Source organism: Schistocerca cancellata, chromosome 5, assembly GCF_023864275.1.
Source record: "Schistocerca cancellata isolate TAMUIC-IGC-003103 chromosome 5, iqSchCanc2.1, whole genome shotgun sequence".
Classification (NCBI taxonomy): domain Eukaryota; kingdom Metazoa; phylum Arthropoda; class Insecta; order Orthoptera; family Acrididae; genus Schistocerca; species Schistocerca cancellata.
Genome location: NC_064630.1, coordinates 361,449,101 through 361,570,996, shown reverse-complemented (window position 1 = coordinate 361,570,996; position 121,896 = coordinate 361,449,101). Strand labels below are relative to the sequence as shown.

At 38.8% G+C, this 121,896-nt stretch overlaps 1 protein-coding gene across 1 annotated transcript; it reads right to left on the bottom strand.

Annotated features, from left to right (window-relative positions):
• Window positions 1-5,033: 5,033 nt before the first annotated feature.
• On the bottom strand, window positions 5,034-96,381 carry LOC126188259 (replication factor C subunit 3). Its single transcript, XM_049929824.1, has 7 exons — window positions 96,148-96,381; window positions 87,064-87,201; window positions 69,060-69,225; window positions 64,495-64,694; window positions 52,640-52,761; window positions 26,471-26,639; window positions 5,034-5,245 (listed from the first exon to the last, which is right to left on the bottom strand). The coding sequence occupies exons 1-7, from the start codon at window positions 96,241-96,243 to the stop codon at window positions 5,057-5,059; spliced, it is 1,080 nt and encodes a 359-aa protein (XP_049785781.1). The 5' UTR covers window positions 96,244-96,381; the 3' UTR covers window positions 5,034-5,056.
• Window positions 96,382-121,896: the final 25,515 nt, after the last annotated feature.

Genomic DNA, 121,896 nt, shown 5'->3' with positions numbered 1-121,896 from the left:
TGATGTCATAATTGATTGCCAGTTTGTAGTCGTGACAGTGCCGATGCCTTCACACGAGTCATATCCCAATATGATACATGTTGCAACTGGAGTACGCAGGGCGCAACGCCAGTGAGATGATCATTTGACAACATTGCTAATCTGTGGCAAGCTTGAGGATCCCCTGGACAATACTGAGTCAATCACAGAGGAGAAAAAATGTATGCCACACTGGATCCACACCCCAAGAGACAAGCTCTGGCCAACCCATATGGACTGCTGAAACGATTTTCCAGGAAAATGGGCCAGCAGCCATGGTGGTCGCACACTCTCACACTTTCAATGGAAAATCCAATAGGGTTTCCTGCAAGGCATCATCCAATGTGAACACGAGTGCCTCCTGCCACTGGCAGCCGCAATAGTGCAACAGCATTGGCTTGCTGGATGGTGGAGTGGTAACGAATGTTGTATCAACATTTACTGAGAAAGATGGCCCACCTCCGCAGTCAGTGGACAGCCCTATCAGGCAGCTTAGAATGAGGGCCAAATAAGGAATCGTGGGCCTGCAAAGGAATGCAGTGTTTACAGTTGCTACCTGATGGAGCAGCCGTTGCAACTCTAGGCACTTCAAGAGGCTGTTTGTATCTAAATTAATGAGGCTGGCTAACACTCCAATGTCAACTAGAAATACAACTAGTTACCCACCTACTACCAACATCAGCAAAATACGCTCGGGCAATAAGTGCAGGGCATCAGACAGATCCAGCGCCTAGTGAAACCATACGGGTCTCCGACTGATTGGCAGCTTGCCGACTGTCACGAACATTTGCCATATGCCCTACCATACATGGTTTCCCCATGCAGCAATCACAGTGAACACGCAACAAATTACAATTGGGACAGGACTACTGGCTGGTCCAATGAGCAGAACTCCAATTATCCAAAACGCACCATGAACGGGAATTAAGATGCTGCGACTGACATGAACCCGCTGAGCTTGGCACGTGCAAAGACAAGCAGTGCCACGACACCCTCGCACCGGAATAGTCAATGGTGTCAACACACAGCAGGAGGTGGGGCCACCTGTGTTACCTCGTGGGCCACCAGGGGCTGTTTACCATGCACAACCAATTGAGCCATGTCCCTTGCTGCTGAAGTCAGCTCACGTGAGTCCTCAATCTGGGTAACAATGGCTAAAGAAGGTTGGACAAGATCAATTTCCTAGTTTGAATTTAGAGATCAGGCACTAACTGGATAATCATGCCCCAAATTAGCGAGTCTGCATAAAAGGTAGCACATTTGTGACACTCAAAACAACACTTGCACGAGACCCCTGCAAATCGGTGATCCTGACACCATACAACTGACCAGGGCACTTGTGATGCTGGTTTAACTTCAACTGTGCCGCCACCACACAGATTTGAGGTTTCAAATACTGTTCCAGTAACCAACAGAGCTCATCAAAAGTGTGTTTCTTGGGCTCACTGAAAAGCTTCAAATTTTGGACAACTCCATACAAACCCGCGTTGCTGGAAAACACAGTGGCAAGTCAGCTGGCTTAACAATTTACCTTACTTGGCACTGCAGTAAGAACCAGCTCAGGTGATTCTCCCACCTGTCCATGGACTCTTTGAAACCAGTAAATAGTGTAATGATGGAGAAGTAAACTGCACTACATAACCTCGGTCTGCTGCCAGTTGGACGAGGGAGCAAAGCAATACTGCATTCTGATCATCATGATCATCTGTGTCTGCATCTGCTCCTGCTGCTGTTCCTTTTATAGGTGCAACTGTTCCTGCCGGCACTGTAGAAATGTCAGGTCAATGGTGGCCAAAATAAACACTAGGAAAAGGGAAGCAAAAGTAGGTGTCTCATATGTGTAAGAATGTCCTTCATCCCCACTTTATTATCTGCACAGGTGAGTCAATGCCTCTACACCACACTGTCGGTGCAGTATTTAGTGGGCCACCGGTGACTCGATGATAACTGGGGAACAGAATCCCAGGAGAGGAAAATGAGAACTTGCTATGCAAGTCAATTTACAGGAAGCAGAATGTCTGAAACCTCATAGACACATCCACGAAGATAAACTCAGCATGTGGCTGGCATGGACAGCTGTCAACTGTGGACTCAGCACAATGCGCTTGGCATGGTCCATGGTAGCCGAACTCAGAGTATGCACTGGACTGCCCGGCCAGCAGACTGCAGCCAGCAGATAACACCTCCATCAGTGGGTCTGCCCACATTAAGTGTCCCGTGCATCCACCATGACAGTTTTCCACACTATTCTGCTGCAATCCCGAGCCAGCTAATTTGTCTGCATCATGATATCCACTGGTTGGGATATTAAAAAATCAAAACAGGTAGCTACGGTAACTCTTTATAATACACCGACAGAAAAAAACTGCAACACCAAGAAGTTGTGTTATATAAATGAAACTTGTTAGGCATGTTTCTACATTTGAAAGATGTCTGTTCAAATTTTGCTCCAGTCGCTTAAGAGTGGTACTAGTAGTGTCACTCTGAGGATGCAAATCAGGTTTGCTTTAATTACACACTGTAACAGTTGTAAGTTAGTTACCTTTGCGACTGGATGTAGTGAGTTGATGGAAGTCAAGAACGCTTTCAATACAACAAAGACACCATTATGAACACTTCACTGAATTTGATTGAGGTCACATAATAGGGCTACAAGTAGCTGAACACTCTTCTGCAATACTGGAGAGAGTTGGCAGGAATGTAGCCACTGTACATGTATGCTGGCAGCAGTGGGCATGAGAATGTATACTCACAAGAAGATGGTGCTCCAGACGGCCATGTGGTACTATCAAGAGGGAAGACGGTCATGTTCAGTGTTCTCTGGCATCTTATGGCAACTGCAGCAACAATTGGCACCATAGTGACACAATGAACTGTTCCAAATCAGTTACTTCATGGACAGCTCTGAGCCAGACATCCTGTGGCATGCATTCCACTGACCTCAAACCACCATCATTTTCGAATTCAGTGGTGTCAGGCAAGACGCAATTAGAGAGCAGGGTGGAGGTTTGTTGCGTTTTCTGGTGAAAGGCGGTCCTGCCTCAGTGCCTGTGATGGCTGTGTGTTGGTTAGTGGGAGGCCAGTTGAGGGCTTGCAACAACCTGTCTGTATGCTAGACACACTGGACCTATACCTGGAGTTATGGCCTGGGGGTGCAATTTCGTATGACAGCAGGAGCACTCCCATGGTTATCCCACTCACACTGACCACAAATATGTACATCAATCTGGTGGTTTGACCTATTGTGCTGCCACTCATGAACAGCATTAGTCAGTGCTTTGCAACAGGATAATGCTCGCCACTGTTGTAACCTAACATGCTCGACAGAGTGTCAACATGTTGCCTTGACCAGGTCAATCACCAGATCTGTCTCCAAATGAGCACAACTGGGACATCATCGGACGACAACTCCAACATAATCCATAAACAGCATTAACTGTTCCTGTATTGGCTAACCATGTGCCACAGGCATGGAACTCCATCCCAAAAACTGACATCCAGCACCTGTACAACACAATGCATGCACATTTGCATGCTTGCATTCAACATTCTGTCGATTACACTGGTTATTAATGTAACAGCATTTGACATTTGTAATGGCTAATCTCACGTTTGCACTAACCTGTGATCTTGCAACGCTAATCACTTAAATGTGTTACCTAGACAAGTGTATTCCCAAAATTTCATTACTCTACATTAATTATTTTTACTTTTTTTCTGTCAGTGTATTTTATTACAAAAAAACCCAGACATTAAGGATGAGAGACTTATCAACTTTTCACCCATTGTAAGTAAACAGTTGTCACACATGCTACCCATGTTAAAAAGGTGAGAAGTGTTCAATACAATATTGTGTACCTCCAAATTGACCCACTAAAAAAATTTCATTCATTTGTATTGATATTTTGGTATTTAAAACTACTTTTCAGAGGTTTAATTAGCTCTCCCATAAAACAAATTTCAAGCAGTGATGTAGCAACTTTTGATTCTGAATGCTTCAAATGCTTGAATTATTGGTCTTTGAACAACCTTCTCTGTAAGCACAATGTGCAATATACATATATGGCTGTTGTAATCTAGTATTAAGCATTTAACAAGATTTTACAACAGTGCTTAATACAAATCAGCTTATCATTGTTGTTGTCTTCAACAATATTAGAAAAGTGTAATTCATAATTCTTCACAAAGGGGTATTCTGAAAACTCTCATTTGCCTGAATCTCGAGTGCTGTTAATCAGTCAGGGTCCTTAGTCAGATATGGTAAAGAACTCAAGGAGGACCTACCTTTTTCTTTGCAGATTCATTTGCTAACATATGGACATAATGGATGGGTAAGACCAACTCCAGTGACAGATGTTGGAGAAAAGGCCATCACATCCAGTAAGTCTCTCCCAACTCAGGGTTCTGGGTGACTTTTCCAAATCCTACCTCTTTTCCTAAACTTCTCCAGTCCTTTTCATTCACTCCTCTTCCTTCCCCTTCTGGCAGAAAAAGGCTCTATAAGTTTGCAAACGCAAAACTTTACATATATCTCTGTTCTCCTGCTGCTGCTTGATGAATAGATTTTTTATTTACATAACAAATGATATTGGATGGATTGCTACTCACCAAACCCAGCAGACAGGCACAATGTAAGCACATATGCCTGTCTGCTGCTCTCAGTGCCTCCTCTGTGTGGTGAGTAGCAGCCTATCTTATTTCAATTGTTGTACTCCACAAATAATATCCAAATCAAAGGTACAGCACTAAGAAATAATAAAATGCAAAGCTGTTTTTAGAGTACTGATTTATTATTTACATGTGCAGAATTAAACAAGCATATTCCAGTGGAAAAGACAAGTCCAAAGAAAACTTTAAATAAGATTTCTAAAAATAAGTTATTCTTTTCCATCAATGAATACCTTCACTTCTCTCTCTCTCTCTCTCTCTCTCTCTCTCTCTCTCTCTCTCACACACACACACACACACACACACACACACACACACACACAAGAGAAACAGTGAGAAAAGATGGGGGAGAGAGGTGGTTTATTGTTTCTCAAAACATATCATGCATCATATCCTCCATGAACTTTTTGTAGATACTCATAAACTTTGCAACAAATGCTTCTAAATGCATAATAGCTTTATTGCCGTGGTGTAAACGGTGTTCATATAAAGCTGCTGCAGCAACCACTTGTGTCTTCAGTTGCATGTCGCACTTCTCCACCACTTCATCAACGAGGTGCTGTAGGGAATAAAAAATATTATAAAGCAAAATAACTGGAAAGAGGCAGCACATAAAATACTTCTTCACACAGATGTTAACTACCAAGACCATTACCTATAATTTCATACAGTTTGTGACATCTCCATTATAACGTCTTGTCTTTACTTTGATTACATTCAGTATATATAACCAGAAATGAAGAGGAGATATCTTAAGTGCAGTAGACATATTATTCAAGAACATGATTAGAATAGTTTGTTAAAAACTTTGTTTATCCACAACGAGAAAGATTTACATAGATGTGTTTAGTGACAAATTGTGTAAGTGACAAAATGCTAAGGCTTATTAATATAAACAAAAGCAAACAACTATTAATGTATCACTAGTAATGAAAATGACTGATGGTAGGAAACAATCATCTCTGAATGTAATGAAGACATAGGACCTGTTATTCTAAATCGAAGTACTTAAAACAATTAAGGTAAGTGAACAGTAATTATTCAGACAAAATTTTGACGGCCCATTTGTGCCAGTTCTAGCTTCGTAAGGTTTGCTTTATTCAATGCAAATCTAATGCTAAGTATTTGAATAAGTAACAAATTTCCTATCAGTGTCGGATCTCAATGTACTTTTAATGAACTATTATTTGCAGATTTGTGTGCTGTAGGCAGAATGCTATAGTCCATGAGACTATACATTGTGGTGAATACACTAATAGTTGTTATTGTTGTACCAGGTTTTAAGTATGAGGAAAGTTGCAAATCAAGTCAATTCACCAAAATGTATGTTCAAGGGCCATTCAGTTCATAACACAATGAAGAAAGAACTGTAATAAGGAAAGGAGTGCTACTTCAAGACTTGTAAGATACTGAAGTAAACCATTTGGAACAAAACATAGTATTTTTAAGTACCTTTGGAAAGAAAAATAAGCAGCCTTGCCCGGTTACAGATCTAGAGTCATTCCAAACTGATGCAGTTTTTCAGCACATTTATGGATTTTATAGTAGGAAAGAATACCCCACAATAGCAAAGTTCCTGATTTCTTTAAAAGACTTTGTACTTTCTTCAGTAGGGAAAACAGCACTTTAAATTATATTAAAAAGAATATGGTCTTATGCTCTAAAAAGCTAATGCAGTTATGGCTCCTAGTATCTTCTTACATAAAATTATAAGAAAGGATAGCCATTCAATTATATGGTTAAATGAAACCTGGGTAAATGTTGAAGAAGCAGTTGATAAATGCTGAACAGATAATACTCTGAATAGGAGCAGTCATCAATCATCGGAAAGAGGAGCCAGATTCATTATAGACCACACAGGTTCTTCAAACTGTTTTGTGCATGAAGAACTTTTAGTTTTTCAATCAAGAAAAACCTGTGACTACCGTAAGGATCTGGACCATCCACAATTTCTGCAGTGGTTCAAATATTTGGTGCTCCAGTTTAGAGTTCCGACAGTGTTTGTAATGGATAATGCACCTTATCATTCAGTGATATTAGACAAAAGTCCAACACCTACTGACTCCGAAGAAACTATTGTGCAGTGGTTGTGGTGAGAGACATTGCTGTGGACATGAGTCTAACAAAACTGCTGCTACATGAACTTGTGAAACAAAGTAAGCACGTGTGTCTATAGATAAAGTTGCTAGAGAACAGTGTCATATGGTAATTAGACTACCACTTTATCACTGCCATTTCAACAAGTGTCAGAGTGACATTGAGACTTGCATTCAAGATAATAAATCTTTTACTATAACAGAAATGGAAAGGCATTGCATGAAGATCATGCTAGTGTAGACGTTGGCTCATGGAGAAGAAAGTAGACAACGTTGGTAAGCTTATTAGAGAAGCACAGACTATAGATAGAATTATAAATGAGGATGTCTGTTGATGAAAATGATGGTTTTGGCACCAATTTTAATGATAGTGATTAGGAGAACTTGATGGAATTGGACCACTGACACTGTAAGTTGGTGCATGTCAATGTATAAAGAATTAACACTTTCATTCTGTATCATAGTATGCACTCATTTCTTTATTTCATTCTATGAATGTTGATAGTGTGTTTTTGTTTACATTATTATATGAAGTTTTTATACATGGCTATTGTGGTAACAAGTCAGAACAATTTCTCTTAGACACTGTCATTAGTTTTGGTTGTTATTTATTAATGTCACAGTTTCATATATCACCATACACTTTTTCTCTGTAGTTGTTTTCTCGATTGCCAGAAAAATGTTCTTTGTTATACTTAAGCATACATTATTATGCAACTGCTTATATACATGGCAACTGTAACCTACATTTGCAGAACATCCTGCGGTGCCAACTATAGCGACTCGCAATTGCAGTAAAGCCAACTACACATGAGCTTCAAGTTAGTGACATGTTTCATCGGACTGGCAGTAGTGTGTAAACTACTTTGCCACCTTATTCATTAAAACTGTGTGTGTGTGTGTGTGTGTGTGTGTGTGTGTGTGTGTGTGAGTGTGTGTGTGTGAGAGAGAGAGAGAGAGAGAGAGAGAGAGAGAAAGGGGGGGGGGGGGGGGGTTTGCAGGAAGGTCAGGTACAGCAGAGCAGCATTATATGAATGTTGGTCAATCAAATGAATGTTGGTCAATCAAATGAATGTTGGTCAATCAAATGAATGCTTAACTGATCTATCCGCTAGCATCCCCCCCCCCTCCCCGCCACACACACACACACACACACACACACCAATGCCACATTGCCAACAATAGCAATCATTTTTTGCTCTGTTACAAATCACTTGTTTCAACTTGTGACACAAAATTCCTAACTGTAAACATGAGATAGATAAATACAACAAAATAAAAGGTTAGAGGAAGGTGAATCTGCCTCCAAGTAATCTAATGAATATAAGATTATTAACATAAAAATTACAGATATAAAAAGCAAAAGAGGAGCATCACAAATTTGGATTGACAAGTCGTAAAACTATGAAGCGCATCATGAACATGGACCTAGATGATGCTGTTTATAAGTGGTTTACACAAAAAAGTACACAAAGAGAATATATCTTTGTTACCAACTTAAAAAAAAAATTAAATGGCTATTCAGTCTAACAAAACTCTGGGAAGACTATCAAATTTTAAAGCAAGCACAGGCTGATTAAAACCCTTTAGATCAAGACACGTCATCTGTAAACTCCAAATACAGGGAGAAAAAGTGCCTGTTGATTCTACAGCACCCGATTCTTTAAAAATCAAACTAAGGAACATACTGAGGGAAGATTATGCACTCGAAAATGTTTACAATGCTGATGAAACTGCCCTCAATTACAAAGGTTTGCCAAGAGAAACTCTTGCTTCATGCTGTGAATTGGCAGCACTTGTCCTAAAATAAGCAAGGATCATACTTGTAGTACTGCTTTACATTGTGCTATTGCTACTGGTAGCCACCAACTGCCTATACTCATCAGTGATTAAAGTAAGAAACCACGTTGTTTCAAACAAGTTAATATGTCTGCAATGCCTATAGTGGGGGAATGACAGAATGGGTTGTGGATTGTTCTCAGCAGCCCATTCAGTCATTATTTCTTCAAACCTGGCTGTAGCCACAGTGATAGCCATTCATGATGGTGGTCAACTAGATGTAGTCGTAGGATATTGTTATTATTATTATTATTTCTTTACTTTCTCAGACGTTAAGTCTGGTTAAAAATGGAAAGTGACGCGGACCTTGATCAAGCATCACTTCCTTTTAACTGTACGGTATATGTTATATTGCATTTAGGAACTTTCGGGTAATTGAACATGTATCAATAATTACGGATTTCTGTAATTGTATATATAAGTTTGGATGTAGCTGTATTGCATTGATGTACTGGTGGATATTGTGTGGTATGACTCCTGTAGTTGATAGTGTAATTGGTATAATGTCAACTTTATCCTGATGCCACATGTCCTTGACTTCCTCAGCCAGTTGGATGTATTTTTCAATTTTTTCTCCTGTTTTCTTTTGTATATTTGTTGTATTGGGTATGGATATTTCGATTAGTTGTGTTACTTTCTTCTTTTTGTTGGTGAGTATGATGTCAGGTTTGTTATGTGGTGTTGTTTTATCTGTTATAATGGTTCTGTTCCAGTATAATTTGTATTCATCATTCTCCAGTACATTTTGTGGTGCATACTTGTATGTGGGAACGTGTTGTTTTATAAGTTTATGTTGTAAGGCAAGCTGTTGATGTATTATTTTTACTACATTGTCATGTCTTCTGGGGTATTCTGTATTTGCTAGTATTGTACATCCATTTGTGATGTGATCTACTGTTTCTATTTGTTGTTTGCAAAGTCTGCATTTATCTGTTGTGGTGTTGGGATCTTTAATAATATGCTTGCTGTAATATCTGGTGTTTATTGTTTGATCCTGTATTGCAATCATGAATCCTTCCGTCTCACTGTATATATTGCCTTTTCTTAGTCATGTGTTGGATGTGTCTTGATCGATGTGTGGCTGTGTTAGATGATACGGGTGCTTGCCATGTAGTGTTTTCTTTTTCCAATTTACTTTCTTCGTATCTGTTGATGTTATGTGATCTAAAGGGTTGTAGAAGTGGTTATGAAATTGCAGTGGTGTAGCCGATGTATTTATATGAGTGATTGCTTTGTGTATTTTGCTAGTTTCTGCTCGTTCTAGGAAGAATTTTCTTAAATTGTCTACCTGTCCATAATGTAGGTTTTTTATGTCGATGAATCCCCTTCCTCCTTCCTTTCTGCTTAATGTGAATCTTTCTGTTGCTGAATGTATGTGATGTATTCTATATTTGTGGCATTGTGAACGTGTAAGTGTATTGAGTGCTTCTAGGTCTGTGTTACTCCATTTCACTACTCCAAATGAGTAGGTCAATATTGGTATAGCATAAGTATTTATAGCTTTTGTCTTCTTTCATGCTGTCAATTCTGTTTTCAGTATTTTTGTTAGTCTTTGTCTATATTTTTCTTTTAGTTCTTCTTAAATATTTGTATTATCTATTCCTATTTTTTGTCTGTATCCTAGATATTTATAGGCATCTGTTTTTTCCATCGCTTCTATGCAGTCGCTGTGGTTATCCAATATGTAATCTTCTTGTTTAGTGCGTTTTCCCTTGACTATGCTATTTTTCTTACATTTGTCTGTTCCAAAAGCCATATTTATATCATTGCTGAATACTTCTGTTATCTTTAGTAATTGGTTGAGTTGTTGATTGGTTGCTGCCAGTAGTTTTAGATCATCCATGTATAGCAAATGTGTGATTTTGTGTGGGTATGTTCCAGTAATATTATATCCGTAATTTGTATTATTTAGCATGTTGGATAGTGGGTTCAGAGCAAGACAGAACCAGGAAGGACTTAATGAGTCTCCTTGGTATATTCCACGCTTAATCTGTATTGGTTGTGATGTGATATTATTAGAGTTTGTTTGGATATTAAGTGTGGTTTTCGAGTTTTTCATAACTATGTTTAGGAACTGTATCAATTTAGGATCTACTTTGTATATTTCCAATATCTGTAGTAACCATGAGTGGGGTACACTATCAAAAGCTTTTTGGTAATCAATGTATGCGTAGTGTAGTGACCTTTGTTTAGTTTTAGCTTGATATGTCACCTCTGTATCTATTATCAGTTGCTCTTTACATCCTCGTGCTCCTTTGCAGCAGCCTTTTTGTTCTTCATTTATAATTTTGTTCTGTGTTGTATGTGTCATTAATTTCTGTGTAATGACTGAAGTTAATATTTTGTAGATTGTTGGTAGGCATGTTATGGGGCGATATTTAGCTGGGTTTGCTGTGTCTGCTTGATCCTTAGGTTTCAGATAGGTTATTCCATGTGTAAGTGTATCAGGGAATGTGTATGGGTCTGCAATGTAACTGTTAAATAATTTAGTTACATGTGAATGTGTTGAGGTGAACTTCTTTAGCCAGAAATTTGCTATTTTATCATTTCCAGGGGCTTTCCAATTGTGCGTAGGATTAATTGCTCGGGTGACTTCATGTTGCAAAATTATCACTTCAGGCATTTGTGGTATCATCTTGTATGAATCTGTTTCTGCTTGTATCCACAGTGCATGCCTGTTATGTTGTACCGGGTTTGACCATATGTTGCTCCAGTAGTGTTCCATGTCTGTTATGTTTGGTGGATTGTCTATTTTAATGTGTGTGTTATCTATTGTTTGGTAAAATCTCTTTTGGTTTGTGTTGAATGTTTGGTTTTGTTTCCTTCTATTTTCACTTTTTTTGTATCTTCTAAGTCGTTTGGCCAATGCTTGTAATTTCTGCTTCTTTTCATCTAATTGCTCTATTGCTTCTTGCTGTGAGATTTTACCTAACCTTTTTCGTTTTTTGTCTGATATTTTATTTCTTATAAATTGTGTTAGCTGTCCGACGTCTTTTCTCAGTTTTTCTATTCTGATCTGTAGCCTGTGTTGCCATGCTGGTTTTGTGGGTTTCTTCTGTGTGTTGGTTGGTTCTGATCTCTGCCTAGTGCGTATATTTAGTGTAGTGAGTGCTCCTACATAAACCAGTAGTTGTAACTCTTCCATAGTTGTGTTTTCATTTATTTTGTTGTGTATGATTGTGTTGATAGTTGTCACTGTTGTTTCGACTTGTGGGTTATTTGGTGGTCTATGCAAGAATGGTCTAATGTCTGTATTTGTGTCTTTGTATTCTATATATGTCAGCTGAAATTTTTCTTCTATATCTAACATGTGTGTCACTTCGTGTTCTATCTGTGCTTGTTCTGGTGGCTGTCTTAAGATGTTGTTTTCCTCTGATTGTTTAATTGACGCGTTTTGTTCTTTGTTTGTTTTCTCTGGGATGATTGAGTCCGTTACTGTATTTTCTTCTTCTTCTGATTGCACATTATTTTGTTCTAGTATTTGTTGTACTTGTTGTTTGATGTTTTCTAATTCTGACTGGGGTATCCTGTTATTTTTGATTATTACACGGATCTGATCAGCTAGTCGTTGTTCTGTTAAACATTTTAATTCCGGGTATCTGGTAATAAATGTTGTGTATACTTGTGATCTGTATCCAGTTGTATTGGTTCCTAGGTTTGTTGCTTGGTAGTAACAGAACATGAGGTGTCGATTAACTTCATCTGACCATCTCATCCTCTGTCTTTGTTTTCCTTCTAGGGTGGTTGCAGGGAGCATATCCTGCAAAACACCTCTATTTGGATTTAAATCATTTTCCAGTTGGCTAACAGTGTCGTTACCATTGTGGGCGGGCATAGGGTTCAAGCGTCGTCCCTGACCATGACGGCGCTTGTCCGAGGCTTCTTTAGTTCTGTCCTGAACCAAGTAATCACACTAAAAGGGGGGTTAGCCCTATTAGTGGTTTGTTCTTTTCGTCGCCTTTTACAACTGGCAGAACATACCGGAGGCCTATTCTTTTCCCGGGCCTCCACGGGAATTATTTATTATTATTATTATTTTTATTTTTATTATTATTATTATTATTATTATTATTATTTTGTGAAGTGCAAAATTTTACATTTCCGGACATTTAGAGCAAGTTTCCAATCTCTGCACCACATTGAAATCCAATCAAGGACTAACTGAATATTTATGCAGCTTCTCTCAGATAGAACTTCATTATAGGTAACTGCATCATCTGCAAAAAGTCTGCTATTACTATTAACATCGTCTGCAAAGACATTAATACACAACATGAACAGCAAGAGTCCCAACACACTTCCCTGCAGCACATCCAAAGTTCTTTCTACATCTGATGATGACTCTCTGTCCAACATAACATACTGTGTCCTACCTACCAAAAAATCCTCAATCCAGTCATAACTCTCACTTGATATTCCATACGATCATACTTTTGACAATAAGCGTAGGTGCGATACTAAGTCAAATGCTTTCTGGGAATCATGAAACACTGCATCTACCTGGTTGCCTTGATCCAAAGCTTTCAGTATGTCATGTGAGAAAAGTGTGAGTTGGGTTTCACATGATTGATGTTTTCGAAATCTGTGCTGGTTGTCGATCGAGGGGGTCATTGTGTTCAAGATATCTCATTATGTATGAGCTAAGAATATGTTCCAAGATTCTATAAGAAATTGATGTCAAGGATATTTGGATGGTGGTTTTATGGTTCACTTCTACTACCCTTTTTGTAGATGGGTGTGAAATGTGCCTTTTTCCAAGAACTGGGCACAGGTTTTTGTTTGGGGGATATACGATAGATAACAGATAGAAGAGGGGCTAACTCAGCCGCAAATTCATCATAGAATCTAACAGGGACTCCATCAGGTCCTGGAGCTTCGTTAAATTTTATTGATTTCACCTGTTTCACACCACCACTGACACTAATATTTATTTTATTCATCTTTTCAATAGTACAGGGATTAAACTGTGGCAATTATCCTTGGTTTTCTTCTGTAAAGGAACATTTGAAAACAGAGTTAAGCATGCTTTTGCTTTGCTACCCTCAATTTCAGTCCCTGTCCCATGCACTAGGGACTGGACACTAAATTTGGTGTCATTTACATATGGCCACCATTCCACGTGCTCAATCAGAGTTATTGAAATGTTGAATGACCTGTATTGTCCAGTATGCCAGTGACAAGATACAGAATGAACTATGCAAAAAGCAATCATGCCTATGGAAAGGAAATTTCACACCTGAATAGGCTCAATGTTTCCTAGAATAATACCACACTGGAACACACAGACAAACCAACTTTATCTGGGTGTGACGTTGGATATATCTTACGTACAGACACCATCAGTGTGTAAAAACGGTGGCCTCCAGAAATAGTGTTTAGTAGAAACTTATAAACAGTCAAATGTGGAGCAAACCCTACTATCCTGAGAACCATCGTACAAGCACTATGCTTCTTTGTAGCTGAATACGCCTGCCCAACATGGACCAGATCAACACATACTAAGAAAGTCAACATAAGCCTCAACAGGACATGTTAAGCAGCAACACGGTGTATGAAACCTAAATCCCTACCACAGCTTTACAGAGCTGTTGGTCTTGCAAGTCTTAACTCCCGAAATTCAGAGTGAGACTCAAACAAACCATCTGATGATCAACATCCTCACTTTGGCACTGAGTGAGAGCCTTGACGACTGACATCCCATAAAAAGTTCTTAAACATGGCCACTGAAGAACCACCACCTGACTAGACAACAGAATATGTAGTTCCCATTGGCTTCACAACAAACGAAAAACATGGAGGATGCTGAACCGCATAAGAACAGAAGTGGCCACATTGAAAACAAACATGGTCAGGTGGGGTCATGGTAATGTGGATGATGACAAGTGCAACTGCAGTGCTGTGCAAGGCATAGAACACCTCCTGCCCAGTCCAAACTGCCCCTACAGATGCAACCTTGATTCTTTCTTGTGACTGAATAAGAAAGAATCCCCAAACATGGTCCAACAGTGTGCTGAAAGACTGTGATTGGTTTCCGGACACTAAAAAATAAAGTAAGTGTCATATGGCTACCCATCCAACAAATAGTTTGTGAATTATTACTATTTAAAGTTCACTAATTACACAATTTATTGAAAATTAACTCATCACAGCATTAAACAAAGTACTGATGAATTACACTCCTTAAGCGCCATTGCTTGACATACATAACCCAACAGTATGCTTTTATTGATTATCCATCAGGTAATCTTTTATGAACCATGGACCTTGCTGTTGGTGCGGAGGCTAGCATGCCTCAATGATACAGATAGCCGTACCATAGGTGCAACCACAATGGAGGGGTATCTGTTGAGAGGCCAGACAAACGTGTGGTTCCTGAACAGGGGCAGCAGCCTTTTCAGTAGTTGCAGGCACAACAGTCTGGATGATTGACTGATCTAGCCTTGTAACACTAACCAAAATGGCCTTGCAGTCCTGGTACTGCGAACAGCTGAAAGCAAGGGGAATCTACAGCCGTAATTTTTCCCGAGGCCATGCAGCTTTACTGTATTATTAAATGATGATGGCGTCCTCTTGGGTAAAATATTCTGGAGGTAAAATAGTCCCCCATTCGGATCTCTGGGCGGGGACTACTCTAAAGGACGTTGTTATCAGGAGAAAGAAAACTTGCGTTCTACGGATCGGAGGGTGGAATGTCAGATCCCTTAATTGGGCAGGTAGGTTAGAAAATTTAAAAATGGAAATGGATAGGTTAAAGTTAGATATAGTGGGAATTAGTGAAGTTCGGTGGCAGGAGGAACAAGACTTTTGGTCAGATGAATACAGGGTTATAAATACAAAATCAAATAGGGGTAATGCAGGAGTAGGTTTAATAATGAATAAAACATAGGAGTATGGGTAAGCTATTACAAACAGAATAGTGAACTTATTATTGTGGCCAAGATGGACACGAAGCCCACGCCTACTACAGTAGTACAAGTTTATATGCCAACTAGCTCTGCAGATGATGAAGAAATTGATGAAATGTATAATGAGATAAAAGAAATTATTCAGGTAGTGAAGGGAGACGAAAATTTAGTAGTCATGGGTGACTGAAATTCGAGAGTAGGAAAAGGGAGAGAAGGAAACATAGTAGCTCAATATGGATTGGGGCTCAGAAATGAAAGAGGAAGCCGCCTGGTAGAATTTTGCACAGAGCATAACTTAATCATAGCAAACACTTGGTTCAAGAATCATGAAAGAAGGTTGTATACGTGGAAGAAGCCTGGAGATACTAGAAGGTATCAGATAGATTATATAATGGTAAGACAGAGATTTATGAGCCAGGTTTTAAATTGTATGACATCTCCAGGGGCAGATGTGGACTCTGACCACAATCTACTGGTTATGAAGAAACTGCAAAAAGGTGGGAATTTAAGGAGATGGGACCTGGTTAAACTGAAAGAACCAGAGGTTGTACAGAGTTTCAGGGAGAGCATAAGGGAACAATTGACAGGAATGGGGAAAGAAATACAGTAGAAGAAGAATGGAAAGCTTTGAGGGATGAAATAGTGAAGGCAGCAAAGTAGGTAAATAAATGAGGACTAGTAGAAATCCTTGGTTAACAGAACAAATATTGAATTTAATTTATGAAAGGAGAAAATACAAAAATGCAGTAAATGAAGCAGGCAAAAAGGAATACAAACGTCTCAAAAATGAGATCGACAGGAAGTGCAAAATGGCTAAGTAGGGATGGCTAGAGGACAAATGTAAGGATGTAGAGACTTATCTCACTAGGGGTAAGATAGATACTGCCTACAGGAAAATTAGAGAGACCTTTGGAGAAAAGAGAAACACTTGTATGAACATCAAGAGCTCACATGGAAACCCAGTTCTAAGCAAAGAAGGGAAAGCAGGAAGGTGGAAGGAGTATATAGAGGGTCTATACAAGGGCGATGTACTTGAGGACAATATTATGGAAATGGAAGAGGATGTAGATGAAGATGAAATGGGAGATATGATACTGCGTGAAGAGTTTGACAGAGCACTGAAACACCTGAGTCAAAATAAGGCCCCGGGAGTAGACAACATTCCATTACAACTACTGACACCCTTGGGAGAGCCAGTCCTGACAAAACTCTACCATCTGGTGAGCAAGATGTATGAGACAGGTGAAAGACCCTCAGACTCCAGGAAGAATATAATAATTCCAATCCCAAAGAAAGCAGGTGTTGACAGATGTGAAAATTATCGAACTATCAGTTTAATAAGTCACAGCTGCAAAATACTAACACGAATTCTTTACAGACGAATGGAAAAACTGGCAGAAGGCAACGTCGGGGAAGATCAGTTTGGATCCGTAGAAATATTTGAACACGTGAGGCAATACTAACCCTACGACTTATCTTAGAAGAAAGATTAAGGAAAGGCAAATCTACGTTTCTAGCATTTGTAGACTTAGAGAAAGCCTTTGACAATGTTGACTGGAATACTCTATTTCAAATTCTGAAGGTGGCAGGGGTAAAATACAGGGAGCGAAACGCTATTTACAACATGTACAGAAAACAGATAGCAGTTATAATAGTCAAAGGGGCATGAAAGGGAAGCAGTGGTTGGGAAGGGAGTAAGACAGGGCTGTAGCCAATCCCCGATGTTATTCAATCTGTATATTGAGCAAGCAATAAAGGAAACAAAAGAAAAGTTTGGAGTACGTATTAAAATCCATGGAGAAGAAATAAAAGCTTTGAGGTTTGCCGATGATATTGTAATTCTGTCAGAGACAGCAAACGACTTGGAAGAGCAGTTGAATGGAATGGACAGTGTCTTGAAAGGAGGGTATAAGATGTACATCAACAAAAGTAAAACGAGGATAATGGAACGTAGTCAGGTGATGCTGAGGGAATTAGATTAGGAAATGAGACACTTAGAGTAGTAAAGGAGTTTTGCTATTTGGGGAGCAAAATAACTGATGATGGTCGAAGTAGAGAGGATATAAAATGTAGACTGGCAATGGCAAGGAAAGCGTTTCTGAAGAAGAGAAATTTGTTAACATCGAGTATAGATTTAAAGGTCAGCAAGTCGTTTCTGAAAGTATTTGTATGGAGTGTAGCCATGTATGGAAGTGAAACGTGGACGATAAATAGTTTAGACAAGAAGAGAATAGAAGCTTTCGAAATGTGGTTCTACAGAAGAATGCTGAAGATTAGATGGGTAGATCACGTAACAAATGAGGAGGTATTGAATGGAATTGGGGAGAAGAGGAGCTTGTGGCACAACTTGACTAGAAGAAGGGATCGGTTGGTAGGACATGTTCTGAGACATCGAGGGATCAGCAATTTAGTATTGGAGGGCAGCGTGGAGGGTAAAAATCGTAGAGGGAGACCAAGAGATGAATATACTAAGCAGATTCAGAAGGATGTAGGTTGTAGTAGGTACTGGGAGATGAAGAAGCTTTCACAGGATAGAGTAGCATGGAGAGCAGTCTCAGGACTGAAGACCACAACAGTAACAATATACATATATGACATACATAAAAAGCCATCAGCATGTCACAGCTTTAGTGTTTATCTGTAATATGATAACAACAAATTTTTAAAACATACAGGCTTTTATAATAATGACACTATAAGTTTTATAGCATTAATTAGTACAATTACAGTCAAATTATGAAAATAGCACGATTCAGAGTGCACCTAATGAAAGAGAAGGGAAAAATGTATTATGGCATATTGGGAAAAGGAGATTGACTGCCAATCACCACATAGAGGAGGAAATGAGTCACAGGACAGGTACAATGAAAAAATTGCTAAACATTTAAGCTTTGGGACAACAAATTCCTTCTCCAGAAATAGAAAGAATGTAAATGTTAATACACACACACACACACACACACACACACACACACACACACACACACACACACAGCAACTGATTTTATAACCAGTGCAATCTATGCAAATTTTAATAATCAATTCCACTGTGACCAAATGTGATAGTTATATTTTATATTGCTGGAGTCAGCATTTCATTAGAAATATGTTGACAGTTTTATCTTCCGTCTAAGAAGTAACCTGCAAATTTAGAAAATTTTTCAGTCAAATAGTCTTGTGGACACAATTAAATTTTTTTTAGATGTACTGAGACTTTTTCTGGGTGTGTGGCATTTGAAGACAATCATTTTTCAATGCAGTCATATGGGTAGTTGCCTTGACAAAGAATAGGGGAGAAAACAGAAAGTAGATTGGGGGAGTACGAGTTTGGTTTTAAGAGAGGCAGGGGCCCTCCAAAAGCAACTTTAACACTGCTGTTAACAATAGAGACAGATCTAAGAAAATGAGGAAACACATATCATATTAATAAATTTGGAGGATTTTGATGTGTGGCATGGAATAAAATGTTTTCAGTTCTCAGGGAGTGAAGTATCAACTACAGAGCAAGAACGGCAATCAACATTCTTTATGTGAAACAGAAGAGTAATCTACATTGACAAAATGATAAAGGCAGCATTTATTTCTGCATCGCCTATTTTGATGTGGGAGTTGTTTATTACAGATAGGAAATTGGAATGCTATGTCTTGTATCCTACAGTGATTCAGATCAATGCCTTCTGGATACATAGTGGCCATATTGGTATATTTTATGCAGTACACACCTGCAGCTGTTCTTTAAAGCATGGCATACAAGTGCTATGTTCCCTATTGCCATGAAAATTTTAAGTCCCAAGAAGAAATGAAACTGCTCATAGTCTGATTTTCCAAATGTGAGACGCTGGAAATCACTGGCTCGCTGCAGTACCCAGGAAGTATTTTGCGCCTACACATCATGCAAGGAATTAATGGTAAATTTGTAACTTGTTATTTGTTTCCATGGAACTACATTTGTCAGTTGTTTTCAAAAGCAGTTCTGTATAAAGTGCCAAGGTAACTTGTTTCTCAATTCACCACCATAGCTGAAAAGATTAGTACGAAGCTGGCTGTAGAATATTTGTCATTAACACATTAGTTCAGGAAAGATTGTAATACTGAGTGTTGCTGTGCTGTTACAGATTTGCCACAAACATTTCCAACTGGAAAGTATCGTCTGGACAGCAAGCTACTGTTACAAGAAAATAGGACGCATTTCAACTGCCAATATTAAACAACTGAGAACAAAAAAAGGGTGAGTTCCATCAGTATTTCCTGGTTGTACGTCCATCATCGCAATTGTCTTCCTGGGAATTGCCCAACATAAAGCAAATGTGTCCGGAAGAGCAATATGAAAGTGAAAATAAAATTTCAAGTATATCTCAGACAGAAAGTGTAATTTTTGTTAACATAGACAAACCTGATCTGTACCTCAGTTGTGTTATTCTGTAGTTATTACAGAAAAGTTGGAAGTTTCAGTTTTTTACAAGGGAACTTTAGTAAATAACTTGTCGAATGAACATAAATTTTCTATGAAAGTAAATTATTTTCATGACACTGAAAGCATGGTGAAGTCTGTTGTAAACCGTGCATCTCCAGATTTTGAAGATAAACAGCACTTACTAGAGAAAATGCAAGGTATTTTTAGATATGCTTATTGAAGAGTCTGATGATAAATTCCTTTTTCAGTTTGTGAGCAGCAGGCATGGACTAAGATACAAACCAGAGGACTTGTTTTTCTCTCTTGTGAAAATTACTTCTCCAACTGCCTGCAGATTCATGGCAGAATCTGCAAACCTGTTAATATCCCAGCCAAGCACAATTCTTTTCCACCTGCACTTCCAGTAATGCTGCTACAGAGCTCACTGCTTTGTATGGTTTGTGAGCTGCTTCAAGGAAGCTATTATTGCCTTTCTTTTTTGCTTCTTCTACATCCATTCTAAAAATTCTTTTTCTCTGTAAATATTTACGGTAAAACATTTCCTTTGAGCTGGGACCTGTTGTGCTTTGCAATGACCATGTAACTGCCATATAATGCATTTTAATTTTTTCAGTTCATTAGTATACCAAATTTTTTTCTTTCACTAGTTTTATCTGTGTTATGACATGCTTGAAGGAAATTTTTTGGTCTTCTACGGATAGATATAGTCAAATTTGGTTTTAATGATCTGGAAGAACCTTTGAAATTCATCAGCTGCTGCCATTTTCTGTAATCCAGGCTGTCATTCTACTGCAGATGGTGCTGTTTGAAAAGCACTTAATGTTTCCTTATTTACAATCCTTTTTGGGAATACATACTTAGAATGCCAGGGAACAGCTGGTTGATTATTAACTCTTTTTGTACAAAGTTCCATAAGTAGTCAGAGTTCAGTGGGTCAACTGCAGCTACTACAAGCTTTGCTGTGATGAGAACAGATTGGGGAAGAAATGGTTGGATTTCCTGATTTGTTTTCTTGTATTGCTCTCTTTTATGTAAATTTTTATGTGGTTTTTGTTATTGTCTTTATTCACTCATTGCTACATCTTGTTCCATAAATCTCAGCCTGCTGAACAAGTCAACATCTATATTAACAGCTGTAAGGAGGCACTATTCACGTAAAGGATACAAATAATAAATCATGGAAGGAGAAAAATAATTGGTTTGGGGAAAAAAAGACACGCATTCCTTCTGGAACATCCAGCTGCTGTTTTTCTCTACAACTCCATGCTAAGCACTGGTGTAACCTTACTAATTTTAGACATCAATCATCATCTTCCTACACTCTGGAATTTAAAAAAAACTGGTTAATATGAGCGAGGTTGTGAACTAGAAGTTACATACCTGAGTCAAAAGATTCTGAGGGAATATGGGAGTGGCTAGTAAGATACTGCTTTACATTCTTTTGAATATCTTGGAATTTCTGATGTCTTCCAGCAGCATGTTAGATATTTTAGTGAAAGTACGCTAGTAATTTTTTCTGTTTTTGCTTCAATTATCTCTGGAATGTTCTAAAGTAAAAGTGGATTCCAAGCACTGTAAGATTTTTTTTGGAGAGACCTTTTTATTCTCATTTCCTGTGTGTCCTTAGAAAACTTCCTCCCATTGTTCATGTGGTAAATTCTCTATGAATGGTGAAGCTGCATCAGCATTTATGATTGTACTTTCTAATCTTCTTTTAACTAAACATGACGGATGAAGATGGTTTATTACTGCCTTATGACCATCATAGTCAGATAAACTATTAACTATGGAATTCACATCTGTTTCATGAAAGGCAGCTGGGATTGGAGCAACAGTGATTGATAATTTATTCTGAATTCTTTTTTAGTTGGGAATATTCATATTGTGAAGAAATCAAATTAATATTGAAATAGGCACATACAATGACTTCCTAGTTATTTCTACCAAGTATTATTGGCACCATAATTACCTGGCAGAGTTTAAAAAAATATCTGTTGTGGGCCTTCAGATTATCAGAACAAAATAACTCAACTGGAATACTCACTCACGACTATGGCCTGGAATTTTATTCCACTTTTAATGTATACAGCCACTTCTCCTTTCCATATATTATGCCTACAGTAATTTCATACTGACCATTATCCTTTCAGGTGCATCTGTTCAATTTCTATGACTTCCAAATGATTTTTATTGCATATGATACAAGTGTAGAACTACCTTTCGATTTCCCAATTACCTTTAGGTATATGAGAAGCTCATATTTCTTATTTATCATGCTTGTTATGTTTTCATAAAAAAGTCAAAATTTATTTCGATAAAGTGTTCTACAAAGTTAACAGTGAGCATAGTTTTACTTTAGTGTAGTTTGCCTTGTAGTTTGTGCATAATTTCCTTCAGTTGACACAAAGAAATAGCTTTGTTACCACTGTGAAGCAAATATCTCAGTGTCTTCTACTGTATTGCTGTGTGTGTTACGTATATGTCTGACTTATTGCAATGGTTTACTGATTATATTGTTGTACAACATCTATGTGCTGAAAAAAAACTTTCTTTCACTCTGTCACTTGAAAATGTTTAGTACTCCTCATCACTCTTAGATTTTTGAGTTTCAAGGGTTTTTATTTCAAAAACTACCTTATCATTTTGGACAATTATACAAATATCTATGGACTCATTTTGGTCATTCATGCGAATATAGCTATTTCCAAATTAATTTTGAACGTAAAATAACCTTTGAAGCTTGTTTTAATGAATTTGGTGTTTCACGGATTAAGCAATGTAGAAAGAAAAATTGGGAGGAAAGTGCCTTATGATTAAAATAATAGCACACACTGACAAAATTTTCAGTGAAGGACATAAAAGTCACATGAATCTGCATGTTTAAGGTTCCTAAAAACCTGAAAAATTAGAGAAATAAAAAATCTTTGTTATTTTTTGATTTAATGAACATTAACTCAGGAGATGCTCCATTCTGTCAAATGATGTGGGTTTTGTGTGCAGTCAGCACATTTTGAAGGACAAGTGGGGAAGAAAATTTACTAAAATAATGAAGAAAATAAATTCTTATATTCTGTAGGAGCCTCGTTGCTTGATTTCCAAAGGGAAATAACTATTTATTGTTGTCCATGATTGATTTTTTTATTGCAATAGAAGGTAAATCCCTGAGGCGAGAAAGAAAGAACAATATTAAAATTATAATTTGTCTTCAAGCCTACAGTACATTGACAAAATGATTTTACATGCTCGCAAATCATGTAGCAGTTTTGTTCCATCATTTTTACATGATTGTATAAATTTTCTTAGTTTAATTACAAAGCTAGGTCTGAAATTCTTGAAGTCCATACACTGTTGTTGCAGCATGCATCACAATGCAGTTCCAATATAGATTCGGTCTTCTGTGTGTGATGTCACCAGGCTGTGCGCCAGCCTGTAGTCCCGGTTGTCGTGTTCAGATTCCCTGCCATGTTGCAGTATCAACACGAAGTCTAAGATACTGAGGTTAGCAAGTAGCAACAGTTCCTCACGACTCCACAGATGAAGCATGGGCCTGGCTTGCTTGCACTCTGATGGAGTTCTGCACTTAAACACACTTGCATGGTCATTTGCTTGTTATTTCTGGCAGCCTTTGAACTGTGCCATTTGATACTGTGTTTGACTGCTGTTTGTTGCACTTTTTTACTCTTTCAGTAATCATTCTGGACTGATCTTGAACACTTACAATGACCTTGCAGTGTTTTAGACTCTGTTCACTACATGAACTTAGCTGTTACAAACCACTTGGAAAAGCCTTTTGTTCACATGGCACCAGGTCACTACATGTCGAGTGATAATGAATGTTTGCTACTTATGGAGAGTAGGATAGTAAAGTGATCATAAGGCCATTACTGACACTAAAACATGGTCTGCTGATGACACAGCAGTAGTCACTGAAAGAGAACGTGTCTTGTGTCACTTGGCGTCATGTTTTTTATTTTGAAGTTGAGATACCCAACTGCATTATTACAATGTATGACCCACCTAACTTTTGAATGTCACTCAAAAATTTCCTTCTGATGGGTTATACCACACATCTGACAAGCTGAAACTATGCCGTAATGAAAAAGGCATAATAAAAGAATATTTTAATGCAGACTAGTTTGGCAGATTATTGCCATTCAAAAAATTTATGTGGGCATGCTGAATGGCTAAATGTTTAACTTGGATCAGTGAACTTTAAAGAGATGGGCAGATTTTGCCTTCTTGGAAGCAGAATAGTTAAAGAAGAAACAAGAAAGGTGTTGCAGAAAGCAATGCTCAATTGAAAAGGGTTTTCTATAAAAAGAAACAGCTGGTAACATCTAGAAACATACCTTGAGACCACAAAAAAGAAGATAAGCACAGTTCTGTATGGGTGTGAAGGGGAAGACAGATGAGAAACAATTAGAAGTCGCTGAAAATGGTGTTACATGAGACTGCTGAGGATCAGGCAGGTTGATCACGTAAAGACTGAAGATGTCCTACAATGAGTATACAAGAATAAAGTTTCTAACAAAGAACATAATAAGTCAAAGATTTAAAATGGTTGTGTACAAATTAAGTCAAGTAATTGCTGAAAATGGCTGTAGCTGAATGGATGATGAAAGGAACGAACTGCATGTCCAGAACTAAATGTGAGTATATATTTTAAAGCAGATCATCAATTATGTGTGATTCTGTTAAGCTCTGATGAAGTGGATGCCAGGCAAATGAGAGGGATGGAGGACAGACTGATGACTGAAACAAAAATGACAATGACAACGCAGCAGCAGCAGCAGCAGCAACAACAACACAGCTTTATTCTTATTACAGCCTAGTCAACACATACTACCTCCTGCAATTTAGGGCAACTGGTGAATTAGTTTGAACTGAGAGAATTATACGCAAAAATAATCCGTAATAGAATTTACTAGACAAAATGCAATACCTCCGCCTACATTCCACACAAAATACAGGGTGTCATAAAGTCTGGGAAAACTTTCAATTATTCATTTCACAAGAACTAACCGTTGTTCAGATATCATACATACGTCATTTTGAAGAGAAACCCTGAAAGTTGTTGTGTTGTTTTCCCCGCCTCCACCGCCACAGCGTAGTTTGGTAATTTGCCGATTAGTCAGCACTAGTTGCAAACGTGGTGAGTTCAGGTGCGGAGAGAGCTTTCTGTGTGTTGGAGTTTGACAAAACCAAGTGTGCTACAGGTGTTCAACGGATGTTTAGAATGAAGTACGGTAGGAAGCCACGAACAAGGAAGGCCATTTACCACTGACACAACAAATTCATTACGACAGGTTTCTTGTGCCCGACAAAGGGAAGCGGACGTCCCAGAGTGAGTGAAGTGAATGTGTGGAAAGTCCTGCGACAGAAGCTGTCTATGAAACCATTCAAATTGGAGCTAGTGCAGAATCTCAATGACGACAAGCGTTTTGAGTTTTGTTCGCAGTTGCAACAACTGAATGAGGATGGGGATGGCATTGTTGATTGCTTAATTTTTAGTGACGAAGCCACTTTTCACACTAATGGGAAAGTGAACAGGCATACTTGTTGAATCTGGGGTACAAAGCATCCACATGAATGCACTGAATTTGAGCTTTACTCCCCAAAGGTAAATGTTTTTTGTACATTGTCACGTTGAAAACTGTATGGGCCATTCTCCTTCGCTAGAGCACTGTCACTGGATATTCCTATTTGGACACGTTGCAGCAATGGCTGATGCCTCAAATGCAATCAGACACTCTGTTCATCTTTCAGCAGGATGGGGCTCCACCCGATTTTCATCGTGAAGTTCATGGGTACCTGAACACGGAGCTGCCGCATGATGGATCAGCCTTGCTACAGAAGGGGACAGTGGTTTCACGAAATGGCCTTGCCAATCACCAGATCTCACTCCACGTGACTTTTTTCTGTGGGGACACAGTAAAGATCTGGTGTATGTACCATCTCTACCATGTGATGTAGCAGAGGTCCAGTAGAGAATACGGGAAGCAACTGCCGCAGCTGACGATGCCATGCTGGGATGCGTATGGCAAGAATTCGATTACCGTATTGACGTCTGCTGGGTCACTCATGGTTCACATATAGAATGTTTGTAAAAAAAAACTTTCAGAGTTTCTCTTCAAAATGCAATATTTATGACATCTGTACAATGTTTAGTTCTTGTGCAATAAATAATTGAAAGTGTTCCCGGACTTTATGTACATCCTGTATGTCAAATCAATGTCTGAGACCAGTATAGACTGAAGCTGTGACTCACTTACCAAAAGAAAGTCTGAAGTACAAGTTGAGCAAACAATATTTCATACACAAACTATGAATACTGTACAGCCAAGTACATTGGAGGAAAGACAGTCACTATGCAATGAAACCTTTATGCCTCTTCTTTCCCAATTACATTTTTAATTCATTCTTGTACATGCATTTTGACTACTACTTTCTGCCAAAACTACGTGACAGCCATATTTTGCTCTAAAAGTTCAGCATTTAAAGCCAAAATTTATCAGAAAAAGTTCACTTGCCTTGAAAATGAGTTCTGTAGGAATGCCATGGATAATGAGTTCATACAATTTCTCTCGAATTATCCCAATCTGTCTAGGTGTTTGCTCTGCAACCATGAGGTCTGACACACTTTGTAAAAACACCAACCAGTCTGGCAACTGCACTGGCGAATCTGCTGTTGGAGTATTCCTGTGTAAGAAAAAAAATTTATTCAGTGTTTCATTCATTCCTTCATACATTTAGTCCCCTAAATCTCATCATTACGAAGAGCCCTCTGGAATGTGGAACAAAGTTAGTTACACTTTACAAGGCAAAAGCAGCTACTGCAGTAAAGCAACTAACATAAAATTGTAACTAGTGCTAGTCTACTGAGAACTGAAATTTATAGGAACACACACACACACACACACACACACACACACACACACACAGGGTGACTTTGACACGTGCAGAAAATTGTCTGCAGCAAGTAACATAATTAGCACACAAAAATACCCCTAACAATTTGTTTGTTTCTCCAATAATTATGTCAAAGCTTTTTTAGTTAGAGGAACGACCTTTGGAAACTGTGCTGGAACAGGTAGCTGTGAACAGATGTCAGAAAAAGGCTCTATGAAATTATTTAGTTATATGTTGTTCTTTCTTACTCAAGTCAGAGTAACTTCACAAGCATTCGTTACAGTGGAAAATTGTACATAACTTCTAAGTTCATTTCAGCATTACATGAATGTTGTTTCATTATTTGTACATACCAAAATGTCTCTCTCTCTCTCTCTCTCTCTCTCTCTCTCTCTCTCTCTCTCTCTCTGTGTGTGTGTGTGTGTGTGTGTGTGTGTGTGTGTGTGTGTGTGTGTGTGTTCCTCTTACACTATCCTACTGCTGTTTTTCTTTACTAACCATTTATCTAACTTACAGCTTTGAATACTTGGAAAGTTGAAAAAATGTTTAATAATTATTTCAATGATTTATAAAAGGAGTGACTTATAAGGTACTCTTGTCTGTGTATTTCCAATTTCCTGCACAAATCCATTATCCACCTGTTGTAGATTTTAGAACCTGAACACAATATTCCATCCTGAACCCTACATACAGAAGCAGGGTCAATTAGAAAATGACTTTTACTTCTAATATTGTGGTTGTGGATTTTACAGTTTATCCTGAATTCACTTTTATTGTTAACCACAAATATCATTTGAGCGCAGTCAGCCACAGCATGCAAAACTGTATGCATGCTGTCCAGCAAGTATCAGCTTTGTCAGGTTCATTTTGGCTATGCTCAGTTGTCCTCAGAATTACTCGGTATGAGGTGACTGCAATGTAATGCTGTTTCCTCCAGCCATTCATGTGGGTTTTTTTTTTTTTTTTTTTTTTTTTTTTTTGCACGACTTTATTCTGTTTGTGAAGGCAGTGCTGTTTATCCCTAGCTATTTTCTCATGGTATAAAGACAGTTTGAACGTCCAATGGTTATTGCAGTGGGACGTACACTCAAAAATGAGGCAGTCTAGTGGCCTACAAAATGAGTGGGAATCACAGCTTTTTTTCAAAGAGAAGAACGACAATTCTCAATGTTTATTATGCAGCTGTATTATCATCTGGCACAAAAATTTGCTACAATACAGTTTTACACCTTTGTATGCCATCTTTGTAGAAGATGGTGGTTGAAACGTCAGGTGGTCAATTTGAAGTACACAGCAGTACACCTTCAGCCATAAATTTTGACCTCTTTATTAATGTAATAGGATAGATTAAAAAAATCTACTCACCAAGCAGCAAAAGAAGAACAATAATAAAAAAGTTTTACTTATGCAAGCTTTCGGAGCCAAGGGCTCCCTCTTTCGGCAGTAGGGTTGAAGGGGAAGAAAGAGGGGTGAAGGAAAAGGACTGGAGAGATTTAGGAAAAAGGGCAGAGTTTGGAAAGTCACCCAGAACCCATTGTTAGGGGAGAATTTGCGGACGGGATGAGAAAGCATCAGTCTTTCCTTCTTATCCCACACAGTAAGTCTGCCCCGTCTCAGGATTCTGGGTGACTTTTCCAAACTCTGCCCTTTTTCCTAAATCTCTTCAGTCCTTTTCCTTTACCCCTTTCTTCCCCTTCAACCCTTCTGCCGCAAGGAGGAGACACTGAGTCTTAAAGCTTGCACAGTGTGAGGAAGCAAGCTGGTATCTTTTTATTTCCTCTCTTCTTTTGCTATCTGCCTCCTTGAAATTCATTTTTTAACTTTTGACTAATTATCATCGTGAGTATAATCAGCGTTTTCATAAAAGAGAAAGGTTGGCCCTCAGTTTTAAAGAATACAGCACCAGATCTAGTTTTGTGCTTAGTTTTATGTATGTAATTGATTTTCTAATTTATTTCAACTATTTCTAGTTAATATCTTTTGTTATAGGATGAAATAAGTAATTGTTTTGTAACTTAAATTCTATTGTTGACTCATAAACAAATTAAATTCTTTACTAATTATAAACACTTGGAGGAACAACTGAAAGTATTCTTGAAGGATCTATTTGGCTCTGTTTGAAAACGTGTTAGCAAAGCCAGCCCTTAATTAATTCCAAAGTAATTACTAGTTTTGTCAAAAGTATTGTTTGCATACCTACAAGGTGTACAACTTTGCTTCCACCGTTTTTTCCCTAATATTTGAGGCTTTAATGAAACAAACTGGTTACACATGTATCATTCAAAGTATTTTCCATTGTTGGCCACTACTTTCTCCCATCTTTCGGGCAGTATACGATTCTCGTGCCGAAAAAATTGTTCATCTTTTGAAGCGATCCACAAATCGATCCAATTTGTGACTTCTACATGAGATTGGAAGTGTTGGTCAGCCAGGCCATGCGCCACTGATCTAAACAGGTGACAGTCAGAGGGAGCAATGTCTGGAGAACACGGCGGGTGGAGTAGGACTTCACAAGTACGTTTTGACCTCTTTTGCAATGTGGGGTTGAGTTTTGTTGTGCTGCAAAATCACTTTATCGTGCCTCTCGCTGTATTGAGGCCTTTTGTCTTTTAATGCTCTGCTCAAACACATTGTATTCAATAACGAGCACCTGTGATTGTTTCACTTGGTTTTAACACCTTATAGTACACGACTCCCAGTTAGTCCCACCAAATGCAGAGCATGATCTTGGAGCCAGGAATATTCGGTTTGACCGTTGATGTGGAAGCATGGCCGGGATATCCCCATGATTTTTTGCCTTTAGGTTTATCGTAATGAACTCATTTTTTGTCCCCGGTCATAATGAAATGCAGAAATCCCTTCGGTTTTAACCTCTGAAGCAACTGTCACAAACACACAAATGCAATACAACGTCTCTTGTTTTCAGCTCACACGGAACCCAAGTTCCTTCTTTCTGAATCATGCCCATAGCCTTGAGACATTTTGAAATGGCTTGCTGTGTCACTCCCACTAATTGTGCCAATTCATCTTGAAACACTTGCCCGCAAAAGGCAAAGGTCCAGAGTTCGAGTCTCGGTCCAGTACACAGTTTTAATCTGCCAGGAAATTTCATATCAGTGTACACTCCACTGCAGAGTGACAATCTCATTCTGGAATTCAGCTTGAATTTGACACTAGTCTTCACTCAGCAATGTCTCCAATTCTGCATCTTCAAATACATTCTCTCTTTTACCAATGTACCGGTCTACGACATTAAAATCACCTTTCTTGAAGCATTGCAACCACTCACGACATATTCTTTCACTAATAACGTCCTTACCATACGTACTTGAGAGCATTCGATGAGACTCAGCTGCTGTTTTCTTCATACTGAAACAAAACAGTAACACCTCCCGCAAATGATTAGAATTAGGCTCGTAAACTGACATTTTCAATCAAGAACAACTTTACAATGCAGACACAAATTGACTAATGTTTGAATGAGGTTATGTTGACCGAGGTCCTGACGTCTGTGATCTGTTTCTTTCGACCGCTACTTACCGTTGTCGCCACCTATTGGAAAAAGGCGGAAGCAAAGTTGTACATCTTGTATATCTGTTAATTTCATCATATAAACAAATAATTCAGTCTAACCCTTGTAGTAGAAGAAACTGTTAACAGAAACAAATTTTTTGATGTCCTCAGTTAAGTTTTAATTGTAATTTATGTAACTTAAACATCAAACAATGTGTAGTTTTTATTGTGATGATATACATAAGGGCTCGATTTTTGGTCCCGAGTCAGTCAGTCCACGGCACAGTTTCAGACAAGGAACCTGTATTGGTTAGATCAACAAACATCGCATAAACTTAACAGTGAAATAAGTATAACACAAATAGGCCGTGTGTTAAAACAATTTCCCGGTTAAAAACAGAATTTCTCCCAGATGAAATTACGTATAAAGCGGGTGAAAATACATCCGTGTTAAGCAATAGTATACTGTCCCTCGAAGTTGTAAAACCTATCAGTTCTTTGAATCTTAAAGGTCTTATACCGGCGAGGACGTTCCAGCACTTTAGGAAACGAAATCCAGGAAAAACAATGCGTTTCGAAAGATGTTTGACGCGAGACAATATGCACACAGTTTATTTTCGTATTGGGGAAGTACATACACAAATTACAGCACAGTAGCTTCTGTAGCTCGAAAATATAGATTGTGTTGAGCGATGTGCTTTTGCAGCCAGTCATAGCTCATGTCACGTGGTCTCACTAGCAAATGACGGCAGTTATTAAGAGCACGAGGCCTACGAGAAAGACAGGCTGTGGCGCATACATTATGAAGGTAGGCCGAGCTCGCTCGACTCAGCAAAGTGCGTTTCTACACCAGTTAACCCATAACTAGATGTGTGTGTACGAACGAGAATTGCATCGTCTATTGGAATGCACTATTATGGAATCTTACCGTTGTTAGTCCTACAATGATAGGAAGTCCGTAGGCCTACTAACAGACTCTAATTTGGCAATTAAAATCGTGCCAAAATGATTATCAGTTGCGTAAGGCACTACATCTATGAAAGGAGAACTGTTACAAAGAAGAGACTAAATGCTATAAACGAGCGGTTATACCATTTCTATCAAGAATTGATTTTAAATTTTGTTGTACAAATAGTAATCAGTAAGGCTTCATAATAACAGATTCCAGTACAAGATGCAATTCTCGTTAGTATGCACGCACCCAGTTGCGAGTTACCAGATTTAGAAACGCATTTTGCCTGCTGAGTTAAGGAAATGAGCAAGCTCAGGTTGTTCTTTGTGACGTACGCGCTGCAGCCTGTCTTTCTCGTGGGCCTCATTCAGGGCATAAGACATGTTACATAATCAACCACTAGCAGCATCACTGTTAAGCAGCGTGACCATATGAAGACGAAAGGTTAATGGGTTAAAGAAATGTAAGTACACTATATCTTCACGAAAAGCTGAACTTTCACATACAATATTGGGCATTAACTATGTTTGCTGTTTTTTCTCGGAGGGCATGGTTAGGCAGGAACCTAAGAATGCTTCGGAAACTGAACTGCTGTATTTAATGTATTTCGTACAAGTACTTTCGTACTATATAAACATGCAGTTCAAATGCAGTTGCAAATCAAAGATCTTTCCAAAATGCGTTGTCTTTTGCTGGATTTCGTTTCCTAAAGTGCTCGGAAGTATAAAACCCCTAACCTTTCCATAAGCCGTTTTCCAATAACACAATTACTTTAGTTTTTATTTCGTGATCATGGCTGCAGCGATTTAGGAGAACCTTTACAAAGTGAAGTTTATACTTAGCTGTAGTCGGTGTCATGTTTTCTTGAAGAGTGATGCAACAATTTTTACACTGTTTTTATTCAAAACTCCGAATATACTGTACAACATTTAAACACCCACTGACATAAGGCTGCGAGCACTCACAGCAAGGTCTGGGGATCTTTGCGAGCATTCTGCGTTCTGCCTGACTGGGACTGGAGTGGCAATGAAGGATGGGACAGAATAGGAGCAGTCACCACGGCATCAGCTGGTCAATGCAAAGCGATCCAGTGACTGCATGAAGTGGGAAGAGACATCGCTGCGAGCTGAGATGGCGAGGTGAGGTGACCAAGCCAGCAATCGATCACACGAAAGACGAGCCACTGCTTTCAGCAGCTAACATCGTTACATGCCTGCTCAAAATCCCCCAATACCGTGAAACGCCATAATAATACAGCCGCTGTTACCGAGATTAAATACAAATAAAATAATTGCTGTTTACACATCCAATGCTAAAAAATATAACTTGGTATATGTAAAGAGAAAAAAAACGTCAAGACAGTATTACAGGAAAATACTAGCTGGCAGGGAAGTGGTAAACAATAACATTACGTAAGTTGGTCAGTAATTAAAGAAGAAAAATCTGGAGCAAGAGTCTTGAAATACTAGTTTACTGAACCGAGTAGCATGTTCTTCAGATGATCAGACTACGGTGTAGCTAGCACGTTTTGGGTTGTTTTTTTGCTCTATCTTTGCAACAAACATTCGCATATACAGAAGCAGTTACTAGAACGCACTCCGCAACGTCTATGTTCTCCAGCCATTTGATCACGCAAAACTTCAAGGGCAACCTTTCCAATTCCATGGTCCAAATACACGGAGCTACTCTGGCATGGAAATCCTTAAATAGGTTTTACAAGGCCTGTACAAACTGAATTATCAACCAGAGTGTTTCCTTTACTGCGGACTTAATTAGCAGGAAAATATGGAGAGGGGGCATCCAAGTACGTCAAAGAACAGCAAGAAAACAAAGCGTGAAGACAACAATAACAGCTGAACAGCGTTTATTACGTTTCTAGGTACGGAGGGATGCATAAAAAGTGACAATATCAATATACTGGATGTCAGCTGGTATAGAATCTAGGCTTTAAATTAAAATCGGTATACGTACAACAGAAGGTGTACCAAGTCCTAAAGCACTTTGGAAATTTTACATACAGCAGAGCGCCTCACTTGTAAAGTAACTGGGAGGCCAAGTCATTAGTAACCGGCAGACTTCATAACTTAGAAATCGTGGATGGCAGGCAAGAGCAAGTAACCAATAGCAGCCGATAGAGAGACAAAGAGAGAGAGAGAGAGAGAGAGAGAGAGAGAGAGAGAGAGAGAGAGAGAAGAACTTTGTTCGATGAGTGCGGCGGCCTTAATATCTCTCGTCTTTATAATTGAGGTGCTGTACTGTACACGTAAAATTAGCTAGAAGCTTGCAACAGATTACTGGAGTAAGACTGGCTGGTAAGTCTTGTCATTCATAGCTTCTTCAAGGGTCAACAAACACAGTACTACTAATAATATCATAATTAACGCTGATTGTTGCTTGGCAGAGACTGTATTGTCAAACGTGCCTCGCTAGCTTTTCAAATCACACAGTATGTCAGTTGTCAGTGTGCTCGGCTCACCTGTTTAATGCAGTTCTGCACACGTGCGGGGCAAAGTTTTATAAACTGACAAGGTAGGTAACACTCGTTCTGTCATATTTCGTTATGCGTAATAACGAGGCGCAGCCTTATTTCATCCATTGTTCCTCTTTCTCCAATAAAGGTTGCCCACCAACAATCACTACAACTGCGCCATGTCGATTGGTTTTCAAGATAGCTGGCTTTGAGATCAAGCATTCAAGGACTGGTTGGTGAAAGAACCCACAGATCTTTATAGTGCTAAAAGTGGATTATGTCCAGGGACCCTCATTAACATCCGTACTATGGGAAGATCGGCTCTTACAAGTCACATGACAAAATCCAAGAAGCACATCGAGAAAGCAGCTGCCTTGAGAAGCACAGCAAGTTTGTACGTCTACACCCGGCCGGCGGCGACCACTTCAACCCAGCAGACAGATTCTACTTCCACTACCACATCGGCGGATTCAGCTGGGTCAACAACAGTGGCGTTAGCCGCTGGAGTTGTTGCGCCTCCGCAGAAGGATGTCACTGCAATGTCAAAACCCGGCGATAAACTGAGAGGAATTGATCAGATGATAATATAGGACAAAGTAACAAAGGCAGATGGCGAAGAAATTGATGAAATGTATGATGAGATAAAAGAAATTATTCAGATAGTGAAGGGAGACGAAAATTTAATAGTCATGGGTGACTGGAATTCGAGAGTAGGAAAAGGGAGAGAAGGTGAATATGGATTGGGGGTCAGAAATGAAAGAGGAAGCCACCTGGTAGAATTTTGCACAGAGCATAACTTAACCATAGCTAACACTTGGTTCAAGAATCATAAAAGAATGTTGTATACATGGAAAAATCCTGGAGAAACTAGAAGGTATCAGATAGATTATATAATGGTAAGACAGAGATTTATGAGCCAGGTTTTAAATTGTAAGACATCTCCAGGGGCAGATGTGGACTCTGACCACAATCTACTGGTTATGAACTGTAGATTAAAACTAAAGAAACTGCTAAAAGGTGAGAATTCAAGGAGATGGGACCTGGATAAACTGAAAGAACCAGAGGTTGTACAGAGCTTCAGGGAGAGCATAAGCGAACAATTGACAGGAATGGGGGAAAAATACAGTAGAAGAAGAATGGAAGGCTTTGAGGGATGAAATAGTGAAGGCAGCAAAGGATCAAATAGGTAAATAGATGAGGACTAGTAGAAATCCTTGGTTAACATAAGAAATATTGAATTTGATTGATGAAATCAGAAAATGCAAAACTGCAGTAAATGAAGCAGGCAAAAAGGAATACAAACATCTCAAAAACGAGATCGACAGGAAGTGCGAAATGGCTAAGTAGGGATGGCTAGAGGACAAATGTAAGGATGTAGAGGCATATCTCACTAGGGGTAAGATAGATACTGCCTACAGGAAAATTAAAGAGACCTTTGGAGAAAGGAGAACCACTTGGATGAATATCAAGAGCTCAGATGGAAACCCAGTCCTAAGCAAAGAAGGGAAAGCAGAAAGGTGGAAGGAGTATATAGAGGGTCTATACAAGGGCGATGTACTTGAGGACAATATTATGGAAACAGAAGAGGATGTAGATGAAGATGAAACGGGAGATATGATACTGCGTGAAGAGTTTGACAGAGCACTGAAACACCTGAGTCAAAATAAGGCCCCGGGAGTAGACAACATTCCATTAGAACTACTGACACCCTTGGGAGAGCCAGTCCTGACAAAACTCTACCATCTGGTGAGCAAGATGTATGAGACAGGTGAAAGACCCTCAGACTTCAGGAATAATATAATAATTCCAATCCCAAAGAAAGCAGGTGTTGACAGATGTGAAAATTATCGAACTATCAGTTTAATAAGTCACAGCTGCAAAATACTAACACGAATTCTTTACAGACGAATGGAAAAACTGGCAAAAGCCGACGTCAGGGAAGATCAGTTTGGATCCGTAGAAATATTTGAACACGTGAGGCAATACTAACCCTACGAATTATCTTAGAAGAAAGATTAAGGAAAGGCAAATCTACGTTTCTAGCATTTGTAGACTTAGAGAAAGCCTTTGACAATGTTGACTGGAATACTCTATTTCAAATTCTGAAGGTGGCAGGGGTAAAATACAGGGAGCGAAATGCTATTTACAACATGTACAGAAAACAGATAGCAGTTATAATAGTCAAAGGGGCATGAAAGGGAAGCAGTGGTTGGGAAGGGAGTGAGACAGGGCTGTAGCCAATCCCCGATGTAATTCAATCTGTATATTGAGCAAGCAATAAAGGAAACAAAAGAAAAGTTTGGAGTACGTATTAAAATCCATGGAGAAGAAATAAAAACTTTGAGGTTTGCCGATGACATTGTAATTCTGTCAGAGACAGCAAACGACTTGGAAGAGCAGTTGAACGGAATGGACAGTGTCTTGAAAGGAGAATATAAGATGTACACCAACAAAAGTAAAACGAGGATAATGGAACGTAGTCGAATTAAGTCAGGTGATGCTGAGGGAATTAGATTAGGAAATGAGACACTTAGAGTAGTAAAGGAGTTTTGCTATTTGGGGAGCAAAATAACTGATGATGATCGAAATACAGGGGATAGAGTGTAGCCATGTATGGAAGTGAAATGTGGACTATAAATTGTTTGAACAAGAAGAGAATAGAAGCTTTCCAAATGTGGTGCTACAGAAGAATGCTGAAGATTAGATGGGTAGATCACAAACTAATAAGGAGGTACTGAAGAGAATTGGGATGAAGTGGAGTTTGTGGCACAACATGACTAGAAGAAGCGATAGGTTGGTAGGGCATATTCTGAGGCATCTAGGGATCGCCAATTTAGTATTGGTGGGCAGTGTGGGGGGTAAAAACCATAGAGGGAGCCCAAGAGAATAATACACTAAGCAGATTCAGAAGGATGTAGGTTGCAGTAGGTACTGGGAGATGAAGAAGCTTGCACAGGATAGAGTAACATGGACAGCTGCATCAAACCAGTCTCAGGTCTGAAGACAACAACAACAACAACAACAACAACAAACAACAAAGGCGGAAATATTGTGGTGTTTGGAGTGCATTGTTTCACACAAGTCACTGTGTAGTTCTGCGAACGACGTGTTACTTTTCCTCACAATGTTCCCCAAAAATGAAGTGGCCAAGATCATGCATTTACAAAAGGACAAAAGCAGTTATATTGTGCAATATGGACTAGCTCCCTTCTTTGAGTCTGAAATTAAAGCTGACCTCGTAAACACATCACGGATTGTTGTTAGTTTTGACGAAGGTGCACAAGGTGTGCAAAAGAATCCAGATGGACATTTTAGTGCGTTATTGGGACATTAAAAAAATCTGGTGTGCACGCATCGGCTTTTCTAGGCAATGGCCCTAACATCAACCTCGCATTCTTAAGGGAACTTAAAAAATTTCTGAAAGGGATTGAAGGGGTAGACACCGTTTTATTGGAAATTGGAATGTGTGGGTTTCACATTGTTCACGGCGCCTTCAAGTCCTCAATTCAGGAAACAGTAGATGATAATTCAGTTTTTACGTGCCTTGTACAATCTTTTTAAGGATGTCCCTGCCAGAAGAGCTCTGTATAATTTGACAATGGAATCTGAACTGTTTCCCTTAAAGTTTTGCATGATCCGATGGCTGGAGAATGTGGACAACATTGCTGAGCGAACTCTAGTAATGCTTCCCTTTCTGCGAATATTTGTTGCAAAGCTGGAAGAAAAAAACAAACCAAAATGTGCTAGCTACAGGGTAGGAGGATCACCTCAAGGACAAGCTACTCAGTCCGAAAATTGCCCTTTTTCAAGACTCATGCTGGAGACTTGACACCTTTCCTAAAGGATTTCCAATACGATTGGCCACTAGCACCATTTCTCCATTCTGCTTTGACAGAGGTAATGGAGACAACGATGACACGATTTGTCCAGCCACAGCTGACGAAGATCTCGCCGTCAGTTAATTTGGACAAAGAATCCAATCTTTTGGGTGTGAACCACGTCAAGATTGGGTTCACCATCAAGAATTAGTTCAGGAAGTGCAGGTCTCTCAGAGCCCTTGAAATCACTAAGTTCCAGAACGAATGCAGAAGAGGAATGATCAAGCTCGTATCAAAGTTGATGGAGAAATCTCCCTTACACTCTAGGTTGACAAAAGCTGTAAGCTGCCTTGATCCCGCAATAGCATGCAGGGAGGGTGGTCTCAAATGATTTCATTCCTTTCTACAGGTTTTGGTGGAGAGCAATTGGATGGATGGTGGATGTGCCAATAAAGCAGAAGTGCAATATGCTTCTGTTGTAAAGAAGAACTGCAAAACAAAATTCGAAACATTCAACAAAAAGGAGCAATGGCTGAATGAGTTCTGGATGAAATGTCTCAAGAACCAGAATTCAATGTGCCACGAGCAGCAGAAGGCAATGGAAATCGCACTCACTTGGTCACACCGTCAAGCAGGTGTGGAGCGAGGATTCTTGGTGAGAATATGGGGGATCAATCTGTAGTGAGCAGAAGACTGGTGTACAATGCAGTCAAGACACACTGCGGAGTCCAAGGAGTGCTTATAACAAAGTTCCTTACACACTCTTGTAAGAAACTCACGAGATCGATATGCTGAAGACCTCAAAAATCAAAATGACGAGTCATCCAGGAAAAAGCATCATCGGACTAAAAGAAAGATTGTTGACGCAGAAATAAGGCAGCTTAAAGAGAAGAAGGCAAAACTTGAGGGAACCATTCAAAAGACTCAGATAGAGCGAGAATCTATTACAGAACGAATCAATGCTCTCGCACACAGCTCCAAGTCAGTTATTCTTCAAAGTAAATTCCTAAATTACAGTATTTGTTGTTAAACATGGTACTTCCTTCTAAATTATTTGTTGTATTGTCTAATAATAATTAAAATGTTTCTTTAATAAAATGTTTTCAAAACAAATGAATATGATGGTGTCATTTATTTTAAACTGCTAACTTTCATAGACGTTTACCGAGCGAGGTGGGGTAGTGGTTAGCACACTGGACTCGCATTCAGGAGGACGACGGTTCAATCCCGCATCCGGCCATCCTGATTTAGGTTTTCTGTGATTTCCCTAAATCGCTCCAGGCAAATGCCGGGATGGTTCCTTTGAAAGGGAAGGGCCGACTTCCTTCCCCGTCCTTCCCTAATCTGATGAGACCGATGACCTCACTGTTTGGTCTCTTCCCCAAGCAATCCAAACCCCATAGATGTTTAAATATACATTGCAAACAATAACTTTTGTGATTCAAAAATGTTTGAAAAATAAACCTAATTTACGAAATTAAGTATTAAAATAAAGACCAGAGGTAAAATTTAGCAACACGAAAATCCGAAAAGAATAGACTGTAAAAATGCAGAAAATATTTTACGGAAAAAAATCTCTTATTCTAAAACGAAAGAAAGTAATTAAAGGTCTTTAACAACAATTAAACCGCAAGCTTTTGTATTCAAATAAAAACAATAATAAAATGAGAAAAATTGAGGAATGGAAGAGGTGAAAGACATACTTGTCCTTACTGAAAGCAAATTTTAGAGCGGGGAGTGTAGTAGCTGATCTTGACACAGGTTTTTGCTCTAAAACTGGACTAATTTCGTACGAGAGCAAGGTACGGATGTCCCGCTACCTATCAATTGACTGGTGCTGCCTTCTGTTGTCCATTTATAGGATTAGTTAGAAAGAAGCAGTAGCGAACGTTAGAGCTGTTCGGAGATGAAGAGACAATTCACTGGCAAAAAAAGTAGAAAAGAAGCGAACTGGTATTTCTCTGCATGCCAGAACACTTCGTCTTTTCTACACTATAGAAAAGTCGGAAGTGTTCTGGCATGAAGAGACTTGTGACATTGCTTAGTAGCACATTATGCACTTTTTTTTGAAGGTCAATTACACTTTTTGCCATCGATTGCATAATTTAAAGAACAACATTAAATACGAAAACTAACTTGAAGCTTAGTCTTTTTTTAGCGTGTGTTACATGTTAAGTCATATCAAACACAAATGTGCCGGTAAAATTTTAAATAGTGGCATAAATGACTTATCTTCGCCACTATTCGTAATATTTTCCAGTGATCTGTTAGAAATGTAAACAATTGTGACATCACGCACATCGAATGCACATTAGTTGTTACGGACATACTGCATAATCTTCAACCTAAAGCCTTTGACACTTTTTGGTGTCGCCAAACTGGTCTGTGCATTGTGTAAATTACCCATTTTCTATGCAACTGAACTTTTATTTAGGTGTTATTCTCTGATTTATGTTTTATTGCTGCAATATTATTCAGCAGTAGTGGGCTAAAGTTCTTTGTCAGCATATCAGATCTTACACGTCAAACCTTCAAAAATTTAACAGAAAACTAAAACAATGAAAAATCCTGGAATTCTGAAAAATTCCCAGGTTTTTCCCGGATTTGTCACGGATGAAAAAATTCCGGTTTTTCCCAGATCTCCCAGATGTCCTGGGCCATATACACCCTGACTGAAGGGTGTGCTCCAAAGTACTTGTGCCTACACCTAGTATTGTACTCGGTATCATACCTGCCACATATCGCTGCCTATTGGTGCTTTACACAGCAGGGAAACCTCCAACCTCCACATTCTGTGATGAAGCATACATGTCCTAATAGCTTGTTAACTGCTCGCCTTTTCACTGTCATTCAACCAGTTTCCACAGTTGCTCATGACAGTACCACACCAACAGCCAATCAACTCCACCATTTCCGGTGCTCATTCCCATGCACTAGGATATAACAATCAGCTGCTTGTCGAAGTCACTTATGTCTGAGGATTTCCCCATTTTCTGCCCGTGTCATCAATATAACGATTCCCCCATTTTTTATTACATTTTCGTGTAGTACGTAAAGAAATATGAATGTTTTAGTTGGAAAACCTTTTTTGCTTTGTGATAGATGGTACTGTAATAGTCACAAACGTATAAATACGTTGTATCACATAACATTCCACCAGTGCAGACGGTATTTACTTCGTGATACATTATCTGTGTTAAAATGGACCGTTTACCAATTGCGGAAAAGGTCGGTATCGTGTTGTTGTATGGCTATTGTGATCAAAATGCCAAACGGGCGTGTGCTATGTATGCTGCTCGGTATCCTGGACGACATCATCCAAGCGTCCGGACCGTTTGCCGGATAGTTACATTATTTAAGGAAACAGGAAGTGTTGAGCCACATGTGAAACATCACCATGACCTGTAACAAATGATGATGCCCAAGTAGGTGTTTTAGCTGCTGTCATGGCTAATGGACACATCAGTAGCAGACAAATTGCGTGAGAAACGGGAATCTCAAAAACGTCAGTGTTGAGAATGCTACATCAACATCGATTGCACCCATACCATATTTCTATGCACCAGGAATTGCATGGCGACGACTTTGAACATCATGTTCAGTTCTGTCACTGGGCACAAGAGAAATTACGGGACGCTGACAGATTTTTTGCATGCATTCTATTTAGCGACGAAGCGTCATTAACGTAAACTGGCATAATATGCACTATTGGGCAACAGAAAATCCACGATGGCTGCGACAAGTGGAACATCAGCGACCTTGGCGGGTTAATGTATGGTGCAGCATTATAGGAGGAATTATCTATGGCAATCTAAATGGTGCAATGTATGCTGATTTCCTACGTAATGTTCTACCGATGTTACTACAAGATGTTTCACTGCGTGACCGAATGGCACTGTACTTCCAACATGATGGATGTCCAGCACATAGCTCGCGTGCGGTTGAAGCGGTATTGAATAGCATATTTTATGACAGGTGGACTGGTCGTCGAAGCACCATACCATGGCCCGCACGTTCACCGGATCTGACGTCCCTGGATTTCTTTCTGTGGGGAAAGTTGAAGGATATTTGCTATCGTGATCCACAGACAACACCTGACAACATGCATCAGCGCAGCACATTGTCAATGCATGTGCAAACATTATGGAAGGCGAACTACTCGTTGTTGAGAGGAATGCCGTTACACTTATTGCCAAATGCATTGAGGTTGGCGGACATCATTTTGAGCATTTATTGCATTAATGTGTTATTTACAGGTAATCACACTGTAACAGCATGCGTTCTCAGAAATGATATGTTCACAAAGGTACATGTATCACACTGGAACAACCAAAATAAAATGTTCAAACGTACCTACTTTCTGTACTCGAATTTTAAAAACCTACCTGTTACCAACTGTTCATCTAAAATTGTGAGCCATATGTTTGTGACTATTACAGCGCCATCTATCACAAAGCCAAAAAAGTGGTCCAACTAAAACATTCATATTTCTTTATGTACTACATGAATGTGTAATAAAAAATGGGGGTTCCTATTTTAAAAAACGCAACTGATATCTGTTTGACCTAGGCAGTGCCATCTAGCGGACCAACCATAGCGCCATTTGGTTTCCCCCTTCAAGCTACACAAGTTTCGTTCTTTGTAGTTTTTTCGTTTGACGCTTATTTCGTGAGATATTTGGCCCGGTCACGATCAATGGACCACCCTGTATACCTTACAACTAGCTAGGAGTTGTGTATGTCTCTTGCAGTGTGTAGTGTCCCTCTAGTGATGCTACACTTAACATCAAGATAATGTGTCATGCACCCTCAGAGAGACACATAAAACACATCTGTTCATATTGTGTGTCGTCCAATATAGCTTGCGGTAACATTTCTCTTTGCTGGACATGCACTCACTCGAAGTTGTAGTGACACTGGTTCCAACCCCTTAACCTACAGTGCCCACCCATGTTCAACTGGGCTTTAGTTCACGCAGCATTCGAGCCATTCTACACATATAATGTCGTCACATCGCAGGTACTAGTCCCTGAGTGGTTGGCCACCGTCATCTATCAGACGAAACCCAGGACCATATGCGCCATAAAAAGGAACACAAATTTTTGAAGGTAAAAAAAAAAAAAAAAAAAAAAAAAAAAAAAAATTCCAAGCCATCACAGTAACCCTAGAAAACGTGTAGTGGCATACACGCTCATTATACGACATCACTCCAGACAGGAACACTAGTGCCACCACTTTAGTTTATTTCCACAGTACTACCATATTGCAACATGTCTCTTGCAGGCACCAGAGGAAGAGATGGCAAGAATTACTCTCCACAAAAACTGCAATCTATTCACGAACAGAACACAACACAACCATTTCTGAATCTACTCCCTGAAGGCAGCACATCATGTTTGTCGAGCAACTTGATGCCCTTGCAAAAGGGGAATTCATATGGTAGATCACTCAAACATATAGATCAGCCTCTCAAAGCAAACAACACAGCCCAAGGTTTCTATCCAGGGCAAGTATGATGTGATACGACATTTCAAGCACTTAACAGCAAGAAAGCATATTGTTAACCTTGTCCTTAGAGTTGCTGAATGTTTTCTCCCTCCTACAACTGGATACAGCTACAGATACTGTTGACGACGCCAGTGGAATCAGCCCGATGAGACTCCAGCTTGTATAGCACTGGCCGTTCCATTTGGCTTTCAATGAGCTACAGTGACCCAACTATCTAGTAGTCACTGTTTGCATAATTGTATACATATAGTAAACTGTGCTTGGCACATGAGCAAAATTTAACAGAAACAACAGACTTTGATCCCAAAGTTGAAGACCTCTCTCCTGACAAACACCTATTCCTAAAGGAACACTCTAGGTCCATTAAATATTCATATCAGTGTTACTATACTCCATTCACCGAAACAAGAAACGTATTGTAAACACGGCAAGGCGCGTGACCACAGCGATCCCGTCGAGGGGTGTACAAGGCAGGGGCGTCAGAAATTAAAAAATGAAAGTCGTGTTTTTTATAATTTGCCACCTGAGCATGAAAAAGTGATCTGAGAACTACCTACCGACCCCTTTTTTTACATTACATTAAAATTTATTGTCACAGAAAAAGAGAAATATTTAAGCTTTCAGGGAAAGTTGTTTTTCCGCGTTACTCTATATTCATCACGCCATATCTCCTAAACTGTGTGTCGCACAGCAAAATAATTTTATAAATGCCTTCAGTACTATATGTTGATGACGTCCGCAAATTTTCTGCGCAATAGAGTCAGTAATTGTGAAGTAATAAATTAAAATCTCACATCTGATGCAGAACTTTTACCAAATCATCATCCGAAATATAGTGCGCGACAAACTTTTCCCCTTTAAATTTTTTTGTGGGGGTGTAAGCGAGAAAAGTTTCAGAAAGGTTTGAATAATTAACAATTGTGTGTGAATGGAGCGTTTTGTTAGCAACCTGAATGAAAATAAATCTGCTTCGACAGAATGAACTCAGTTTAACTTATTTTAACATTATTGTTAAATTTATTTCGTACATTGTTGCCCAGGTTTCTCACGGTCCGCTGTGACAGCTCGGCAGCCGCAAAGCGTGCGCCAAGGATTTTCCACACCCCTACGTATCACGTGAACACCGAATGCTTTCTCTGGAAACGAGCGTAGTCGCTCATGTGACACTGTTTATGTTTCGTCCCAGCTCTCGGTGAATAGACTGTAGGGTTGCTTGACGGATTTGTTATAATTCAAATTCGTGCAACATGAAAGCTATTCAAGTAAACAGAACACCAGTTTCATTACCAGTGAATATGTACACCAGCATGCACATGTTCCTGTTGACTATTAGTCCAGGTTTGCAGGGTGGCTTTAATTATGAGTAATCATGAATTTCTTGCTTCTCCATAAAGATAGATATTAGCTGATTATATAAGTGGTCATACAGACTTAAGGGAACAAAAAATGGTATCCCTCATTATAAGCTTCCCTCTACATACCCCTCAAAGCTGCCTCTCCCTTGAGATACTAAAAGAGAGTACACAAACAATAAACTGTATTTGTTAATAAGTTAGAGATACAAGAACCAGGACTGCCACACCCAGTCAATATGACTAGTTAAATGGGCAATTTTATTTGATGCCTCATAAAAATTATTAGTAGTCTTCTAACAATGATAAGTTATTATTTTTACCATCCCTTCTTTAATTTAGAAACTTCAGGTTCTCATATCCTTATTGCTCACAAGATCCTAAATACAGTTAAATACTTCATCATAACTAAAATGATGTATCAAATTCCAATTCAAGGTATTAATGGGCAATTATTTTAGTAAGGCAAGTTCCTTTTTAAGCTTGTAGGTTTTATCACAATCTTAATTTTTTTACCTAATGTTCTCAAATATACAAGAACACCATTCTCTTGGGAGACCTTCCTCTCTCTACGTGCTCTGACTGATGCCCGATAGCAACACTACCCCTTCGATGAAGATGTTACCAGGTGCCCTAGTTCTATTACTATTCAAGAATAATAAAATATACTCTACATATACAAAAGTAGGTACACAATATGTAACACAAGCTTCATTTCAGAGACCTCTGACAATGACCTGTGTATGTGGAAAAGTCAAGCTGCAGAGCGGTTCACATTAAACTAAATATCTTGCTATAACTGGCTGGATAAGTGAATTTGAAGATCAGAGGATGGCAAAGAAACAGCATCTCTGGCATAATCATGCATCTAGTACAGCACTGCAGTGATCAAACTGATCTTTGGGTTGAGGACAACTTTACCTCCTTACCCTATTCCCCGCACTCAATTTTTCCCACATCTCAAAGAGGTTTTATAACATCTGTGATTTTTCTGTACCAGAAAAATACAAATGTAGGGTGTCCACAATGATACTCCAACATTTTACTATCCTATATCTTCCTCATTTCAGATGGTGGATGTGTGAATCCTGAAGGGGCAGACAAAGCAACTCAACAAGTTTGTGGTGTCCAAATTTGATACGCCAAGTCGCCATAGTGGAGCTGCAATCAATTGTTTTAGCAAATTAGAGGATATGAAGGAGCGTGCACAAGTGGTCTGGTGGTATGCAGAGACAAAATCGGTGACCCAAGTGCAAAGAAACTTTCGTCAAGTTTACAACAAAGCACCCCCGTTGTTCAAGACTATAAAGAGGTAGTGTGATCAGTTTTTGCTACTGGGAGTGTTGCAAAAGGGCATGGTGGTGGTAAGCCTGGGATCAGCGAACATCATGTGGAACAAGTGCAACGGTCACTCAAACAAAGTCCACAGAAGTCAGTGCGACAGGCAGCACGAGAACTTCGTATGAAACATTCAACAGTGCACGAAGTGCTTCATCAGTGATTACGTTTGTACACATACAAAGTGCAGGCTGTGCAAGAAATCAAGCCTGATGATCGACCAAAGCGAGAAGAATTGGCATGTGCCATGTTAGATCGCATTGCCGTGGACGAGACATTTTTATCACTTGTGATGTTTACTAACGAGGCAACCTTTCACGTGTCAGGGGCTGTCAATCGTCACAATGTGCGCATCTGGGGGTCCGAAAATCCACATGCACATAGGGAACACATGTGCGACAGTCCAAAAGTAAATGTGTGGTGCAGTTTGATGATAAATCACATTGTTGAGCCGTTTTTCTTTCAGGAGCCGACTGTGGATAGACCCATCTACCTGGACATTTTGGAACAATTTGCCGTGCCACAGATAACAGACCTGCAGCCAAATGTGATGTTTCAATAGGATGGTGCACCACCACATTGGAGCCTTGATGTTCGAAAATTTTTAAATGACACATTCCCGCAACAATGGATTGGCCATGGAGGTCCAATTCCTTGGCCGCCACGTTCGCACGACATAAACCCCCTCGATTTTTTCTTGTAGGGTTATGTGAAAGACCGGGTATACAATACACCAGCAAAGGACCTGCAAGACTTGAAACAGTGCATAAGAATTGTCATCAACTCTGTCACAGAACAGATGCTCCGCAACACATGGCACGAAGTCGATTATAGACTTGATATTCTTCACGCTACCTGTGTATGAAAACTTGATGAGCTGTTGTATGATTTCCCTGTATTTGTTTGTCAATAAATTGTGTTTCCTCTCAGATTTCATCAGTTCAAATGTTGGAGTCTCATTGTGGACACCCTGTATTATGCCACCACACATCCAAACACCTACAAAAAATGAAGCACTTCCTTGTTGTGCGGTTTAATTACATAAGAAAGAAACTGTTATACAACACCATACTGCAACCCAGTGTCCACCACTGGTGTCTGAAGTTGGGTGTTGCATTGAGGTTCGATGTTGCATTTTTATAAGACACACTTAAAAGGGAGAAGATTCTTTATCTTAGTGCCTAGTTTTGTGACATGCATTATGATGTAAGCTCCCCTAGAGTTCATGGTGTATGTTGTTGTTGTGGTCTTCAGTCCCGAGACTGGTTTGATGCAGCTCTCCATGCTACTCTATCCTGTGCAAGCTTCATCATCTCCCAGTACCTACTGCAACCTACATCCTTCTGAATCTGCTTAGTGTATTCATTTCTTGGTCTCCCCCTACGATTTTTACCCTCCACGCTGCCCTCCAATACTAAATTGGTGATCCCTTGATGCCTCAGAACATGTCCTACCAACTGATCCCTTCTTCTGGTCAAGTTGTGCCACAAACTTCTCTTCTCCCCAATCCTATTCAATACTTCCTCATTAGTTTCTTGTCCAAATTATTTACAGTCCATGTTTCACTTCCATACATGGCTACACTCCATACAAATACTTTCAGAAATGACTTCCTGACACTTAAATCTATACTCGATGTTAACAAATTTCTCTTCTTCAGAAACGCTTTCCTTGCCATTGCCAGTCTACATTTTATATCCTCTCTACTTCGACCATCATCAGTTATTTTGCTCCCCAAATAGCAAAACTCCTTTACTACTTTAAGTGTCTCATTTCTTAATCTAATACCCTCAACATCACCCGACTTAATTCGACTACATTCCATTATCCTCGTTTTGCTTTTGTTGATGTTCATCTTATATCCTCCCTTCAAGACACCATCCATTCCATTCAACTGCTCTTCCAAGTCATTTGCGTATCTGACAGAATTACAATGTCATCGGCAAACCTCAAAGTTTTTATTTCTTCTCCATGGATTTTAATACCTACTCCGAATTTTTCTTTTGTTTCCTTTACTGCTTGCTCAATATACAGATTGAATAACATCAAGGAGAGGCTACAACCCTGTCTTACTCCCTTCCCAACCACTGCTTCCCTTTCATGTCCCTCGACTCTTATAACTGCCATCTGGTTTCTGTACAAATTGAAAATAGCCTTTCGCTCCCTGTATTTTACCCCTGCCACCTTGAGAATTTGAAAGAGAGTATTCCAGTCAACATTGTCAAAAGCTTTCTCTAAGTCTACAAATGCTAGAAACGTAGGTTTGCCTTTCCTTAATCTTTCTTCTAAGATAAGTCGTAAGGTCAGTATTGCCTCACGTGTTCCAGTATTTCTACGGAATCCAAACTGATCTTCCCCGAGGTTGGCTTCTACTAGTTTTTCCATTCGTCTGTAAACAATTCGTATTAGTATTTTGCAGCTGTGGCTTATTAAACTGATTGTTCGATAATTTTCACATCTGTCAACACCTGCTTTCTTTGGGATTGGAATTATTATATTCTTCTTGAAGTCTGAGGGTATTTCGCCTGTTTCATACATCTTGCTCACCAAATGGTAGAGTTTTGTCAGGACTGGCTCTCCCAAGGCCATCAGTAGTTCCAATGGCATGTTGTCTACTCCGGGGGCCTTGTTTCGACTCAGGTCTTTCAGTGCTCTGTCAAACTTTTCACGCAGTATCGTATATCCCATTTCATCTTCATCTACATCCTCTTCCATTTCCATAATATTGTCTTCAAGTACATCGCCCTTGTATAGACCCTCTATATCTCTATATACTCCTTCCACCTTCCTGCTTTCCCTTCTTTGCTTACAACTGGGTTTCCATCTGAGCTCTTGATGTTCATACAAGTGTTTCTCTTTTCTCCAAAGGTCTCTCTAATTTTCCTGTAGGCAGTATCTATCTTACCCCTAGTGAGATAAGCCTCTACATCCTTACATTTGTCCTCTAGCCATCCCTGCTTATCCATTTTGCACTTCCTGTCGATCTCATTTTTGAGACGTTTGTATTCCTTTTTGCCTGCTTCATTTACTGCATTTTTATATTTTCTCCTTTCATCAATTAAATTCAATATTTCTTCTGTTACCCAAGGATTTCTACTAGCCCTCGTCTTTTTACCTACTTGATCCTCTGCTGCCTTCACTACTTCATCCCTCAAAGCTACCCATTCTTCTTCTAATGCATTTCTTTCCCCCATTCCTGTCAATTGTTCTCTTTTGCTCTCTGTACAACTCTGTACAACCTCTGGTTCTTTCAGTTTATCCAGGTCCCATCTCCTTAAATTCCCACCTTTTTGCAGTTTCCTAAGTTTTAATCTACAGGTCATAACCAATAGATTGTGGTCAGAGTCCACATCTGCCCCTGGAAATGTCTTACAATTTAAAACCTGGTTCCTAAATCTCTGTCTTACCATTATATAATCTATCTGATGGTGTATGAAGGTCACAAAATTCACTTTTTTAAACCCATTTAAGATCTTGCAAAAAGTTAGATTAAGGGTGTACATAATAAAAGTTCCAGTTTCAAAATGCTATATAAAGGGAACCACTGTTCAGAATGACGTCACACTTGAACAGCATATTATTGGGGCAAGGGCAAATGTCGTGGGAGAAAAGCAAGTGAAATCCGATCAATAGATAGTGCTGTAAGCATCAGAATATGCACACCAACAAACATGGGACATGGCTGTTCCTCAGTTTCCACCTGAGACATGCAGGATACATCTCTTCCTCAGTTTATGTCAAAGACACGGAATATGAATCTCTTCATGAAGGATCATGTGCTGATGATAGTAAAGCTCTGTTACAAGAACTGTGAATGTATGCCAGTAGCCCTGCAAGGGTATGAAAAATGGCATTGGTCATATGTCTGCTATGGGTCTGGAGAAAAGATTACAAAGTTAAAAAGACAAGTTCCTTTGAAATGCAATGTGGTGTAGCGACGAAAGCAGTTGATCCAACATCTGTTGAAGATGTGGCCACAGCACTGCAGGAGGGGTCAAGAGGCGGTGTGCAAACATGCAGTGCATGGAGAATTGCCTGTATGTTGGACATGCCTACGAGCAGAGCATAAAATTCTATGAAACATCCTGCATTGGTATCCATACAAAATCACCTATGTTCAGAAGTTGCTTTCTACTGTCCTTCATCAAGACAAATGTTCTCTCTGGAATTTGTTGTTTGCATGTAAGTGGACAGTGAATGGCAGGGAACTTTCTGTTGACTGATGAAGCCCATTTCCATCTCCAAGGACATACCAATGTGCAGAATTGCAGAATATGGGCAATGGAAAATGTGCACACACGTCAACTGGTACCACTTCATTCTGCAAAGGTGACTGTGTGGTGCTGGTTGGCGGCACCATTTACCGCCACTGGCAAACGCTCTGAAAGCCTTTTATGCACCAATCATTTCAACCCTTCAACAGAGTGGATGTGTGGGTAGGATCATTTTTATGCAAGATGGTGTTCCTCTGCAGACTGCACAGCCAGAGAAGCGGCTCCTGCAGAAGCATTTAGCAAATTCTAGAATTAACAGCTGTCATTCCCCAACAGCCTGGCTGTCCAAATCATCTGGTGGGGCTATGAACTGAAACCACACAGCGCACAACGGATTCTGAATGTGACCGCCGACAAACTCTGATCAGCTGTGGAACATGCCGTTACTCGATTTCAAATTGTGGTACAAAACGGTGTCATTTTGCTTATATGCAGGTTTTTGGGCCCAGGACAAGTAAAAATCAATGCATTTTGCTTTTTATGCAGTTTTTTGTCTCAGGACATTTAAAATCTGATTTTTCTCATCCAATGAGCTATGACCTTGCTGTAGATGATGGTTTAACTAACTGACAGTGCCACAACTGTTGACTGCCAACTCGTGCTGTCATGCATATTGAAGAGTATGGATAATGTAATGTGCAACTCAAACCACAGCTGTCCTTTGGCGATTCATATGTTAAGACACTTGCAGCACCATCTATTGGTCAAATTTTTATTTCTTTTTTTTGTGATGTTTCTCCCTGCATCAATAATATGCTATTCAAATTTGATGTCATTCTGAGCAGTGGTTGTCTTTCTATAGTGCTTTGAAACTGGAACTTTAATTATGACACCCCCTATACCTATGACAGAAAAATGTCTGTGCCAAAGAGCATGCTACAATTTATCAATTAATTAGGAAAACAATTATTGTTATGTAATGACCAACATACTTAACACGAATGAAATATATTCATCATTTAAAAGACTGGACCTAAGAGAGAAATTATACATTATAAATACACTTATTCTTATCTCACTTGTACTGAAAATTTGCCCTCCAATTTTTTTATTGGTGCAAACTTGTTAGTCATCCACTGATCGGGTTTTATGATCTCCATCATGAGATCTCTTTTAATGGAAAGCATCACCAAAGCCAGAATGAGTTTATTCTTTTCAAAACTGAAAAGCACCTTTTGTGCTTTGACCGACATTATGGGAATGCCCCTGTCTATTACAGTATTATTTTGCACAATATTTAAAACTCATAACAGTCACCCTAGTCTCTTTACAGCAAGCAGCTCTGCATCAAAAATGGGGAAAAGTATGTACTTTGTAGATTATTTTCAATCACACTTCACAACCTACTAACTATGCGATGAGCTAGTTCTCACTGTCCAGAACTTACCAGATACAGCGATGCATAGAAAATGGTGGTATCAAGTACCATGATACTCAATCACTTAGAAACACCACAACACCTTTACAAAAGACTCCTGTTTGGTTGCTTCATTTGGGAGAATGGACCAAACAGCAGGCCAAACAGCAAGATCATCGGTCCATCAGAATAGGGAAGGAACCATCCTGGCACTTGCCTGGAGCGATTTTGGGAAGTCACAGAAAACCTATATCAGGAGGGCCGCACGCAGGTTTGGACTGTTGTCCTGCTGAATGCAAGTCCAGTGTGCTAGCCATTGTGCCACTTTGCACAGTCGAAATGCTCTTAGAAATAATATTCATATATATGATAAACATAAACATTACGGCTGCAATAACACCAACAATCACAATATTCTAGCCACAAAATGTCACAAAGTTAGCATTAAATTTAAGCTCTACTTACAATTGAGAAAAATATAAAATGCAGTTATGAAAAACCATCTCCTCCAAATCTCTACCCTCAGGACCAATTTTTAAATAACCAAAATTACTATAATTTCTGCTGAAATATCAATACTGCCAATATTGTGCATGGCGGAATGGCTTATCCTAGCAGTTTGGATAACAAATTAATGTTCTGGACACAGAGAAAGCTGGGAGAAAAGTCCTCCGTACAAAGGTGCTACCTAATGGGACATTTGGAACAGTTTCTAGTCAGGGAGTTGGATGCTGACTGCAACACCCTGCAACGTCACTGGCGAGCATGTTACCTGGTGCTACAGACAGACCTCGACTCATCCCTGCTCGAAAAACAAGGGGCCGTGCTATCTGTCATGGAGTTGCTGTAGGAGTACAACCCTCCCTCCCTTCCTCCCCACCGCAAGTTTGCTTCAAGCCTGGCAGCATTTCTGGATCAGTTATGAGGTAATAGTCTGTTGTATGACCACAGATGGTTCATTGCAACATGAAAATGGGACATACAAAGTCTAAAATTATTGGGAGTTGTGCAACACTGTGACAATACCATGCACTGCTACTGCTGCAACCACTAAATTTCATTCTGTTTGTTTACATAGCACAATTATACACTTAGTTAAGTTTGGTCTTACAAATAAATTGATTTAGGCTGTGTACATATTTTGTATAACTTAAGCAACAATTGCCAGGAAGGTAAACATGAGTAATTAATGCCTGAGGTATTACTTACGTTCGATCAATGAAAAAGGTCTGTGTCATAAGAAGTGCTCTACGCATGTTTCTGTCTGACTTCTCAGCAATACGGTCTATGAGTTCTGCTGGTAACTCAAACTTCTCCCTTTCACAAACACTCTGCAAAATAAGGCAATGATTTAGCGAAGTTACATTAAACAGTTGCAGAATAACAGACAGGCAAATCAGATAATATAGAAGCTAATGAATAACTAATATGATAATTGAACTATGGAAACTACTGGTACAAATATCAACAATGTAGGAAAACACAGATTGCTACTTACCGTAATTGTGTGTATGAACTGTGTGTGTCTCTGTTTTGCTGTTTTGCTGTTTTGAAGGCTGTGGCCAAAAGCTTTATGAAGTGTCTTTTAATTGTGCATGTCTGCAACTTAACATGTCTTCTTTATACAGTAAGTATCAATCTGCCTTTTCCTACATTGTTAATATGATAATTGTTACCCTACTGACATTATCCTGTACGTGCCTTTCAATTTATTTTGTTCAGAAAACACTTGCAGAAAAGACACAAGAAGTTTCTTCTTCATTAGCAGAGTGGTTGCCAGGAATGTGAAAATATCTGACAGCAAAGAACACTGCAAAATCAAATTTTAAAACAGCTCTGTAGGGAAGGCCAGGTGTAAAAACAAGTACTAAAAGTACACTGAAAGCAATGCCAAGTCAAAGACTGTGTTTACTGTTTGAGAGTACAAACAGAATAAGGGTTTAATATCCTGCTGACAATGAGGTCATTAGAATCATCAGAACTGGAGCACAAGCCTGGGTTGCATTGGAAATCAGCTTCACCCTCTTCGAAGAAACTACCGTGGTTTTTGGCTTCATTAATTTAAGGAAACCATGGCAAATTTAAATTACGATGGGTGAATGATTATTTTAACATTATTTCTTCCAATCATGAATCCATCGACTGAACCACTGTATCAGTTTACAGTATCTCCAAGTAAATAAGTTTCTTTAGGCTTGTCCAAACATCCATTATGGCCAAGAGCTTCTGTTACTCCACCCATTTTTATCATGGCTATTGCTCAATTATAAAGAAATGTTTCAATGGATGAAGGAGGACTGCTAAGCAGTTGCACAGTCCAGTTTTTCTAAAGCACCAAGTCCAACAGAGCTTCGAGCAAATGTCTCAGTTGTTTGAAGTAAGTGTCCTCAAAACACTGTCATATTCAGGTTATTCTGAGACATCCTGAGGGGTACCTTGGATCTCGAGAATGCTATCCTCTCAGGTTAGTCTTCTCTGGACTCAGAGAAAAATGTAGTGCAGTACTGAAACTGAATAAAATAAATGAAATCTTGCAGATTACAGCCTCAATTTAATGTTGCTTTGGCAGCTTTCATCTCTCATATTACTTGATATTAATTCAAGCAAATTATTCTTTAACACATGCAAACTAATTAAACATATGTGGTGTACATCATATCACCTGACAATCCTTGGGCCTGTCAGCCTGCAGGACACACTGTTTACAAGGCCAGATTTAAAGGAGAAAGCTTTATTCCAAATAAATGCTACACTATTTGATAGAGAAGCTAATGACATATTGTATCTGATGGTGTGAACAAATGTTCAAAATGCTTTCAAAATAATTAGCCACCCTTTGTAACTATTTGTTTTTAGCCGCACCAATATGCTCTGCGTGGAATCTTTAAATGATTTTCTACAGCTGCCATTAACAAACATTCTAATTACGAGCAAATATTTACAGTATTATGAAACATTCCTGGGCAAAAAGCCTTTTTAATTATAGAGCGATGCAAAGACATGAGTGGAGCAGCCTTCAGCTGTTATACTAACAGTTTTCACCAATGTTTAAGAATTTCTCACTTGTCTCTTTTTTCCCCTTGTTGCTTTCCAAATGAAGATTCTTACACACTAATGTATCACTATTTGGAATTCTGGTTGTTGTAATACGACGCACCTGTGTATTTTAGCACTAGGCGATAAGAAACTTTCAACAACATTAAAAAAAAGCAGGATGATATCATAAAAACTGTCTCTTATGACCTTGTTGTTGATGGGACATTAAAAGCTAATCTCCTCCTCCTCCTCCTCCTTCTTCTTCTTCTTCTTCTTCTTCTTCTTCTTCTTCTTCAGAAAAAATGTATTTATTAATTACAAGAATGAGGAATCATGTCTTATATGAAACTCTGTAGCCCTAATGTTTTAGCAGCAGCAAAGAGATGAGTTTGACTGGATGTTTCCTGCTAAGAACAACATGACTACAATTAGGCAAGAGATAAATCTTCAAGCAATTTCCATCGATGTTTGATTTGATTGCCTTTGTTCAGAGAGGAATCCAGAGTTTCCAACAACAAGGAACACAAGAACTACATTATTGTAACAGCAACAGGAAACAAGATAGGTGCAATAACTAGACTTCAAAGTTGTGTAGTTTGCACTGTGTCTATTACCATTATTAATTATTGTTATTATTATTATTATCTTCTTTCCTTTCTCAGACCTTAGGTCTGGTTAAAAATGGAAAGTGACGCAGACCTTGATCAAGCGTCACTTCCTTTTAACTGTACGGTATATGTTATATTGCATTTAGGAACTTTCGGGTGATTGAACATGTATCAATAATTACGGATTTCTGTTGTATATATAAGTTTGGATGTAGCTGTATTGCATTGATGTACTGGTGGATATTGTGTGGTATGACTCCTGTTGTTGATAGTGTAATTGGTATAATGGCAACTTTATCCTGATGCCACATGTCCTTGACTTCCTCAGCCAGTTGGATGTATTTTTCAATTTTTTCTCCTGTTTTCTTTTGTATATTTGTTGTATTGGGTATGGATATTTCGATTAGTTGTGTTAATTTCTTCTTTTTATTGGTGAGTATGATGTCAGGTTTGTTATGTGGTGTTGTTTTATCTGTTATAATGGTTCTGTTCCAGTATAATTTGTATTCATCATTCTCCAGTACATTTTGTGGTGCATACTTGTATGTGGGAACGTGTTGTTTTATAAGTTTATGTTGTAAGGCAAGCTGTTGATGTATTATTTTTGCTACATTGTCATGTCTTCTGGGGTATTCTGTATTTGCTAGTATTGTACATCCGCTTGTGATGTGATCTACTGTTTCTATTTTTTGTTTGCAAAGTCTGCATTTATCTGTTGTGGTATTGGGATCTTTAATAATATGCTTGCTCTAATATCTGGTATTTATTGTTTGATCCTGTATTGCAATCATGAATCCTTCCGTCTCACTGTATATATTGCCTTTTATTAGCCATGTGTTGGATGCGTCTTGATCGATGTGTGGCTGTGTTAGATGATACGGGTGCTTGCCATGTAGTGTTTTCTTTTTCCAATTTACTTTCTTCGTATCTGATGATGTTATGTGATCTAAAGGGTTCTAGAAGTGGTTATAAAATTGCAGCGGTGTAGCCGATGTATTTATATGAGTGATTGCTTTGTGTATTTTGCTAGTTTCTGCTCGTTCTAGAAAGAATTTTCTTAAATTGTCTACCTGTCCATAATGTAGGTTTTTTTATGTCGATAAATCCCCTTCCTCCTTCCTTTCTGCTTAATGTGAATCTTTCTGTTGCTGAATGTATGTGATGTATTCTATATTTGTGGCATTGTGATCGTGTAAGTGTATTGAGTGCTTCTCGGTCTGTGTTACTCCATTTCACTACTCCAAATGAGTAGGTCAATATTGGTATAGCATAAGTATTTATAGCTTTTGTCTTGTTTCTTGCTGTCAATTCTGTTTTCAGTATTTTTGTTAGTCTTTGTCTATATTTTTCTTTTAGTTCTTCTTTAATATTTGTATTATCTATTCCTATTTTTTGTCTGTATCCTAGATATTTATAGGCATCTGTTTTTTCCATCGCTTCTATGCAGTCGCTGTGGTTATCCAATATGTAATCTTCTTGTTTAGTGCGTTTTCCCTTGACTATGCTATTTTTCTTACATTTGTCTGTTCCAAAAGCCATATTTATATCATTGCTGAATACTTCTGTTATCTTTAGTAATTGGTTGAGTTGTTGATTTGTTGCTGCCAGTAGTTTTAGATCATCCATGTATAGCAAATGTGTGATTTTGTGTGGGTATGTTCCAGTAATATTGTATCCATAATTTGTATTATTTAGCATGTTGGATAGTGGGTTCAGAGCAAGGCAGAACCAGAAAGGTTTATTATTATTATTATTATTATTATTATTATTATTATTCAACTATCCATACAGGCTTATGGGAACACAGTGGCTGCCTCCAAATGAAATTCATTTATTGTATTTTTCAGGCTGGGGTACACAAATGACATCTGCACATTGTTTAAATTAATTTTTGAGAAGTAATTTCCAAATTTATACATTTCTACTGCAGCAGCTAAGGAAACAGACATATAACCGCAGGCACTACATTAATCCACAGGTCTTAGAGTACTCTCACAGGTAAAAAAAAAAAATACAAGAGGGAACCGCAGGCTGAAAAAAAATTAATGATAAAATTATATATAGTGCAGAAAATAAAAGCAAAGTGGTGTTGGATGTTATAAAACAAGAAACTAAAAAGGCATACACAAGTATAACAATATACTAGTCAAAGATGGGGACAGAATAATAGAAAGTGCTCAGGAATTAGCAAATTTTGTAAATGATTATTTCTCTGGTATAGCGGAAAAGTTGCAGCAAAATTTTCCTAAAAGACATATGGCAACGCCCCATGTCTTACACAGCAAACACAACAATGATGTTTCCCACAACAGCGTTTAAACTTAGGAAGACAAACACCAATTAAAACATAAGAAGTCAGTAGGCATAATTAAGTTCCTGCCTCTGTACAGAAGATGTGGATAGACAGCATAAAGCCCCATTAACAAATGTAATACATGAGTCCTTTAGTGCAGGTATTTCCCCCACACGTGTGGTGCCCTTACTAAAGAAAAAATGTGGAAAGTAAAGAAAACAGCAGCCCTGTTTCACTACTGTCTCCATTCTCAAAAATAAATGAATCAATAATGAAAGTGACTAATGAATTACATGTGTGAATGGAACATTTTTGCTGAATTAGTTTGGTTTCCAAAGTGGAAAAGTACAAATTGGTCATTACAGAGTTCACAAAAATGGTACTTGAAGCTCCTGATAAGAAGCAGGTATTTTCCTAAACTTCTCCACAGCTTTTGACACTGCTGACCGTAAAATATTACTAAGCAAGCAAGAAGCAATAGATATAATAGAAACAGTGAATGAGTGGCAATAGATATAATAGAAACAGTGAATGAGTGGCAATAGATATAATAGTAACAGTGAATGAGTGGTTCCAGTCTTACTTGGAAAACAGGATGTAAAACATGAAAATAGTTCACACATTTGTTGTTGAAAATTTTTTAGTAAAACAATTGTCAACAATTGGCAGATGACATCGAAACAGCAAAGATTCAGATAGAAATGCTGCATGAGATCGCTGAGAAGACAGGTCTACAAATATCGTATGAAAAGACAGAACTGATGATACAGGACAAAACAGACCCAAAACAGACATTGCAAACTAAATATGGAATAATTAAGAGAGTTCATAAATTTAAGTATCTAGGGGAATGGATTACACCGACAGGGTTACCAAATGTTTCACTACAGGAAAGAGCAATAAAGATGGAAACGGCATACCAGCTATGCCGAAATGTATACAATAAAAAGTCGATCTCCATCAATGCCAAGCTCAGGCACTACAATGCGGTAATAAAACCAGAAAGTTTGTATGCGATTGAATGCATCCCACTGAACAGAAAACGTCTGTTGGAGAAATTGGAAATAAAAGAGAGAAAAATACTGAGAAAGATCTTAGGACCTAAAAAGGATGGACAAGAATATAAATTGCGATCCAATAAAGAGTTATACGAGAAAATTGAAAAACTGACAACATCCTTTAAAAAGAGAAGACTGAGTTTCTATGGGCATGTCAAAAGAATGGCACCAGAAAGAACGGCAAAGAAAATCCTGGAATACATGGAAAGCAGAAAGACACAAATTAACTGGCTGAAAGAAGTAAAAGAAGACATTGCAGAAATGAACATTATACCAGAGACAGTTTACAACAGAATGGAATATAGGAATGCCATCAACAAAATACAGGGATTCAAAGACCGAACGCAATCAAAGAAGACGGGAACAACCTGGTCGCAAGAACGTAAAGAAGCCCACTCAGAAAAAATGAAGAAGTACTGGGAAGAACGCAAGAAAAAGCACAAGAAATGACTGATGCTTAGCGTAGTCCAAAGTTGACTGTAACGAATAATAATAATAATAATTGTCAGATATGAAACACACAAACACAGGTTTCCCTCAGGGTAGTGCATCACGTCCAATTATGTTCATAGTATATCAGTGACTGTCTAGAGAGTGTAAGAAATGGAGAAAAAATTCTCTTTGCTGATGAGAGCAACATCATAGTCACTGATGAAACACCAGAGCTCCTTTAAGAGAAAACAGATGAAACCCTAATGGATGTTTATTACTGGGCAGCATATGACAAATTAATGGTGAATGTAAAGAAAACAAATGGTGTACACTTCAGCATAAAGAGGGGAAAACTGTCACATTAAAACCATAGATGGTGTAACAAACACAAAGTTTTTAGTGATGAACACAGTCAGCTGTTACGAAATGAACACACAAAGATACTGCTAAACAGAATGTCATCAGAATGTTATCCTCTTAGAGAGTTAGCATCAGTCTGTTACAGTCAATGTCTTGTGGGGACTATTTGGCATTTGTACACTCAGTTCTTAGCTATGGGAGCCTTTTCTGGGGATTAAAGGCACAAGACATAGACACAGTCTTTAAACTGCAGAAACGGGCCATAAGAATAATAACTGGATGCAGTAGTCAAGCTCACTGTAAAGAGCTCTTTCAAAAATAGGGCAACCTTACTGCAACAGGTGAGTACATCTACCAATTTGTGGTGTGCATAAGGAGAAACATTACAAAATATTTCACCAATACACTGTCAGAAAAAAGAATTACTATACCTGGAAAGACAGCACTGATTTTGATCTGACGATGGCATATGTCATCTGGGGATAGTAGCTGTACTGATAATGGTTTTAACATCGTCCACCAACCGATAGGATAGTGGCATAGCTGCTAGAGTGCCATCTGTGTCTATCCTTTAACAGGGAATGCTCACAGCCAGAAAGCTCAGTAAAGTGCAACAAACACATGAAGCAAGCAGGCAACCATGCCACAGAGATACACTCGTGCTTCCTACAGCGAACTGAGCGAGTTTGAAAGGGGTCGAATTATGGCCTTCTGAGTGGTGAGATGGTCCTTTTGGAGAATTGCTGCACAAGCTGGACATATTGCATCAGTTGTTCAACTTTGCTAGTATCAAATGGTCACATGAGCATTCTCACACTTGTAGATGAGGTTCTGGAAATCAACGGCACATACACGCCAGCCAGGATTGTCCGAGGACTTATGATCCCGGTCATGTCAACACAAACTGTTACAAACCAGTTATTAGCAGCAGGGCAATGGGCATGTAGCCCACCTCCCACTCACGCCACAGCATCGAGGTGCACAGCTCGACTGGTGCTGCCAGAGGATCACTTAGAAGATGGAATGGCTCACCATGGTTTTCAGCAATGAAAGCAGATTCTGCCTGCATGCAAGTGGTGGTCATTTGTGTCTCACAGAGTGCATTCACTCAACACGCAATGGCCCAACCCAAGGACTTATGGTCTGGGGTGCAACAAACTACAACTCTTGCTCAGCTTTGGTGCTTCTGGAGGGGATGCTAACCAGTGCTTGATACATGCAGAATGTTGTTAGACCTGCTCTTTTGCTCATCTTGCAACAGGAAGGTGATGCGTTGTTCCACCAGGATAAGGTGTGCCCACACACTGCCCATAAAACTCAACGTGCTCTGCATGTTGTGCAGCAACCCTGGCCAACACGATCTCTGGACTTGTTTCCAGTTGAGCACTTGTGGTATGTGATGGGACAAGAAGTGGCTCCTGCGACTAGTCAACCAACATCTCTTACAGAATTATATGAACAGATCAATCAGGTATGGAGTAACATATCCGAGAGCAGCATTCGTCCTCTGTACGACTGACTGGATGTCAGAGTCAGCACCTGCATTGCCGTCCATGGAGGCTACACCATGTACTAATATGGGTGTTTCAGCATAGGTTGATACCTGGTATCTTAGAACTGCCTATGCTATTGATTAGTAAATGTAATCATTTCATTTCCTCCATAGGCAACATTGCAACAATAAACAGGGTGCGCGCGCACACACACACACACACACACACACACACACACACACACACACACACGAAAAAAAAAAAAACCTGGACTTTTCCCAGATTTTCTGGTTAATAATATTTTTTTCTTGGGTAAAAATATACTTTCCCATGGAGCTGTAAAACATGTTAATCTTTTGAATAGCGAAGGTTTTATAGACTGATAAAGAACTTCCGGTACTTTAGTAAACAAACACCAGCAAAAATAAGAAAGCATTCTGGAGAGATCTTTGATGCATGGCAATATTTACACTAAATATTTTTGTATTATGCAATTATAAACACAAATTCCACCAAATACAGAACGGTATGCCATGCAGTTCATGGTGGTTTGCAGAGTGTAGATGTAGATTTAGATGTAGCTTCTAAAGCACTGAAATCACGACTGCGAAGCGCTTTTCTCAGGCAATCACAGTTCCTGTCGTGTAATATTGCCAGCCACTGACAGCAGATATTCAGAACCCAGGAAATGTGATGTAGTCAACCAATAGCACCATCATTGTTAAGGAACATGAACACACAAATACAAAAAGTTAATGGTTTAAATTAATATACAAACAGCATAGCTACAAGAAAAGCTAAGCTTTCACATTTAATATCAGTTATCAAAAATTTTTTGCTGTTTTTTTTTTTTTCCTGAAGTGTGGTTCACCAGGATCCTAAGAGCACAAACTTAAATTTAAACAGCGGAATATTACTGACAAGCACTGTTATAACTTTCACTGCTATGCAATGAACATTTTGTGGGTTACCTGGCTGCATACATGTCCCATCAAGCACTTCAACTTTTCCATAGAAAAACCAACTACCTGTGAAATTGCTCAAGAATTCACCCTGCACCTTTCTTAAGGAAAATTGTACTTCTTGCCATCGTTATAGCATAATTTGTAATCTACGAAAGAATTAAAATAAATATGAAAAATAAACATAAAAACTTGGTATTTTTTAGCGTTTGTTGCCCATTAAAATATATCAAACACAAATGTAAACTTATAAATAATGGCATAAATGGCTGGTCTTCTGGGCCTGAAACTTTCTTAAGTGGCTAGTTCTCAATTTTGTATGAGAGTCTAATGCTCCATGATTTAAGAAATTTGTCACACACTGTCACATGTAATGTAAGTCATCTAGAGTAAGAGGAAATTTACTTGTAATGCTTTTCACACCACCATTCCATATTTTCCCACAACCTGTTAAGAAACATAAATAACTGTGGTGCCTCCCATATCAAAACGAGGCCCACAATAAAGACATGACAAAAACATTTCGTTGTTACTAAGTATTGCATAGCTGTTGATACGTTGATACCTAAGACGAAACAAGACCCCAGGAGTAGACGATACTCTGTAAGAAATACAGACAGCCTTGGGAGAGCCAGCCATGACAAAACTCTTCCATCTGGTGTGCAAGACGTATGAGACAGACGACATACCCTCAGACTTTAAGAAGAAAGTAATAATTCCAATTCCAAAGAAAGCAGTTGCTGACAAGAGTGAAAATTATTGAACTATCAGTTTAATAAGCCATGGTTGAAAAATACTAACAAGAGTTCTTTACAGAAGAATGGAAAAGCTGACAGAAGCTGACCTCGGAGACAATCAGTTTGGGTACCGGAGAAATATAGGAATAAGCGAATCAATACTGACCCCACAATTTATCTCGGGAGATAGGTTAAGGAAAGGCAAACCTGCATTTATAGCATTTGCATACTTAGAAAAAGCTTTTGAGAATTTTGACTGGAATACTCTTCTCAAAATTCTGAAGGTAGCAGGGGTCAAACACGGGGAGCAAAAGGCTATATACAACTTGTGCAGAATCCAGACGGCAGTTGTAAGAGTCAAGGGGGATGAAACGGAAGCAGTGGTTGAGAAGATAGTGAAACAAGTTGTAGCCTATCCCCGATGTTATTCAATCTGTACAGTGAACAAACAGTAAAGCAAACAAAAGAAAAATTTGGAGTGAAAATTAAGGTTCAGGAAAAAGAAATAAAAACCATGTGTTTTGCTAATAATATCGTAATTCTGTCAGAGACAGCAAAGGGCTTGGAAGAGCAGTTGAGCAGAATGACACTGTCTTGAGAGGGGGATATAAGATGAACATCAACAACAGCAAAACATGGATAATGTTTGGACTGCAGTCGAATCAAATCAGGTGATGCTAAGGAAATTAGATTAAGAAACAAGACACTTAAAGTAGTAGGTGAGTTTTGTTATTTGGGCACCAAAGTAACTGATGATGGCTGAAGTAGAGAGGATATAAAATGAAGACTGGCAATAGCAAAAAAAAAAAAAAAAAAAAAAAAAAAAAAAACATTTCTGAAGAAGAGAAATATGTTAACATCAAATATGGATTTAAGTGCTAGGAAGTCTTCTCTGAAAGTAACTGTATGTACTGTAAGCATGTATGGAAGTGAAATATGGACAATAAATAGTCTAGACAAAAAGAAAATGGAAAATAGAAGCTTTTGAAACGTGGTGCAACAGAAGAATGCTGAAGATCAGATGGGTAGATCACAGAACTAATGAGGAGTTACTGAATACAACTGGGGAGACGAGAAATGTGTGGGGCAACTTGACCAAGAGAAGAGATCAGTTGATAGGACACATTCTAAGACATCAAGGGATCACCAATTTAGTTCTGGAGGGAAGTGTGGGGGGTGAAAATCGTAGAGGGAGACCAAGAGATGAATACATTAAGCAGATTCAGAAGGATCAGGTTGCAGTAGTTATTTGGAAATGAAGAGGCTTCCAAAGGATAGAATATCACGGAGAGTTGGATCGGACCAGTCTTAGAACTGAAGACTACAACAACCGATATGCCAGATGTTCTCAATTTGAATTGTTTTTCTTCATACTTCCACAGTTTCTGTTTTCTTTATATTGTGTTACCGATGAGCTGCAGTATTAATAATTTTGTAAGTCTTACCAATTTGGTTGTTGATAATCAAATATTGTCTGCAGTGCAACAGTAAAGGTCTTATGCATCAACACTGGTTTATTACAATGCAAGAAATGAAGCTTTAATTCCATAACAGGAGCAGGAGTACCCTTAAATATGGTGGCATATCTTTCTTCCAACAATTGGTATGTAACACTCACTCAGTAACTGCAGTATTAATTTTGTTAACTATTTATGTCATACCGGATACACAGTTTCTGAAAGAGATATTATATGTTCAATTGATGCACCTGCTGGCACATTCCTTGCATCTGTTATTATTAATATTACTGATGTGCATTTGCTGTAATTAACCTTCAACATCATTCATCTTTATGTATTTCTGTGGGAGAAGCCAACTTCATTCTGTTTCCCATACACCATTAATTTGTGGCAGATTATCCATGTTGATATTTGTAGTAATGTTGCCGTGGGCCCAGTAATGCCTTAGTTGCTTTTAACAGTCAAGTGTGGATGGGGAGAATGAGTAAACTAGTTTGTAAACTTTTGTAGTGGAGCAGCCAAGTATACACAAAAAAAGACAGTTACATGCATGACAGAACATACAGCTACAAAGCAATTATATTACGAAGTAAAATGAAGCACTACAGTAAAGAACCATTCTCACCTTGATAACAGAAATAATTGTTTCTTTTGAAGGAGCAGGCACACGCACTGCCAGGCAACGACTAAGAATAGCAGGAATAACACGGGACATGGATGAAGCGCACAGAATGATACGGCATGTGGCAATATATTTTTCCATTGTCCTACGAAGGGCATGTTGTGCATCCTTCGTTAACCTATCTGCATCCATAACAACAATCACTGGAACACACAAACATTACACATTTTCTTCCAACTGCTGCAAAATTTTAAAGCATTAATAACAAAAATAATTGTTGACACTCGCCACTGTGTGTGTATGAGAGAGAGGGGGGGGGGGGGGGGGATGAGGGAGAGATGATTCAAACAAGTGCCTGTATCGTAAACAAACTTCGGACCTATGTGTACACCTATTGAATTTCAATCATTTTATCTGTAGGAACAATTAAATGTTTATAGCAAAAAAAAGGAAAGAAGCAGCCAGTTTCCACGTGAAATAAATAATGTTCTATCTGAAAGACTGCTTGGATCCAATGACAGTCCAAAAATATGCCTTTACCATACTCTGTGAGCTTTTTATTTCCTACAATATGAGCCGATAAATGTGTAACACATACATGGTTAATCACACTCCTATGGTCATTAAACTTGGTTGTAATGTCTGCTACATTCTGCTTCTACATGCTACTTTATAATGTTCTTATAACATCATCCATTAAAGGCAATGCCTTGCTGATGCAGCTATTTGTATTAGTTTCTTGCCAGCAGTATTATGTCATTCTAGTTTTCGCATTTTATTCTTCATAATTAGTTTCAAAGCTCTTGCAGTAGCTGTGTTTGCAGACAAAAATCACTAGATTTCAAGTCCACATATTATCCAAACAACTGTTTTTTTACATAAACCCATACATGTTATAGCATCTTTGTGCATCGTCAGAGAGTACTTTTATTCAGTTCTTTAAAATGTAAAGACATTTTAAGTAATAATTATTCTAACAAAATCAGTACTAAAAACAGTTTTTGTCTGTTGTTGCTGTTATCATATTTATTCCCAACATTGCTGTGTTATGTAGGCCCTCTGTCCCTACTGTGTAGCTTATCATCTGCAATTAAATGATTTTATGTGAGTCTTGTTAGCAAGTTAACAAGCCACTTTGTCTGTAACCATAATTTTGCTGTGTGAAAATATTTTGCAACTATATTTAGCGATTACTTACAGTTAAGTTCGAAACATCCATCCTCAAATGCTGTTAAAATCTACACACAAACACAATGCATGTTTTTTTTTCAGAGCTTCACTCACATGTTACACTTTTTCATTTTACAGAACACACTGCTAGGTGTGCACATTCAGTTTTTCATAGCAGTTTGGTGCTACTTGTCTATAATTTGATTTCCTTGTGCTAATATCTTTTGTATGTGAAAGTTTTCTTCTATTGCAAATTACAGTATAGGTTGTGGCTGGATTTTCGTATTTTTAAATCTGTTTCTAGTTAAATTAAGTGACGGTCATGGGCTACTAAGTACTTACCAAATGTACCATGGTAGCTGTTACTTTTTAGAGCTCTGAAGGGTTCTGATCATCTTGTTTTGAAGTTCCTGCAAGTCCGCCCTATATATACTGACAGACAAGAGTTCCATGTAAGTTTGCATCCGTGTGATTTGTTGAATTTATCTGTGGGAGGATACCATGTCCTGAGTTCCTTCTGTGTTATGTTGTATTGTTTTTGAAGTCCATGTTTCTTAAAAATATTAGTTATTCTGAGAACTATTTTATTGCTGTGGGTGATACACTTTTGCGTGTGTGTTCTTTCTTTGTTGTGTCTTGTATGTGGCCTTTGTCTGTTTGTCTGTGTGTTGAGTTCTTGGCGTTGTTGACAAAGATCTTGTTTGCATGTAGCATGTTCATTCTCTGCCTGTTTACATAAAAAAGATAATCCAAGAAAAACAATAGACACAAAGCAAAAAACTCAACAGGATAAACAGCACAAGAATATCAACTACAATCAATCATTAGAATCAAACATATTTTCCATGACAGAATCATCACAGTAACAGACATAAATCTTAAGAAACAAGAGAAATATTTACTTGATAAATGACCAAAACACAACTTTAAGATTCACACACACATTGTACAAAATAACAAAAGACCTTATAACAGACTCTGAACACATTATAAAGGAATGAGAGAGACTCAACACACCAAATTTTAATGTACACTTGAGAATTTGTACCTGTGCAAATAATCAAAAAACACAAATCCATCATAACCTCCAATTGCAAAACACCTAAAGTAATCACATCCAGTAGTCTACAATAAAAACTAAAACAACATAATACCATACTAACAATATCAGACAAAGGCGACGTAAGAGTAAGGCACATACACAAAATATGAGTTTCTCTGAAGGGCAACAGTACCACCAAAACAATAAGTGATCCATCTCAGAGATACCAGAGACCCTAACACTGAAAAACATTAAAAATATATTCACAAAAGGCCAGATAAAAAGAATGACACAGAATTTCCCTAAACAGCTATTCTAAATTCCTTACCAAAAGTGTACAAACAAAATACTCCCATAAGACCAACCACTAAATTCAGAAATGCCCCCCCCCCCCCCCCTCTCTCTCTCTCTCTCTCTCTCTCTCTCTCTCTCTCTCTCTCTCTCCCCTTCCCCCTCCCTCACACACACTACTAAAGAGGAATTAATATATGGAATCAAGGACATGGCTATTCCAGACACAGCAAGGCTTATATCATTTGATGTCACATCAATGCACATTTGTATTCCAACAGAATCAACATCATCCCATAAAGCAACATGGCCACACACACAAAACACACACTGATCAAACACCAACCATTCTCAGGTCTATAACGGCACAAAATTACTGTGTGTTCAACAAACAATTTCTTTTCCAACACAGACTGCCACTGGGATCACAGATTAGTGACCTCTTATCCAACAGATTCATGAACAATCTAGAGAACAAGATCAACAATTATTAATGGATAGATTGTTACTTTTCGTAAAGATAATGCATTGAGTTGCAGGCAGGCACAACAAAAAGACTGGTACCCACTAAGGTTTCAACCAAAGCTTTCTTCAGAAAGCGCGCGCGCGCGCACACACACACACACACACACACACACACACACACACACACACACACAAGGAAGCACACCTCTCAAGATGACTGTTATCTCTGGCCACTCCAATCAGCATGCAACCAAAACACATCGAACAGTAGCAATAATCCAGAGTGGTGAGGAGAAGGGGGAGAGATAGAAGGCTGCAGGAAGGGGACGAGGAGTCAGTGCTACAGGAACTAGAGGTGGCAGGACAGGGCTGCCTGGCAGGAGGCTGTAGGGAGGTAAGGGGTGAGTGAAAAAAGAAGTGAGAGGGAGAGGAGCAGAGAAGGGGAAGAGACCGGTCATAATAGTTGATATTCTACCTACTCCAGTCCGGTCACTAACATCACCTATCCCATCAAAGGCAGGGCTACCTGTGAAACTAGTACTTTGTAACTTTCCTGAATGTGCTTAAAGCTTGCTTGTTTGTGTGTCATTGGGTTGTTTGTTTGATTAAATGTGAGTGGTGGTGGTTTTGGTTGTGGGTTTTCTGTATCTTGTGAAATTGTGTGTGTTGTTTATTCTGTGTATGGTCAGATCCAGAAGATTCAATGTTTTGTCTGTTTATGTTTCTAACATGAAATTAATTTTTGGATGTGAATTTTTTTAATTTTTTTACCTGTTTTATGTGAGTATGTGGTTTGTCAGTCAGTCTTATTATGTCATTAACATAACGGTACCACTATATAACATTGTGTTTATTAAGATCTTGTTATCTAACAATAGAATGTCCAGCTTGGAATATCCATCTGAATGGAAGGAATGTAGGAAACAGACCAATTCATATCAGTGATCATGGGGATAGGAACCCATGATCTGGAAGGGCATCAGAAAACAGCAAGATTTTTTTAGATTGTAATGTTCTTAAATGTGACTCCCTCCACCCCCTCGTCAATTCCTTTTCTTTCATACTTCTGTTTTTTACAGTATGGCATCTGCAATTGAGGCATTTTCCTATGATTATATACTGTTAACGACTGTACGACTTAAATGAGCTTCCTTAAAGAGAAAGCTGTAGGTCCTGATTTCTTAACTAGATGGCAGTCTCTGTATATTTTTAAAATGTTATTTCATCTACATTCAATATGGGGTCTGTTATGTTTTCCAAATGAACGTGTTTACAGTCAGAATATGTAATTAAAATGCAGCAATCAAGACAATCATACATAATAACCCAAAAGTCAAAATATTGATGTATGCATTATATACTTTATTCTATTATTCTATTATGAAAGCACAAGATCATGGGATATTGCGGAGGCTTTTCTTCCAAAATAACTGGGTAAAGAGGAGTAAAATAGTTTCCTTCCTCTTACTCTCCATTGGAATGATTCAAAATCCTATACATAGTTCTGCAAGCTTGTGTAACTAAAGCCATATATACATGGTATTTTGCTTAGAAACTTGCAGTTCACAATCGCAATGAGTGAATGTATACTCTCACATACCTTTGAAATCCCTTAGTCCTTGCAAATCAAGCTGATGAGTCTGAGCTACTCCTTTAATCAGTTCTTGTATGACAACTCTATCATAAATTCCAACATCACATGGATTCACTTCAATGTGGTAATTACTGCTTAAAGTCATTAATTCAATTTTTTTATTTGATGGAGTCTGTGAATCAAAAAGATATATAACCTGAGGTGTTTAAAACAACTTGTGCATTACAACACACTTAACATTTCTTGTTACATCAGTAAATATAGCCTGTGAGATGCAAAAAGTGACAGATACAAATGGCGTTTTATCATCATCCTCTTGGAACAAATTACAAAAACAGATGACTTTAAATAAAATTACATACTACCTCCATGCTCGTCCTGCACTGACATCAGTTAATGTAATATCTTGAGGAGCAAACACTCAAATCTCTGTGTATTATGTAAACATGGCAAGGAAAACTTGTGTGTTTCTAGACTGACAGAGGTATAGGGATAAGAGGCAAGAAATTAATCATATATGTTACTTCAAGGATATAGCAAAGCATCACATCCCTTGGGATAAGAACTACTGTGGACGGTACTTCCTCAGTGTTCATCCCCTAAACCAATACAGAGGTTAACAGCATTATATGTTGTCAAAATGTTCACTTTCTACTCCAAAAACCTGAAACACAGCTGACAGTAGCTATTGCATCACCAGCTACTATCAGAGATATCAAACATTCATTCCAGTCTACATTTAGATCAATTCACAATATGTGCTGTCCAAAATACGATGTGTGATGCTGATCTTTAGTATAAGCAGAAGTCATCTAAATACAATCTTGATAAGACAATGAGTCCCACAATGGTTATGGTATCATTAATTGTTATCACAAAGAAAGTAGTGCTGAGTACTGATCCTGGTGGGAGAATGTTTCTTGGACATATTGATTCCTAAATGTCATGCTCACTCATGATCCAAATCAACCAAAGTAACAAAAGGTGCTGTATAAAAATGTGTAGACAGGCCTGAACATCATGCTATGTATGTGAGCAAAATGTTATAGGGTCATGTAGGTGTAAGAACAATGCAGTCAGACATTACCAGTGTACAAAGACAAGTCAGACTGGGTATTCTACATGCAGAAGATGGCTAATGGTCAGCCAGAATTCTCAAAAGCCACATTTAAATTGAGATAGAAGTTTTCTGGATTACTGGTGCCAATACCAGTTAACCATTCTTTCTAACAATTTGCACAAATTACCTATTAGACAAATTGTTCTTCATTATACCCTTCTTTTCACTGTTATTCCATAGGTGTCGTAGTATTTGATTGCATAAAGCTAAAATTCGGCTGCAAGTTCATTAAAAGGGCCACTTTAAGTTTCAAGGTGTTGACAATGATGGTCTGTAATTACTGAAAACAACATCTCTACAAGTTGTGCTTTTAAACAATGCAAAATCTAGGAGGGAATGAAACAATACTATGAAAAGGATAGTTGCTACTCACAACATAGCTGAGATGCTGAGTTGCCAGTAGGGACAACCAAAAGGCTGTCACAAAATGAGCTTTCGGCCAAGGCCTTTGCCGAACACACACCACACACACACACACACACACACACACACACACACACACACACACACAAAAGCATGCGCGCGCACACAACTCACACACACATGAGCACAGTCTCTGGCATCTGAAGCCAGAGCTGCGTTCGTTTGTGTGTGTGTGTTTTTATCTTATTTTGGGAAAGGCCTTGTTGGCCGAAAGCTCATTTTGTAACAGTCTTTTTGTTGTGCCTATCTGCAACTTAGCATCCGCTATATGGTGAGTAGCAACTACCCTTTTCAGAAAGTTGTGCTTTTAAAGTTCAATACTATCCAGGGGTCACTGCTAACATCTTCATTAGCTGTGCCACAGATATGTGCTGGCTAGAAGAACACTGAAAATGTATCAGGGCTCAGGAAGTATGTCAGTGAATGTGATGAGCAACCTAGTAGGTGAGATGTAGCACTCATTTCTTTTAATATGCCTTAATCCAGAATTGTTTTGGATATAACTGAACTGGTCATGGAGGGTTGATGTTCATTGCACTAGAACACCATTACAAGTTCTCTAAAGGCCTTAGTTATTTCTCCTGACTGCACTAATATGGGCTTCTGCCAGAGAAGATCAGAAAAAAAGGGTATAGTTGCATCTGTGGCACACATGGTCGCAATAGTAGCATCATGAACCAACTCCATGATTTCTTTCTCCTGGTTGATTTAAGAAATGCTTCAAATTAATTAATTAATTAATTAAAACACTTTCCTGTGTACTCAGACTCATGTGCAAAGATAAAACAGTCAGTACATTTTTACACAACCTGTGGAGGAATTACACTCATTAATTATTTTATTTGATGTTCATTGTCTTCTTCCACATCTTCCAGTGTTGGTATCTGAGCGAATAGGTCAGAGTCCATCATCACTTAACATTATTATTGGGTGGAGAATTGATTGTATCTTAATTGTCAACTGGTAGGCCAGATGCACAGGCACTGACGTACCAATATATTATTGAATGCAGTTTGAAAAGGTAATGTGAAATATAAGGCAAAGAATTATATCTATTACTTGCCATAACTTAACAACTCAAAGAATGCGCTCATAATTATATATGCTTTGAAACTGTTTGAGGAAAGATGCATAAATTTTGTAGCTGTCTGCATAAATTCCTGGAGGTGTAGACTACAACGGAGGAAAATTATGATCTAAAGAAGTACGTACCTCTACAGGTACATGCTTAACTTCTATCATCATGTGAAAGTCAGATAGCAGTTTTTGGTGACATAACTATAAACTCTTAGCTGGTTGAGTCAAATTCACATTTGCAGCGAAGAATAGTTATTACTAAAGAAATACCTCACAAGGTTTTTTAAAAAAAGTCTGTGAACTTTATTTCTATTATCCCACATCATACTATCTTCTTTAATATGCAGATGCTACAGAATGCTCTAGTGCCTATATTTTAATAAAGCTAAATTCTATCTGTGACACATACCCACAATTATGATGCACATGGGTTGTGGCTCTACACGAACACACTTAAAGTTTATATTTCACTCTAATTACGGGTGGGTCCATGCCATCATATTATGTCCCATAGTTGGACATGGATCTGTTGAACATCTTGTTAAATTGTAACAAATAAATAGAAACAATATCGCTATTCAAGACACTACCATATTAAATTAATGTAGCTGAGCTGTCACTAATTAAACAGTTTATAATACATTCAGTATATATTAAAGCTGGCAAGAGCAAATTTAAGTATTTATGAATTTATTTAAATACAGAAAGACGTTAAAAGTTCCAAGCTCCACATGCAAACTGTATTACATTGGAATCAATTATCTTCAAGCTCTGATGGGAGACAGCTGAAGTTCCCACAAGAGTTGAAGAAAACTAAGGGCTGCTAATCCAAAGAGTGAAAATAGTTCAGTTACACAACAATGTAACCAATATACTACAAATTTATTTGAAAATCTGAACTCCAAGCTGCATAAAGGAAGTATGCCCTCCCCAATACAATCAAACCTAGCCCTCTGCTTATTCTCCTGACAGCCATCAAACCACCACCCCAACTGCAGCTGCACTCACCCCTCCAGTGGCATACACAGCCAAGGGCATGATATTTGTAAACTGAACTTGCCCTATGTCCTACCAGACAAGATGTGTCTACCTCACCCTACTGCCATCCACAGCTCTTGCAGTACTAGTCGGCAAAAATGGAAAGAGATTACCCTAGTTTATGGGAGTGGTACATGTTAAAAGGCTGCTGAGATTTTAAATTTATTATCTACCCAATATTCCAACACATTAAGGCATTAGCAGTGTTCCTTCTTGCAGGGGGTTCCTCATTTGTCAGGTACTGGGAAATACAACTTCTGAAATTAGAACTAAGCAAAACACAATACACTGCTGACGACAGCCTTTGTTGATGTTACACAATAATAAATGACACAAAGCACATGAGTGAAACAGGAACTATGGTCAAGCTGGGGAGATGAACCAAGAGACCAGATCAAGGTGACAATGGAGGAGGTTCCGATGAATCTTATGAACGTCACCACAAGCCTGGCACCACTGATTTGCAGCTGTCGAGTAAGATATATCCACGCACCAAGTGAATAAAACAATGAGCACATGCTCGCAATATTGCTGTGTTCTGTTCAAGGTGATGAAAAACTAAACCGCTACTCACTGCAAGGTGGTAAATCACTGTAGCAATAAGTCCACGATGGGGGTGAAGCTGCAGCTGCTTATAAAAGCTCAGACTGAAAGGTAAGGATGTGGCAATGGCCAGAATTTTTTTGGGTCTTTTGGTGTCACACTCCTGTAAGCAGCCAACTCCAAACCATAGAACCATTGCCAATACAATGCAAGGGTAAGGTTCAAAACTCATCTGCTGATACATAGGAGCTGATCATTTCTTTTTGCCAACAGGGTTTTCCTACTCTGGCTCAGTTCTATTGCAGAAAGTTCGTTAATACTTTAAATTGTGACTGAATTTTCAAGAAACTCAAAATAAAATTATCTTGTGGCACTCCTTGGAAGGTTCAATGTGTTACAACGACAGGTGCATAAATTCAGTTCAGCGTCAGTTTGAAGAAAAATGCCAAAACATCTGATGGAAACTGCCTAGTAGCAAGTGCCTCCAGCCTTTTATCATGAACATCAAAACAGTTTTGTCATTTGCCACTATTCTCTTTGTAGCTGAAAATACCAGTAGCGCTGTACCTTCAAATCACAATGGATTTTTCTCATGTAACCAGGTAAAATCAAATAATACTAAATACTGTGAATATAGAAAATATTTACATGTGCTTGAAAATTACTTATCTGACAGCTATATGACATCAGGCTCGTTCCATGCCAAGTGGTCTAGAGGTTCCTGCATGAACATCACAAATTTTGATGAAATTTTGTATGAACAACCGCACATGTTCCCAATGAACATTGCTAATGTTTCACAGTCATTAATTCAGTACTTCAGAAGATATAGTCATTTGTTTGACCTAATAGCATAGCTATCCACAGTTTTTTAAATCTTCGCAAGTAAATGTAGGCTAAACCTGAAACTTTGCACGTATTAACTTACAAAAACAAGATGTTAGAGTATAAAATTTCATTCTCCTACTACTTTGCAACAGTTTACAAATTGAACGCAATGTTACATAGTTGAGTTTCGTATAGGAGGTGTAATTTCGAGTCTTAGTTACTGTAATCGTAAATTCAGGCAGATTGTAGCGCAGTCGTTAGGCATTTGTACAGGTTAGTTCACACATTCTTTGCATGTTTCCCTTGCGTTATCTAGGCACGGACTCGTGTTTCAGTAACTGTCGTTCAACATCAATTAGAATGGACAGGGACTGTGATTGCTGTGTTCGGATGAGGGCTGAGTTGGCATCCCTTCGCTCACAGCTGCAGGCAGCACTAACTTCGGTCACGCAGCTTGAGGCTGTTGCCAATGGGCACCACTGTGGGGAGCCGGACTTGGGTATCACGGGGATGTCAACCTTGTTCCGTCTGACCCCAGATCGGTCTGCCGCTGTGGTTGACCAGATTGCTGCCCGCAGTGGGGCTGAGCTCTCGCCTGTGGTTGATTGGGAGGTCGTTCCAAGGCGTGGCAGGCAGTGAAAGACGTCCCCGGAGGCTGATCAGAAAGCCTCTCCGGTGCATCTGACAAACAGGTTTCAGGTACTGCCTCTGGCTGAGCCAGATGCAGCTGCCTGCCCTGTTTCAGAGGATGATTCTCAGCCTTCAAGAACCGGGCAATCGCAGAGGGTGGGCTTATTGGTACTTGGGAGCTCCATTACCTCGGCGCGTAATGGGGCCCCTTAGGGATATGGCGGCTAAGGAGGGGAAGAAATCCAGTGTGCACTCCGTGTGCATTCCGGGTGGAGTCATTCCTGATGTGGAAAGGGTCCTTCCGGATGTCATGAAGAGCCCAGGGTGCAGCCAGCTGCGTGTGGTGGCACATGTCGGCACTAATGACGTGTGTCACTTTGGATCTGAGGAAATTCTCTCTGGATTCCAGCGGCTATCTGATTTGGTGAAGGCTGCCGGTCTTGCTTACGAGATGAAGGCAGAGCTCACCTTCTGCAGCATTGTTGACAGAACCGACTGCGGACCTTTGGTGCAGAGTCAGGTGGAGGGTATGAATCAGAGGCTCAGACGGTTTTGCGACCATGTTGGCTGCAGATTCCTTGACTTGCGGTGGGGTTTCAGGTTCCACTGAATAGGTCAGGAGTTCACTACACTCAGCTGGCGGCTATACGGGTAATGGAGGCTGTGTGACGTGGACTGGGCGGTTTTTTAGGACGTTAATAATTGGCTCCTTCTACCAACCCCCAGACTCCGATGATATAGTTGCTGAACAATTCAGAGAAAATATGAGTCTTGTGACAAATAAATACCCCACTCATACGGTTATAGTTGGTGGGGACTTCAACCTTCCCTCGATATGTTGGCAAAAATACTTGTTCAAAACCGGTGATAGGCAGAAAACATCTTCCGAGATTGTCCTAAATGCTTTTTCTGAAAATTATTTCGAGCAGTTAGTCCACGAACCCACGCGAATTGTAAATGGTTGCGAAAACAAACTTGACCTCTTAGCCACAAACAATCCAGAGCTAATAGAAAGCATCATGACTGATGCAGGGATTTGTGATCACAAGGTCGTTGTAGCTAGGCTCAATACCATTTCTTCCAAATCCACCAGAAACAAATGCAAAATAATTTTATTTAAAAAAGCGGATAAAGTGTCACTAGAAGCCTTCCTAAGAGACAATCTCCATTCCTTCCAAACTGACTATGCAAATGTAGACGAGATGTGGCTCAAATTCAAAGATATAGTAGCAACAGCAATTGAGAGATTCATACCTCATAAATTGGTAAGAGATGGAACTGATCCCTTATGGTACACATAACAGGTCCGAACGCTGTTGCAGAGACAACGGAAAAAGCATGCGAAGTTCAGAAGAATGCGAAATCCCAAAGATTGTCTAAAATTTACAGACTCGCGAAATTTGGCACGGACTTCAATGCGAGATGCCTTTAATAGGTTCCACAACGAAACATTGTCTCGAAATCTGGTAGAAAATCAGAAGAAATTCTGGTCGTATGTAAAGTACACAAGCGGCAAGACGCAGTCAACACCTTTGCTGCACAGTGCCGATGGTACTGTTACCGATGACTGTGCCGCTAAAGCGGGGTTATTGAACGCAGTTTTCTGAAATTCCTTCACCAGGGATGATGAATGGAATATTCCAGAATTTGAAACACGAACAGCTGCTAGCATAAGTTTCTTAGAAGTAGATACCTTAGGGGTTGCGATACGGGCGAGTCTTCTGGTCCAGATTGTATACCGATTAGGTTCCTTTCAGATTACGCTGATACAATAGCTCCCTACTTAGCAGTCATATACAACCGCTCGCTCACCGATAGATCTGTACCTACAGATTGGAAAATTGCGCAGGTCGCACCAGTGTTTAAGAAGGGTAGTAGGAGTAATCCATCGAACTACAGATGTATATCATTGACGTCGGTTTGCAGTAGGGTTTTGGAGCATATACTGTATTCAAACATTATGAATTACCTCGAAGGGAACGATCTATTGATACATAATCAGCATGGTTTCAAAAAACATCGTTCTTGTGCAACGCATCTAGCTCTTTATTCACACGAAGTAATGGTCGCTATCGACAGGGGATCTCAGGTTGATTCCGTATTTCTGGATTTCCGGAAAGCTTTTGACACCGTTCCTCACAAGCGACTTCTAATCAAGCTGCGGGCCTATGGGGTATCATCTCAGTTGTGCGACTGGATTCGTGATTTCCTGTCAGGAAGGTCACAGTTCATAGTAATAGACGGCAAACAATCCAGTAAAACTGCAGTGATATCAGGTGTTCCCCAGGGAAGCGTCCTGGGACCTCTGCTGTTTCTGATCTATATAAATGACCTGGGTGACAATCTGAGCAGTTCTCTTAGGTTGTTCGCAGATGATGCTGTAATTTACCGTCTAGTAAGGTCATCCAAAGACCAGTATCAGTTGCAAAGCAATTTAGAAAATATTGCTGTATGGTGTGGCAGGTGGCAGTTGACGCTAAATAACGAAAAGTGTGAGGTGATCCACATGAGTTCCAAAAGAAATCCATTACTTGATAAATAGTACAATGCTCAAGGCTGTCAATTCAACAAAGTACCTGGGTGTTAAAATTACGAACAACTTCAGTTGGAAAGACCACATAGATAATATTGTGGGGAAGGCGAGCCAAAGGTTGCGTTTCATTGGCAGGACACTTAGAAGATGCAACAAGTCCACTAAAGAGACAGCTTACACTACACTCGTTCGTCCTCTGTTAGAATATTGCTGCACGGTGTGGGATCCTTACCAAGTGGGATTGACGGAGGACATCGAAAGGGTGCAAAAAAGGGCAGCTCGTTTTGTATTATCACGTAACAGGGGAGAGAGTGTGGCAGCTATGATATGCGAGTTGGGATGGAAATCATTAAAGCAAAGACGTTTTTCATCGTGGCGAGATCTATTTACGAAATTTCAGTCACCAACTTTCTCTTCCGAATGCGAAAATATTTTGTTGAGCCCAACCTACATAGGTAGGAATGATCATCAAAATAAAATAAGAGAAATCAGAGCTCGAACAGAAAGGTTTAGGTGTTCGTTTTTCCGGCGCGCTGTTCGGGAGTGGACTGGTAGAGAGATAGTATGATTGTGGTTCGATGAACCCTCTGCCAAGCACTTAAATGTGAATTGCAGAGTAATCATGTAGATGTACCTCCTCATTAGTTACGTGCTCTACCGATCTCATCTTGAGCATCTTCTGTAACATCACATTTCAAAAGTTTCTGTTCTCCTCTTGTCTGAAATGTTTATCATTCATGTTCAGTTCCACACATGCCTACACTCTCTACAAATACTTTCAGAAAGGGCTTCTTGACGCTTAAATCTTTATTTGATGCTAACAAATTTCTCTTCTTAAAAAAAATCTTTTCTATCAATTGACAGTCTACATTTTATATCCTCTCCCTTCAACTATCAGTTATTTTGCTTCTCAAGTATCAAAACTCATCTACTATTTTAAGTGTCTTGTTTCCTAATCTAATTTAATTAGACTACATTCCATTATCCTCATTTTGCTTTTGTTGATGTTCATCTTGTATCCTCCTTTCAGGACACTACCCATTCTGTTCAACTACTCTTCCCAGTCCTCTGCTGTCTCTGACAGAATTACCATGTCATTGGCAAACCTCAAAGTTACTGAACTGATAGTTCAGTAATTTTCAAACCTGTCGGAATCTGCTTTCTTTGAAATCGGAATTAGTGTATTCTTCTTGAAGTCTGAGGGTATTTACCCTGTCTCATACATCTTGCTAACCAGATGGAAGAGTTTTGTCATGGCTGGCTCTCCCAAGGCTATCAGTAGTTCTAATGGAAGTTGTCTACTCCTGTGGCCTTGTTTCAACTAAGTCTTTCAGTGCTTTGTCAAATTCTTCATGTAGTATTATACCTCCCTTCTCATCTTCATCTACATCCCCTTCAATTTACATAAAACTGCCCTCACATACATCTTCCTTGTACAGATCCTCTATATACTCCTTCCACCTTTCTGCTTTCCGTTCTTTGCTTAGGACTGGTTTTCCATCTGAGCTCTTGATATTCGTACAGGTGGTTCTCTTTTCTACAAAGATCTCTTTAATTTTCCTGTAGGCAGCATCTATCTTACCCCTAGTGATACATGCTTTACATTCTTACATTTGTTCTCTAGCCATTCCCGCTTGGCCATTTTACACTTCCTTATGATTTCATTTTTTAGACATTTGTATTCCCTTTCATCTGCTTCATTTATTAAATTTTTATGTTTTCTCCTTTCATCAATTAAATTCAGTACCTTTTACGCATATCACCCTAGAAAACCTTTTTTTATTCCGCTGAAGATAGTGCAAAAAGTTGTGCAAGATGGTCTAGTTTTGTTCCTTTCAAGAAAAAATTGCCAGAGATATGTCTCTCAGTTGTAGAAAAGAGACAGGTGCACAGTTTGTAGCTGCACTGTGTGATCAAACAAATGACTGCAAGTTTTAAAGTCGTGAAAGTAAAACTTTACTAATGTTCTTTGAGAACATGCGGAAATGTTCACACAAAATTTCAGCAAAATCTGAGATGGTCACAAGGAAACTTTTTCTGAAATTAGACCACCTGGTATGGAATGGCCCATCTACAAATTTCAAACAAAATATACTGTCTCATTTATAAAAAATACATATAATAGATAAATACTAGAAAGTGGTTGCATTACTAACTTTTCTGATTATTAAACATTGTTTTCAGTTTCATTTTCTAGGAAACTGCACTTTGCTGTCTCATCCATTCACAAAGCTGGGTAATAAACTGAACTGAACTGTTGAATATGTTAACCAAAAAGCTCAGTTCTGTCCATGATGCTCTCATAAATCTCTATCACTATATTGATATGCACGCAGCATTGCTAGTACACTTTTCAGACTTTCATTCAGTACTGTTTTATGGCATAATCTTCTGGGGCAATGCAGCTCATGCTACACCAGTATTTATCCAACTGAAGTGTGCAAAATACTATATTATGTATATCTGTCACCTAAAAATTGGGCAGCGACCCTGGGATTTCTACACTTATGTGCCATCCCTAATGGTATTTGAGGTTTATAATATGAGAAAATTTATGATAAAACTGTGCAATTTATAGCTACAATACTAAATGTAAAAATATTTTCCATGTTGATTACGCATCTTCGTCTACGTTTCAGAACGATGTTATGTTTTCTGATGCAAGTCAGATTGATTGCAGTGCTCAATACCACTTCAACAACTCATCACCGAACTGTCACTTATCAACATAACCACGTGCTACAGCACGATCCGTAAGTCAGCACATCTAAGATTTTGCATTCACATTCATTGGCATCACTAACCCACCAGTAAACCCAACCTAACCTAAGCCTCAGGTTACATTACATTTCAGTTCGTCACAACCTGTGTTCCAAAAACTAATACAGATGCAAAAGAAATGTTGTCAACGTTCTGTTCTCTTTCTGTCTGCTAACAAATGACATCAAATGACAACTCATCATTACATTAAAGGATAAAGTCGACACTCGAAATCAGTACATTGATAACACCAAAAGTCTGTCACAGGTTAATTAACACAAGGCTGTAATAGAAGGTTGCATAAATTAGGTGGTTACATGAATGCAGTTCTGGATGACATGGACATTACTGAATACAAAATATCCCTCATAACGAGACAAAAGGTTAAGAAATCAAGATGCTGTTGCACAAAGTAATCAGACTATTTCAGTAGACTCGTATGCATGTCGTAATGTGCCAAGCCAACTTTCTTTGGATAATTACTTGTGAATACAGTAGCCTACTATGCCTATTTTCATTCACTGCTTTCATATGGCATCATATTTTGGGGTAATTCATCATTACGAGAAAAAGTATTCATTGCGCAAAAAAGGGGGATCAGTACAATAGCTGGAGCCCACCCAAGATCACCTTGCAGACATTTAAGAAACTCGGGATATTCACAGTACCTTTGCAATACATATCTTCACTTATGAAATTTATTCTTAAAAACCCATTCCAATTCAAAAATAATAGCTACAACACCAGAAGGAAGGATGATCTTCACTATTCTGGGCTAAATCTGACTTTGGCACAGAAATCTTTGTTCATTCACCAAATAGCATTAAAAGTCTGACAGATAGTCAACCAGCATTTAAAAGCAAATTAAAAGAATTTTGGAATCCTCCTACTCAACAGATGAATTTTTGGGTACGAAGTAGCAACTGAAAAAAAAGAAGAAGAAAAAACTGCATCTTGTAAAGAAAAATTATGTTAAAATGGCACATTCCACATCATTGCGAAAGTTTGTATTCATGATCTACTGGAACAACTTTTAATGTAATGTACAAGTAGTTGGTACATGGCATACACAGACGAATTGCAGCTCATCATTTCCATGGCTTCCATAGCTCAACTCAAAAGGAACTGTGAAGAAACACTGGTGCTGAAGCAGAGCTGCTGCACAGGCAACACAATGAAACACACAAATCTTGACAGGGAATTTGTGTAGGCTATAAACTCAAATTATCTGTCTCAATAATTGGTCACTCAAAGAACAAGTCTGTCAGTATTTTGACCTCTATCTTGTGCAAAAATAGATTCAAAATCACGTAGAAAATTGCCAGTATTGCCATAGTTCAGAGTCAGGTATTCGTCAACACAGTGAACCAGTCCTGACTTCTATTTGGAACCACTGCCTGGGCCAGGAAAGGTTCTGCTAAAGACGTAAGAGACCTGTGAGTATAGAACAATACCAACAGAAACTCAACTTATCTTAAAAATTTCTGCAAACAGAAAGCAGCAGAGCCATGTATTGGCTCTGGAAAGAAAACAGGGAAAGTGCAGACACTGTCTGAAGAGTTACTGAGCTGTGGAGATGAAATACAAAGAATTGTGGGCAAGTAACAGCAATGAATGTAGCTAAACAGGGCAGACAATAGAGGGTGTTCACTCCTATCAAACATTACAGAGCGAAGTAGGCTGAAAAAGATTGGTTCACTTCCTCTCTAGGCATAGATCCTACCATTTATATTGATAATAAAACTCACAGAAGAGAAAATAAGTGTTGTGTACTAATATAGGTACGTTGGAACATGCCATTTTCACAGGAATGCAGATTCTGATTCTTAACACTACATGTATACTATCACAACAATAACACAGAAAGTGCTGCATTCGAGAGATCCATGTGTAGTATTACAGGAAAGTACTCTCAGGCCTAACTTCAAGTATGCATAACTGTGAGACTGGCAACTCATTACTTCAGTGAAAACAATGCGTAAATGCAGCAGAGGGGGGGGGGGGGGGGGGGGGGGGGGGGAGCCTGGCACTGCAAGTATACAACAAAGTCAATGGTAACAGCTTACAAGAGACAAACGGCATTACTCTCACATAAATACATGCATACGATCTAAAGTGGAATATGCTCTTTCTGAACCTTGTCAAGCAGATACGCATGGTGGATATGCAGATAAACCGAATGGTATTTCTCGTGACTTTCCCTTAAGCCCAAGGAGACTGAGACTACAGTAGCTTGGAAGAAAGCAAAGAAGATTAGTGTTTAACATGCTGCCAACAATGAGGTCAAGGTCATTCAAGGCAAACCACAAGATTTGATTGGAGCAAGGTGGAGAATAAAATTGGAAGCATTCAACTCATCATTTATTGTAAGTGATTTAGAGTAACTACAGAAAACCTAAATTTCAATGGTTGGTCAGAGATTTGAACTGCCGTCCTCGTAAATGAAAGTCCATAGTGCTAACCACTGTGCCACTTTGCTTGGTATGCTTGCAAAATATTTTGTCATCTTCGCTGACAGCAAACTGCAGAAATAATGGGATTCCATGTGTAATCCAACTGATAGTTGAATGACAATCAGTCATTTTGATAAAGATTTAAAAATAAAAAATAGTCTATTATTAGATTCAAACCCGTGATCTTTTGCACATCAGGACTGCACATTCATCAGTGAACTACAGCATCATTTCATTGTGTAGTGTTCTATTTATGCCTCTATAGAATCAGCACCCATGGTCTAGGGGTTGCGTCTCTGATTAGCAATGAAAATGTCCTCAGTCTCGGGTTTGAACCCTGGCACTGCTTAAATTCTGAATACAAATCATCAGCAATGACAGCTGAAGGCTTCTGGCATAAGAAGTCTCCCTCATTCTCCCAACAGCCTGGTGAAAGAGTGCAGAGGAGCGGAAAGAAGTTCAAGCACTCTCTTGCCCTAAGATGAGAAATTGTCCCTAAAGGGCAGAAGAATCAGCAACGTCAAACCGCAAGACGATGAAGAAGGCAATGAAAACCACTGCATTACAGACACAAAACATGTATACACAGGACATGTGACTTGTAACTGAAAAGTGGCATGATGGTCTCTCCATCAGCAAAAGATTCTGGAATAGTACCCCATTCAGATCTCTGGGAGGGGACTGCTAAGAGGGAGGTGACCATGAGATAAAGATTTAATAACCAACACAACAATAATGTCTTTTTTGTAGTAGGGATGCTAGGCAATCAGAAAATGGAGCTGCTAAGGCTCGGAATAACAGGAGTAGGATTCGTTATGAATGGGAAGGTACGATAGAGTGAGATATACCATGAACAGTTCGGTGATAGGATTGTTCTCATCAGAATCGACAACAAACCAACACCAACAACAATACTTCAGATACACACGCAGATGTTGCAAACAGAAGATGAGGAGAGAAAGTTTATGAGGATGTTGAACAGATAATTCAGTAAATAAAGGGAGATGAATATATAATTGTCATGGGGGATTGGAATGAAGTTGTAGGGGAAAGAGTGGAAGAGAGAGAGATGGGAGAGTATGGGCTTGGTACTAGGAATGAGAGAAGAGCAAGACTAATTGAGTTCTGCAATAAATTTCAGATGGTAATAGCAAACACTCTATTCAGAACCACAAGAGGAGGGGTATACTGGGAAAAGGCTGGGAGATATAGCAAGATTTCAGTTGTATCGCATCAAGGTCGGGCTGAGATTCCAAAATCAGATACTGGATTGTAATGCATACCCAGGGCAAATGCAGACACTGATCACAATTTGATAGTGATGAAGAGTATGCTGAAGTTTAAGAGACTAGTCAGTAATAAACAATGCGTAAAAATGTGGATACTAGGCTACTAAGGAATGAAGATTTTCTGAGATTTTTTCTAAAGATACTGCGATAATGAATAGCTCAATAGGCAGTTCAGTTGAAGAGGAATGGACACCTGTAAAAAGGGTGGTCACAGAAGTTGGAGAGAAAACAACAGGTACAAGAAAGCTGACTGCAAAGAAACTATGTGTAACAGAAGAAGTACTTCAGTTGATCAACGAAAGAAGGAAGTACAAAAAGGTTCACGGAAATTCAGGAATACAGAAATACGAGTCTCTTAGGAATGAAATAAACAGAAAATGCGCAGAAGCTAAGGTGAAATGGCTACATGAAAATGTGAAGAAATAAAAAGAGAAATGTTAGTTGGAACCAATGATTCAGTATATGGAAAAGTCAAAACAACCATCAGTGAAATTAAAAGCAACGGTGGTAACATTAACAGGCCAGTGGGAATTCTGCTGTTAAATATTGAGGAGAGAGTGGATAGGTGGAGAGAACTCTATCAGGAAGAGAACTTATCTGATGGTGTGATAGAAGAAGAAACAGGAGTCGATATAGAAGAGATAGGTGATCCAGTATTAGAATCAGAATTTAGAATATCTTCGAAAGACTTAAAATCAAATAAGGCAGAAGCTATAGATAACATCCCATCAGAATTTCTAATATCATTGGGGGAAGTGACAACAAAACGATTATATCACATTGGTGTGTAGAATGTATGCATCTGGTGACATACCATCTGACTTTCGGAAAAACATCATCCACACAATTCCAATAAGGCCAGAGCTGACAAGTGTGAGAATTATCGCACAATCAACTTAACAGTAATGCAACCAAGTTGCTGACCACAATAATATACAGACGAATGAAAAAAAAAATTGAGGATGTGCTAGATAAAGATCAGTTTGACTTTAGGAAAGGAAAAGGCACAAGAGAGGTAATTCTGATGTTGCTGTTAATAATGGAAACAAGACTAAAGGAAAAACCAAGACACGTTCACAGGATTTGTCAACCTGGAAAAAGTGTTCAATAATGTAAAATGGTGCAAGACGTTCAGAATCCTGAGAAAGATAGGGATGATCTATAGAGAAAGGTGGATAATATACAATATCGACAAGAACCATGACCACGAGGGAAAAGTAAAAGTGGAGGACCAAGAACGAAGTGCATAGATTGAAAAAGGGTGTAAGATAGGGATGTTGTCTTTTGCCACTGCTGTTCAGTCTATACATCAAAGAAGCAATGACAAAAATAATTAAAAGTGAAACAGTACCAATGATAAGATTTGCTGATGATCCTTAGGGAAAGTGAAAAAGAATACAAGATGTGTTGAATGGAATGAACAGTCTAATGAGTACAGAATAAGGACTGAGACTAAATCAAAGAAAGACGAAAGAAATAAGGGTGGCAGAAGAGATAACAGCGAGAAACTGACCATCCTAAACTGTGATCATAAAGTAGATGAAGTTAAGGAATTCTGCTACCTAGGTGGCAAAATAGGGCATGATGTCGGAGCAAGGAGGAAATAAAAAGCAGACTAGCAATGGCAAAAAGGGCATTCTGGCCAAAGAGAAATCTGTTACTATCAAACATAGATCTTAATTTGAAGAAGAAATTTATGAGGGAGTATGTTTGGAGCACAGTACTGTATGGCAATAGACATGGACTGTGGCAAAACCGGAACAGAAGAGAATCAAAGCATTTGAGATATGGAGCTGCAGAAGAACGTTGAAAATTAGGTGGACTTATAAGGTAAGGAGTGAGGAGGTTCTCTGCAGAATCAGCAAAGAAAGGAATATATGGAAAACACTGACAAGAAGAAGGATCAGGATGATAGGACATCTGCTAAGACATCAAGAAATAGCTTCCAGGGCAATAGAGGGAGCTGTAGAGGATAAAAACTGAAGAGGAAGACAGAGGTTGGGATATATTCCACAAATAATTGAGGACGTAGGCTGGAAGTGCGACTCTGAGATGGAAAGGTTGGCACAGGAGAAGAGTTCGTGGCAGGCTGCCTTAAGCCAGTCAGATGACTGCTGACTTAAAAAAAAAGGATCAGTTGCAGCTATGACATGGTCTTCAAAAAGTTCAGTATCATGCAATGTTGTATGAAGCTTAACTACTGTAGGCTGATCTTTGTGATAATGATCAGGGCATGTTTGAGAACATTTTTTCCACACAAGCGCCTTATCATTTGCCGCCCCTCTCCTTCCCCCTTTTCCCCCATATAATTTCATCAATTGTGATATGCACTGTACACAGGTCTTGCAGTTGGACAAAACTGGTGCCCCTCTCAGCTTGGTGCCCCAAGCAGCTGCTACTAATTGTGGTTTCACATATAGAAATCTTGGAAGTTGTGGCGCCTTTGGCGAACGTCTCAGCTTGGTGCTCCAAACGGCATCTTTTGTCGCTTGGGCCTTATACCAGCACTGATAAAGATGATAACTGAATAGGTGAACGTCTTGTGTGAAAGGATCCAGGAGTGTTTGTCTAGAGCTGTGTATGAAAAGTGCGCATTTTGTTACCATTGTTTTAAGTGCATTTTTTTGTGTGGTTATCATGTCTGATGAAATGCGAAATAACAGGGCCAGACCCAGGGCTCAGGGTCCAAACATGTCAAAAAACCAGACCAGAAATTGGCAACAGCGAACAGTTCGGATGTGACGTTGGGCTCTCTGATTGGAGGAAGATAGCCTCAACAAATGAAAAATGAAATGTCAACCATCAAGTAATTTTAATCAGGCTATAGGTAACATGCTCTCTCTCTCTCTCTTTTTTTTTCCAACTGTTAGCATCTCATCAGTAAGTCACATGTTCTCCAGATCTGAGAGAAAAACTGATAGCTTTCCAAAGCAAGAACGTTACAGGCATTACTGTTCAAAATGATGACAAAATAAAATGGAACTGTGGCTACAGTGACTGCACACCATATCCACAAAATTAATTTTCTGACTGGACCATATACAAAAATAAAATAAGTACTGGCATACCGGCACATTCGTGATACCTTCCGTGAAACAAAGTCCAGTGCTGTGGACCACACAGTGTACATTACATGAGTTCCTTTCTTCAGAAATAGGGCCTACCACGGTATTTACGTGTCAGAGTTGCATACACGAATTACTGGATTCTTTCAGTATCTGCATACTCTGGTAATACCCACTTCCCTTGCATCTATACTATTAATACTGAAATAACAAGCAACACAAATATAATTAATGTGTGTAACTCAAAATACCATATAGCTTGACTGTTCCATCCTCAGTCTTTCAACTCCTGGTCCATAAAGCTCGTGAAGTAAACAATTAATGATTGTTCTCTTTCCAGAACCAGAGGGGCCATGAATAAGTAAATGTGGAAAATCTCCTGCCAGCACCTGCAAAAATTACAAATCAACTTTTAATTTATAGATTTCTATCCAAACACAAATTCATCAAAAATATTTTTTTAAAACAGGTAATTACAAAGGCTTGACAATCTTGCTATACGCATAAATACCAATGGAATCATTCCTGGTTATGAACACAACATTTGTACAATTGAAAGTGAAGTATTAAAGTGAAAATAAATCCCAAAAGTTACATTTTTTTGATATAGCTAGACCTTAATAGGAGCAACATACATCTAAGATTTAATAAATCAAGCTGTGTTCATTTATTACTAAAAAAAATAAAAAGTTAATGCTACACAGGTAACTCAGGAAAGTGAAGCTAATGCACATATATTGGAGTGTCTTTTAATATCTGTTGATTCTTCAGGATAAACAAACTTGTATTACTTACATAAAGTACAAGGGGAAGTATTTATGAAAATGTATCTGACATTAAATAAATTTACACTAACTAATACAAAATAAGGTATGTTCTGTTGTGTAGTGACAAATTTATGAATAAATGAAGAGCACTCCAAAAACTAATTTAGTTTAGAAGATTTAATTCCATTTCAGCAAATGCTAACCTTTTCTTAGAATGTAAAGGATGCATTACTTGGGAAATGTCACCTTTACTAGTAACATCTTTTTCTGAGCATACAAATTTATTTCCTACCCTCTTAATGAATTTAACTTTTTCGCATTCTTTACTAAAATATTGTTCAACAAATGTGTGTAAATGTTCTCATTCAGATTCTAGTTGAACACAACCCACTGACGAAAAGACAGTGAAAGGTTTGCATCATTGCAACTATTAATGAAGGAGTTTATGGGTGTTTCTTCTTGACCACTCTGATCTGTAATAGGTTTGAAATGGAAGTGTGAGCCAGCTTCTACAGGCAACAGGCATATTTCCCGATAGTGCTGACACTATGAAGCTGACGAGTGTTTGAGACATAATCCGTATCATTTCAGGCAGGGGGGTTACCTTCATAGTCTCAGATGTTATTGAATTTAGCATATGTTAAAATTCAGGAGTAAGAAAGAAACACATATTTTTTGTTTTCTCCAAAAAAAATCTTGCCTCCAGATGACACTGCAAATACCATTTTGAAGTTGCAAATTTTGGATTTTTTTTTTTAATGCTGTATCTCTGTAACAGTTCTAGATATTTGGTTACATTTTTTTTTTATTTGAAAGATAATTGCTTATTGATTACAATGGTATCCTCCATTTGGATATATCTGTCAATGTTCTTTTACTGTCACCTTTTGAATTTTTTAATAATTTGCAGAAAAAAATTTCTTTTTTTCAAAAATGCCTTTCCAGAAAAGTCAGATTATTATTCTGTTGATTAATGCCATGTAGTACTACAATCTCTGTAAAGGAGAGCTTCCACTTTTAAGTTGGACAGACTTTATTTTAAAAAATCATTCTTTTTAACTTTCAAGGGTAATGGATGTATTCACTGAAGTTGTTTCTTACTAGGCTAATTTCTTTGTTACAATGATTATTTCTATTGTCTTTGTTGCAGTTATTTGTTTTCACTTTCATTGTTGCAGATACTTCTTACACTTCATTGTAGTTTCTTGTCAGTTTCTTTGTCATGATTGTTCATTGCAGGTTTATGTTTTGTAGTTGTCCAATGCTAATTTGTTTACTGAAGAGGCTTCTAAGAAATCTGAGACCATCCAGTGAGTTCTGTGTTTTCATGAGGAATTTGCCAGTAGCAGTATGTTTTGTGAAAAAGACTGTTTGAAATGTCTTCTAACTGGGGCCACAGGAAAGTGAAGTGTGCTGACTATTCGCATAAAAAAAAAAAAAACTTACATGTTTTGGCAGTACAACAGCAATGATAGTATCTCAACAAGGTGAAGCCTCCCATAGTGCAGATGATGCAGATTTTGCATCAATGGAGGAAGAATTAAAGACCCTGAATCAGTCAACTACAGAGGTAGGTGCTAGTCCTGTTAAGAAACAGTGGTCAGTGAAGTTGGGTCATAAGCTCTATGCATCAAGAAAGCACAGATAAATGACTAAATCTATGAATGAATATGAGCCGTAGTAAAGTTAGCTTTGTAAAGCGCACCACAGCGCATAGTGTGAAGCAGTTGCCCTCCGTTTTCTGGCGGTGGCACCTTTGTCGCAATTGAAGGCTTCGGTGTCTCCCTCTATCAGGAAAGGGGAAAAGTGGGCTGTTCGTGTGGGTTTAAGAAGTGGCTGTATGGGCTCTTGTAGAGAGTTGGCAGTCGGGGCATCAAGAAGCAATTTCTCTCTGGTGCTAGAGGGACAGCACGCAGATCACAGTATCAGTGTAAGCAACGCGAGCAGCGGCTCCATGGTATGGGGCGTTAACTGCTCGTCGTGAAAGGAATCTTCCTGAGCGTGGGTCCGCAAGGGGCCTAATCTGCAGTTCGGCCGTATGCCGTCGACCAGCGAGGAGGTTCTGAAAATCGGCGCACATTCCTCCGTCCGTTGATACGGTTGGCAGCGGGCGGCTCAGCAGAGCATTTGGAGGTGCTTCATTGGTTCAGTCCTGGGAATCTTAACACACCAGAAGTTGAGTATTGATTGTTAACAGATTTATGAAGTTTAATTGAATTCAATTTACTTATTCTTGTTAATTATAGCAGCCGTATTTTTTGGGGGGTTTCCCACCATTCATTCTCGTCTGCCCACCTGCGGGAAGGTGGTAATATTAGAAAGGGTGGTCCATTTTTGAGGACGAAAGAGGGGGGGGGGGGGGGAGGTCAGAGTAAATCTGTGGTTCAGATTGCTGCTTTCCCCTCCCAGCTTACCTACAGGTTTATTAGACTGTTAACCTCTGCCATGTCTGTGAAAGTCTAAGACCATTGACTGTATCTTCAAAAATGCAAGGCCTGCCATAACTAATATTACTAGACTCACGTGTAAAAGGTACTCTAAGAAAGAATAAAAAAATCCTTTTGCCTCGTGGTAAGAACTAGTCAATTGCATAACGAATTCCTGCTCATCTGGAAGCTGTAACTTACATAAATTTGTGTTTATGTATATTTGGCTATAATCTAGCAAGGTTAATGTACGCCGTAGTGAATTCTTTTATATTGTTTCTAGTCAGCAAAAACTGTTGTGGTTTTCCAATTCAGTACCTTCTAAGGCTTTTACTCAACGTGCTTATGTGTTTTATACAGGTAGGCCTAGTTGGTTATTAGTGTGTTTTCTTGCCATGCAAAAGTTTGCCATTTCATTACAGGTAGAAATTGTTGCCTTGAAAGGAGAATGTTGTAAAAGTTCGCAAGTCCTACCTGGTGAGCGTGTGTGTTTGCCATAAGTTACCTGGCAGAAAATGGTAAAATTTGTTTTTTTATATATTTTGGAAATGTTCATGTTATTAACTGTGAATGTCCCCCCGCATGCATGACTCATGCATTTTGGTTTTTCTATTTTGAAAACTTTTGTAAACAGGATTGTCTTTATATGTTGCAGACAAGTTAGACTCTGTGCCATTTAATGAATGGAGTGAAATTCACCTGTAATTTAGCTGAGCTCGAAATATTATACAGCATCATGTTGTATACGTTAAATTGCTTGCCTGTACTTGCCTTTGACTGGCGTGAAAATTTTTATAATAATTTAATAGTCCTTTCCTATCGTAAATTGCGACTTATTTGTTAAATGATTGTTGGTCTTTTTTTTAATATCGTAAAGTCTTGCACCAAATTTGAATAAAGAGTGTTATTGAAAATTGTGTGTAATTTCACCAGATGTTCCTTGGCACCTACTTCCACTTTACATTTTGCGTATTGATTGAGATTAATAACCTTTGGTGAACCAGTAGTAAATTTACAGTTCAGAATACACTACAGCAAAACTGAACACACTCTTCAAAGTAGAAATTCCACCTTCAGGAGAAAATTAACCAAAGAACTCTTGCACCTCTTGCCAGGAATTTTCCACAAATATCAATTGAAAAGATGCAAGTTTTATTTATTTATTTATTTATGCATTTATTTTACCTGGCAAGATTAGGGCCTTCAGGCCCTCTCTTACACCTAACCAGGCATACTCAGATTCAACAAATTTCAGTTTCTACAGAACATTAAGGACATATAACATGTTATACAGTATTAATGTTACAGAAAAAAAAAAAAATAGAGATTATAAAAGTAGTACAATGATAATTATAACAATCAAAAAATAATTATAATAATCAAGAATAATAATTATAGTAATGACTATGTATAGGAAAGTAAACATATTTTTTTCTTTTATGAATGTCAGTCCTATTGTTAGTTGGGAATTTTCTCGTTATATTCTTGCAGCTTGTGAGTTATTCTCATCAAGCAGAGACATAAGACGATAGAATGGGGTGAAAGAGATATAGAAGAGGTAGATAGGTTAGAGGAAGAGAAACAGAATGGTAAAATTCGAAGCTATGATGGAGAGGAGAAAGAAAAAAATGAGAGGGGCACAACAATGGTGGCTATACCGTCCCTAATATGTAAGTCTTGAGTTCCCTCTTGAATGTTAAGTGGTTCTGGATAAGACGCAGATCACAGGGGAGCGCGTTCCATAGTCGTATGGCTGAGATGGAGAATGACACAGAGAAAGATTTTGTGTTATGTAAAGGTACAGCCAAGATGCTAGACGTATCCGATCTGGTATTGCGGTATTGGAAGATCAAAATTTTACACACTACAACCTAAGTGGGTAGTTCCACACCCACCTCGAGATGTCTTTCTATGTGTGTACTGCGCGAATTTTAAACTTTGTGTGGTAACTTTGGAGAACTTACTGGAGCACGTGACATATGACACCTTGGTTGGGAGTGTGAAGTCATTAGTAGTATGAGATGTAAAGTGAGAGACTTGTTTTTTTCAAGAATGTGGTGACTGCCCTGTAAAGGGAGGACTGTTTTTACAGACACTTGGCCTGGAAGATATAGCAGATGACTGCAGAAATTACACATGTGACATGGGAGGAAAATAAACTAATTAAGAAAACTGTTGCCTTTTAGAGTTTCATTGATGAGTTTGGTAAATGGTCAGTGAAAGCATCTGAAGAAATTGCAACAATAGCAGGGTCGACAGAAGCGTCCGATCCCACGCGTCGGTTTTGACCCGTGACGTAAGGGTGTTGTCGTGTGTGACGTCATGACGGCGCGGAGTTTGGTTTGATCTCCAGTTCTGTTTTATCTTATTTTGTTTACTTTTCTGATCTGTTCGTTCTATCTCGTGAGATTTTTTTTTTTTTAATTTAAAAACGCTTATTACTTATTTTAATTATCTGTTTCTCCAATTTCTGTTTCAGTTTATTATATTTGTCTTTCTGATCTGTTCGTTCTATCCCGTGAGATTTTTTTTTTTTTTTAAGACAAAAAACACTAATCAGCTACTGAAGCATCTTTATCTTCTATGGGTTGCAGGGGTTACGACCCCTGGGGAGGTGGGTGGGTATTCATGCATGGCTGTCTTCACTTACACGTTGTAGCTACGCAAGGCGTCTAAATTTGTTTATATTTAGTTTGCCCCCCCCCCCCACCCAAAACACCCCATTTCCCGCGCTTGTCCCATTAGTGTCATTAGGCTTCTTGTGGAAAGTGTGTGTGTTTGTTTTTGTTTCCGCCATATTTGTGACGTCATGGGTCAAAGCAGACGGGCGGGATCGGACGCTTCCGTATTTCCCAATAGCACATTGCTGAAGCGAAAGGGTGTGGACTCAGCACATGCTTTGCTAGAAATGTGCAAAATTCTTCAACTGCAAACAGGGGCAGAGACCATCATCATTATTTCTGATGGCGTTCCTACTCATTTTAAAAATCGTTACCAGCTGTTTGAATTGAGTAAGTCACTTCTGCCAATTGACTGGGTACACAGTGCTGGTGGTCATGGGGGGTGGCACTGATGATGTACGAGGCCTGCTGAAGCACCATGCTACAAAACAATATCTTTCCACACCAAATACAGCTGTGATTCAGAATGCTGAGGATTTTATGAGAGCCGTGAAATCTTACACATCCACAGCCCTCATTCTTTTGTCCAAAGAGGAAATCACATTAAGTCCATGAAAAAAAAAAGAATGGTCCACAAACTACTACTGAGAAAGGAATTTAGAGGACACATTTTTGGACTCAAAGTGATGGACAAATTCATATTGCATACACTATAAAGAGCAAAAAAGAAGAAATTTTATTTGTTCGGCCAACACCTCAGAAACAGCAGGATAATATTCAGATTCACAACCTGAGAAGGGGGATGTTTGTAGTGTGTGTGTATTACTGTGACTGGTGGATTGCAGAGATTATAAACACCAGTTACGAGTTAAACGAAACTGTAGTGAACTTCATGCTACCACATGGATCAGCTGCTGGATATAGGTTTCTAACAGAAGAACAGCAACAACGCCATCAGTGCTCACTTCCTGTTCACAATGTTTTGAAGATTGTATGTGCTCCAGTTTCTATTGGTTCAACAATAAGGCATCACTCTACATCAAAGGAAGATACTGAAGCAGTGGAACACATTTTTAGTTCACCGACTGGCTAATTTTAGTACAAAACAGAGTGCAAAGAATTTTTGTAAATTGAAACCCTCAAGTCTGCAGACCTTTCACATACATTTTGGAACCATTTAAATTACTTGAAAAATGAGTCTCTTACTCATCTTTCAAAACTAAAATTATGTTAAATAAGGCTAGGTTTTGTTTTTTTTGAGCCTGTCAACTGAAAATGTGGTAATAAAACAGGTTTTATGCATGGCAAAAATTTCAATTGTTAATAAAACATGTCCAACCTAAAAGTGGAAGCCCTCCCTTTCAGGGAATGTAGAACTATATGGTACTAAACAGAAAAAAAACTTCAAAATTTTATGGATTGGTATTTTGAAAAAAAAATTCTACAAATTATAAAAAAGTACAGAATGTTATAGTAAATGAACTTTGACAGGTAAGTCCATATGGAGGATTTCTTTGTAATCATAAAGCAATTACCTTTTAAAAAAAAAAAGAAAAAAATCTAGAACTTAACAGAGATTTTAAATTTTTTCCAAAATTCACATCTTCAAAATGGTATGTGTTTTGTCATCTTTGGAGGGCAGTATTTCGAAGCAGAAATTTTTTTCGGAGAAAACAAAAAAATACATGTTCTCCACTCAGTCCTTCATTTTAACATGTGCTAAATTCAGTACCATCTGAGACTATGAAGGTAAGATTTTTTCCTACCGTGTCTGAACTGATCTGGACTACGCCTTAAAATAGATGAGATATCACACCAATACTGCTGTAACTTGTCAGCAAGGGTGTTTACCTCCTAAGCCACAACTTCTGTTGTATTAACTTCACCAGTTATAGATTTTGCTCAGTGTACAAATGATGTGTAATCAGTAATGATAATCTGTCTATCTTTCAGACACTGCTACACTTGATACTTCACAGCATTCCACCAATACCATCAGCATCTATTTTTCCATTGAATGTACAAGGGAACTACAAATTTAATACAAGATTATGGTCTTCTTGTCTGGATGTTATATTAGCTAATGAATACCACTGTCTGAAATGTTGGCAAGTGCCATCAGAGAACATTCCCACCATTTTAAGAATAGGAAATTTACCTTTTAGGAAATGGGTATTTTCTGATTAAAAGAACCCAGCCTACAGCTAGCTTATCATGCTGCAGATAATCAGATGCAATAGCATATGAAACTGGATCAGTAGCTGTGTAACTCACTGCTGTATTAACGGTGATTTCCTTACTCCAGTGTGTGCTCTGCACCTCATCCTAATGAGCAAAATACTATTTAAAACAGTCTCAGCTTTTGTCATTTCAAAGAAGGTACCTTGCCTATTTTTGATAACACCGGGTATAAGAAACTTCAGTACTTTTGCTCTCCAAAACTTTGAAAACATCATCTAGAGAACCTTCCTATACCACTTTAACCGCTCTTCCTATTATTCATGCTTCTTTAAATTTTCACACATATGGAAATATGCCAAATATCATTTTAAAAATGTTTTAGAATTCTTGTTTAATGAGAGAAAAATCAAAGTGTTTCATACATAACAGCATTTCCAGCCACTGTGGTGTGTTGTAAAAATTTTTTAAACGAAATTCTATCTATCATAGACTAAATACAAGAGCATAATAATTTTTATTTCATTACATATAAAATACTACATTCTCAGCAAACTTTTCGGTTTAATTTATTTTGGTTGTTATAGCCTATTAAATCAATTCTTTAAACTATTTTCTTTTTTTAAAAAAAACGGAAATATGATTGAAAATTGTTTGGATGTGTCCAAATGATACATTGAAAACAATGAAATACACCTTGTAGCAAAATTTATGAATTTTTCTTCACTTTATTTGAATAAGTCTTCATCAGTCCTCTTTCAGCGAAAATATAAAATGTATATAAGTATAGTGTGAGTTTTCGTACAATTTCAGAAACTATACATTTTCACTTCTGACTTGATATATACGTACACAACATCTACTGAATTTCAAAATTTTCCATTTTGGTTTCACCTTTCATGGAATTATCCCAATGTATGGAATAGCAGTTGTGCTACACGTTACTGACAGAGCATAAGCACTGCTTCATAAAGCAGAAACATATATTTCAACACAATAACACTTTGTCAAACTTTATGCATAAGCATGGTGTTTGCCTACTCCGAAATATTTTTTTCTATTGGCCAACTGTGAACAGAGGTATGCAAAATTTGTCAAGGTACAGACAGATCAGTCGTACTGTACAGTTGAATGTCAAAAAGTTGGCAGTTACATTCTTGGCTTGTGTTAAACATTTTTTGAGGGTCTAAAATACAGTTTTCAATGTAGGCCTACACACGTAGGAGCCTCGTATGGAATTCAGATGTACGTTTCCTAACACTGAAACGCACAGTTAAAAGTTACTGCCGTTATGCTAAATAAAAAACACACTTGCTGAAAACTCGCAAACCTTGTGTACTTACAAGATTTTTCAGTTTCTTCATCAAATCTTTATGATATCGCAGATCAGCTATGTCCCGAGGACGATACTTATCAACGAGAAGACCGTAGTTCGTCATATCTAGTTTGTTTTGATATAACACAAACACAAGGAAAAGTTTAATCCAAATTTTCCTAATCTTTTTTTGTTTGCTTTTCACTTAGTAACCTGTCAAGTGTCAACATAACCAAAAGTTTCGCGCCATATTCATAAATTGCCAAAGATTATTGACGTGCGAAGCTCTTACTACAAGTGTAGTGATATCTGCCAGATACAATCGATGAAGAGCAGTGTTAAATATCATTCTCCATCGCCTTGGGGATAGGTTAGGTTACCTGGTCTCCGGCTTTAGCCGGACATGTCCGATATTTACAGGCAAGTCCGCCAAATACCAAATATACATTGTTCCGGCCTGTCTGGCTTTTGTTAGGCTGTTTGGCGATGAATTAAGGCCCCTTCAACGCTAATGACGTAAAAGCTGGGAATTAGTATAAGGAGCAATAAAGAGGTATAAGATACCATAAGGATATATGGATGTACCAATTAATGCTATTACTTTGTCTGTGTCATATTTTTCTTCATAGGCCGAACGAGCCTAGCACTTACAATGTCACAATCACAGTACGCGTAGAGCGACCGAAACAAAGTAGAAATACCGATCAACCGAGGTCAACACGCTTCGCCCTGCTACGCTGACGCGCTCCTCCTACTCGGTGACATTACTATTGAAATAACCAAAATTATCGAAAATATTGCTTGATGAATAGCTTCTAGATTGTTTTAACACAAGATTATCTCAAGAAGAAAACTAAGCAATCCAGAGGACTGAGCACTTACTTGGTATCATAACTCCCAAATTATGAGGCTGTTTACTGATATTTTCAGTTTAAGTTCGTTTAAGGTTGATCTCACAAAAAGCTGACGGTAATTGATTATTATTAAACGACAGAAATTATCTGACATATTCTATTTCTATTTTAAATATTTAGGGCAACTTTTAGGGTAAAATGTCTCGCTAAAGATAAGTCGGAGTTCGGTTTTTGTATTTTTAAACCTGACAACTCTACTTGCACACGACCTCAACGAGGCACAGCATCGTTTTAGAAAATGTAGGTCGACTAGCACAGCCGTAGTTGCTGATATTATATAGGCGTTTGAAGAGCAAAGAGATGTCTGTGGTGTTTCCATTGACTTTTCGAAGGCATGTGACTGTGTATGTCACGACAGACTATCGCACATATTAAACTGATATGTTATCAGATACATGGCATCTGACATGATAAAATCATACATGGAAAACAGAGATCAGTGTATAGAAATAGTCTTATAACATTTAGTATACCTCATGAATCAATTCTCGGACCTCTTATTTTCATCCTGTATGTAAACAATATGATAATAGCAGTAGGTGACTACATAGTAACGTTTGTGGATGACAGTGCACTCAGTGCAAAAGATGACTCAGTAGACGAACTGCAATCAATTGCCTCTATAAATTGGGGGAAGGTTAATAATTATCCCAGAGAAAACAATACAGCTAAATCTCTCCTGTCAACAGTTAACAGAAATACAGCCCAGCTAAGCTTATGACATGCAACAGACTGCCGCTCAATGCAGTAAACCTAACATCCTCATAGTTCAGAACAGAACTCCCCAGGCTATGTCGTCGAAATATACTTGAAACTTCGAAACCATGAATGAACTGCGTCAGAAATTTAAACTGATCCCAGCTCCTCCAACAAATGAGAAGGTTGCAGATAAAAAGTAACTGTGATCAAATACCTAACTTGGGTTGTCAGCATCAAAGAATTGATTTTGCTGCAGTTGCTGTACAAACCAATAATAAATCGACTTCCTGGAGGTACAACAGTGTGTGTCGTTTAGAATCGATTACATGTTAACTGATCAGCACAGATGACACATCGATACTTCATGCAAAATTGGGTACACTACAGTGATTCTGCATGAGCCTTATACAGGGTGTTACAAAAAGGTACGGCCAAACTTTCAGGAAACATTCCTCACACACAAAGAAAGAAAATATGTTATGTGGACACGTGTCTGGAAACGCTTACTTTCCATATTAGAGCTCATTTTATTACTTCTCTTCAAATCACATTAATCATGGAATGGAAACACACAGCAACAGAATGTACCAGCGTGACTTCAAACACTTTGTTACAGGAAATGTTCAAAATGTCCTCCGTTAGCGAGGATACATGCATCCACCCTCCATCGCATGGAATCCCTGATGCGCTGATGCAGCCCTGGAGAATGGCGTATTGTATCACGGCCGTCCACAATATGAACATGAAGAGTCTCTACATTTGGTACCGGGGTTGCGTAGACAAGAGCTTTCTAATGCCCCCATAAATGAAAGTCAAGAGGGTTGAGGTCAGGAGAACGTGGAGGCCATGGAATTGGTCCGCCTCTACCAATCCATCAGTCACCGAATCTGTTGTTGAGAAGCGTACGAACACTTCGACTGAAATGTGTAGGAGCTCCATCGTGCATGAACCACATGTAAAGGCACATGTTCTAGCAGGACAGGTAGAGTATCCCATATGAAATCATGATAACGTGCTCCATTGAGCGTAGGTGGACGAAACTAAAATGAGCTCTAACATGGAAATTAAGCGTTTCCGGACACATGTCCACATAACATCGTTTCTTTATTTGCGTGTGAGGAATGTTTCCTGAAAGTTTGGCTGTACCTTTTTGTAACACCCTGTATAGGTTTTACTGCAATGACATAATTGCTAAAAGAGAAAATGTAAAGAACTGCAACGATTTTTGACAGGTAACACTGAAGCAATTGTGAAATAAAATTACATTACGTAATATATGAAATTCCTTATAAATCAGTCTCATTCAGAATGAAAATAGCCATATATATAATTATAACGAGACGTATTACATTTTAGTGGGTTATTCGTAAAATACACTACTTTCATTCTTCCTAGCATGTTTCATAGCTTTTAAAAAAGTGTACTTCATTGCAGTGAAACAATCTTTTCAAAGTCGAGTCTGGCAGATAGGATACGTTTTGCAGTTTTATAGTTACACTCGCATTTTAATTGAACTCTGTTCTTTGTTTTTTTAATTATATATCATCAATACTGATCATTACTGAATTCTTTCTGATGTATACCTTCAAATTACTTCTGTTTTAGAAGAAATGGTAACAAGTGATGGCAGCAAAAATATAAAAATTTTAAGGGAATAGTATGGTTTTAAACGTTCCTACCAATTACAGTGCATACACAAGGAATAAGGAAAACATTGTACAGTTCCCAAATTACAGCATTACTAATATTGTTCACATTTGGCTACGTTTAGGATTGTTGTTGACATGCTATTAGATTTTCAGTTAATTATTGTGAATGGGAAGCTGTTGGCAACAATTATTTTAAAGAAGTGGTAAGGTCCTAAGTGATACATTTCACACAGCCCCACCAAGTCAAGGTTTGAACAGCTAAAAGTTGGACGATACATTTGAAGCTTATTCAAGTAACAGCAGGCAGGTACAATTTTACTTTTCTTTATATAATTTACAAGTGATGAACACAATACGTATTTTACATAATCAGAACATCACTGGCACAAACATTTCAGTGAAATTTTACTGTTTGAACAAAAAAATGGTTTGTATTCTTGTAAACTTGACACTAAATTGCCAAACACATGGGTATATGTATCATTAAGCATTACATGAGTTGTATTATTCTTTAAGACAAAGTACATACTTAAATATGATAACTAGTGTTGTTTTGTGTATTTAAGTTCACAGGTAACAATGCAATATGCTTGTAAGTAACAAGCAATAATCTTTACAAATATCTTATACACAATTCTAAACACATACCACTGTATCAAAGTCATTTCAATGTGGTAATGAGTACAAATGTTGGAGAACAAATTACTTATACAAATGTAGTTTACATATTATAGGAGAAGTAATTATTATTTAGATATAGATGTCACAGGCAGTTCAGTTTCTGCTGCTAAAGAATATGTTTTTTCTTCAATCTTTGATGACTGAGGAGAGAGAAGTCAAGATTCAAGTTCGACTTTAGTCACTGATCATTAGTAACATATTTCAGTACTCAAGAGTTTTACACAGTTTTTTAAGTTTTTTATTTGCTCAAGAGGCAGGTATAGTGATCCTACTTGACAATCCCAACTAAAACTTAACTTCAAAAAAGTTTACCCTTATATTACAATAATCAAGTCCCTTGCTAATAAAGTGTCTAAACCATTTGTTTAGACATTTATGAAGTACATTTCTCATTTAAAAAATATGACCCATAAGCAAAACAAACAAACACAAACAAACATGTGTGTGTGTGTATGTGTGTGTGTGTGTGTGTGTGTGTGTGTGTGTGTGTGTGCAATTTCAATTCCAGTTATTAAACTATGTTCATACTTTAACAGGTAAGTTTTCTCGTTAAATCCTAATATTTCCTCCTTCAAAATGCTGCTGTTGCATAGTCAAATTCATTATTTTAAATTGGAGAAAATTTTTCCTACCATAGGCAAAACTCAAACCTCTAGTTACCTATGTCATTATGATCATTAGTTTTGATCAGAAATAGCTCAAGTCAAATGAGACTTTACTTCTTTCAGTAGGAACCTTCCATCATAGTCACTATCTCAATCAGCACCGACAGAAAACACTTAAAGCCTTTTCCTTTTCCACTTAATATTTCTATACTCTCTTGGTGCAGTGAGAAATGCATAACTGCAATAACATGCTTTAGGCAAGTTTGTATTATGCAAGAAAAATCATCAAAATTAGACTTCAGAGTTTATCTGCAGCTCAGGCATGAACTATTAACATTAAGGGAATCCAACTTCCACAAGTAAATGTAAAGTTTTTAAGGCATGTGTGCAAATTATGTTGCAGTACCTCTATTTAAAATTTTCATTCATCACTCACAATTGTGTATCTTCCCAGATATCGTAACAATTTTTTCAGTGCTACATGGAAAGTTATTTCTTATTAAATTCTATATGTCTATATAGCAAATCATGAATATGTGTGTTGATACGTGTAATAGTTCTTCATTCTCTCACAACAGTAAAAACATCTCAAGTTATAATAATAGTAATAATAATAATAATAATAATAATAATAATAATAATAATCATAGTGTTATCAAACATATGTATGCAAGGTTCCACGTATCACATCACATAAATATTATTAGAAAATTACTTCTTTTGTAAAGCAATTATTTCTTTAGAGTTACAAAGTCCATAGTAACTGTAAGTAAAATCTCCTCACTTCAATATATCGTTGCTCTTAACTTCAGTATTAGTAAATCTTTGTAGCTGATCATAGTAAGAAAATAAGTACATCATCACATTTTATGTTTCATCTATTGTCCTCAGGGAAGTGTAATGGGACCACTGTTGTTCTCTATAAACATAAATGATTTGGCAGACAGGGTGGGCAGCAATCTGCAATTGTTTGCTGATGATGTCATGGTGTATGGTAAGATGACAAAGTTTAGTGACTTTAGGGCGATAGAAGATAATTTAAAAAAATTGGGCATTAAGTTGCAGTGTGATAAGAGGTGGAATGAGCATGTGAGAACTGTGTTAGAGAAGGTAAGTGGTTGGCTTTGGTTTATTGAGAGAATTCTACAAAAGAGTGGTTCACCCATAAAAGAGACCACATGAAGGACGCTAGTTCGACCTATTCTTGAGTGCTGCTCGAGTGTTTGAGACCTGTACCAGGTCGGATTGAAGGAAGACATCGAAGTAATTCAGAGCCGCCCAGCTAGATTTGTTGGCAGTAGGTTCAAACCAACATGTAGGTGTTACAGAGATGCTTCACGAACTCAAATGGATGACCCTGTAGGGAAGGCAACATTCCTTTTCAAGAAACACTACTGAGAAAATCTAGAGAACCGACATTTGAAGCTGACTGCCGAAAGATTCTACTGCAACCAACATAGTTTGCACATAAGGACCATGAAGATAAGCTATGAGAAATTAGGGCTCACACGGAGGCATACAAGCAGTCATTTTTCCCTCACTATGTTTGCGAGTGGAACAGGAAACAAAATGACTAGTAGTGGTGCAGGGTACCATCCGGCATGCACCGTGTGGTAGCCTGCAGAATATCTATGTAACTGTAGATGTAGATGACATGGACCGTCGAGCATTGCGGATACTGGTTGTTAAGTAGCCCATGAAATCACCAGAAGTCACTCATGATTTTCAAAATGTTACCAGCAGTCCAGCTAGCAGAATGACTGTGCATAGGGAGTTAGGAGGAAGGAGTACAATGGTCGCGCACCTCCCCATAAACTCCCACATTTCTGTAGTCAAAACTAAGGGACATTTGAGGGGTTGTAAAGAGCAGTGTCACTTGACAATGGATGACTGAAAAGGAGTGACTTGAAGTCATGAATCACACTATACTCTGTGGTAGCCTGATGGAGGGGATTGGGTTAGGCGAATGCTTGGAGAACGTTACCTGGCATCATTATATGTTGCACTAGCAGTGAAATATGGATTAGGTGATATTCATAGTTAAGATGTGATCCCTTATTGCGCTTAATAAAACACTAAATGTGGAAGAATATGAACACACTTTACAGTACTGTCTACATCGTGTAGTAGAGGAACACTTCGGAGACGATGACTATTTGTATCAGGATCATAAGGCAGCATTTGTGATGCAGTAGGTCGTAGAAAATAAGATTCCTAAAATGGACTGGTCTGCACAGAGTCCTGACCTGATCCCAATGCAACAATCGTAGGAAGAGTTAGAACGATGACCTCGCACCATTTCCCAGCATCATCCTACTTCTGATGTTACATTTTAAATATTGGTAAAACATGTATAAACATCACTTTTAATTTCAGAAAGGTTGTCATTAAAAATTTTAGTTGATTCATCTACTTTCTTATTCATAACTGTATTTCATTTTTTACTATTAAATGCAGTATTTTGAAATTTTTATCATTATTTGCAATTTATGAATTAGGGTTGTTTCTTACTTTTGTGTCCTAACCTCCAATCCCTCAATCCCATTACTGACTTTGTGATGATCATTTCCAAAACTTATTTTAAACTAACAATATTATTCTCAAGCTTTTTTGTTTTTTTTTCTACAGTTCACCTTACTTTGATTTTAATTTTAGTTAAGTCTTTTTTTTTACTACCTTCAAAGCTTCTCTTGCGTCTTAGCATACTCTTCTAGGTTACCAAACCTGTCATTAACATGTTTACTCTGTTTTTCTAAGATTTCTTTTATTAAATTCGCTAATCTATCCAGCAAACTATTGCTACTACTACAGTTCATGCCTTCTCTCTTCTCAACGCCAAGTACACCACTCACTTCATGGTCTACTGACTCTTCCTCAGACACTACACTACTGAATTTCATGAGTGTGCTCTTCTACATCCTTCTGCCATCTTTAATTCACGTTTTCAACATTTACATCATTTATGTGTCCCAAAGTATTTAATTACTCAGAAATATCACCACTCAAAACATAATTTAAAAAATAAATTGCATCATAACCAAAAAGTTTTTCACACACCAAACACTCACTGTCACTCTGAAGAAAAGAAGAAACAATTGTTGAATTACCTTATTGCAGGTGATGATGTTACTGATGGCTCAGTTGCATGATGTTGTAGTTTGTTGTATTCACAACTAAATTTTGGGTCGTATTTTTCTCCAGACAGTTTTTTGTTTTTTGTTGTTGTCTTCTTTGTCCAAATTTTTTTCACGTCTTGCGTGTTCTAAATACACTATGTGATCACAAGTATTCAGACACCTGGCAGAAAATGACTTACAAGTTCGTGGCGCCCTCTAACGGTAACGCTGGAATTCTATATGATGTTGGCCCACCCTTAGCCTTGATGATAGCTTCCACTCTCGCAGGCATACGTTCAGTCAGGTGCTGGAAGGGTTCTTGGAGAATGACAGCCTATTCTTCGCAGAGTGCTGCACTGAGGAGAGGTATCGATGTCCGTCGGTGTCGGGTAACCACTCCGCCACAGGCCATGCATTATGAACAGGTGCTCGATCGTGTTGAAAGATGCAACCACCATCCCCAAATTGTTCTTCGACAGTGGAAAGAAAGAAGGTGCTTAAAACATCAATGTAGGCCTGTGCTGTGACAGTGCCACGCGAAACAACAAAGGGTGCAAGCTCCCTCCATGAAAAACATGACCACATCATAACACCACCGCCTCCGAATTTTACTGTTCACACTACGTACGCTGGCAGATGACGTTCACTGGGCATTCGCCATACCCACACCCTGCCATCGGGTCGCCACATTGTGTACCGTGATTCGTCACTTCACGAACGTTTTACCACTGTTCAATCGTTCAATATTTACGCTCCTTACACCAATCGATGCGTCGTTTGGCATTTACTGGCGTGATGTGTGGCTTATGAGCAGCCGCTTGACCATGAAATCCAAGTTTTCTCACCTCCCCCCTAACTGTCGTAGTACTTGCAGTGGATCCTGATGCAGTTCGGAATTCCTGTGTGATGGTCTTGATAGATGTCTGCCTATTACACATTACGACCCTCCTCAATTGTCGTTGGCCTCTGTCAGTCAACAGACGAGGTCGGCCTTTACACTTTTGTGCTGTACATGTCCCTTTACGTTTCCACTTCGGAAACAGTGGATTTAGGGGTGTTTAGGAGTGTAGAAATCTCGCTTACAAGTACACAGTGACACCCAATCACCTGACCATGTTAGATGTCCTGAGTTCCGCAGAGCGCCCCATTCTGCTCTCTGACGATCTCTAATGACTGCTAAGGTCGCTGATATGGAGTACCTGGCAGTAGGTAGCAGCACAATGCACTTAATACGAAAAACGTATGTTTTTGGGGTTGTCCGGATACTTTTGATCACATCATGTATGTAATTGAAAAATACTTGAAACTTCAAAACTATGTTAGCACCCTGGTCACAGATTTACATTGATCCCAGCTGCTTCACCAGATGAGGAGTTTCCAAATAAAAAGGGATCTGTTCTTTGACTGGGATTAAATACTTAACTTGTGTTGTCAGCTTCAAAGAGCTGATCTTGCTCTAGTTGCTACAGAAAACAAGAATAAATCGACTTTCTGGAGGTACAAATACTGACCAAGTGGGTTGTAATGCTCACATTAATTCGTGCCACACTTTGTTTTGAGGTTCAGTTTTGTTTATTTCGGACCGTAACTGTACAAAGTTGGCACAGTGTGTGCCATTTAGCATACATGTTAACTGATTTGCACAGGTGCCATATCGTTACTTCAGGCAAAACTGGGCGTACAACAGTGATTTCACACGAGACTTATACAGGTTTTACTACAATAATATAACTGTTGCCAGATACGTAATTATAATAAGACATATTACTTTTTAGTGGATGATTCGTAAAATACAAAATATGTATTCTTCCAAGCATGTTTTCTAGCTTTCATAAAAATGTACTTCATTTTACTAAAATCAGTAATGGTGGTAGCAGAAATATATAAATTTTAAGGGAAGGGAATTGTTTTATGGTGCAGGTTAATTTCATGATAACAGATTTCAATATATAGTATTACTAATATTACCTGTAACTAGCTGGATGTGTCTTGGGAAACCTAAAGGGAAAAGATGTGCGAGCTATAAACCACTGGATAGTGACCAGCCTTGCTTGGCAAACTATGGCAGTCACCAGCTAACTGCCCAAAGCAATGCAAAAGGTCGACTCATCCAATTTGTCGTGTGGCAGTCCTTGGCACCTTGTGGAAAGAGCTGGTCCAAAATGGGCAGTTTACAAATTGAAGCACTGGTTCATAAACAGTAGCACTGGGTCAGGCCAAAAGGAGGAGTTTTCATGCAGACGCTGCATCAACCGTCCCTCACTCATGCACACCAAAGAAGGCTTGCCTTGCATGTAGATGGGAATTCTGGGCAGAAGCAGCTAAGCAGTTTGCGGTTGTGGGGAGAAAGACATTCCTGACAGTAGGAATCTACAGGTACTTACACTATGGCCTGTGTGCTTTGGAGAGTGTCTAAGTCAGACTGTGAGGGGGAGACGTCTGCTGGGGCAGGCTGTGTGACTCACAAAATTTTATAATTGAGGAAGGCACCACACAGCCTCCCCCCCCCCCCCCACACACACCACCTGTGAGAGGAGAAAGTCGGGGTAGCAATGCCAAATGTAGCCCCAGAGCATCAAATGCTAACATGAGTGCCACAGTGGCGAGCGACAGTGGCAGTGGCATCGCCAGGTAATAGATGAGGTCTGCAATACCTGACAACCACCGTGTTGACAGCCATCATGTTGACAGTATGGCAAGGCAGTGCAGCATGCAGTGGGGGAAAATAGCTGGCTGCTGCCGGCAGCCAGGGTGGTGCAGTGCAGACGATGGTAGATGATGGCAGTGTGCTGTGTGCTGTGGCAGGTGACAGTCCAGAACACACAATGGTTGATTGGCAGGATGGTGTGCTGGAGTGCACAGTCGAAGGTGTGTGTGGTGAGGTGTAATGTCACTGTGACTGCAACTTGGGAAATGAGGTGCTGTGTGGTTGAACGACAGGCATGGAGAAGGTGTCGAGCAGCAAGAGGAACTATGTTGTGGCACAACTTAGCTGAGTTAGGGTGGATGGGGGGCAGGCACTCAGACAGCTGGAGCACACATGGCTATGCACTATGTGCCCAGCACACTTGATGTAGGATGTCGTGGAGTGTGCATGTGCTGGCGAGTGCTGCTGCTGTTGTTGCCATCTACCAGACTTCTGTGTGCGATGCTGGTATAGCAGTGAGGTGTGGCGTGCACTTCAGAGTGTTGGAGAAGTGTCGTCAGTGACTCCGTTTGGTGGCAGCAGCGAAATGTTGGCTCTGGCATTGGACGCCACATACTTGTTGTTGTGAATCATACGCTGAGGGGTGTGGGGTGTGGAAATTCGGAGATCACATGGACTTTATTGGTCATTGCTTACAAGCCAGAAATAGAAATGGTGGGCCCTAAGAATTCAATCTTGGCTCCCCGAACACGCATTTTTCTAAGTTGAGAATGATCCCTTCTCTTTCCAGCTGGTCGAAAATCTCTCTGAGGTACTCATGGTGTTCGATCATGTCCCAGGAGTAGATAAGAATATCGTCTAAGTAGGCAAAACAGCTTGATACGCCTCGAGACACATTGTCTAAGAAACGTTGCCGGGTTTGCATGACATTATAGAGACTGAAGGTCATGAAGGATTTTGAAGAGGCCAAAAGCTGTGATGATAGTTGTCTTATTAATGTCCTCTGATCAGACTGGGATCTGTGCGAACCTTTTGCACAGTCTGTCTTACTAAATATGGTGGAGCCAGAAAGGTCGTCACTGTAGCTGCATAAGTTTGGGACAGGGTAATGGTCGGGAATGTTTCTCGTTCTGATTCGCCAATAATCACTGCAAGGTCACCAGGATCCGTCCTTCTTACGTGCCAAATAAACTATGGAGTATCAAGAGCTTTTGGATGGATAGAGGATTCTGGTAACAATGGAACTTTGCCAGCAGGAACCTGAGCTTTTTCGTTGACAGAGCATGGGTGTGGCAGTGAACAAGTGGGCCGTGAGTAGTCACAATGTAGTGCAGTTTGCAGGTGCACTGAGGGGGGACATGTGGGGAAGCGCGAATTGAGAAAGGAGATCAGTGTAAGGGCCAGTGACAAAAAGTTGTTTAATGGCAATCTGAGCAGCAGAGCGAGAAATGCAGTAGGGAGAGGGACCCAATGTGTCATCACTAGACAATGCTTCTGTGAGGTTGGGGAGAAGACTGAAACAGGAGATAAAATCTGTGCCGAGGGTAGGGTTGGTGACATCAGCCACGATAAAAGTCCAGAGAAACTCTTCACTGATGACGAGATCAATATGACAGGTGCAGGATGTGTAGGTAGTGATGACAGAGCCATTTGCAGTAGTGATGAGGAAGGGAGAGGGTGTCCAGACCAGGGCAGTCATTTATGTGGGAAGGTGGACAGGTCTAAGCTTGTATAGATTAAGTAGACGATTGGCAAGGTGGGGTCATGGTTCTCGAGCCTGTATAGGTCTAGGAAGCTTCTGAGCAACCTGGCACACCTACTGCCAGTCGGTGAATGCTTTTGGATGTCATTAGCACGGTGCTTGAAACTTGTGGCGTCACTTCCAATGCGTTCATGATACTAGCACATGAACTTGGCATCAGCATTATGTGTCCTCAGGTTTGCCGGACGACTGCGGGAAATGCACCTGAGCATGTGTGTTTGTTTTTGGTCACCTTGGAGGGCAGATGTGTAGCTGCATAGCCATGTAAGCAAAGACCTTAGGCTGTGTGGGGCTGGGTTTGGGTGAGAGAGGGATGGAAGCAAGCAGGAGCGAGTGCACGAGGGCTAGGGTTAAGTTTGCCATCTCATTGCTCCAACACAATGATTTGTGCTAGGTCTGACTGCACATCCTGAGGCACCGGTGGTGGGAACACCACTCCTCATTGCACTTCAGGGAGTCTGCATTAGAGGCTCTGACAATTCTGCGATCATGTGCGCTGCAGATTCCTTGACTTGCGCCCTATAGTGGGGGGTTTCCAGGTCCCACTTAATAGATCAGGAGTTCGCTACACACAGGAAGTGGTTAAACAGGTGGCAGGGGCTGTGTGCAGGGGCTGTGCAGTTTATTTAGGACAGAGGGCCTGGGAAGATACAGAAAGGGCTTTGTAGAACACACCCATAAGAAGAATTCCCTGCCATGAGTTTCTAACATGTAATTAACATATGATATTCCAACACAGTATGTCACTGAACAGGATAACGGTATTTCTATGGCTTCACTCTACAGGTACTGACCTGTATGATTCTAAGTGCAGAATCACAGATGGCAATCTATTTCGTCTTCAATGACTTTCTAATCCGAGGTGGTTTACCTGAGGATGTGGGTGTGGTCCAAAATAGTTGTTTCCGTTTCTGTGGTGCTGTAGTCGTCTACTCCCACTACTCATTCTCAGCTTCCATTCTCATTAGCTATTAAGCAGACCTTGTGCTCTGTCCACCATAGTGAAAAGTTGATAGTAATCATGAAATACCATCAGCGGTCTACAACCACTAGACAGAAAAAAATCACTCAGATAGTTAGATATAACTACTAATCCAATCTCCGCACACAATATTTATTATTACTATTATTATTATTGTTATTATCATTGATAATATGCCTTTTCATGGAAATCAAGTCTGTATGTAGAACTGTTTCCAGACCCTCACTTTCCACTATATCCAACACCTCAGTTAATTCGTTATTGAGTGCTGTTATTCTACACCACTAATCAGTTGCGAAATGTTTCCCCAAGTTTTAGTGGCTGGTTGGTTGTTTCGGGGAAGGAGACCAGACAGCGAGGTCATCGGTCTCATCGGACTAGGGAAGGACAGGGAAGGAAGTCGGCCGTGCCCTTTGAAAGGAACCATCCCGGCATTTGCCTGGAGTGATTTAGGGAAATCACGGAAAACCTAAATCAGGATGGCCGGACATGGGATTGAACCGTCGTCCTCCCGAAAGCGAGTCGTGTCTAACCACTGCGCCACACGTTTTAGTGGATTTCGTGACTGTGTATTTTCGTGCAGTAGGGCTGAGGTGATTTTATCGCTGACAATAAACACTGCGATGAAAATGAAATTAATATATCTGTAATTGGATTATCTATGTAATTTAAGCGAACAAGGACTCACAATTTTTTTGTTCTCTCTCTTCCTTTTCAGCCATTGTCTGGTACGGTCATAAGATACATTGCTTTGTCTATGTTATGTAAAGATTTTGTTATTTGTGCTTATTTTGCCTAATAATAATTATTTATTTCATTGTGTTTGTTATTAAGACTATTTATATCTTTTTCCTCAGCCTTTTTTTTCATGCATTTGATAATTAAATGTGGCTTACTTTGTGTGGGAATGTCTGTTAGTGAATGATAGCGTATAAACGGCACTAATCAGTGTAATACGTTTGGTTTGCTTTCAGAATAGAACCTGCATCTAAAATTTCATTTTTTAGAAAACGAAGTCCAATAACTTTTAGGCGTAAGTCATGTCCCAAATTATCCCGTTAGAGGAGCCTAGCTAGAAAAATATCAATCACTAATTATTATGGTGGTACAATCTGGCATATTGTATTCAAATTTCAATATTTAAAAATATTTTTACAAAATTTTACAAGTATGTAATTTTCTTGCTTTGATTGAAGAGTCATTTAGCCAAAGACAATTTTACTTTGATTCAGACTTCCATTTGAGGTCGAACATTTTAAGAGCCGGAATAACACAAAATTAAATAATAATTTCATAACCCAATAATAAATAATAATAAAAAGCCACCATTAAAATGGATACCTTAGTACAGGACCTATTTGTGTATGTACATATGTATGTACATGTATCATTGTAATTATGGTATCTAAAAAAATTGTATATTTCAGTTGCATGAAAAACCACTGTAACGAGATACGAGACAATTTCAACAAGCTGGGTAATACGAGATGTGGAGTAGGGTCCTTAAAAGAAAAAATGACTCAAGACATTGCTAAAGTGCAGTAAGAAAGGAGGTAAGGACATTATCGTTTTCCTTTGCCTTGGTGTGCAAAACTCATTTAGGGAGTGTTCAATTTCAAAAACATTGCTCACAATAGCTTGCAAATTTTTTGGTGAATTTTGCAAAACGAATTGTTGGCAAGAGGGCCACTTTCTAGACAGACTGAGAAACATCGCTAGATTGTTTTATCGTCAATTGCTATCCATTAACAGTAATTCCTATAAAATAAAATTTGCCATGTATAACTTGAGTAGAATTAACGGTCAATTTTATTAAATTCAGTGAAGTGTATTTTCTTAAATTTGTGGGCAAAGTTGGTAGAAACATTAAAATGGCTACACCGCCTGGAGTAGAGTCAGACATAGACAGTAACGAGCGAGATATGGCTAAACTCAAAATAACGAATTATCGGTGGGTGAAAATGCACCTACAACTGAACGTACTGAAAAACCCACCCAGAGTGATTTAGTATCTACAAATTTCGCGGAACTGTTCACATTATTCAGAGAGCAGATGCAAGGTTTACATCGCACTGTTTATGAACAAAATTCACACTTTAAAGATGTTCATAAAAAATGTAACAGACAGTTTAGATGCAAAACAACAAAATGTGATTGATAAGTTAGATGCAAGGCTGCAAACTGAAGTCAAAAGTAATATGAATAGCAGTTTAGATGCATAACTTCAAAATGTGACTGACAGTTTGAATGGAAAACTAAACTGTGGCTGCTGAAATTCAAAATAATATAACCACATCAGTAAACGAAAATTTGAAAGCCATAGTCCATCAGATAAAAGAAAATGTTGCCACACAGATTCGTGACAACCGCTGGCAACCACCATCACAGCAGTCAAACAGTTATTGGGATCCTAACACAGGAACCAAGACACAAACAGCTGGCGCTTCTGCATCACAGAACAGTGCCGCTGAACATTATAATTCTGAACAAAACTGGATTTCACAGCCACCAGTAGGAATTATAGAAGTGGTGGGCAACACTATGCACAGCACTTCAGAGGCGTTAAACTAAAGGCGACCTCATACACCCGTTATATGTCGATCTCAGAAGAAACAGGGGGCAAATTTCGTGGGAGCGTGTATTTATTAAGATATAATCAGAGCAAAAATGTGAGTAATGAACTTTGTGAAGAAAACCTTTTCTGTACGAGGTGCAACAATATAGTAATGAGACTGATGTGGAAAAAAAAGTTGCTTACCATTTTAGTCAAGTTTAGTGTTGTCTCCTTCAAAGTAGTTTCCTTCTGAGTGCACACACTTTTTCCAGCACTTCTGCCATTGATGGTAGCATTTCTGGAACTCATCTTCTCTAATATCCTCCAAGACCCTCGTCAGAGCTTTTTGGACATTTGTGTTGTTTCAAAATGGTGTCCCTTACCGCCGTTTTGACTCTTGGAAACAGAAAAAAATCAAGCGGAGAGATTTCTGGTGAATAAGGTGGCTGTGGTAGTACTGAAATTTGTTTTGAGGTTAAAAACTGCTAAGAACTCTTTTACGAATTCTTTCTAAAATTTATTTGTAGTAATATTGGTTAACTGTTTATCCAGGAGGCACCCACTCCTTATGAAAAATTCCCTTGGAATCATTGAAGCACAAAAGCATGCATTTCAATTTTGACTTTGACATGCGAGCTTTTTTGGTCTGGGTGATCCCTTTGAGCACCATTGCGAACTTTGGCGTTTTGTCTTTGGATCGTACTGAAAAAACCAACTTTCATCAGCAGTGATAACACAGCTCAACAATTCTGAATTGATTTCCGTTTGCTCTAACAGATCGGCTGCCACATTTTTCCGTGTTTCTCGCTGTTGTGGTGTGAGATTTTTGGGGACCATTTTTGCACAAATCTTTCTCATACCAAGATCTTCTGTTATTATTAGACGAACCGTTTCTCGATTGATGTTCAGTTCTTCTGCAATCATTTTCACGGATAATCTTCGATCAGATCGTATGAGTTCATGCACCCTGGCCAAGTTGACATCCGTCCATGAGGTTGATGGTTGTCCACTGCGGTCTTTATCTTCAACAGTAAAGTAATAGCAAAATCACATGGTTGCAGCTGTCTGCTAGCATATACAGAATCAAATAAGATCAAAGGTATCTACACCAGTATGTAAAGAAATATTTTGCTGAGTAAACATTTCCTAGAGTGGATGAACCTATGTAAATATTATGAGAATTTGTGAATATGTTACTATGTAAGACATTTCACAATGTACATAGTAGTCTTACGACAAATTTATTTTCTTCATGTGCATAAGTACATCATAAGTAAACCTTTTGCTGAACAATAAACTTTCGCATTAATAACAGAAGTTCAGAAATAATCTTTTAAGTAAAGTCATTTCATTAATATTATGAAGAGAAAAGTAAACAAGAAACTTGTTTTGATGTAATCGTAGTAACATTTTTCATGGATGCAATTATTCCATTTCTTTTACTATGCAGTTCTAAGTAAAGAAAGTAAGGCAGAAGCCATACAAATGATAAAGTTTTTCTATCAGTGGATTTTAAGTTTTGTGCAGATGCAATGATTTGTAGTGTAAAATAATTTTTCTGTTTATGCCTAACATGTTGTTTGTAAAGATAAACAGCAAGCTACGGTACTGTGTGTAGTGTTTTTAAAGTGAAATGATAAAAATATTGAGATTTTAGTAGGGAAATGGCAACATTGTGCCATTAGTAGATTTGTATTCTGCTCTAGTTCTCGCCACTAATTTCAACGGCACACACCAGTTTGTGTGACTTAAAAACAGTTTGTGATGTTTTTGGCTCCAGTAGCAATGACTAAACTTGCATTACATACTGAAAAAAACACTGTAAAACTTGTATTCACCACTGTAAACAGCCACACAACGAAATTAATGTTGCGAAGAATTGTAAGACGAAGAAGTTAGAAAGTTATAGAACATAAACTCGCAAAACGTTCTCTCTATTGGACTTGATTCGGGATGAAAAGAGGATATGAAAACTCGTTTTATTCCATTTTCACTCAAAAAGGATTTCCATTTCCTGCTTGTAAAATTCGAAGCATTATGTGTTACTATGCCTTTAGGCTTTCCTGTAAATCACACTGTTAGCACCTACATAGGATACATAAGTTGCGGGATTTTTCTTCGAGCATAGTTTTAAGTAACATGACACATACTGACAGAGGCTGAGTAATAAGTTGCCAATGACAAACTGAACTGTGAGTGGTGAAGTAGTGCACGTAAATTTGCATTTCACGGAAGGACTCTTTTTATAAGAGCAAACAGAAATATGTGTTACCAAGAGACGTTTTGCGCATGAGAATACAATTTCGCCTGGTGAAATAAATACAAACACTTTGCCCCTAATGTCGAATATGGACGGCACTTTTAGTAGCAAGTGAACTTAATTTTGTACTCACCCAGATAACAGCATTGAAGTGATGTGATGAGCCACTGAAGTGAAACACAGTGATGTGTTGTTACTTTAAAATGAAACTCAGATAACGTGTATTGCGCATAAACTGTGAAACAGAATGTAGCGCTGGAACTTTGTGAATGTGATATCACATGTGATTGTTACCTGCCAATGGAAAGCTAAACGCTTAAAAAGCAAAAACTTTGATAAACAATTTGCAAACTGTGTAATGTACGGTATTCTGACAACACTAATGAATGTGCAGAAACCGAAATTAACGTGAAAGTGTTTGTGCAGAAATGGTGTTGATGTCAACTGACAGTAAAGTGCATGAACCAAAATCGTACATTAGATCTTTTGTATCACAACACAAAGATGTATACTACTCGTATGTAACCCACAGCTATCACCGAACAAACTGATATAAAATAGTGTTGTAAGGGATTATATCTATGTACTAATCAAAATTCTTTTTAGGGAGTGTGTATCAGAAAATCAATATTGTGTTTCTGATACCAATCCCCGAATGTTTCATGTATCCTGAGCTGACTGGATCCCATTGAGCACAACTGCTCCAGAACTTTTGCAATCTTCTTGCTCCATCTCAAACAAAGCAGATCGTCGTGGCTCACACATATGCAGATTTTGTCAACACTGCGAGCATGTACCCATGACCGTCCTGCACAATAGCAATGGCGAATGCTGCAGCATGTCTGACTTCGCCTACAATGCGACGCCTTTACAACCATCGAGCAAGAGTAATAATTTCAAATTTGTGATTACTATCAACTGTTTCCAAAACTACGTATATTTCCATAACAAAAACCCATAGGACGATTCCTAAGTGTTTACTATGAACATTTCAAAACTCAAACTCAAATCACAAGGACAAATAACTGTCAAAAATGCAAATTTCATACCTTGATGTTCTTTTCCCAATGATGAAATTTGCTCATTGTGATTAATGTATTAAATGATCTGATTTTGTCAATGTGTAATGTTTGTAAATTTTATGAGAAAACTTTGCATGCAAAAAAAGGAACTGAATGCCTATGTTGTTCCTGTCGTTTCGCCAGGTTCTGGCAGGATTGCACCCAAATGGGCAGGCAAATTACATTCCTGGCAAAGCTAAAACAGGCTCCATCTCAAACAAACAATATGACATCACTAATTACTGCCAATGGATGAAAGCATGTTAATGTCAGTTTAGCATCTGACATGGGCTTTGAAGTTATAGTGGAAATATAGAATTTACAGGAGGGTCCAAATGTGCATTTCAATGACATGGAGTGGGATCAAATGTGCAACAAGGTGAAATACAATGAGTACTGCATGAAAACACAGTAAAATCCATTCCCTTGAGATATCAATATCTTTGACAGTAACTGGGTACCCACCATCAACAGGTTTGTGGCGATACAATGAAGTTAAAATCCCAGGACCTGACACATATTTGAAGCGTCCAACTGTCGCAAATCTGCATTGCTTACAGTGAGACAGAGTCAGTGTTGAAGGTATGTTGAACCACTCTTCGATGATATTGTCAAGTATGTATTGGAACATAGATTTCTCAATGAAGAAGAGGTGTTAGTTCTGTATATAGGTGTGTCTATGTGTGCTATAGCCAAGTCTGCTAGTATACCTCCTATAAACAGGAATTCCATGCATACGAAGTTTACACATGGCATTCCTAAGTCTACAGTCCTCCAATTGTTTGTGCGAAATGCATGCTGAATTGAAAGCATTTAAAACAGTTATTTGGAAAATATAGCAGATGATGAATGCAGTTGATGAAGAAACAAAAGAATGACAATGTTTAAACTATACTAATTTATTTTCCAGAATTCATAAAGTACAAGATGTATGTACACAATGTATAAAAATGGTTACAATATTTTTATTCCATCATACATATGCCCTTGAGACTTAACAGTACAGCTGTTTGAGATTCGGTCATAGTAGTAGTTCATATATTTACAATGTGAGAGAGAGAATTTACAACCTATTTGTTGCTTTATCAAAGAGCCTTTACGCAGTCTTATATAAAATGAATCAATAATTCAGCTGTTGCAATGTCTGAGAGTGAAAGAGAGACTTAACAGTTGTCACAAATTCCAGACGTCATAGTAAAGTTGTTGCAAAATGCTCCAGATCACATCATAAAATGTTACAAAATAACTCTCATTATTCAAAAATGCATAGTGGAAACTCGAAGTCTGGAATCAGATGTGTTTATCGTGGAACTTGTCTGGAAACAGTTCTGCTTGCTGTTCCAGTATATTCTTGATAGCTAATAAACCCGGACGCTAGAGATGTCTGGTGGATAAAAACCAGCTGGAAATGTTAGATGTCCTATGATAACAGTAAGTATAACTGGTAACAAACTTTGAAAAGCTGGTAGTTTACCACGGACAATGGTTAAAACCAAAACATGTTTGGAAAACTTATGCAGATGAGATAAAGTACCACCCTCGAGACACACCAATATTTGAAGGACACATCACCAATCAATCTAGTGCTATTTGCAGAGTAATTTAGTTGGCGATTCTCTTTTAAATGTATTTCTCAGTGGAGCCTGGCAGAAGACAATACCTCATCATCCGCTCCCGTGAGTTCTATCTGTAATGTGCCTACGTTCGTCTTCCTTATGATGACAATGAACTCAACAGCTCACAGGTCCACAAGATGTTAAATTACAGAAGACAGTACCATAAGAAATTCGCTGGAGATGTTGGATGTTCTACGTGCAATGTAAGATCCTTACAATGAGGTGACAAAAGTCGTGGGATATCTCCAAATATCGTGTCTGACATCCTTTTGCCCTATGAGTGCAGCAACTCATTGTGGCATGGACTCAGTAAATCGTTGGAAGTGTACTGCAGAAATATTGAGCCGTGCTGCCTCACCAGCCATTCATAATTATGAAAGTGTTCCCAGTGCAGGATTTTGTTCATGAACTGACCTCTCTATTATGCACCATAAATGCGCTGTGGGATTCATGTCGGGTGATCTGGCTCGCCAAATCATTCTCCCGAAATGTCCAGAACGTTCTTCAAACCAATCGCGAAAAATTGTGCCCCATTGACATGGTGCATTGTCATTCGTAAAAATTCCATCGTTGTTAGGAACTATGAAGTCCACGAATGGCTGCAAATGTTCTCCAAGTAGCTGAATATAACCACTTCCAGTCAACGATCAGTTCAGCTGGACCAGAGGTCCTGGTCTATTCCAAGTAAACACAGCCCACACCACTATGGAGCCACCACAGCTTGCATGGTGATCTGTTGATAACTCTGGTTCATGGCGTTGTGGGGTCTGCGCCACACTCGAAGCCTATCATCAGCTCTGACCACACCACGGTTTTCCAGTCATCTAGAGCCCAACCAATATGGTCATGAGCCCAGGAGATTCGGCGCAGGCAATGTTATGCTCTGAGCAAAGGAACTCGTTTCAGTGGTCTGTTGTCATAGCCCGTTAATACCAAACTTCACCACAATGTCCTAACAGATACGTTCGTCCCACACTAATTTCTGTGGTTATTTGATGCAGTGTTCCTTGTATGTTAGCACTGACAACTCTAAGCAAATGCTGCTGCTCTCTGTTATTAAGTGAAGGCCGTCTGTCACAGTGTTGTCCATAGTTAGAGGTTATACCTGAAATTTGGTATCCTCAGCACACTCATGACACTGTGAATCTCGGAATACTGAATTTCATTACGATTTCCGAAATGGAATATCCCATGCGTTTAGCTCCAAATACCATTCCGCGTTCAAAGTCTGTTAATTCCCAGAAAACCTTTCACATGGGACATCTGAGACCAAACGACACCTCCTCCAGTGCACCGCCCTTTTCACTCTTGTACGAGATACTACCGCCACCTGTATATGTGCATATCGCTATGCTTTGACTTTTGTCACCTCAGTCTCTAATTTATGTGTGCAATAGCTTAAAATCGCCTCAGTACTAGATCGCTTTCTGTTTATAAGAGGGATGTATGAAGAGCTACAGATCTATGAAGTATGGCTCTATTGATTTTTATTTTAAGATATGGACCTAAGGTCTTCTGTATGGTATTACATCATTATCAGCATGTTCTCACCGCAGAAGATAGTACCATAAGAAATTCGCTAGACATGTTGGAAGTCCTATGTACAATGTAAAACACTCATAGTTTGGTGAGGCCATGTCAACTCTAAGCATATGTTTCACTTGCTAGATAGTTGCTGGGAAAGAGAGAGAAAGACTGTGCCAATCTAGTGTTCTGTTCTCTTCATGTCCATGACGTTAGTTTCTAGTTATTTCTTTTCTTATTTATTTCTTTCTTTCCATAGAGTCGACAAAAAGATAATGACTTTTACAAATGTCAGTGTTTTTTTTTAAAATACAAAAAAACAGAGAGTTGAATTAAATTAACAAAACTGCAATACAAGCACACAAAAGAGAATGTAAAGCCACAGTAATAGGTATACAATTAAAAAATGTCTCATTTCCAATAAAAACTGAAGGACCACATGTTTTCAACTGAAAATTCAGAAATGCAGTACAAACATTTCTTTGTCACTAATAATTTAAGTTTCCTTTTGAAGATATTTTCATCATGCACATATAAGTCTTTTGGCAACTTGTTAAGCCAAATTTTACCACTAGTGTATGTACTGTGATCTGTTATTTTTAGATTACTTCCTTGCCTAATGTAGTTATTTTTATTTCTAGTATTGTGGTCATGTATGTCGTTGCATTTTCTAGAATCTTTTTGATGATGTACAAAAAATAAATTACTTCATATGAATTAAAGGAATATACTGTAAGATACTTACATCGCACAAAAACCTCTCCACAAGGATCATGATGACCTAAACTATGGATTACTTCAATTGCCTTCTTCTGTAGCAACATTAATCTATTGAGGTGCGTATCTGCAACACTGCCCCATATTTCAATACCATAATTTAGTAAAAGGTATATTGTTCCATAATGGACAGCTTTGATAAGAGTTTGTGGCTATTTTTGATAGGTGACTGTGTAGATATAATCCACTATTAATCTTCCCATATGGATAGTTAATATGAGTTGACCATCACAAGTTTTCATCCAACTATAGGCCTAAGAATCTGCAGCCTTTAGTGTCTGTTGCTTTAATTCTACATATATATATAGTATACACACAATATATTGTTTAAGTTCGGATGTCAAATGCTGCTCTACTGCAGATGTCAATTTCCCTCCCAAGGAGTTCGCTTTAATTGCAATGGTTTTGAAACTAGTGGAATAAATCAATTCTGGAGTGCATAACAAAAGATATCTAATGGAATCAGAGACACTCTGCGAGGTTCATAACAATCATCTGCACTATCGCTTTTTATGGAAAGATAGTCATAGTATTGGAATGTGAATACTGGCACATCCTATTTGTTGGACGGTGCAGAAGTATCTGATGCACCGAAACAGTTTGCAGAGAGGGCATAGCCTATGGCATCTGTCACTCCAAGTCAGTTGCATACGGCCACAAGAATTTGATACATGATCACTGCGATCTCACTTCTGCACATTGATGGATGCTACGGTCTGCTGACATCTCGTACAGTGGTTTAAATATATTAAAAAAGATTCTTTCTACTATACACATGATGGAACAGTTTCGGCTGTGATGCTGGACTTTCTGCGTTTGTTTTTTGGAGGAGGAGAGGGCATTTAACACATCTTTAGGTACAAATTTAATTTATTTTGGTGCTATATTTACTGTTCCCAACGCAAAATTCAGTGTTCTCGGTGCAATATTCGTTTTAAAAGCAGACGACTTTACCTGAAGATGGACTTCACGTTTCTTTAGGTGCAATTTTAGTGTTGTCACTAAAGTTTGATAATATTTGTTGATTTCAGCATATTTTGCCCATTAGGCCTCTCTCTATAGTTCTGACACCCACTGGGGTTCACATCAAGGCCCGATCTATCACCATCACTGCACTTCTCATCATTTTAAACTTAGGATGAGCAGATTTTGAACTTCTTGTCACTTTTAAATTTAGGTAAAGCGAGTTTTCCCGTCATTTTGAACTTAGGAGAAGTGAACTCTTGGGCTTCAAGTTGAAGGTAGGTGCTGTGTGTGTTAAATTGTTTAAACTGCTATGTGAGAGTGATGAGGGGGGAAGAATTGTTTAAACTTTAATGTCAGAGACGTAATGTTTAGACAAGACACTAGTGGACTTAGATAGGTTAGTACACATGGTAGTGACAACCATACAGTTTAAAGGTAAGCTCCAAAACAACTTGTTTACATTGTAGCATCAATCAGAAATCTCTTCTGCAATATGCTAGACGATTTCTTCGTCCATTCTCTCCTCTTGCTTCCCTTTGATTCTCATCAGTAATCTACCCATGTCCATTTTAAGTGTTTCAGTAATGAGAATTTCTACAATGAAAGGGAAACGTGAGATAGAGCAATAGTGCACCTATTGGAGACAGTCTCTTCCATTCTTACTATTTTTTTGACTGACTGCGATAAATTTCATTTGGTAATACGACTGTTCAAGCAAAAAAGGAAAGACAAATGTTTGCTGATATTTACCTTCCATAGAACCTGCAGAGTAGAATAAATCAACAAATTATATACACACATCAAAAAAAGTTTTGCACCACCCCAGTTTCCAGAACTCCTGAAGATAGATGTTGACTATGGATATCGTGACACAGTCACACTCCCTTTGACTTTTCAGAGATATCACTAAACCCGCCCAAGTATGTAAACAACCATGTATGAGCAGCGCCTATTACACGAAGGGGGTCCGATAGCCTATCAGTTCCACTCATTCCGCCAGAAAGGAGGTACACGGTTTGTGATGTCTGTAGTTCAACCATGCCTAGACGTCTGCATTGTTATTTTGTTCCAGGAAGAGCTCTCAACAAGGGAAATGTTCAGGCGTCTCGGAGTGAACCAAAGCGATGTTGTTCGGACATGGAGAAGATACAGAGAGACAGGAACTGTCGATAACATGCCTCGCTCAGGCCGCACAAGGGCTACTACTGCAGTGGATGGCGCTACCTACGCATTATGGCTTGGAAGTTTCCTGTTAGCAACGCCACCATGTTGAATAAAGCTTTTCGTGCAGCCTCAGGACGTTGTGATAGGAATCAAACTGTGCACAATAGTCTGCATCATGCGCAACTTCACTCCCGACATTCATGGAAAGATCCATCTTTGCAACTACGACACCAAGCAGCGTGGTACAGAGGGGCACAACAACGTGCCGAATGGACCGCTCATGATTGGCTTCACTTTCTCGTCACCAATGTGTGTCACATATACCTTCAACCAGATAATCGTCAGAGACGTGTTTGGAGGCAACCCGGTCAGGCTGAACGCCTTAGACACAGTGTCCAGCGAGAGCAGCAAGGTGGAGGTTCCCTGCTGTTTTGAGGTTTCATTATGTGGGGCCAATATACGCCGCTGGTGGCCATGAAAGGCGCTGCAACGGATGTACAATACATGAATGCCATCCTGTGACCAATAGTGCAACCATATCAGCGGGATATTGGCGAGGCATTTGTCTTCATGGACGACAGTTCGCGCCTCCATCGTGCACATCTTCTGAATGACTTTCTTCAGGATAACGACATTGCTCGACTAGAGTGGCCAGCATGTTCTCCAGACATGAACCATATCAAACATGCCTGGGATAGATTGAAAAGGGCTGTTTATGGATGACGTGACCCACCAACCACTCTGAGGGATCTACTTGTGAATAATACACCATGACGAATACAGGCATGTATCGATGCAAA

Excerpts from the sequence above, each read along its gene's own strand:
- LOC126188259 (XM_049929824.1), bottom strand. The coding sequence starts at position 96,243 with ATGACGAACTACGGTCTTCTCGTTGATAAGTATCGTCCTCGGGACATA. Across the intron at positions 69,226-87,063 it reads TGGAACAGTCAAGCTATATG|ACTCCATCAAATAAAAAAAT; the intron begins GTATTTTGAGTT and ends TTTGATTCACAG. Across the intron at positions 26,640-52,639 it reads ACCTTTTTCATTGATCGAAC|GAATACTCCAACAGCAGATT; the intron begins GTAAGTAATACC and ends TTTCTTACACAG.